Source organism: Salmo salar, chromosome ssa10, assembly GCF_905237065.1.
Source record: "Salmo salar chromosome ssa10, Ssal_v3.1, whole genome shotgun sequence".
NCBI classification, from domain to species: domain Eukaryota; kingdom Metazoa; phylum Chordata; class Actinopteri; order Salmoniformes; family Salmonidae; genus Salmo; species Salmo salar.
In genome coordinates, this window is record NC_059451.1 from 13,146,193 (window position 1) to 13,290,371 (window position 144,179).

The 144,179-nt window shown below is 42.3% G+C and overlaps 2 protein-coding genes across 4 annotated transcripts; one reads left to right on the top strand and one right to left on the bottom strand.

Annotated features, from left to right (window-relative positions):
- The first annotated feature begins 38,999 nt into the window (after positions 1-38,999).
- Positions 39,000-50,036, top strand: LOC106613985 (LIM/homeobox protein Lhx8). The gene is made up of 7 exons (XM_014216880.2): positions 39,000-39,105; positions 39,299-39,420; positions 39,843-40,063; positions 40,769-40,872; positions 41,159-41,254; positions 48,937-49,126; positions 49,834-50,036. Exons 1-7 carry the CDS (start codon positions 39,028-39,030, stop codon positions 49,911-49,913), a joined length of 891 nt encoding a protein of 296 aa, XP_014072355.2. The 5' UTR covers positions 39,000-39,027; the 3' UTR covers positions 49,914-50,036.
- A 2,100-nt stretch (positions 50,037-52,136) lies between these two features.
- Positions 52,137-113,618, bottom strand: slc44a5b (solute carrier family 44 member 5b). Of its 3 annotated transcripts, none has more exons than XM_014215913.2 (23): positions 113,426-113,618; positions 84,089-84,137; positions 72,619-72,692; positions 69,732-69,816; positions 68,921-69,005; positions 68,669-68,797; positions 65,153-65,213; positions 64,833-64,956; positions 64,166-64,198; positions 61,915-61,998; positions 61,689-61,801; positions 61,219-61,356; positions 60,794-60,893; positions 60,547-60,639; positions 60,160-60,247; positions 59,594-59,856; positions 57,636-57,730; positions 57,423-57,526; positions 57,207-57,280; positions 57,020-57,090; positions 56,732-56,820; positions 56,556-56,640; positions 52,137-54,139 (listed from the first exon to the last, which is right to left on the bottom strand). In XM_014215913.2, exons 1-23 carry the CDS (start codon positions 113,460-113,462, stop codon positions 54,027-54,029), a joined length of 2,187 nt encoding a protein of 728 aa, XP_014071388.2. In that variant the 5' UTR covers positions 113,463-113,618; the 3' UTR covers positions 52,137-54,026. The 3 variants fall into 3 exon arrangements, with proteins under 3 accessions (XP_014071388.2, XP_045543307.1, XP_014071389.2); XM_045687351.1 differs by having other exon boundaries at positions 52,494-55,969; positions 113,426-113,611; XM_014215914.2 differs by lacking the exon at positions 64,166-64,198 and having other exon boundaries at positions 52,494-55,969; positions 113,426-113,611.
- Between the last annotated feature and the right edge of the window lie 30,561 nt (positions 113,619-144,179).

The window sequence follows — 144,179 nt, forward strand, 5'->3', positions numbered from 1 at the left end:
TACTATTATTCTGACATTTCACATTCTTAAAATAAAGTGGTGATCCTAACTGGCCTAAGACAGGGGATTTTTACTAGGATTAAATGTCAGGAATTGTGAAAACTGAGTTTTAATGTATTTGGCTAAGGTGTATGTAAACTGCCGACTTCAACTGTATACCTGGAGGGCCCCCAACCCTAAAAAATAGGGAACTCAGTTGGGGTCAACTTACTGAGAGTAAGACTAATAGAATATACACTGAGCAATTTAGAAATTTAGTTGTGCCAAAGCGGTTTTTCTCTTGTTACAGTGCCTTTAGAAAGTATTAACACCTCTTTACTTTTCCCACATTTTGTTGTGTTGCAGCCAGAATAAAAAATTGAGATCTACACACAATACCCCATAATGTCAAAGTGGAATTTTGTTAGTAGAATTTTTTTTTAACTAATCAAAAACTAAAAGCTGAAATGTCTTGAGTCAATAAGTATTCAATGTATTTGTTATCCCAGGCAGTGGGGATTTTAGCATGTAAATCTTGGTTGGGCAATGCCGGCAAAAAAAAAACAACAATATATTAATTGCACTATAATGGTGACAAACGGTGCCCACAAACTGTTAGGTACTACATAAAGCTGTCCCAACAGCAGTCCCAACATCTTACCACTGTTACACCTGGCTATCAGCAGAGCCTTGTCTGGCAGCAAAACAGTTCATTTAGCCTCATTTACTGCCTTTTAAAAAAACATAGCTGATATGGCTGACTTGCTTAAACAAATGTGCTTTCTAATGACAATTAAGATGTACAAACTATGGCATAAGTGGACAGCAAGCAGATTAGAGGCTATCTGTAATTTTGATTAAGATGTTAATGAGCGAGCTAGGATGGATGTAGTCAATATAACTATTTGTTTAGTACCTTTGAAATGTACAGCGACAGAATTCAGAACTTGGGCCGTTTTTACCGGCCAAGTTGGGCCGTTCTGCCCCTGAACAAGGCAGTTAACCCATTGTTCCTAGGCCGTCACTGTAAATAAGAATTTGTTCTTAACTGACTTGCCTAGTTAAATAAAGTTTATATTTAAATTAAATGTAAAAAATACAGTGTTCTCCCTGTACACCAAGTCAGAAGCATAGGATAAATAAAGGAGGTATGCTTGCAGACTATGAAAATTCTTACAATATTTGAAGATTTCATTTCTCTAAAACAGGTTATAAGCTACATATGCACCAAGTCAGATCATACTTCATTGACAGCATGGCCAACGTTAAATGTTTATCAATTTAAACTTGGAAAAGAGCCCCGTTATCCCAGATGTAGGACCACACAGACACTCCATTGAATAGCAGGCTAGTGATTGCTTTGCAATGCTTGCAGTTAGCCACTGATTTCTTCCAAACCACTCATTGTTGAATTTGCGATTTCCAACTTGTTGTGTAATGTTTATGTCCAATGGCCAATGAGCACCGATACGTTTTATCTATAATTTCTCTTCATTACTTCTCTTCATATGACAAGGATTAAAAAATATTTTCCATTAGATTGTCGACTTGATTCATGTTGATCACGGCTAGCTAAGATTTTGAAGGTATGATGTTGACCTGTTCAGTCCAATCAAAGCTACTGTACATATAACGTGATTTGACATCATTTTATCTGTGGCCAATGACCTTGAGCCATCTTGGATTGGCACATCTAATGTAACTCTATGGCAGCACCCAGGGGGATAGAATTTTCTAGCTCTACCCCGATCACTGAGCCAATCCCGGTTCAACGCTTCGTGTTATCTGCTGGCTTGCCCCACCACCACAGAAAGCACTGAGCTAGGCTGAAACACCTGCATTTTGGAGCTTCCTTACTCAAGAAAACAAAAAAGAGACCATGTTTGTATGCGGCTTTATTAACTCAATTATATATATATTTTTTACATTGTTTGCAAACTGATATGTGACACGTATTAATGCCAAAATAACATGCAAAACAGGCAAGACCCCCCCCAAAAAAAATGTGGGGCTTAAAACAGGTGGGGTTCTGGCCCACCTACTCTGAATGACGGGTCGCCACTGATGCCAGGCCTAAATAAGTTCAGGAGTAAGAATGTACTTAACAAATCGAATAATACGTTGCAGTGGTTAACATGATTTTTGAATGACTACCCCATCTCTGTACCGCACACATAAAATTATCTGTAAGGTCCCTCAATCGAGTAATGCATTTCAAGGACAGATTCAACCACAAGGTGAGGTTTGTCAATGCCTTTTAAAGAATGGCACCGATTGGTAGATGTATAAAAAAAAAAAAAAAGCAGACACTGAATATCCCTTTGAGCTTGGTGAAGTTATTAATTACTCTTTGGATGATGTATCAATACACCGAATCACTACAAAGACACAGGCGTCTTTCCTAACTCAGTTGCCGGAGAGGAAGGAACTCCTTAGAGATTTCACCATGAGGACAATGGTGATTTTAAAACAGTTACAGAGTTTAATGGTTGTGATTCGAGAAAACTGAAGATGGAGCAACGATATTGTAGTTACTCCACATAACTAACCCAAATGACAGAGTGAAAAGAAGGAAGGCTTTACACAATAAAAATATTCCAAAACATGCATCTGTTTGCAACAAGGCACTTAAGTAATACTGTAAAAAAAATGTGGCAAAAAATATACTTTTTGTTCTGAATATGTTTGGGGCAAATCCAACACGACTGAGTACCACTGTTTATATTTTCAAGCATGGTGGTGGCTGCATCATGTTATGGGTATGCTTGTCATTGGCAAGGACTAGGGAGGTTTTTTTTAGGATAGAAAGAAACGGGATACAGTTATAAGCACAGGCAAAATAATAGAGGAAAACTTGGTTCAGTCAGCTTTCCAACAGACACTGGGAGACGAATTCACCTTTCAGCAGGACAATAACCTAAAACACAAGGCCAAATCTACACTGGAGTTACTTAACAAGACAACATTGAATGTTCCTGAGTGGCCTAGTTACGGATTTGACTTAAATTGATCTAGCAATGATCAACAACTAACTTGACAGAAGGGCACAATGGCAGTAGGTGGCACTCGATATTCTGATGCTAGCAATTCTCTGGTTGCCATCTCATACTCCTAACAGATTTCCATTTAACCCTGGGATTCAGACCATCAACCCTGCAGTTACTGGACTGCTTCTCTAACTTAGAGGCTAGTGTAGAAGCAGGAATCATAGACAGACAGACAGACACTGGCAGATGGGCAGACAACCAGACAGACAGACAACAAACAGACAGATAGCCAGATAGACAGACATGGACAGATAGGCAGACATACAGACAGACGGTCAGAAAGACAGACAGACAGATTTGTATTTAACATTCCCCTCTCGTCAAGTTGGTGGAATCGCGAGGTACAGTGCGTGTGTATGAATACCTCCAATGCCCATATTAAACATAGTAATCAAGGCCGACATTTCCCTGGAAATAAATGTCTAATATAATTCTTAAAATAACAATTAGCCTGCAAATAGATGTGGGGTGATTATAAATTCCTTTCAGGAGGGGCGGCTTGGCTTTAAGCTGGGGGGAGGGGTGGCAGGGAGATCTGGAGGAGTCATGCGGTTTGGGGATGAAGGGGGGGGGCAACCAGTCTTTGCAATCAGCGTTAAATAGAGCAGTTTTGTGCCTGTGTGATTGTCAAGTGGGCCATTACTGGCTGATAAGGGCACTTTTTCCCCCACGTCGCCCTGATTGGGCCCGAGTACGTCGCACCACCTCGCATGCTGTCCTGATGCAATCAGAGCCCTTTTGCCACTGCCATTTTCACCGCCGTGATTTCTACTGAATCCCTCATCGGCCCCCAGTCAACACTAGGCCCCCTTGAGCCTCAACGAGGAACCATTCACATCAAGGAGAAAAGGTCACGCCAAAGTCATTGTTTCAATTGTAAACCACCACAATTTGGCCTCATTTCAATGAAACAAATAAGTAGTTGAAGCCCCAAAGTTTGAAAGAAAGCAAGGAAGTAGCAAATTATGGGATTTTAGAAGACTCCTTTTTGGCCAATGCTTGTAGTTTCTATTATCAATGATGCCCCAAATCTTGCACCTTAATCTTTGATCAAGCGGAATTATTATCTGTTCAAAACCCTTGAATGAAACTATTGACATAATGACGATGTTTTGTTTCTATCAAATTCTTAGAGGAATCTCAAATAATCTACTACACTTATATTTGGTTGTGTGTGTGACTGGGCCCGGTTCCCCAAAAGCATTAGGGCTATGTTCATCGTTAGAACATTTGTTGGAGCATTGTTAAATCTCTGAGCTGTTTCCAAAACCATTGTTACTAAGGTTGCTCTTGAAAGCCCTTGTTATTTAACGACTGTGTTTTTTTTTTTTATAAATGAGGATTGCCGAATCATTTTGGAAGTAGGCCTACACGGGGCACGCGATGTCACCGTGTAACTATATACACTACATGACCAAAAGTATGTGGAGAGCTGCTCGTCGAACATCTCATTCCAAAATCATGGCATTAATATGGAGTTGGTCCCCCCTTTGCTGCTATAACAGCCTCCACTCTTCTGGGAAGGCTTTTCACTACATGTTGGAACATTGCTGCAGGGACTTCCATTCAGCCACAAGAGCATTAGTGAGGTTGGGCACTGATGTTGCGTAATTAGGCCTGGCTCGCAGTGTTCCAATTCATCCCAAAGATGTTCAATGGGGTTGAGGTCAGGGCTCTGTGCAGGTCAGTCAAGTTCTTAATCTCGACAAACCATTTCTGTATGGACCTCGCTTGGTGCACGAGGGCATTGTCATGGTGAAACAGGAAAGGGCCTTCCCCAAACTGTTGCCACAAAGTTGGAAGCACAGAATCGTCTAGAATGTCACTGTATGCTGTAGTGTTAAGATTTCCCTTCACTGGAACTAAGGAGCCTGATCCATGAAAAACAGCCCCACACCATTATTCGTCCTCCACCAAACTTTACAGTTGACACTAATGGAAGTGAGCTTTACACCACTCCAGCTGACCCTTGGCATTGTGCATGGTGATCTTAGGCTTGTGTGCGGCAGCTCGGCCATGGAAACACATTTCACGAAGTTCCCGACCAACAGTTATTGTGCTGACGTTGCTTTCAGTTTGGAACTTGGTAGTGAGTGTTGCAACCGAGGACAGATGATTTTTACGCACTGCGCACTTCAGCTCACAGCGGTCCTGTTCTGTGAGCTTGTGTGGCCTACCACTTTATGGCTGAGTCATTGTTGCTCCTAGACGTTTCTGCTTCACAATAACAGCACTTACAGTTGAAGTCGGAAGTTTACATACACTTAGGTTGGAGTCAATAAAACTCATTTTTCAACCACTCCACAAATTTCTTGTTAACAAACTATAGTTTTGGCATGTCGGTTAGGACATCTACTTAGTGCATGACACAAGTAATTTTTCCAACAATTGTTTACAGATAGATTATTTCCCTTATAATTCATTGTATCACAATTCCAGTGGGTCAGAAGTTTACATACACTAGGTTGACTGTGCCTTTAAACAGCTTGGAAAATTCCAGAAAATTATGTCATGGCTTTAGAAGCTTCTGATAGGCTAATTGACATCATTTGAGTCAATTGGAGGTGTACCTGTGGATGTATTTCAAGGCCTACCTTCAAACTCAGTGCCTCTTTGCTTGACATCATGGGGAAATCAAAAGAAATCAACCAAGACCTCAGAAAACAAATTGTAGACCTCCACAAGTCTGCTTCATCCTTGGGAGCAATTTCCAAACGCCTGAAGGTATCACGTTCATCTGTACAAACAATAGAATGCAAGTATAAACCGCTCAGGTAGGACGCTTTCTGTCTCCTAGAGATTAACGTACTTGTGTGCGAAAAGTGCAAATCAATCCCAGAACAACAGCAAAGGACCTTGTGAAGATGCTGGAGGAAACAGGTATAAATGTATACATTTCTTCAGTAAAACGAGTCCTATATCGACATAACCTGAAAGGCCGCTCAGCAAGGAAGAAGCCACTGCTCCAAAACCGCAATAAAAAAGCCAGACTACAGTTTGCAACTGCACATGGGGACACAGATCGTACTTTTTGGAGAAATGTCCTCTGGTCTGATGAAGGAGGGACGGGTGCACGAAGGAGGGACGGCAGGAGGGACGGGTGCACTTCACAAAATAGATGGCATCATGAGACAGGAATATTATGTGGATATATTGAAGCAACATCTCAAGACATCAGTCAGGAAGTCAAAGCTTGGTCGCAAATGGGTCTTCCAAATGGACAATGACCCTAACCATACTTCCAAAGTTGTGGCAAAATGGGTTAAGGACAACAAAGTCAAGGTATTGGAGTGGCCATCACAAAGCCCTGACCTCAATCCTATAGAAAATTTGGCGGCAGAACTGAAAAGTGTGTGCGAGCAAGGAGGTCTACAAACCTGACTCAGTTACACCAGCTCGGTCAGGAGGAATGGGCCAAAATTCACCCAACTTATTGTGGGAAGCTTGTGGAAGGCTACCCGAAACGTTTGACCCAAGTTAAACAATTTAAAGGCAATGCTACCAAATACTCATTGAGTGTATGTAAACGTCTGACCCACTGGGAATGTGATGAAAGAAATAAAAGCTGAAATAAATTATTCTCTCTACTATTCTGACATTTCACATTCTTAAATAAAGTGGTGATCCTAACTCACCTAAGACAGGGAATTTTTACTCGGATTAAATGTCAGGAAAAGTGAAAAACTAAGTTTAAATGTATTTGTCTAAGGTGTATGTAAACTTCCAACTTCAACTGTACAGTTTACCGGGGCAGCACTAGAAGGGCAGAAATTTGACGAACTGACTTGTTGGAAAAGTGGCATCCTATGATGCTCGAACGTTGAAAGTTGAGCTCTTCAGTAAGGTAATTCTACTGCCATTTTTTGTCTATGGAGATTCCATGGCTGTGCTCGATTTTATACAACTGTCAGCGACGGGTGTGGCTTGAATATCCGTATCCACTAATTTGAAGGGGTGTCCACATACTTTTGTATATATATTGTAGCTCCACTACACATTTTATTGTAAATGTCTACTGTTTGCAAAATCCATTTTTTCAACTAGGTTATGAAATAATGTTTTTTTGCAGGACAAGAATTGTCCTGACTTTCAAGAATGCCTAAATTGGTTCATCTTACTATTCTGGTTGGCTGGCAAGTTTCATCATCAACTATTTCAGATCTACAGGTGTGCAGGTTTCACCATGGCACATACCGTGGTGACAAGTTGGCACATGATAATTATTAGAATATGGCAAATATTAGTCAATTATTACATTCTAGCCATGAAACAGATAGCCTGTATGCCCTCCCACCTTTCGTGAATTTGTTTGCCTAAAAGGGTAATGGAAAAACTTCAACCACTACATTTGTATTGCAAAACAATACATGTTATTTATCTACACAATATAGTTGTGCTAAATGGAAACACACCCTAGAATGCAGGCAATTGTCGCATCTATTTTCTGTCCGAATTTAAATATCAAAGAAAAAAAAAATCACTGGGCAAGTTCATGGAAATGTTGCTACTGATAATAATACAAAGTTACCCATTTCTTTGCATATCTAGTGAAAGATATAGATGCTTCAAATGAAAACCGAGAATATTGTTTTAAAATTACTGTAGTTTTTGCCTTGATATATTTTGTGATGTGTAACATGTGCGCAATGATGTGCCAAATCTTGATTTAGTGCATTATTATAGGGTAAGCATTAGAATAAGCCTCAATATTTGTAACCATAGGTGATAATATTTCTCTAGAACAGTGGTATTCATACTTTTTCAGCAGTGACCCTTTTTTTTGGCTCCAGAATTTCCGGGGACCCATTATATCCCCAAGAATTTCTCCCCACCCCAACCTAAATCTATAAATTGGCAAATTTTGGGATTTGTCTATTTATTTAAAAAAACAAACAATTACATCAACAAATAACATTCAATTATAATGCATTTTCATCTAAAAGAAACCAGTAAATACATTTACTCAATATATTTTTTTCCCTGAAATTATGTTTCTCAAAAACATTGTCCCATAGAATAATTTGTAATCTTTTTTACGACTTTGAATATCACTGCTCTAGGAGCTGATCTATCATCAGTAGGCCATTGTGTTTGAAGGCTCCGTTGCGAGATCGACACGACATACTTTCATTTTTTATTTAACTAGGCAAGTCAGTTAAGAACTAATTCTTATTTACAATGACGGACTACTGGGGAAAAGTGGGTTAACTGCCTTGTTCAGGTGCAGAACGACAGATTTTTACCTTGTCAGCTCGGGGATTCTATCCAGTAACCTTTCGGTTTTTTCGGCATGTTTAAGATTTTCGGCATGTTTTTACAAAAAGATAGATTCAGAGTTACATAAACTTAGATTTTTTGGAAGGGGCATATACAGGATGCTACCCTCCACAACATAACCTTCACTCCGAATCAAAACTCCCAACCTGATTTTGGACGGACTTACCTGGAAGGCTTCCTAATACCAATGATTATTATTCCCAAACTGTACAGCAAATGCTCTGGCAAACAAACAAAAACCTGAAAACACCATCCAACCTGGAACTGAGTGAGTAATGTTAAGTCTGAAGTTATTTTTTATTTTCAAAAGCCAAGAAGAAAAATACATTACAATGATATATTTTACTTTATAAGGACTGAATGCTAAGTTAAGGCTACCAAGCTTGCTAGGACAAAGAGATACAACTTAATTTAGCACTGACGTGTGAAGTGAGAGGTGTCAAAGCCCTTGAGCCCAACAATGGCAGGAGAGTCGCACAGCCTGCCCCAACCAAATGCAGAGGCCTTTAAAGCCCCCTCCTGCTGTTCAGAGATAATTAAAATACAGTACCCTCTGTACGTAAAAAACAATAAGGCACAAAAAGAGTACAAAATGACACTCCTTATGGAAAATCAAGAGACACTTTTTGCTGACTGTTATAAAAATGGGAACATAAGCAACTTAATCTTCCACACAGACCATCCCCACAGACAATGCTATCAACACACAACTCCTCTGTTAATAAGAGGGGAGGTGTTACCGATGGGTGGAAACTCAGGATGCTAGACAACGAGGACTCTGAGTCAGCAAATGTGAACGTGTATACATCTGGAACAGTAAAGGTACAGGGAAACCCCAAACAGTTTCAGCTGGACTTTCACATTATCAAAGAGAGAGCTCAGCAGGATAATCTCTCTCTTGAGAAAGATACCCCCATCCCGAGCGTGTCATACCAGACCTCTTCATTACCCAACCCCACAGACGAGCCACCCCAAGCGGAAAGTTAACCTCCTAGCACAGAGTACACCCACTGAGGACATACACAAGCCACAGATTGTACTCCTTATGGACTCAATTGGGAAATATATACAAGAAAACTACTTTTTCCCAAACATACAATGTCTAAACACTGGTGTCCAAACACCCAGCGCACCCTAGACCTTCTGTCCAAGTAGGGTCACCCAGTGTAACGATCGTCTGGAAGAGGGGACCAAGATGCAGAGTGGTAAGTGGTCATAATGATTTTTAATGATACACTTCAAAAAAACAAACAGGGACAACGAAAGCCAACAGTTCTGTCGGTGCAAACCACACAACAGAAACAACTACCCACCAAACCCCAAAGGAAAACAGGCTGCCTAAGTATGATTCCTAATCAGAGACAACGATAGACAGCTGCCTCTGATTAGGAACCCTACTGGCCCAAAACAAAGAAATACAAAAACATAGAAAAAGGAACATAGAACGCCCACCCAATGTAACACCCTGGCCTAACCAAAATAAAGAACAAAAAAACCCTCTCTATGGCCAGGGCGTTACACCCAGCCACATAATAATACACACAGGCACAAATGACCTGAGAGCACAGCAGGAAAGGGTGGCCACAGCACTCAAGGGAGTGATTGAAAAAACTTATTCTACTTTCTCCAACGCACAAGTGGTTATCTCCACCCTGCTACCACGAAAAGACTTTCACCTTGCTACCATACAGCGGGTAAATGCAAGTATTTCCCGTGACTCTGCCTCAAAAAAAAATGTTTACCTGGCTCCACCCTGGTCCACCTATACAAGGAAGCAGTGCCCACCTTCGCCCGGACCCTAAAGGACATCGCCCTTAACCGCAGTCCCAACACATCACACAGGAGCAACAGATCAATAGACACTCCGCCCAGACCAGCGAGACACTCTCCAAGACCTGCGGGACCCACTGGCTGCCCTCTAGGTTACAGAAATCTGGTAGTCCCATCCACCAAACTACCAAGTGTGAAACAGGGAAGGGACTCGGGGGGTATGCTAATTTCGTATAGAGCAGACCTAACTCACTATTAAATTTATCAAAACAGGAACATCTTACATTTGGCTAGAAATTCAAAAGGAAATTATTTCAACAGAGAAAAATGTCCTCCTGTGTGCTACCTACAGTATATCCCCCCACTAGAATCCCCATACTTTAATGAAGACATCTTCTCCCTCCTGGAGGGGAAATCAATCATTTCCAGGCCAATGGACATGTACTAGTCTGTGGCGACATAAATTCCAGAACTGGACAAGAACCTGACACTCTCAGCACACAGGGGGACAAACACCTACCTGAAGGTGACAAGATTCCCTCCCCCATATGACCCCCTAGGCGCAACTGATGTTGCTCTTGCTGCGGGTGATTCCCTGATCCACCTCTATGCAGACGACACTATTCTGTATACTTCTGGCCCTTCTTTGGACACTGTGTTAACTAACCTCCAAACGAGCTTCAATGCCATTCAAGACTCCTTCCGTGGCCTCCAACTGCTCTTAAACGCTAGTAAAACTAAATGCATGCTTTTCAACCATTCGCTGCCTGCACCCGCCCGACTAGCATCACTAGCCCGGACGGTTCTGACCTAGAATATGTGGACAAGTACAAATACCTAGGTGTCTGGCTAGACTGTAAACTCTCCTTCCAGACTCATATTAAACATCTCCAATCCAAAATAAAATCTAGAATCGGCTTTCTATTTCACAACAAAGCATCCAAACTTACCCTAGTAAAACTGTCTATCCTACCGATCCTCGACTTCGGCGATGTCATCTACAAAATAGCTTCCAATACTCTATTCAGCAAACTGGATGCAGTCTATCACAATGCCATCCGTTTTGTTACCAAAGCCCCTTATACTACCCACCACTGCGACCTGTATGCTCTAGTCGGCTGGCCCTTGCTACATATTCGTCGCCAGACCCACTGGCTCCAGGTCATCTATAAGTCTATACTAGGTAAAGCTCCGCCGTATCTCAGATCACTGGTCACGATAACAACACCCATCCGCAGCACACGCTCCAGCAGGTATATCTCACTGGTCATCCCCAAAGCCAACACCTCCTTTGGCCACCTTCCCTTCCAGTTCTCTGCTGCCAGTGACTGGAACGAATTGCAAAAATCCCTGAAGCTGGAGACCTAACTTTAAACATCAGCTATCTGATCAGCTAACCGATCACTGCAGCTGTACATAGTTCATCTGTAAATAACCCACCCAATCTACCTACCTCATCCCTATACTGTTTTTATTTACTTTCTGCTCTTTTGCACACCAGTATCTCTACTTGCACATCATCATCTGCTCATTTATTACTCCAGTGTTAATCTGCTAAATTGTAATTACTTCGCTACCATGGCCTATTTATTGCCTACCTCCTCACGCCATTTGCACACACTGTATATAGACTTTCTTTTATCTATTGTGTTATTGAATGTACCCTTGTTTATTCCATGTGTAACTCTGTGTGTTGTTCTTTGTGTCACACTGCTTTGCTTTATTTTGGCCAGGTCGCAGTTGTAAATGAGAAGTTGTTCTCAACTAGCTTACCTGGTTAAATAAAGGTGAAATAACATTAAAAAAATTAAAAACTGCGACAACATAACCAACAAAAATGGGTCACAACTCCTGCAGCTCTGTCGCACGCTGGATATGTACATAGTCAATTGTAGGCTTCGAGGGGACTCCTATGGTAGGTACACCTATAGCTCATCTTTTGGCAGTAGTACTGTAGACTACTTTTTCACTGACCTCAACCCAGAGTCTCTCAGAGCGTTCATAGTCAGCCTACTGACACCCCTATCAGAAAACAGCAAGATCACAGTCTACTTGAACAGAGCAATACTCAATCATGAGGCATCAAAGCCAAAGGAATTAAATAATATCAAGAAATGCTATAGATGGAAAGAAAGTAGTGTGGAAACCTACCAAGAAACAATTAGACAACAACAAATTCAATCCCCTTTAGACAACTTCCTAGACAAAACGTTCCAATGTAATAGTGGTGTAAACTTCGCAGTAGAAAACCTAAACAGTATATTTGACCTCTCAGCCTCCCTATCAAATCTGAAAATGTCAAACAGAAAACCTAAGAAAATTAACAACAATGACAAATGGTTTGATGAAGAATGCAACAAAAACTAAGGAAGAAATTGAGAAACCTGCAGTGGGGGGAAAAAAGTATTTGATCCCCTGCTGATTTTGTACGTTTGCCCACTTACAAATAAATGATCAGTCTATAAATTTTATAGTATGTTCATTTGAACAGTGAGAGACAGAATAACAACAAAAAAATCCAGAAAAACAGATGTCAAAAATGTTATAAAATTATTTGCATTTTAATGAGGGAAATAAGTATTTGACCCCTCTGCAAAACATGACTTAGTACTTGGTGGCAAAACCCTTGTTGGCAATCACAGAGGTCAGACATTTCTTGTAGTTGGCCACCAGGTTTGCACACATCTCAGGGGGGATTTTGTCCCACTCCTCTTTGCAGATCTTCTCCAAGTCATTAAGGTTTCGAGGCTGACGTTTGGCAACTCGAATCTTCAGCTCCCTCCACAGATTTTCTATGGGATTAAGGTCTGGAGACTGGCTAGGCCACTCCAGGACCTTAATGTGCTTCTTCTTGAGCCACTCCTTTGTTGCCTTGGCCGTGTGTTTTGGGTCATTGTCATGCTGGAATACCCATCTACGACCCATTTTCAATGCCCTAGCTGAGGGAAGGAGGTTCTCACCCAAGATTTGACGGTACATGGCCCCGTCCTTCGTCCCTTTGATGTGGTGAAGTTGTCCTGTCCCCTTAGCAGAAAAACACCCCCAAAGCATAATGTTTCCACCTCCATGTTTGACGGTGGAGATGGTGTTCTTGGGGTCATAGGCAGCATTCCTCCTCCTCCAAACACGGTGAGTTGAGTTGATGTCAAAGAGCTCCATTTTGGTCTCATCTGACCACAACACTTTCACCCAGTTGTCCTCTGAGTCATTCAGATGTTCATTGACAGACTTCAGACGGGCCTGTATATGTATTCTTGAGCAGGGGGACCTTGTGGGCGCTGCAGGATTTCAGTCCTTCACGGCGTAGTGTGTTACCAATTGTTTTCTTGGTGACAATGGTCCCAGCTGCCTTGAGATCATTGACAAGATCCTTCCGTGTAGTTCTGGGCTGATTCCTCACCGTTCTCATGATCATTGCAACTCCACGAGGTGAGATCTTGCATGGAGCCCCAGGCCGAGGGATATTGACAGTTCTTTTGTGTTTCTTCCATTTGCGTATAATCGCACCAAATGTTGTCACCTTCTCACCAAGCTGCTTGGCGATGGTCTTGTAGCCCATTCCAGCCTTGTGTAGGTCTACAATCTTGTCCCTGACATCCTTGGAGAGCTCTTTGGTCTTGGCCATGGTGGAGAGTTTGGAATCTGATTAATTGATTGTTTCTGTGGACAGGTGTCTTTTTTACAGGTAACAAGCTGCGGTTAGGAGCACTCCCTTTAAGAGTGTGCTCCTAATCTCAGCTCGTTACCTGTATAAAAGACACCTGGGAGCCAGAAATCTTTCTGATTGAGAGGGGGTCAAATACTTATTTCCCTCATTAAAATGCAAATCAATTTATAACATTTTTGCCATGAGTTTTTCTGGATATTTTTGTTGTTATTCTGTCTCTCACTGTTCAAATAAACCTACCATTAAAATGATAGACTGATCCTTTCTTTGTCAGTGGGCAAACGTACAAAACCAGCAGGGGATCAAATACTTTTTTCCCCCCACTGTATCTGACCAAAAACAGAGAGAGACCCAGAAAACCTGAGCCTACGCCTTCACTATGGTGAATCACTAAAACAATACAGAAATACACTACGGAAAAAGGAGGAACAACACGTCAGAAATCAGCTCAATGTATTTGAAGAATCCATAGACTCTAATCACTTCTGGGAAAATTGGAAAGCACTAAACAAACAACAACACGAAGAGTTATCTATCCAAAATGGGGATGTATGGATAAACCACTTCTCCAATCTTTTTGGCCCTATAACAAAAAAACAAACAGCAAAAACATATACATGATCAAATACAAATCTTAGAATCAACTATTAAAGACCAGAACCCACTGGATTCTCCAATTACATTGAATGGACTACGGGACAAAATACTAACCCTCCAACCCAAAAAAGCCTGTGGTGTTGTTGGTATCCTCAATGAAATGATAAAATATACAGACAACAAATTCCAATTGGCTATACTAAAACTCTAACGTCATCCTTAGCTCTGGCATCTTCCCCAATATTTGTAACCAAGGACTGATCACCCCAATCCACAAAAGTGGAGACAAATGTGACCCAAATAACTACCATGGGATATGTGTCAACAGCAACCTTGGGAAAATCCTCTGCATTATCATTAACAGCAGACTAGTTCATTTCCTCAGTGAAGACAATGTACTGAGCAAATGTAAAATTGGCTTTTTACCAAATTACCGTACGACAGAACACGTATTCACCCTGCACACCCTAATTGACAAACAAACAAACCAAAACAAAGGCAAAGTCTTCTTACGTATTGTTGATTTCAAAAAAGCTTCTGACTCAATTTGGCATGAGGGTCTGCTATACAAATTGATGGAAAGTGGTGTTGAGGGGAAAACATACAACATTATAAAATCCATGTACACAAACAACAAGGGTGCGGTTAAAATTGGCAAAAAACATACATATTTCTTTCCACATGGCTTTGGGGTGAGACAGGGATGCAACCCTCTTCAACATATATATATATATATATAAACAAATTGGCGAGGGCACTAGAACAGTCTGCAGCACACTGACTCAACCACTAGAATCTGAAGTCAAATGTCTACTGTTTGCCGATGATCTGGTGCTTCTGTCAGCAACCAAGGAGGGCATACAGCAGCACCTAGATCTTCTGCACATATTCTGTCAGACCTGGGCCCTGACAGTAAATTTCAGTAAGACAAAAAATAATGGTGTTCCAAAAAAGGTCCACTTACCAGGACCACAAATACAATTCCATGTAGACACCATTGCCATAGAGCACACAAAAAACTATTACATACCTCGGCCTAAACATTAGCGCAACAGGTAACTTCCACAAAGCTGTGAACGAGCTGAGAGACAATGCAAGAAGGGCCTTCTATGCTATCAAAAGGAACATAAAATTCAACATACCAATTAGGATCTGGCTAAAAATACTTGAATCAGTTATAGACCAAATTGCCCTTTATGGTTGTGAGGTCTGGGGTCCACTCACCAACCAAGAATTCACAAAATGACTCTGCATGCAGAATTTTGCAAAAACATCCTCTGTGTACAACGTAAAACACCAAATAATACATGCAGAGCAGAATTAGGCAGACACCCGCTAATTATCAAAATACAGAAAAGAGCCGTTCAATTCTACAACCATCTTAAAGGAAGCGATTCCCAAACCTTCCATAACAAAGCCATCCCCTACAGAGAGATGAACCTGGAGAAGAGTCCCCTAAGCAACCTGGTCCTGGGGCTCTGTTCACAAACACAAACAGACACCACAGAGCCCCAGGACAACAACACAATTAGACCAAACCAAATCATGAGAAAACAAAAAGAGAACTACTTGACACATGGGAAAGAATAAACAAAAAAACTGAGCAAACTAGAATGCTATGTGGACCTAAACAGAGAGTACACAGTGGCAGAATACCTGACCACTATGACTGACCCAAATTGAAGGAAAGCTTTGACTCTGTATAGACTCAGTGAGCATAGCCTTGCTATTGAAAAAGGCTGCCGTAGGCAGACCTGCCTCTCAAGAGAAGACAGACTATGTGCACACTGCCCACAAAATGTGGTGGAAACTGAGCTGCACTTCCTAACCTCCTCCCAAATGTATGACCATATTAGAGACACATGTTCCCTCAGATCCACAAAGAATTCACAGATCCACAAAGAATTCGAAAAATAAACCCAATTTTGAGAAACTCCCAAATCTATTGTGTGAAATACCACAGTGTGCCATCACACCAGCAAGATTTGTGACCTGTTGCTATAAGAAAAGGGCAACCAGTGAAGCACAAACACCATTGTATTTATTTTCCCTTTTGTACTTGTTACAACTATTTGCACATTGTTACAACACTGTATATAGACATAATATGACATTTGAAACGTCTTCTGTGAGTGTAATGTTTACTCTTAATTTTATTTCACTTTTGTTTATTATCTACTTCACTTGCTTTAGAAATGTTAGCATATGTTTCCCATGCCAATAAAGCCCTTAAATTGAAAATAGAAATGAATTGATATGGTCTCTGCAGATGGCAGGAGATTAAAACGTCTTGCGCTTTGCTGAGCAGTGCAGAGCTGTTGAGCAGAGCTCTTGTAAAGGAAGTGAGTTTGTGTTTATACAGGACCTCCTGCCCTCACCTACCGTCAACCAATCATGTCAATGCGGAGCTATAGGAAGCCCTCCGCATTGTTATAACATTTGGGAGGTGCACGGCGATGCGGTACTGAGCTCAGTTTGGCCTCTGCATGCCTCTAGAGCTCCACGATTGCATCACATCCTCCATATGGAGCCTCCAACCACATTTTTGTATCAAGCATAGATTGGCTTGAAGTTCCATCTACCATTTTTTTCAAACGCATCTGTCATATTCTGTTTTTTTTTCATATTTATTTTGTTACCACAGAGCAAGACTCTACAGGATGGTAACATCAGAAAGTTGAACAATGATACAATATTTTTGAAATGGAAGGGTCCGTTGGTACTTAAAGAATACGATGTCAGATCAGTCATTGTTTTGGTAGATTGTTACTGATGATGATAGGACGACAGAAGTGTATATTTGAAAGTCTACACATTCTAAACTCAGCAAAAAAATAAACCTCTCACTGTCAACTGTGTTTATTTTCAGCAAACTTAACATGTTTAAATATTTGTATGAACATAAGATTCAACAACTGAGACATAAACTGAACAAGTTCCACAGACATGTGACTAACAGAAATGGAATAATGTGTCCCTTAACAAAGGGGGGGGTCAAAATCAAAAATAACAGTCAGTATCTGGTGTGGCCACTAGCTGCATTAAGTTCTGCAGTGCATCTCCTCCTCATGGACTGCACCAGATTTGCCAGTCAAAATCAAAAATAACAGTCAGTATCTGGTGTGGCCACCAGCTGCATTAAGTTCCGCAGTGCATCTCCTCCTCATGGACTGCACCAGATTTGCCAGTTCTTGCTGTGAAATGTTACATCACTCTTCCACCAAGGCACCTGCAAGTTCCCGGACATTTCTGGGGGGAATGGCCCTAACCCTCACCCTCCGATCCAACAGGTCCCAGATGTGCTCAATGGGATAGAGATCTGGGCTCTTCGCTGGCCATGGCAGAACACTGACATTCCTGTCTTGCAGGAAATCACGCACAGAACGAGCAGTATGGCTGGTGGCATTGTCATGCTGGAGGGTCATGTCAGGATGAGCCTGCAGGAAGGGTACCACATGAGGGAGGAGGATGTCTTCCCTGTAACGCACAGCGTTGAGATTGCCTGCAGTGATCTCTGGTGAGGACCTGCCTTACAACAGGCCTACAAGCTCTCAGTCCAGCCTCTCTCAGCCTAATTCTGTGGTCCTGCGACTCACAAACACGACAGCTCACTGGCTAACACTGTCAAACAAGCTCAGAATGAACACCCACAAGCTTATTATCATAGGCTTCGTTCAGCTTACTTTGGCCTACTTAACTGAAACAGGAATGGAAGAGCTGTTACCATTCAAACAAATGTTTCTGTTGAACATGTATCTCAACTTCATTACCTACTTGGGCCTTACCGCCCACGTTGGTTTGCCAATCTCTGAACTCAGACAGCTTACGCGCTCAGCTTTTGAGGCATCAAAAGGTGTGCAGCTCTGAGAGCCCTGACATCCCAGTTCTGAAGTTTGAACAGGAGCACACACTCCAGTTAGAGAGTGCATTGTTAGGTATTGAAACATCAAGAGATGACACACAGCAACAGTTTCTACCACGAAACCACAATACTAATACCCACCGCGGTGGACATAACTGTAAAGTACGTCGCCAGCGAAATGGCTACCGTTACAATCGACCGGATTACTACGTTCCTGCACCCCATCCACCCGAAGTGTCAGAACACAAGGGTGACGAAGGGTTCAATAATGACTGAAACATACGTGAATACTCTCTAAAGCTCTGCTAAGAGAAGTAAAGAAAAAATGTGATAACCCAGACAAGTCACTATGACTAGACGTGGAATTGCCGAACAACAGGTCAGCCAGAATTTACACCCTTAGCAAGGACGTTAACAATTAAATTACCCCCGCTCTCACTCAAGACCCTATCCTGGGCCAGCTAGAGCAAGACACAAGCATGCAGGCTTTGTCTACAGGCTCTGATAAAAAGGTTGCGAAGAAGATCAAAAACTTCGCAAGATCCAATTCCACTCGAAACCCGAGAAGTCAGTCTGTTTTCACCATGAACAGAACGACACACCACGTCATTGCAAACGACCACCCCACTTTGTGGGCTACATGGCCACAAAACGCAACTCAAGGCGCCCATACCTGGAAACAGTCCTGGAGGACTGCTTAACCTGTCATGTGCTAATTGATTTGGGCTCGAGTAAATGCTTTGAACTCAGCTAAACGTTTGTTGAAAACAGAACGATGCAATACTTTCCTTTGAGGTGTCACTCAGGCTACCTCGCCTCTCACAACGCGAATCATGCTGAAACTACTTTTCCAAGACGTATCGCTTGTTCACCCTGTGTATGTTGCCAGCCTCGAATCTGAACCACTGCTACTCGGAACAGACTTGATGGATCGTTTGATCGCTCTGATGGATTGGAAGACCAACCAAGTATGGTCACAGGCAACTGTGCAGTCTCCACCGACCACACTGTCATCTCCAACCGCTGACTGCAACACAGTCACCCACAAGAACCATCTATCACAAGGACCCCTTTTGAAAAGGATGTCTCAACACTTCTCGGTGCTGTATCTGACCCAAGGAGATATTACGGTATCTCGTAACCTTCAATCAGCAAACCTGATTGAAAAGCCTATTCATGATTTAGAGCCAGCAGTCTCTGTGAATGACCAGCTTCCCTCCTCCTTGGAGTCATGCGATACTGTTGTTGAGATTAACTTCTCTTGTCCTCCGGACACTTCCGCAAGCACTGCAGCAGTCTCAGGATTAAAAGCATTGACGCGCAGAGTGTACTCTGCTTCCGATGATACATTTTCCGATTTGAGGGGGACTGACACCCGCAACTGACCCGATGATTCCCACTGGTGAAACGCTGTGCCATATTGCAAAACCATATCCTCGTCTCAGTTCGCAGGTACTGGAACGGTCGCCACACACGGACGCTGTGGTGACTGACAGGCCTCGACAGCCACTGAGCGTTTTGAAGCACAAACACCAGGAGATTTGGTTGAATGGTTACAGCCAATCTACAACCTACGCGGCTGCTGACAACTCGTACACAGGGTCCGACCTTTTCATTTGTGCCTCGGATACCCACACCAACATCTGGTGGGGGGGTCCCGAGACACAAAGGGGGGAATACCAGCCCAGAACCATGAGCCTCCTCGAGGCGGGTGGGGGGGTCGAGACTATGAGCAGCATCGTACGAGGCCGCCAGAGCAGGAAAAAAATCTATCTGTAAACTTTCCCATGAGAACAGAGAGGAGCGGACAGGCTCCTCGATGGGGATAACTCAGAACACATCTGAGATATCACTGAGGTGTACCACACTAATCGTAAAAGAAGTCCAGTGGACCTTTCCACCTCCCCAAAAAATTGCAACAATAATGATTCTTTGCCATGTGTAGTAGCCACTAGAATGCAACTAGTAAAGTGCTCTAATCATTTATTCCAGTAGGATAACATTTCAGAACAAATCGGTAGGATACCTGGTCCCCTTGAGTACCAGTACCAATGCCAGCAACAGTTAGTCCAGCTACAATCAGTAAGAAGGTTAGAGACCTAACAAATCAAATTGCACTTCACAACAGCACTCTTCCAATGGTTAACATACATGCCACTAATAAATAGAACCCTCCATTCAGGAGGAAAGTTATTAGAAGTCATGAACCATGATCACACCACGTACGACTGGTTCAGTGCTTATAGAGTACTTCCGTCGTGAGGTTAGCTCCTCCGTGGATATCATAGCTATGAAATAGTCTTCTTCATACCTACCGCCACTACAATAGTGGAAGACACAATGACTTGTAGTAAAACCACTACAGACTCCCTCGACACCAATTCTGACTGACCTCCAGGCATTGACCTGAAAATGACCTGATTGTGTCAGACTCATTCTGAACAAGTTGTAGGAGACCAGGATACTTGGTTTTCTTCCCTTGGCACGCACGCTTGTGTAAGCATAAACGCACATGTACATCGGAACATTCAATGAGGATTGTGGCTAGGATCACTTAATTAAAAATTTACCTTGAGGCCTTTGACCCTACTGCCGCCGTACTCACCAGTTTCTCCCCAGAAGTCCATAGGTCTTGTAGACTGCCCAAAACTAGTTCCTCACAGCTGTGGACTTAACATCTAGTTATCAACTTAGGATAGTGCCCTAAGCAACACACCACAAATTAGGTATGCCCTAGACATGGCATTAGAGACAATGCCATGATAGTCATTTTGCCAAGACCTTGGACGTATATAGAATACAGTCCAATTAGAGGATTAAGGTGTGATAACTATATTTTGTATTTATCTTTTGTTTATGCTTTTATTAATTTTCTTTCATTTTCTTTGACACTTAGGAAGTGATAGAGCCAAAAATAACTTCCCCATACAACCATCAGTTAGTGCCACAACGCCACTCATTTGGGAGGAAATGTAATTATATATTTTGTGAGTGTGTGTGTGTTGTTAACATCTGCTTAAGTTACTGCCCAGATCCTCCAGTCTGGATGACCAGACGACAGGTCCGGAACGGCGATCCTCAACCCGGACATCAATCAATCAAATTTATTTATAAAGCCCTTCTTACATCAGCTGATGTGTAACGGCTGTCTGAGGAAAAAGTGGACCAAAATGCGGCGGAGTTAGGGTTCGTCATATTTAATACAAGAACACTATGCAATTCACAAAAAAACAACAAAACTGACAGCCAACACAGTCCTGTCAGGTGCAACCACAATGACAAGCACAATTACCCACGAAACACAAAGGAAACATAGGCAACTTATGTGTGACTCCCAATCAACCACAACCCTCTACAGCTGTGCCTGATTGGAAGTCACACGGCCAAAATCAATGAAACAATAAAACACACACACTCCCTTCTGCCACGTCCTGACCCAACTACACCCTCTACTGGTCAGGACGTGACAGTACCCCCCCCTCAAGGTGCAGACCCCGGGATGCACCTAAAAAGGAAAACACAAGAAAATCCCCAATACCCCAACAAAAATAACACCTAAACAATAAGGGAGGGAAGGGAGGGTGGCTGCCGTCACCGACGGCACTGTGCTACACTCCCTCCCCAACCCACCTATCCTGGAGGTGGCTCAGGTGCAGGACGTGGACCTCGCTCCACCTTCGGCGTTGCCCACTTTGATGGCGCCGATAGCTGCCCCGGGCAGACGGGCCACTCTGGCTGACCCTGGCAGACGGACCACTCGGGCTGGACCGGAGGACAGGAGGGCCACTCGGGCTGGGCCGGAGGGCAGGAGGGCCACTCGGGCTGGGCCGGAGGGCAGGAGGGCCCCTCGGGCTGGGCCGGAGGGCAGGAGGGCCCCTCGGGCTAGGCCGGAGGGCAGGAGGGCCCCTCGGGCTGGGCCGGAGGGCAGGAGGCCCCCTCGGGCTGGGCCGGAGGGCAGGAGGCCCCCTCGGGCTGGGCCGGAGGGCAGGAGGGCCACTCTGGCAGGACCGGAGGGCAGGAGGGCCACTCTGGCAGGACCGGAGGGCAGGAGGGCCACTCTGGCAGGACCGGAGGGCAGGAGGGCCACTCTGGCAGGACCGGAGGGCAGGAGGGCCACTCTGGCAGGACCGGAGGGCAGGAGGGCCACTCTGGCAGTTCCGGGCAGTCTGGCCACTCTGGCAGTTCCGGGCAGTCTGGCCACTCTGGCAGTTCCGGGCAGTCTGGCCACTCTGGCAGTTCCGGGGAGTCTGGCCACTCTGGCAGTTCCGGGGAGTCTGGCCACTCTGGCAGTTCCGGGGAGTCTGGCCACTCTGGCAGTTCCGGCTCAGGATTCACCAGGCTGGGGAGACCCGCTGGAGGCCTGGTTTGAGGAGGTGGCACAGGAGAGACCAGGGTGGAGAGACCCACTGAAGGACTGGTCCATGGAGGAGACACGGGCTTGACCAGGATAGGGAGACCCACTGGGGGACTGGTCCGTGGAGGAGGCACGGGCTTGACCAGGATAGGGAGACCTACTGGAGTACTGGTCCGTGGAGGAGGCACGGGCTTGACCAGGATGGGAAGACATGCAGGAGGCTTGGTTCTGGGCGTAGGCACAGGACGTGCAGGGCTGGGAAGACATGCAGGAGGCCTGTTTCTGGGCGCAGGCACAGTCTTTACCAGACAACCAGCACGCACCTCAGGACGAGGATGGAGAGCTGCCTCAGGTGACATCATTCCCACGACACGCTCATTAGGGCGAATGCCGTATTTTATGCACCATACTAGCAGCTCTCTCATCTCTCTCTCTCCTAATTTCCCCATTAACCCCGTCACAGTCTCTGCCTCATATCCCTCGCTCACCTCCAATGTCATCCCGACTGGCTCTGGTTCCGACCTCAGCTCCACCGACTGTCCCGTGTGCCCCCCAAAAAAAAATTATTGGGGCTGCCTCTCGCGCTCGTTGCACTCTCTCTCCTCGTAATAGCGCCTCTCCGCTCTCGCCGCTTCAATCTCCCACTGCGGGAGGCGATAATCCCCAGCCTGAGTCCATGGTCCCTCTCCGTCCAGGATCTGTTCCCAAGTCCATTGGTCCATCACGCTGTACTCCTGCTGCTCCTTCCTCTTCCGCCGCTTGGTCCTGGTTTGGTGGGTAATTCTGTAACGGCTGTCTGAGGAAGAAGTGGACCAAAATGCGGCGGAGTTAGGGTTCGTCATATTTAATACACGAACACTATGCAATTCACAAAAGGAAAAAAAAACTGACAGCCAACACAGTCCTGTCAGGTGCAACCACAATGACAAGCACAATTACCCACGAAACACAAAGGAAACGTAGGCAACTTATGTGTGACTCCCAATCAACCACAACCCTCTACAGCTGTGCCTGATTGGAAGTCACACGGCCAAAATCAATGAAACAATAAAACACACACACTCCCTTCTGCCACGTCCTGACCCAACTACACCCTCTACTGGTCAGGACGTGACATGATGTCACAAAGTGCTGGACAGAAACCAAGCCTAACATCCCCTGGCCATTCCTGTGGTATGTTGCAGCATCCAGAAAACCTACCAAGGTAAACCAACAGAGGGGGACAGCAACGATGACCCACAACCAGGACAACCCACAACATTTTTATGTTGGTTTGCTTCTTGCAGGATAATCACAAGATTGAACCCAACAGAGGGGGACTGTCATGACTTAGCCCTGTTGGGTGAGGGTCATAACCCCCCCCCCCCTTTCTTTCTCCCCCCCACCAGTTTATGACCTTTCATAAATACCGAAACTCTCTCTCCACTCTACAGAATGGACTTTTGGAAAGCCCTTTTGTTACCACAGAGAAAGACTCTACAAGATGGTAACATCAGAAAGTTGAACAATGATACAATATTTTTGTAATGGAAGGGTCCGTTGGTACTTAAAGAATACGATGTCAGATCAGTCATTGTTTTGGTAGATTGTTACTGATGATAGGACGACGTAATTGTATCTTTGATAGTCTACACATTCTAGTTATCAGATTTACATCAAAATGTTGCAAATCTTGTGATTAAACATGAAACTATTTGTGAGAAGATAAAATGTGATTTTAGCTTCGAAATGAGAGAATTGAATCATAAGTTAACTTATGCTCAATCCGTAACCCCACCCATGGGAGCACAGACATTGGTTAGAAGGATGAAACATGCCCCTTCTCCTCCCCAGTACAAAAGCCCCCATAACGATCATTAACATTTAGCTCAAGAAATGTTTAGAAGGGCGAATTTCAACGTGGAGGTGACGATCACCACGCTGGAATGGTGAATTTCAACTAGACCAGCCAGAATACAGCACAAGCTGGTTATGGCAACTTGGTATGAACTTTGAACTATTATTCACTAAAGAATAAGTGATAGATCCTAGACATCGCGTTATCAGCTGCAGCTGTAAACGTACGTGGCCTAGGAAAGGACAGGCAATCTCCTAAGAACGACAGGGTACTTCAATGTATCCGCTCTACAACACTACGACCAGAAAGATTCTTCAGAGGACAATGGCGATCTCTGCTGGGCAAACGGGTCTTCCATCTATCGAAGTGCAGCTCTGAGTAAATATATATCTTGCATTTTCCTTTCCCGAATGGGCGGTTATTAGAATGCATAAGATTCTGTATTTATGGTAGCATAGCTTCTCAAGGTTTTTATTCAGAAGACAGCAGCTCTATAAACATGCTTCCGTGGTGCCCAAGGTTATTAATTAGTTAATTGTTGCATGGTTTAATTCAATCAGAAGCTCAAGGTCCTAAACGATATCATAACCACCATCGATGAAAAGTAGTTCTGTGCAGCCGTCTTCATCGACCTGGCCAAGGCTTTCGACTCTGTCAGTCACTATATTCTTATCGGCAGTTCTCGGGCCGATATGTGGACAACTATAAATACCTAGGTGTCTGGCTAGACTGTAAACTCTCCTTCCAGACTCATATCAAGCATCTTCAATCCAAAATTAAATCTAGAATCGGCTTCCTATTTTGCAACAAAGCCTCCTTCCCTCATGCTGCCAAACATACCCTCGTAAAACTGACTATCCTGCCGATCCTTGACTTCGGCGATGTCATTTACAAAATAGCCTCCAACACTCTACTCAGCAAATTGGATGCAGTCTATCACAGTGCCATCCGTTTTGTCACCAAAGCCCCATATACTACCCACCATCGCCAAACCCACTGGCTCCAGGTCATCTATAAGTCTTTCCTAGGTAAAGCTCCGCCTTATCTCAGCTCACCGGTCACCATAGCAACACCCACCCGTAGCATGCACTCCAGCAGGTATATTTCACTGGTCATCCCCAAAGCTAACACCTGCTTTGGCCGCCTTTCCTTCCAGTTCTCTGCTGCCAATGACTGGAACGAATTGCAAAAATCACTGAAGTTGGAGACTTATATCTCCCTCACTAACTTCAAGCATTGGCTGTCAGAGCAGCTTACAGATCGCTGCAGCTGCACACAGCCCATCTGTAAATAGCCCATCCAACCAACTACCTACCTCATCCCCATATTTTTTTTCTGCTCTTTTGCACACCAGTATTTCTACTTGCACATCCTCATCTGCACATCTATCACTCCAGTGTTAATTGCTAAATTGTAATTACTTCGCCAATATGGCGTATTTATTGCCTTACCTCCTTACTTCATTTGCACACACTCAATACATATTTTCTATTGTGTTATTGACTGTACATTTGTTTATCCCATGTGTAACTCCGTGTTGTTGTTTTTGTCGCACTGCTTTGCGTTATCTTGGCCAGGTCGCAGTTGTAAATGAGAACTTGTTCTCAACTGGCCTACCTGGTTAAATAAAGTTGAAAAATAATAATAATAAAAAAAATCACATAATCAATTAAACGTTAGGTAATCGATTTGATAAAACAGCCTGTCATCTCATTTAACCTTAGTCAGAGACATAACACATCTTAGGGCTAAGTTCATCTTTAGAACCTAGAGCATCGTTATTAACGTTGCACTTGAAAACTATCTTAATCTAACACCTGCCTCAGACTGCCTTTTAGAACAGCTAAGTGCGTTGTTACTTTTATATACGGAATATCTCCACTAAACCTAGAATCACATGGTTTATCCATCTCTCTGTGACCGCCATAACTTCAGATCAAAGTTGACAACAAGTACAAAGTTGCCAATGTCTTTGCAATTGATACAAGAAATGTATACAAATATGCTTCAAATGAAAACTGAGATGACTGCATTGAAATATAGATACAGTAGGCTATAGTTCTATTTCAATCATATTGAAATACATTTCATGTTCAATACATTTAGTTCTATTTTTCTACTTAGGCTACTGTCTGTAATTTGTCTCAATACATGTCATGATTTGTAGCCTCACATGTGGGCAATGATGTGCCAAATCTGTGATTTTGTGAATTTTTATTGAGTACGCATTAGAATAAGCCGCCTCACTGTTTGCAGCCGAGGTGGTAATCAGTGGTGGAAAAAGTACCCAAATGTCATACTTGAGTAAAAGTAAAGATACCTTAATAGAAAATGACTCAAGTAAAAGTGAAAGTCACCTAGTAAAATACTACTAAAAAGTTAAAAAGTATTTGGTTTTAAATACACTGCTCAAAAAAATAAAGGGAACACTAAAATAACACATCATAGATCTGAATGAATGAAATAATCTTATTAAATACTTTTTTCTTTACATAGTTGAATGTGCTGACAACAAAATCACACAAAAATAATCAATGGAAATCAAATTTATCAACCCATGGAGGTCTGGATTTGGAGTCACACTCACAATTAAAGTGGAAAACCACACTACAGGCTGATCCAACTTTGATGTAATGTCCTTAAAACAAGTCAAAATGAGGCTCAGTAGTGTGTGTGGCCTCCACGTGCCTGTATGACCTCCCTACAATGCCTGGGCATGCTCCTAATGAGGTGGCGGATGGTCTCCTGAGGGATCTCCTCCCAGACCTGGACTAAAGCATCCGCCAACTCCTGGACAGTCTGTGGTGCAACGTGGCGTTGGTGGATGGAGCGAGACAGGATGTCCCAGATGTGCTCAATTGGATTTAGGTCTGGGGAACGGGCGGGCCAGTCCATAGCATCAATGCCTTCCTCTTGCAGGAACTGCTGACACACTCCAGCCACATGAGGTCTAGCATTGTCTTGCATTAGGAGGAACCCAGGGCCAACCGCACCAGCATATGGTCTCACAAGGGGTCTGAGGATCTCATCTCGGTGCCTAATGGCAGTCAGGCTACCTCTGGCGAGCACATGGAGGGCTGTGCGGCCCCCCAAAGAAATGCCACCCCACACCATGACTGACCCACCGCCAAACCGGTCATGCTGGAGGATGTTGCAGGCAGCAGAACATTCTCCACGGCATCTCCAGACTCTGTCACGTCTGTCACATGTGCTCAGTGTGAACCTGCTTTCATCTGTGAAGAGCACAGGGCACCAGTGGCGAATTTGCCAATCTTGGTGTTCTCTGGCAAATGCCAAACGTCCTGCACGGTGTTGGGCTGTAAGCACAACCCCCACCTGTGGACGTCGGGCCCTCATACCACCCTCATGGAGTCTGTTTCTGACCGTTTGAGCAGACACATGCACATTTGTGGCCTGCTGGAGGTCATTTTGCAGGGCTCTGGCAGTGCTCCTCCTGCTCCTCCTTGCACAAAGGCGGAGGTAGCGGTCCTGCTGCTGGGTTGTTGCCCTCCTACGGCCTCCTCCACGTCTCCTGATGTACTGGCCTGTCTCCTGGTAGCGCCTCCATGCTCTGGACACTATGCTGACAGACACAGCAAACCTTCTTGCCACAGAACGCATTGATGTGCCATCCTGGATGAGCTGCACTACCTGAGCCACTTGTGTGGGTTGTAGACTCCGTCTCATGCTACCACTAGAGTGAAAGCACCGCCAGCATTCAAAAGTGACCAAAACATCAGCCAGGAAACATAGGAACTGAGAAGTGGTCTGTGGTCACCACCTGCAGAACCACTCCTTTATTGGGGGTGTCTTGCTAATTGTCCATAATTTCCACCTGTTGTCTATTCCATTAGCACAACAGCATGTGAAATTTATTGTCAATCAGTGTTGCTTCCTAAGTGGACAGTTTGATTTCACAGAAGTGTGATTGACTTGGAGTTACATTGTGTTGTTTAAGTGTTCCCTTTATTTTTTTGAGCAGTGTATACTTAAGTGTCAAAAATAAATGTAATTGCTAAAATAGACTTAAGTATCAAAAGTGAATAAGGTATAAATAATTTCAATTTCCTTATATTAAGCAAACCAGACAACACAATTTTCTTGTTTTTTAAATTTACAGATAGCCAAGGGCACACACATAATTTACAAACAAGGCATTTGTGTTTAATGAGTCTGTCAAATCAGAGGCAGTAGGGATGACCAGGGATTTTCTCTTTAAGTGCGTGAATTTAACAATTTTCCTGTCCTGCTACAGTAAGCATTCAAAATGTAACAAGTACTTTTGGGTGTCAGGGAAAATGTATGGAGTAAAAAGTACATTCTTTTCTTTAGGAATGTAGTGAAGTAAAAGTAAAATAAATAAATAGTAAAGTGCAGATAACCTAAAAAAAATACTTAAGTTGTACTTTAAAGTATTTTTACTTAAGTTCTTTACACCACTTGTGATAATACAGTATCTCTCTAGGAGCTGAATTGAGAAAGAAAGGCAGTGGAGCTCTCAGAAAATATTTCTCAATTCAAATCTTACCTTAACATTATAATTATTTCACAATACTGACTACGGATCAGCTCTTAGAGAGATAGGCTATTACCACCTAGTCTGCAAATATTGAGGCAGCTTACTCTAATGTCCATCCAATACAAATGCACTAAATCACCGGTTGAAGTGTTTCCAAGTGTAATGGAAACAATACAACCACTACATTTTTATTACACACTTGGTTTTGCGGGATTTTTTAAAATGTTTATATAGGTGTGACGTCATTACGTCCAGCTGTTTTTATCGACACAAGATAGTTAAATGGAAACGCACCCTATTCTGCTAACGGTGGAACAGGCTAAATCTGATAATAACACAACAACAACTTGATGGCAGGAGCCAACTACTGTAGCTAACTAGCCAGCTAACTTCTGTAACTAGCCAGTAAGCTAGCTAGCAAAGCTAAAGGGATTGCAAACAGGTTAACATAACCCTAGCCAAACAACAACAACAACAACAAAAACATTTTAAAAATAAGCTAGCTGTCTAGCATTTATGAAACCAGAAAACACATTCCTCACACACTAGGAACGTATTTCCTCCAACATTTAATGAAAGAAATTGCCTCTTGCTCCCAAAACACACATTTTCTGGAGACTTGTAGGCGGAGTGCTGCTGACATCGCACACTGTATGCGCTTTTGGTAGCTTGATTGCATCCAGACCAAAGGTGACCCGTCATTCATGGTTCACCTGTTTTGAGCCACACCTTTTAGTTTAAAAAAGTTTTGCATGTTATTTTGGCATTAATACATGTCACATATCAGTTAGCAAACCGTGTAAAAAATAAATGAAAAATCATTGAGTTAATAAAGCCACATACAAACATGCAGGTGTTTCAGCCTAGCTCAGTACTTTCTGTGGTGGTGGGGCAGCCAGCGGAAAATATGGAGCGTAGGGGTTGGTAATGCTCTCTAGTTGAACCAGGATTGGCTCAGTGTTCTGTCACTCATGGGGACACTACATCACCGCCAAATCTAAAGGTAGAGCTAAAAAATTCGCACATCTTGGGTGCTGCCATAGAGTTACATTAGAAGTGCCAATCCAAGAAGGCTCAAGGTCATTGGCCACAGATAAAATGATGTCAAATCACATTATATCTACAGCAGCTTTGATTGGACTGAACATGTAAACATCATACTTTCAAAATCTTAGCAGCAGTCATCATCATGAATCAAGTCGACAATCTAATGGACAATCCTTTTTAATCCTTGTCATATGAAGAAAAAGAACGAAGAGAAATTATAGGTACATAAACATTACACAACAAGTTGGAAATCGCGAATTCAACAATCAGTGGTTTGGAAGGAATCACTGAAAGCATTGCAAAGCAATCACTAGCCTGCTATTCAGTGGAGTGAGTGTGTGGTCCCAGGTCTGGGTTTAAAGGTCTCTTTTCCAAGCTTAAAAGGATAAACATTCAACATTGGCCATGCTCTCTGTCCATCATGACTTCTGCCACGCTCAAAATAACTGGAAACTCAAAACTGGGAAATCTGACATCAGTGAGTTCAAGACAACTGGGAACTCTGGAAAAAACAACCTCTGACTGGGAAAATACATATTGAAATTGTAAGTCGGGAAATTGGGCTCTTTCTAGAGCTCCGACCTGAAGATCACTGACATCATCATGATTCGACCATGTTTTTTTCCGAGTTCCCAGTTGTCTTGAAAGAACCATAAATCCAGAGAATGCCAGACTTTGATGTTTGATGACAAAGTTTGCCCATGAAGGATCGCCACCCCACCTTCCTGTTCAAGTGAGAACAGCACAACAAGGTGAGTCCAATTATGTCTTGTATGCTGCTGCATAAATTATGTAATATGCCAGGGAAATATGTATACTGTAGCTAAGAAAGTAATACTAAGTGTATGTTGTGGAGTAAGCTGTTTGTAGCCCATGTGCCTCACCCTAATAATTTGGTCCCTTTTCCCCTCTTAATTTCACCTACTGTTCTGACTTGGTGGTGCACATGTATCTTATAGACTGTTTTAGAGAAATGTAATCATCGAATATTGTAAGAGGTTCCATTGTCTGGTTATCTCTTTATTTATCCTACGGTTCTGACATGGTGTACAGGGAGAATATTGTAAAAACGGCCCATGTTTAGAATTCTGTCGCTGTACATCTCAAAAGTGCTGAACAAATTGATATATTGACTACGTCCATCCTAGCTCGCTCATTAATGCCTTAATCGACATTGCGGATTGCCTCTTATCCGCTCGTCATCCCCTTATCCCATAGTTTCAATTGCCATTAGAAACCACATTTGTTTAAGCAAGTCAGCCATATCAGCTGTTTTTTTTAAAGGCAGTAAATGAGGATGAATAAACTGTTTCACTGCCGACAAGGCTTCGCTGATAGCCAGGTGTAAAGTGTTGGGACTGCTGTTGGGACTTTGCTGTTGGGACAGCTTTATGTAAGCCCTAAAAGTCTGTGGGTACCATTTGTCACAGTTATAGTGCAATTAATGTATTGTTTAGTGTTGTGTTGTGTAGTAGCTTTGCTGGCATGCATCAAAAACATCTAGATATTTTTGCCCCCCCAAGATTTACAAGCTAAAATCGCCACTGATCCAGACTGAAGAGAAATCTGCACATAATGTGTCCCTGATCACCTGAAGTGGTCAGCCAGATCTGAACCCAATCCAACCACAATGCAACTTTTGTTTGTCTAGACCTGTAGTTTTTATGCTTTCTTCGTATTATGATATCAGGTCAATGTCCCATGTAAGTGTCAAGTGTAGACACAGCCGTAGAACAGCTAAGTGCCTTCCCGAGTCACTTTATACACAGAAGATCTCTGCTAAACATAGAATCACATGGTTTAGCTCAGGGGTAGGCAACCCTGTTCATTGGCTGCAGTCCAAACCCATTCGTTTTCTCCCCCCAGCCCTTGCGCTAGTCACTTTCCCTCTGGAATCCCAGTAAAAGTCCAATTCATAAATGTAAAATTGAACCAACACTGCTGCATTTTCAGCATGTCAGACAAAACTATGATGCTAGCTCGCTAAAAAATATATATACTGTAGATACCATTGATTTTATCTTGAGTAAATTGGCTTAGTCTTGTAGTGAAGAGCCTAAAACGTAGCTAGATTCATAAACATATTTTTGGAATTCTGAAATGTATCGGAATAAATGACCAAACTATTACACTAGCTTGCCAGCTTGCCAGCTATGGGTAGCTAGCTACCTGACAGGAGTGCTAGCTAGCTATGTTAGCTTGCTAGGTGCATTAATAGATTTAGGTGGGTTGCTATTAAGCTCAACTTCAAGATTTCCACAAAGGACTTGCCTCTCTGATCATCACTCTCCCTCTCTTGGGCAAGGGACATTTAAGGTACACTCGGATGTAACGATGTAAAACGTCATTCAAGGGCTGAGGGTTTAGGGCTGTCTACTTTAAGTTTGGACTGCAGCCCTGGAGTGAGAATTTTGTTCCAGCTAGGTACCTCAACTGACCAACTGAGAAAACGGATCAGTTCAGTGATTGCCTAAATTCAACACACCTGGTCTTCCAGTTCAGTTCAACCAAAAACATGAAGTGCCTGTGGCACTGTAGACCTGGGTTGCCTACCCCTGGTTTAGCCTTTACATCTCTCTGTGACCACGATAACTACAGAACAAAGTTGACGACAAATAAAAAGTTGCCAGTGTTTTTGCAATTGATTCAAACAAGCAACATACACAAATACAATGTTGCCAATGTCGTTGAAATTGATAAAAAACAAGTGACATATAAAAATAAATGCTTCAAATGAAAACCGAGAGGATTGCATTAAAATATAAACAGTAGTCCTAAGCTATAAGCCTATTCAGTGGCAATTTTTAGCATGTAAATCTTGGTGGGACAAAAAAAAAGTGGGATGCATGCAGGCAAAGCCACTACACAACACAACACTAAACAATACATTAATTGCACTATAACGGTGACAAAAAGTGCCCACAAACTGTTAGGGCCTACATAAAGCTGTCACAACAGCAGAGTTCCAACAGCAGTCCCAACACCTTACCACTGCTACACCTGGCTTTCAGCGGAGCCTTGTCTGGCAGCGAAACAGTTCATTCAGCCTCATTTACTGCCTTTAAAAAAACATAGCTGATATGTCTGACTTGCTTAAACAAATGTGGTTTCTGCTAACAATTGAAATGTACAAACTATGGCATATGGGGACGACAAGTGGATAAGAAGAAATCCTTCATTTCGATTAAGACATTAATGAGCGAGCGACGACGGACGTAGTCAATATAACTATTTGTTCAGCACTTTTGAAATGTACAGCGACAGAATTTAGAACATTGGCCTTTCTTACAGTTTACTCCCTGTACAACAAGTCAGAACCGTAGGATAAATAAAGGGGGCATATAAGCAGACAATGAAAGCTCTTACAATATTCGATGATTACATTTCTCTATAACAGGTTATAGGCTACATGTGTCCCACCAAGTCAGAACAGTAGGTGAAAGTAATAGGTGAAAATAGACCAAATTATTAGGGTGAGGCACATTGAACGCCGGTTGGGTCTTTGCGTGTCAAAAACAATACACGTTATATACCACTATTTGACGCATTAAAACAAGCTTTTAATTTGACACGTCAAATAACACAATTCTAAAATAGAATGTTGTGTGTTCTGAATATGCACGTGCAAGCCAAGTGCCACCGCTACTATCAGTAGCACTGTCAAAGCTGTACAAAAAAAGTTTGCAATCAAGCACACACCAGGCCACGAACGATGTGTTTACAATACCGCGTTGGTGAAAATAGACCAAAAAAGACCAGGCACACAGCTTACTACACAACATACACTTAGTATTACTTTCTTAGCTGCAGAATACATATCTCCCTGGCATATTACATCATTTATGCAGCAGCATACAAGACATTCTTGGACTCACCTTGTGAAGGTGGCGCAGCGGTCCTTTGTGGGCAAATTGTGTCATCAAAGTCTGCCATTCCCTGGATTTAAAAGACACAGCCACTCTATTAAATGGCAGGCTAGTGGTTGCTTTGCAATGCTTGCAATTAACCACTGAGTCCTTACAAACCACTCATTGTTGAATTTGTTATTTCCAACTTGTTGTGTAATCTTTATGTCCAATGGCCGATGAGAATCTATACGTTTCTATAATTTCTCTTCATTATTTCTCTTCATATGACAAGGATTAAAAATGATTTGCCTGTAGATTGTTGACTTGATTCATGATGATGACTGCTAACTAAGACTTTGAAAGTAAGATGTTGACATGATCAGTCCAATCAAAGCTACTGTACATATAACGTGATTTGACATAATTTTATCTGTGGCCAATGACCTTGAGCCTTCTTGGAAGGGCACTTGTAATATAACTCTATGGCAGGACCCAATGGGCTGACATTTTGGATGTCTACACTTACTAAGGATTTAAACTTGGCATGACGTACTGTCCACATGAGTGACAGAACACTGAGCCAATCACAGCGCAATGCTCGTATTTTCTGCTGGCTCTCACCACCACCACAGAAAGCACTGAGCTAGGCTGAAACATCTGCATTTTGGAGCTGCCTCACTCAAGAAAACAAAAAACAGACCATGCTTGTATGCCTTTATTAACTCAACGATATATATATATATATATATTTAATTGTTTGCAAACTGATATGTGACATGTATTAATGCCAAAATAACATTGGGGGGGGCAAGCTCCCCCCGATTTAAAAAATATATATTATTTGGTTGAAAATGAGGGGCTCAAAAGAGCTCCACCTGCCCTGAATGACGGGTCGCCACTGAGACAATTTCAATGATATTGAAATACATTTCATGTTCCATCAATTGGGTTCTATTTTGTTACTTGTAGGCTACTGTTTGTAATTTGTCTAAAAATATATCATGATGTGTAGCCTAAGATGTGTGCAATGATTTGTCAAATTGGTGATTTTGTGCATTTTTATTGGGTAAGCTTTAGAATAAGCCGCCTCAATATTTGCAGCCGTAGGTGGTAATATCGCTCTAGTAGCTGATCCGTCATCAATATTGTGAAATAATTCCAATGTTAAGGCAAGATTTGAATGGAGAAAGCTGATCTGAGAGCAGCGCTCTCTTTCTTTCCGTCCCATCACCATCGACACATGCTCCAACAACGGACTTAGCGACCGTTATCTCTGCGTGGCGTTTTGGGAAAAGCATGATACATCTTCGGCCGTTGTAGGAAAGATGCATCGTTAAGATACCCGTAGGACTAAGTTCCATCGCTATCTGGAAAACGGTCACCAGACCGCGCCAGAGCTCACCCACGACAGTAAGGCAGTGATGGCAAGACAAAAGCAGGAAAAAAACTAAGTAAAATCAGTCCATAAGCATGTTGATAGAGGAGGCACTTCTACCCTCCCTCTTATCTCTCATGTTTTGTCTGGTCTGCATCATGCGATACATTTGTGGATTCACTCAGCCATGCAAATGCCTATAACTTTTAGAAGGAAAACCTCATGCCTGGTTCAAACCTTACCCATGAAACACTTGAAATCTGTCAAATATCCAATTGATATTGATTTTGTAATGTGATACACAGTGATGTAACGCAGGTAAAGAAGTAAATGTTATTGGTTTGATTCTGTGTTTAGATATCTGAGAGGATTCTATTAGGCACTCATAGCCATCTGAATTTTGGTGATGCATGTCCAGGGGCGCAGGACACACATTGCATTTGCCCCAGGCCGCTATTTTCATGCTACCCCCCAAAAGTGTTTGTCTGCTACAATGTGCCATGCTTGAGATGAGTCGTCTGATAGGAGAGTATTTATCTCCAGAAGGTGAAACAGGACGCATCTCGATGGAAGCACGCTAGGCCCTTTATCCACCACTGCAGCGGAACTTAGATGGAATGATAAGGCACATTGCTCATACCACCGCAGGTCTCCTTTCTCCTTGTGTGAGAGCGAATGCGTGCGTAGGTGCATGTGTGTGCGTGCATGTTTTTTTGAGTGTGTGTGTGTGTGTGTGTGTGTGTGTGTGTGTGTGTGTGTGTGTGTGTGTGTGTGTGTGTGTGTGTGTGTGTGTGTGTGTGTGTGTGTGTGTGTGAGTGAGGAGAGAGTGAGGAGAGAGAGAGAGAGAGAGAGAGAGAGAGAGAGAGAGAGAGAGAGAGAATGCAAAACACTGCATGTGTGTATTGCTTGCAAAGCAGATATTTACAGAATTCCTTTTCCTCACTCCCACCCCTTCCCCTCATCTCACGTGTGTTGTTATCATCATCAATGACAAATGCGTCAATCCAGACAATTTGAGTTGAAAGAAAAATTGGTAGTGAGTCTTGTATGATAGTAACATTTAATGAATTGCCCCATATCATAAGATGAGATGAGATGGGTATGTTGATGTTGATGTTGATGATTTGCATGCTGATTTAGGAAGTATGGTAATAGTCATAAAACTTGTTTTCCAATAGCCACCTCTCAGTAATGCAGAAACACTGTCATCTGAATGAGTTTGCATTTTGAGAGCATATGAGCTGGCTCAATGGACTTCTATGGAGACTGTCAATTCAATTCAAGTGCAATGGAGATTTTTATTTTGCAGGTGGTTTATTATCAAAACCTGAGGGACTCGCCGAAAAAAACAATAAAGTGAACCGCCTAATCGTTCATTTAATTTAATCAATGAATGAATAATCGTTTTATGATGAAAATAAATACCTACGATCAATAAAAGGAATGTAAAATACCCCCCTGAAAAACACATGACATTCTAACCGACTGCAGCATGTTTCCAGGCTTGGGTGTGCCATAAAAGCGAGATAAGATGATAAATGAATTTCACTGAAGGTAATACAGTATATGACAATGAGGTAAAACTGATAGGTAAAACTTCCTAGTACCGGACATGTGCTATCATGTCAACTCCTTGTCCTGGAATGGCAAGGAGTGGCATGATGGCACAACAGACTGGCTATAACTTTCCTTCATCGGGACAAGTAAAAATATAGAGGTTGAGAGAGGTGGAGCTGAAAAGAACTTGAGGGTAAATTGAGATGACAAATCTTCACAATCTGACGGTATATGTAGAATTTGATAGTAAAATGACAATTGACTATGAAAAATCACTCAACACTCTAGCAAGCTTCGTGTAGAATTACTATTCCAATATCTTGTGATATTTTGTCATAAAGCATTTGTTATGAAACACGAGATACAGGCTGAAACTAAGTGACGTTTTGTTGCATCTTTTTAGTCAAATAAATTAGGTAGTCTAATGAACATGTTCAGGTACTATACAACCAGCCTTTCATGATCAATTCATTTAAATAAATATTGTATTGTCAAATGCCCATGCGATAAAAATAAAATACGCATTACTGCCTAGCCTGTCATTTCATTGTTTATGCTGAAACTGTTCTGTGCCGTTTCATAAAAACGAATTTGAATCGAAAGTGATTTAATTTGAAATAACCACTTCGGCATACACTTACATGCCTTTACATAGGCTATCAAATACTCAAAAACAATGGCACCAATTACAATACTCCATTGGGGTTAATTATATACCATTGAATGGCATTTTCCTCCTCCTAGACTTATACAGTGGGTCTATTTAAAAACAAAAACGATAGTGAACATTTGACAGGTAGGCGCGGCCTTAGCAGACAGGGAAATATGAATTATGTCCCTCCCTCAAGAAAACAAAACCTCCTGGGTTGGTATAGGCTAAATCTATAAGTAGGCTATTCTCGGAGTCGAAGGAGACAAAAGGAATAATCTTACCACAAATTTAACTACTCTTGAAAGGGATATTGACATTTGAAACGGTCAGGAAGTTGCTGTTGGGTTGTTCAGCGCACTACCGATAATTACAATTTAAATGCACTGGAAAAGTGAACAGAAATTAGAATGTTGCAATGTTGTTGATGAGAATGAAAACGTTTCCAACGATGGGGTAAGTTCTGTTTTTCTAGCCTAGGCCTAACCTACTTAAAAAAGAAAAGGATGGGTCAAAGATGCTGCTTTCATCGGAACAAGAATTGTGCCCTCCTTTCACAGCAGCTTGCAAAGATATAGCTATAAGTGTATTGTAAAAAAAGTGCGCAAAATTATAACAAAAGGGGTTGAAATAGAATTGCTTGAAATTACTTTGCCAATTATACCTGTCAATATTATATTGTCCGTCTTATATAGCGGCAGGTTCAGTGTTTTCACTTCTTAAATATTCAGCAATTAAGACTCAAGTAGTTAATGAGACCTCTTCACCTTTAGGTTGTCCCGGGCAAACGTTTGTGTCGAAATTAATTGGTGTTATTAAATAAATCAATTCCCTTTCCCTGTCTACCTCGCGCTGGTTTTGATTGACATGCGAAATTGATACATTGGGGAGTCAAGCGATGTGCTAAGCAGTTCAAAATCCCCAAATGCAAATCTCAAGAGCATAATGCACATTTGATAACTATTACCTCAAGTGTCGCCTGTATTTTTAAAGTAATGGCTATCCTTCCCTTTTTAAATGTAATTTTGATAATCGCTGGGGTTGTCATGTTAAAAGGTGAAGAGGATGATAGTTATGGGATGTAGCTTGGGGAGTTTTTTTTTTGAAAGCCGCTGAGTGTGACAGACCAAAACCCCAGTTCCTATAGCTTGTAGTCATGTGTGAAGATTGCAAAGGCGACGTAGAGGTTATCAGCAGGTGGAGAGAGGGCAGGAGAGAAATTCGAATGGTAAAATTTCCTAATTTGATCTAATGAATAATTTGAAAACTAAACAATATTTTTTTGCTTACAAATTCACCACGCATTAGGCTACTCACATGCAATTATTTTTAAGTTATAAAGGTAGAGATGTTTGTTTGTTTGTTTTGTTTCAACCCTATGAGTCTGTCAAAATCAAAAAAATAAAAATAATTTCGCAAGTAAGAATAATAATTGGAATGGACCGGATAACCTGAGACGTCCAATTCCCGCATTAGTAATTGGCACCAATGCGTAATTTGCGCCAAAGTTTTTGTTAGCAGGTGTATAAAGTAATATTCCGCAGAACCTGCGTCTTAACCGCGGGTATGTTGTTCTATTCAGGGCACACCGGTGGAAGTTTTGGATCACGATTCCTGCTCCTCCTCCCCGTCGCTACAGGCGATGGTGTCTGCACCTCTGTTGGGTAGAACTGTTTGTGCAAGTTGCAGTGAGGACATTTTGGATAAATACTTGCTGAAGGTAACATTTGTGATTGCATCTTGTTGCAACGTTTCACATTTTCTTGGGGTGGTCATTTTCGTGCATAGCTTGTACCTTTTTGTATTGATTTTAGTCGACTTACTGTACAACAATTTTTCTATTAGCATTAGCCAACTACGAAATAACGTAAGAATATTCTTGTTATTTCATTATTGTATGTTTTTTTTCATAGGTTAACGACTTGTGCTGGCATGTGCGTTGTCTCTCCTGTAGCGTGTGCCAAACATCGCTTGGCAGTCATACAAGTTGTTACATCAAAGAAAAAGAGGTCTTTTGCAAATTGGACTACTTTAGGTATTGGAAATTGTTCTTGAACACATATACAATCAAATCGAGTGTTTTTTTGTTTTGTTTTGAATGTAAGGCATTTCTATGCGTGTTCACATCATCGTATTTGGCCTAAATAATAAATAAATATATAAACATATTATTATAATTTATTTGTAACATGTTATTTACAAGATTGGATAGCATGTTGCGGCTACATTTAAAAATGTATATTTTTTACCCTTATTTTACCATGTAAAATGACACATTCTCATTTACAGCAACGACCTTGGGAATAGTTACAGCGGAGAGGAGGGGGGGATAAGTTAATATGCTATTTATGATGTCCTTTTATTTGATTTAGCATTTAATTCCACGACTAAACCACCATCTAACCAAAATGGCAAGTATTTACCTGACTATTAAAACCTGCAGACTATTTATTGCAGAAGATATGGAACATGGTGCGCGTGCTGCGGTCGAAATATCCACTCTACAGACTGGGTCCGCCGGGCGAAGGGCAACGTGTACCACCTGGCGTGTTTCGCCTGTTTCTCCTGTAAGAGGCAGCTGTCCACGGGGGAAGAGTTTGCCCTGGTGGAGGAGAAGGTGCTGTGTCGTGTCCACTACGACTGTATGCTGGACAACCTGAAACGCGCCGTGGAGAAAGGTGAGCATTCTGCAGCAGAGTAATACAAATATTAGCACCATTTATACTGGTATAGCGACCTGAATTATGATAGAAAATAAATCGAGTAACTCGTTATAAAATGCAGCAATCTTTGTCAATTAAAAAATATACTAATGCTTATTTATTATCAACATAGGTCAAGTGGAGCCTAAATAAGTAGTACTAACAAAATAGATAATGTTGAAAGTGTTTCTTACTTACATTTCTGATATTTCCACCTGTTCCTGAATAAACCGATGCTTAATGTGGTGCCTGGAGAACTATTGCACCAGCAGCTCCCAACAACAATGTATATTGTATTATGTTTGTTAATACGTTCTGGAAACCACTGAGGAAAAAAACAATACGATGAATGCATTTTCTTTGATTCATCATTTCTGGTCAAATTGATCATATATATGTATACCTTTACTATACTGTAAAATACATCAACCAAAAGATAAAGCCCCTTGACATTTATAATAAAACAGCCTAAATTAGATTGTCAATTGATTATTTTTTTTTTTAACTGCCTATTGTCTCTGATAGGGAACAAAAGTAACTTCCCATTTCTCAGATAAGAAGCCATTTGGTGTATAGATGTCAATAAACAAGATAAGCTTTAATATTATTGTCTTATGCTTGCCATGTCGAGTATCATGATTATGAGCTCATTAATTAAGAAGATCCATCATCTCTAATTAGGAAATGGTGTGAACCTAGAGGGGGCGATGCCAACAGAACAGGAAGTGAATCAGCCCAAGCCGTCGAAAAGAGCGCGCACCAGCTTCACCGCTGACCAATTACAGGTGAGTATCACGGTACTGTCAATCTCTCCCAAACATAGCCACAATATATTACATAGCATTTTGAGATAGCTGGATATTGAATTTTGGTTCAATATGGATTAATGCCACAGGTTTGTTCTATTGAGATTTAAAGTCTTAATGGGAGCATAAATTCTGCTTGGCAGGCATTAATTGTCAATAGTGTCTGACTGTTCCCAGTCAATGGGTTCAGGCCAAGTGAGGAACAATGGATGACCACATGGGATTGACCTGTGATTGACCTCTTTAGACCTTATGACCCCTCCAGGTGATGCAGGCCCAGTTTGCCCAGGACAACAACCCAGATGCCCAGACCCTGCAGAAGCTAGCAGAGCAGACAGGCCTGAGTAGGAGAGTCATACAGGTTAGATATTCATACACAGTTCTAATCGACGCATGCCTTAATCAACATAGGATATTACTGAATTTCTGCAGTTCATTTGTAATATTTTTGAGGATTTGTACCTTCCGGGTTTCCCGAAATGTCTTCAAAAACAGCATTCTGGGATTGGTACATCTGTTTACCAAAACAAGTGGTGGGGTGGCAGCTTTGTTGTTGTTTGAATGTCAGATTTCCCCTTTAACCCTCATACTACCAACATATTTTGCATAAATGGATTACCAACTGGGGTCATTTTGACCCAATAAGAAACACCATTAGACATGTAAAAATCAGTAATAAAAAAACGAATGAAAACAGACTGTTTAGTAAAAGTACAGATTAGCATATTTTGTTAAACAAAAAAATTATATCTAATAAATACACTACAGTTCAAAAGTTTGGGGTCACTTAGAAATGTCCTTGTTTCTGAAAAAAAAGCAATTTTTTTTTGACCATTAAAATAACATCAAATTGATCAGAAATACAGTGTAGAGATTGTTAATGTTGTAAATGACTATTGTAGCTGGAAACAGCTGATATATTATATATATATAAATAAATGTTGAAAAAGTGTGAATACTTTCTGAAGGCACTGTATGTGGATTGTATTATATATATATATACTTTGGAAATATTATATATATATATATAATACAATCCACATACAGTGCCTTCAGAAAGTATTCACACCCCTTTACTTTTTCAACATTTTGTTGTGTTACAAAGTGGGATTAAAATTGATTTAATTGTACATTTTTGTCAATGATCTCCACAAAATACTCTAATGTCAAAGTGGTAGAAAAATTCTAACATTTGTAAACAATTCATGAAACATAAAACACTAATATATCTTGATTAGATAAGTATTCAACCCCCTGAGTCAATACATGTAGAATCACCTTTGGCAGCGATTAGAGCTGTGAGTCTTTCTGGGTAAGTCTCTAAGAGCATTCCACACCTGAGTTGTGCAACATTTGCCCTTTATTCTGTTCAGCATTCTTCAAGCTCTGTCAATTTGGATGTTGATCATTGCTAGAAAACGATTTTCAGATCTTGACATATATTTTCAAGCCGATTTAAGTCAAAACTGTAACTCGGCCACTTAGGAACAGTCACTGTCTTTTTGGTAAGTAACTCCAGTGTAGATTTGGCCTGTTTTTTTAGGTTATTGTCCTGATGAAAGGTGTCTGGTGGAAAGCAGACTGAACCAGGTTTCTCCTCTTGGATTTTGCCTGTCCTTAGCTCCATTCCATTTCTTTTTTATCCTGAAAGACTTTGTAACTGTCTTAAAGTCACCATTGGCCTCATGGTGAAATCCCTGAGCGTTTTCCTTCCTCTCTGGCAACTGAGTTAGGAAGGACACCTGTATCTTTGTAGTGACTGGGTATATTGATACACCATCCAAAGTGTAATGAATAACTTTACCATGCTCAAAGGGATATTCAGTGTCTGCTTTTTTACATTTTTACATATCTACCAATAGGTTCCCTTCTGCGATGCATTGGAAAATCTCCCTGGTCTATGTGATTGAATCTGTGTTTGAAATTCACTGCTCGACTGATGGACCTTACAGATAATAGTATGTGTGGGTTACAGAGATGAGGTAGTCATTAAAAAAGTATGTTAAACACTATTCTTGCATACAGAGTGAGTCCAACTTATTATGTGAAACGTTAAGCAAATTTTTACTCCTGAACTTATTAGGCTTGCCATAACAAAGGGGTTGAATACTTATTGACTTTTCAGCTTTTCATTTTTTATTAATTTGTACAAATTTTGAAAAACATAATTCCACTTTGACACTATGGGGTATTCTGTGTAGGCCAGTAACAACAAATCTCAATTTAATCCATTTTAAATTCAGGTTGTAACACAACAAAATGTGGAAAAAGTCAAGGGGTGTGAATACTTTCTGAAGGCACTGTCAGTACAAAAAATCAGATTTAGCGTCAGTTAATTGTAGTATCATTTAGTTTTTAGAATTTTTAAGTAAATACTAATTATGTCATATTTATGTGGTAAAAACAACACTAAAATTCTAAATATACTTTATTTTATTGACAAAAATGTATTCATCCATTGATCCCAAGAGACAAGGCCCATGAACATGGTGTAGTTTTCTTTAAGTACTTACCCCACAGCCAGCATTAGCATCACTGATAATGAAACAATGGGAGTGGCAGTACCTATGGCAGGATGCTTCAAAAAGCATGCCCAAATCCTAAAAGTCACTTTAAACCAAATGTTACAGCAACCCAAATACCATAACAAGTTGAACATATAGAATTTTGGACAATATTATAGGAAGTCTGGTATTTATATAACATTTCCCAAATAATAACTTTTTTTCAGAGAGTAAACACCAATACAGCACTATGTACAGTGCATTCGGAGAGCATTCAGACCCCTTGACTTTTTCCACATTTTGTTACATTACAGCCTTATTCCAAAATTGATGAAATCGTTTTCCCCCTCATCAATCTACATACAATACCCCATAATGACAAAGCAAAATCAGGTTTAGAAATGTTAGCAAATTTATTTAAAAAAACCAAACTGAAATAGCACATTTGCAAAAGTATTCAGACCCTTTACTCAGTACTTTGTTGAAGCACCTTTGGCAGCGATTACAGCCTTGAGTCTTCTTGGGTATGACGCTACCAGCTTGGCACACCTGTATTTGGGGAGTTTCTCCCATTCTTCTCTGCAGATCCTCTCAAGCTCTGTCAGGTTGGATGTGGAGTGTCGCTGCACAGCTATTTTCAGGTCTCTCCATATATGTTCGATCGGGTTCAATTCCTGGCTCTGGCTGAGCCACTCAAGGACATTTAGAGACTTGTCCCGAAGCCACTCTTGCGTTGTCTTGGCTGTGTGCTTAGGGTCATTGTCCTGTTGGAAGGTGAACCTTCGACCCAGTCTGAGGTCCTGAGCGCTCTGGAGAAGGTTTTCATCAAGAATCTCTCTGTACTTTGCTCCGTTCATCTTTCCCTCAATCCCAACTGGTGTCCCAGTCCCTGCATCTGAAAAACATCCCCACAGCATGATGCTGCCCCTACCATGCTTCACCGTAGGGATGGTTTCCTCCAGACGTGACGCTTGGCATTCAGTCCAAAGAGTTCAATCCTGTATTCATAAGACCAGAGAATCTGGTTCCTCATGGTCTGAGAGTCCTTTAGGTGCCTTTTGGCAAACTCCAGCGTGCTGTCATGTGCCTTTACTGAGGAGTGGCATCCATTTTGCGACTCTACCATAAAGGCCTGATTGGTGGAGTGCTGCAGAGATGGTTGTCCTTCTGGAAGGTTCTCCCATCTCCACAGAGGAACTCTGGAGCTCTGTCAGAATGACCATTGGGTTATTGGTCACCTCCCTGACCAAGGCCCTTCTCACTCGATTGCTCAGTTTGGCCGGGTCTTGGTGGTTCCAAACTTCTTCAATTTAAGAATGATGGAGGCCACTGTGTTCATGGGGACCTTCAATGCTGCAGAAACTTTTTTGTACCCTTCCCCAGATCTGTGCCTCAACACTATCCTGTCTCGGAGGTCTATGGACAATTCCTTCAACTTCATGGCTTGGTTTACGCTCTGTCGTGCACTGTCAACTGTAGGACCTTTTATAGACAGGCGTGTGCCTTTCCAAATCATGTCCAATCGATTGAATTTACCATAGGTGGACTCCAATCAAGTTGTAGAAACTTCCCAAGGATGATCAATGGAAACAGGATGCACCTGAGCTTAATTTCGAGTCTCATAGCAAAGGGTCTGAATACTTATGTAAACGAGGTATTTCTGTTTTTTAATTGTAATACGTTTTCTAACATTTCTAAAAAAACGTTTTTTCTTTGTCATTATGGGGTATTGTGTGTAGATTGATGAGGATTTTTTTTTGTATTTAATGCATTTTAGAATAAGACTGTAACGTAACAAAATGTGGAAAAAGTCAAGGGGTCTGAATACTTTCCGAATGCACTGTATACATTTAGAGGGTTGCTAGTTTCTGTGTTACAGTTCTACCAAGTATTCATATGACTGAAATACTTTTATGAGCTGTTTTGACTGCAACTAAGCATATATGTAAGGTGATTTTGATTTTGTACAGTGTCATACATAGTTATAACTAGGTATAACCATAGGGCAGTACATAAGGTGCTCCATATCAGCAGGTGATCTGTCTATCTGGTCAAAATCACTAATACAGGTCCCCCTCCACCCACTGATGATACCATATGTATAACTGGATATAATGTCTCCAAAGAAACCTGGATTCAAAAAAATACTTTTTTAGATTTGGCCTAGAGTAACTATTTTTCAGAGAAAACACACCAATACTGCTCTCTGTAGATTCAGAGTGTTTCTGAGTTCTGTATTGCAGTTCTATCAAATATTTATACCATTGACTAATGTTTTATACCACCAAGTAACTTTTTCTTTTGTACACAGTTGTACGAAACGTGGTATAGAAAAGTACAATTTCAGGCAAGAGTACATGGTGTGCTATATCTCGGCAGATGATCGGTCTATCTGGTCAAAATCACTGATACAGGTCCCCCTCCACCCTCTGGTGGTATGGATAACTTGATATTACGTCTCCACAGTAACCTAGATTCACGTAAAGGTCCTATTTATCAAATTACTACACTCTTAGAAAAAATAGTTCCATAACGGTTCTTTGTGGAGGGATAGGGTTCTACCAATAACATTTTTGATCAGAAGAACCCTTTTTGGAAGTCAAGAGTTCTTTGTAAGGCACAGGGTTCTACTAGGAACCTTTAGCATATTAAGAACTGTTTTTGGAAGAAAAAAAAAAGATTCTTTGATGATTCTTTGGAAGGCAAGAAGGATTATTTAAATCAAATGAAATAAAATGTTATTGGTCACATACAGATGGTTAGCAGATGTTAATGCGAGTGTAGCAAAATGCTTGTGCTTCTGGATCCGACAGTGCAGTAATATCTAACAAGTTATCTAACAATTCCCCCAACAACTACCTGTGAATGAAAATATGTACATATAAATATATGGATGAGTGATGACTGAGCGGCATAGGCAAGGTGCAATAGATGGTGTAAAATACAATATATACATATGATATGAGTAGTGTAAGATATGTAAACATTATTAAACTGGCATTATTTAAAGTGGCATTGTTTTAAAGTGACTAGTGATCCATTTATTAAAGTGACCAGTGATTGGGTCTCCAATGTTAGTGATCGCTGTCTAGCAGTCTGATGGCCTTGAGATAGAAGCTGTTTTTTAGTCTCTCGGCCCCAGCTTTGATGCACCTATACTGACCTCGTCTTCAGGATGGTAGCGGGGTGAACAGGCAGTGGCTCGGGTGGTTGTTGTCCTTGATGATCTTTTTTGGCCTTCCTGTGACATCGGGTGCTGTAGGTGTCATGGAGAGCAGGTAGTTTGCCCCCGGTGATGCGTTTTGCAGACCACACCACCCTCTGGAGAGCCTTGCGGTTGAGGGCAGAGCAGTTGCCGTACCAGGCTGTGATACAGCCCGACAGGATGCTCTCGATTGTGGATCTGTATAAGTTTGTCAGCGTTTTGGGTGATAAGCTAAGTTTCTTCAGCCTCCTGAGGTTGAAGAGGCGCTGTTGCGCCTTCTTCACCACACTATCTGTGTGGGTGGACCATTTCAGTTTGTCGTTGATGTGTACACCGAGGAACCTAAAACTTTCCATTTTCTCCACTGCTGTCCCTGCGATGTGGATAGGGGGGTGCTCCCTCTGCTGTTTCCTGAAGTCCACGATAATCTCCTTTGTTTTGTTGACGTTGAGTGAGAGTTTGTTTTCCTGACACCACACTCCGAGTGCCCCTACCTCCTCCCAGTAGGCTGTCTCGTCGTTGTTGGTAATCAAGCCCACTACTGTTGTGTCATCTACAAACTTGATGATTGAGTTGGAGACGTGCATGGCCACGCAGTCGTGGGTGAACAGGGAGTACAGGAGGGGGCTGAGCATGCACCCTTGTGAGGCCCCAGTGTTGAGGGTCAGTGAGGTAGAGATGTTGATTCCTTCTTTCACCACCTGGGGGCACAGTTCTTGTTAGCGGGCCGTGACGGTGGCACTGTATTATCCTCAAAGCGGACAAAGAAGGTGTTTAGTTTGTCTGGAAGCGTGACGTCGTTGTCCGTGACGTGGCTGGTTTTATTTTTGTAGTCTGTGATTTCCTGTAGACACTGCCACATACGTTTCGTGTCTGAGCCGTTGAATTGCGAATTCCCTTTTTCCCTGTACCGGCATTTCGCTTGTTTGATTGCCTTGCGGAGGGAATACCTACACTGTTTATATTCAGACATATTCCCAGACCTCTTTCCAAGGTTAAAGGCGGTGGTTCACGCTTTCAGTTTAGCGCGAATGCCGCCATCCATCCACGGTTTCTGGTTAGGGTAGATTTGGAAGCGAAGAAGGGTTTCACATAGAACCATGAATAATATTTCCCAGCATGCTCTATTGCATGGAGATTTTCAGAATTGTTTGTTTTACTTTATAAACTGGGTGGTTCAAGCCCTGAATGCTGATTGGCTGAAAGCTGTGGTATATCAGATTGTATAACATTGGCATGACAACATTTTTACTTTTATGTTGGTAACCAGTTTATAATAGCAATAAGGCACCTCGGGGGTTTGTGATATATGGCCAATATACCACGGCTAAGTGCTGTGTCCTAACACTCCGTGTTGCGTCGTGCATAAGAACAGCCCTTAGCCTTATCGCTTAAGTAATATCTGTGTTTTTCCATGCACATTGATTGGTTGATTAATTTAATGCTACACAAAGATAAATAACATACCGTTTTCTAAACGAATCCAATCTGTTTGTAATTGGATTTATTGCACCAGTTACTGAGATGGTTGCTACAGTTCAGATGATTGAGGTAGTCTCAGTATTCAATCTTCCCTACCTTGGCAGTCATTCTGAATGCAGGTTGTGGGTGATTAACAAATCCACTTGTTGGATATCCTAACTTTGGCTCGATTCCAATAGGAATTACACATCACTTTACAAGCCATAATGCATAATGTGACTTGCAGGCCTGAAAACCAGGGGATTCCTAACACCACTGTGTTAGAGTATAACTTGGCCCTCAAAGAAAGGCCTTATGATATACAGTACAGTATGTAATGTATTGTCATAAATAATACAATTTTAAAGGCTAATAAGGCTGGTGGAACCATTTATAGAGGGTTCTAGGAAGAACTCTCCAAAGATAAAAGGGTTCTCGTTAGAACCCATCACAGAGGGTTTTAGGTAGAACCATATAAAGGGGGTTATTTGAAGAACCCTACATATAGGGTTTTAGAACCCTCTGCAAAGGATTCTACCCAGCACCAAAAAGGGTTCCCCTATGGGGACAAACCGAAGAACCCTGTATGGTTCTACTTAGCACCTTTTTTTCTAAGAGTGTAAAGGCAGAATTAGGTCCTTTTGGCTGGGGTCAAAATTACCCCAAAGGTCCATATTGATACAGAAACACTAAACAATTATATGGATTCATTAAGAACAAGTTGATTGACACGGTCATGAAAAAGTTTATTAATTAAACAAACCACCCTAAAATGACCCCAGTCGGTAGGTAGTAAGTATGAGGGTTAATTAAATGTGTCACTATTGAATGCCAGTACTAAAACATGACAGACACTTCTTATATCCCATCCAGGTTTGGTTCCAGAACTGCAGAGCGCGCCATAAGAAGCATGTGAGCCCCAACCACTCCTCAGCCACCCCCCTGTCCTCCCTGCAGCCCGGTCGCCATTCCCAGCCCACCCCGGCACCAGAAGAGCTGCAGTACACAGCCTACGGCACCCCAGAGGGCTCCATGCTCACCGCGCTGCACTCCTACATCGATGGTAAGCTAAGAGATAGCCTGCGAGATAGCTTGCGTCCCAAATGGCACCCTAGTCCCTTTATAATGCACTACATTTTGGCCCTATGAGCCCTGGTCAAACGTAGTGCACTATAAAGTGAATAGGGTGCCATTTGGGACACAATTTAGGCTGCACCAGAGCCATATAGAAAGACATATGAGTATATCTCTGGGCTGCAGTGTGTTTAGCAGTCAAATAGAGTTATAGGAGCAGTAATCTCTTCTGGATAGACTGGAACATAAATGGTATCATTTAACGTTATGTCTGTCCAAAGACTGTGGGTTGCGATGACTTAAAAGAGACAGTGTTTCTGGTGCTCTGGTTTTCTGCCACTGGTTATTTGGACGTATCAGAATTGGGTGGCGGTGGTGCTTAAAGTGGGAGGGGGTATTTCTAGCAATGATTTCAAGCATAACGTTTTCAGAATGGGTTGAGTATCTGACCCAATTACTCAAGATTTTAGTTCTGGTTGTCTGAAATTATAGAAACAGATTTAATAGAAGAGATATTAGGGCTTTGACGAAACATTTGTTTTCAATATGGGATGCGTCCCTAATGGCACCATATTCCCTATATTGTGCCCCTACTTTTGACCAGAGCTCTATGTGCCCTATAAGACCAGAGTAGCGCACTATAAAGTAGTGATGTATGTATTATTAGTGTCTCATGCTTGTCCTCTATCTCCACAGTGCACTCCCCTCAGTCTATGCTGTTCCATCCTCTGCTGCCCCCCCACGCCATGACCTCCCTTCCTGTGACCCACGCCTGAACCCCCCACACACACACACACACACACACACACACACACACACACACACACACACACACACACACACACACACACACACACACACACACACACACACACACACACACACACACACACACACACACACACACACACACACACACACACACACACACACACACACAGATATTTGCCAGAGCCTCACACACCACCAGGGATCTTCAGTCTAGTAGGTTTCTTCTTAACAAATTAATTAAGTGTAACATTTCATGTGACTTGTCAGTAAGGGTCATGTTAGAAGCCTTATCTGTCTGAAAGGAGCCCCATACACACTTAAGTTGTACAACTGATGTTCAATGCATTTGTCACAACGGTTGATACAGCAGTTATTTTTCCCTTTCAAAAATATATACACAATTACTACACAAGTACAATGGTTGAGTAAACACGTTTGCACGTACAAACTCTTTCTTGTACAATACAAATATGAGTTGCATCACAACCATTGTCATACTTTATACATCAGTTGGATAACCGGAGTGGGTGCAGAGCTTTGTGTATTTATTGCAAAGTGCCACAGTTTGATGCCGATCTGTTATCTAAGGGGGGAAACTAGACTGCCATTGACAAACCATTGTGAAGTTTATCTTAAATTATGAATTATTTGTACATCAGTATTTAAATTGTTGTTTCATGTATTTATTGTATGTGATTAAGAAAATAAATGTTTATTGACAAAATGACTTTATAGAATAGTGACAGTTTCTACTCACACCAACAACCAACAGTACCACAATGAAGCTAAGCTAAACGGGAAAAATGGACTCAGTCAACATCATAAATGTAATGTACATTTTTTGAGAATGATACAAGGCATGGAAGGCACCTCCATATACTCAATAAGGCACAAATGGTTGATTAGCACCAATTTATAACAAAAACTAAAGCAAACCCCAATCAAATATTCTTGTTATTAAATAATATGCTTATATACAGTCCAAACATTCATACATACTCACTGTTGTTTAAAATAAAGCATATGCAAGATACGCAAAATTCTTTACATAAAAAAATAAAAACATCTCTGAACGAAGTTAGGAATCTACCATTGGAGAGAAGATACAGTAGGCATGCTGTATGCATCAGTCACAGACATGTCAGGCACTCTCTCCGCAAGAGTCTTTTAGCATCTTGTCGCCGTGCTGTTTGTGATCCGTCCATGCGATGTCCTTGAGAGGTAGAGGGGAATGTAAGGCACACACTAACCATGAGCTTTTACGTGTGTCTACTTGTTTACTGTGGCAAACCAAAATAATTCACTTCCTAAAGAGGGAGGGATTCCTCTTATTGGCCTCCTTGTCTGATTTGTCAAAGGTACAGTGTTCTACCACATGGCAATGGAATTGAGTGGGAGAGTAGAAAGATAAATTACTCTACAGACTGTATATTCTTTTGTCATCTTGTACAGTTCCTTCAGAAAGTATTCACACCCCTTGCCTTTTCCACATTTTGTTGTGTTACAGCCTGAATGTAAAATTGATTACATTTAGATTTTGTGTCACTGGCTTACACACAATACCCCATAATGTCAAAGTGGACTTATGTTTTTAGAAATGTTCACAAATGAATAAAAAATGAAAAGCTGAAATGTCTTGAGTCAATAAGTACTCAACCCCTTATGGCAAAACTAAAGTTCAGGAGTAAAAATGTACTTTAATGACTACCTCATCTCTGTACCCCAACATTCAATTATCTTGAAGATCCCTCAGTCGAGCAGTGAATTTCAAAACACAGATTCAATCACAAAGACCAGGGAGGTTTTCCAATGCCGCGCAGAGAAGGGCACCTATTGGTAGATATGTAATAAAAATAAAAAAAACAGACATTGAATATCTCTTTTAGCATGGTGCAATTATTCATTACACTTTGGAGGGTGTGTCAATAAACCCAGTCACTACAAAGATACAGGCGTCCTTCCTAACTCAGTGGCCGGAGAGGAAGGAAACCGCTAGGAATTTTATGAGGCCAATGGTGACTTTAAAACAGTTACAGAGTTTAATGGCTGTGAACGGAGAAAACTGAGGATGGATCAACAACATTGTAGTTACTCCACAATACATGTACTAACCTAAATGACAGAGTGAAAAGAAGGAAGCCTGTACAGAATAAAAAAATATTACAAAACATGCATCCTGTCTGCAATAATTCACTTACAGTACCAGTCAAAAGTTTGGACACACCTACTCATGCAAGGGTTTTTCTTTATTTTGACTATTTTCTACATTGTAGAATAATAGCGAAGACGTCAAAACTATGAAATAACACACATGGAATCATGTAGTAACCCAAAAAGTGTTAAACAAATCAAGATACATTTTATATTTGATATTCTTCAAAGTAGCCACCCTTTGCCTTGATGACAGCTTTGCACACTCTTGGCATTCTCTCAATTTTTCTTTCACTTACAGATTATTTAGAGTAGATCGTTGACAAAAATTACAATTAAATCCATTTGAATCCCACTTTGTAACACAACAAAATGTGGAAAAAGTCAAGGGGTGTGAATATTGTCTGAAGGCACTGTACATACTATAGCATATGCATAGTCATAAATAGTTTATTAGCATCGTTGCATTAAAGTGGAACTGTTCTTTCATGGCAATAACAGGGAGAGAAGAAAGCACAGGTGCCTGTAGTAATCCATTGAAATTATTCCCGGATATGCATTACTTCCATATTTACATGATCATGAAGTTGTTGTGCCCTTACACAGGTCGAATTTCAATAACAAAATGGCGTGTGCATGTATGGGCATGTGCTACTGTATACCAGTGGAAAAGGATGCTCTATCTCTGATACTGGCAGTGATGCCACTATGGGACAGACATAGTAATGGCACATTATCTGTCCCCACGGTGCTGCTGCACAAAGAAGGAATGGGACGAAGACCAAAAACCTTGAATGGCATACAAGAGGGAAACATAATTTGTAACACTGTGTGATTTATGATCAATGGTGGCTAGAATCCAACATATACAGGTAAGGGTCCTCGACGCTGCATTCCTGCTGATTTCCATTGCTCTTTGGCACTTACTGAAGCACCTAATTGTAGGGCTATTACATACTTACAATTGGACAAGTTAGAAGGTTGATACAACGAGACATTAGCATAACGGACAATGTATGGCAAATAGCTTTCTCAATAGGAGAAAATAAAAGTTAGTGCTCCAAGGAGCTTGAAGAGCATAATTATACATGGTAACTACGGACATTTCATGTACAGTATTAACCCAAGCAGCCGTTCACTCAGCTGCCTTGGTGTAACCTCTTGGAAGGTTTCTTAAAAGGCCCAGTGGAGTCAACATTTATATTTTCTGTTTTGGTGGGATGGAGTTTTGGCCTGCCTGGTGACATCACCAGGTGACAAATGAGCTAATAGACCAATAAGAACGAGAGTTCCTAACCTCTCTGCCAATACAAGCTGGTTTTCAGTTTCCCCCTCCCGACTCAGACCAGTTCCAGACAGTCCTAGCATAATTCTTGCTTGAGAAATTGCTCTTTTGCTAAGAAGCTGTTTTTGCTATTGAAACCACAGTAATGTACTTAATTGTTACCCAGACATGATTTGATATCGTGATTAAAAACAGCTGTACTGGACCTTTAAGATGTCCACCTTAAGAGTAGCATCTTGTGGCTGGTTTGAGTTCCTACATACAGAGTGACATGGACCTGCTGACAGGCAGTATGTGGTGCAACCTATTATTATACAAAATGTACACTTCGCTGTTCACTCAAGTAAGTGCTTCACAGTACATTGGTAAAACCAAGAACTTGCAGTTGCCTTTAAATGCACGATTTGGCCACAGTTAAGCTAACCGTACTGTTGTCATTGTGCATTCATGGTGATAGTTTGTTAGTACATCCAAGTACTGTAAGGCAAGATAAGACAATTCACATATTATGTCCAAAGAGCATAATAATAATGGTATCAGGTACAATATGGACCAGGATTAGAATTGTCTGTCTTCCATCTCTACATCATGCACCGGTGCCTTCCCCCATCTCCATCACCTCTCTCCTGCCTCTGTCTCTTCCAGTCACCCTGTATCTGTTCCTCTCTTCTCATCTTCCCCGCTATCTCTTGTCTTTCCTCCTCTTGCTGTTCTTCTTGTCGAGAATTTGTCTCAGGGTGCTGCTCATGTAGAAGGGTCTGGCAGCAGAGCCACTGTTCACCTCCAGATCCACCACTAAGGACAGGAACACACAGCCAGTCACATACTACAGACACTATGTTACATACCCCTTAACCTACCATTAAACATTCTCTAACACAGTCATATTACTCCAAATCTATTTGAAATACCAAACTCATTTTTCTGATACTTACTCTCGGTTTCATAAAACCCACTTGATCCCAACCAAACCATCTTTTATTACCTCAAACCCATTGTTTGACAACAGGTCTTCCCCAAATCCTTTGCAATACCACAAACCCAGCGTCAATGTAAATATTTCATAAACCCTCTGTTTAATACAAATTAAGATATCAATTACCCAAGAGTTGTGCTATAATGGAACCATTCACAAAAACAAACAAAAAAAAATTAAAAATGGAGTCATCAATACAAAAGAGTTCCGCTGTACAAAAACATTACAAATCCTCCAAACAGATGAGAGTTACAGTACCTAGTATTAAAAACAGCACTACTATTCCATATAAAATTACTAAAAATGGCTTTAACATCCTTTTAGAAACGGTATTTCTTTTAGAAACGGTTCTCGGCGTTAGAATGTAAAACCACAAAACAATAAGAGGAACGTTTCTCCCATGTGGAATTAGGCACGTTTACTAGCAACTGCATTCGGGAATTCCTCAAAACGCGCCAGGGTCTATTCAAATCTCATTCTTAGCATCAGCATCCGTGTGTACACGACCGTCTTGAACCGTCGTTAGCCAACATTACATCGGTCACTTACAGTAATATCAATGATTGTAAAACCAAACCGTCCGACAAGTGTCTGTGACTCTGTAGACTCATGGGCGCGTTCGGGTTTATCTGTGTAGCGTTACACATAAAGTTTGGAGCAGTGTTCTTGTGCCCAGGACTCTGTAGAAGTATCTGTAACAGTGTCAATAAATATGGTGGACCAAAAGTGCCTCTTCAACTAATGTTAATCATAAATATCCTAAAGAAAATGATCATGCTTGACAGAAAAGCCACGTCAAGGTTATTTTCCACACATGAGTGCCTAAAACAGCTCTGGGGTTTGGTAAAACCTACCCCAATCCTAACCTTAAACCACTGGTGAGGAAAATGCTAAACAGACCAACCCAAGATCAGCGTCTAAGGGCAACTTCACCTTAAACATGACCTTAAGTTACAGTACATATAACCGTTGCACAAACACAGTAGTGTCAGAAGGGGGTGCCCTTGTACTGTGTCACCCCACAACTCCATAATGTCCTGACCATCTGAAAAAGTACACCAATTGCATCCGAAATACAGAGATCTCCTTTTGCAGTATGTGTGCCTCTTGCTATGTGTTGGGCTAATGGCAATTTCACCCTTGTCTCTCTCTCTCTCTCTCTCTCTCACACACACACACGCTGTGCTGCTGCAGCGCTCTCTAAGTAAGGCAGAGATCAGCAGTGTCGGCACGGCAGAGAAAGAAAGGGACAGAAGCATGACAGAGAAAAAAGGCAAGTATCAGAAGTATCAACGGCAGTGGCAGCGAGAGGGAGGAAGTTGAATTGACATAACCCCCACCCACATACACCACCCTATTGGGTCCTGCCATGTCCTGCAAAGGCCTTTCTGGTCAGTCCTGGCCAGTCTGGAGTCCAGCCCAGCCAATAGGCTCTGCTCTAGTATGCTCCAGACCACAAACACTCCCACTGGGCCATTCCTTCAGTGAGTCAGTGTTCTGGCCTATCACTAGGCAGATGTTCAGTGTGGTGGCCTATCAGGAGGCAGCAGAGAGTTTGGAGCCCTGCTCTCTGCGGAGGATTCGGTGCAATTGAGGGGACATGAAAAAGGGCTTGAGGGGCGAGCCGTCGTTCCTCTCCAGGTCTTCACCTTAACCGGGCCCCACGGGATAGGAAGCATTGCCACAGAGAAGGAGGAGAGGAGCAGACAACGTGTAGGTAGGAAGGCAGAAAGAGAGAATACGAGAGAAAGGAGTTAGCAGAGCCAAACAATTTAGAAAGTCAAGCAGCAAAATTAATTAGGAGAAAAGTTTAGAATGGTTTAAGTCAGCCAAAATGGCCAGTGAATTATAACCATCTAGTTCAGTGATTAGAGTGCAGCCAAGGCAAGGTTTGACAGAGGACATGCAAATAACAGTCTCCAGACAATTCAAATCGTTTAATAGTCTTCACTAATTCTTCACTGTAAGAACACGTGATAGAAATCATTTAATTGGTAAAACAATAATTACAGTGTAAAAACATTTAAGCAATAATAACCTTTCTGCCTGACTTATTTAAGAAAACTGTCCACCACTAACGTTCTAAGAGGGCCATATGACATGGAGAACCTTTCAACTCACCAACAAAGTTCCAACACAGACCCTTGTGTCTTTGTGTGTTCACTTTGTATCATATAAAAACACCCTTGCACCCCCAGACTGGGCTGTATTTAAAGAGATGAATGGTGTACTTACAGAAACAAAGGAATAAGGTGTCCACACACATAGCATAGACATTGAAGAAGCCATGGGCAATCAGGTAGGATCCAAATATCACCGTCTGTCAATGAGAGAAAAGTCGAAGTCCGTGAACACACTTTTCAACAAGCATTGCTGACCCAAACTACATTTGATGTAATGATATGTCTTACCAGCAGGGGGACCCAGTAGTAATTTAGTGATGGCACTTCTTCTTGAATAACTGGTATCTTACGGGTGAAGAAGAAGAACGCTAGAACACCTGGGGGGAAATAAAAAATAACAATAGAAAAATTAACGACTAATAACCAGAATAGAACTAGCGCCTTTCAAAGAGAAGCCTGAACTCAAGCATGCACAGTGTCACTGTTTCAAAGTACTCCTTCCCTTTGCGTATCGTGACTCATACAGTGGTTAGACATAGTCAGCACACCAGGGTGTGGGAAAGACAGGGAACTCACCAACACTCCCTGAAATAAGCACTTTTCCCAAGAAGAGCAGAAAGTCTGTCACCTTGTCCAGCACTGCCACCCTACAGAGGAAAGGAAACTCATTGGAGAAACCCAGAGGCCCAAGAGAGAGACAGTCACCCCCATGACAGACAGACTCACTCTATTCTAATGGAAAGCAAGCTTTACAGTGCCTTACCTCACTACGTTCCTCATCAGGAGGAAGAAAGCATCCTTAGCCGAGGTGCAGAAGTTCTTCCCATATATCGCGATCTGGTGCGAGAAAGTATTCATGATTCCAACAGTTTGCGTAAGATGTTTATCAGAACTGCCTGATCTGCTGTTCTTGAAGGAATGGTATCGAAAGTAAATGTCTGAAAACAAGAGATTTAACTCTGCACCGTCCCAAACTCACCATGATGTAGGCGTTCCTGTTCATGAACTTGATGAAATGCTCCAGGCACCAGAAGCAGCATTTGAGACAGCAAATCAGGAAGCGGGTAAAAGCATTGTGCGCACCTGAAAAGGCATGATGATCATCGTCATGAAATGAAGGTAAAATAAATGTACACCACTGTATATAAACATATAAAAAAGGCAGTGGGTTTAGTATGAGCACAAAACCCACCTTTGAGTTTGTGATCCAGATACTCCAGAACAATGCGGAACATCTGCACTACAGCCAGAATCAGAGAGCCAAATGCCAGAGAGCCTGTGTGGTACCTGGAAGATACACCATATGCTGTATTACCAAACTGCTCATGTGTATGTTGAAAATTTTTGCTTACAGTACATTCGGAAGGTATTCAAGACCCTTGACTTTTTCCACATTTTATTACATTACAGCCTAATTCTATAATTGATGAAATAGTTTTTTTCCCCCTCATCAAATAACACACAATACCCATAATGACAAAGCAAAAACAGGTTTTTAGAAATGTTAGCAAATTTATTACAAATCAAAAACGGAAATATCACATTTACCTAAGTATTCAGACCCTTTACTGAGTACTTTGTTGAAGCACCTTTGGCAGCGATTACAGCCTAGAGCCTTCTTGGGTATGAGGCTACAAGCTTGGCATACCTGTATTTGGGGAGTTTCTCCCATTCTTGAGATCCTCTCAAGCTCTGTCAGGTTGGATGTGGAGCACCGCTGCACAGCTATTTTCAGGTCTCTCCAGAGATGTTAGATCGAGTTCAAGTCAGAGCTCTGGCTGGGCCAATCAAGGATATTCAGAGACTTGTCCCGAAGCCACTCCTGTGTTGTCTTGGGTATGTGCTTAATGTTGTTTTCCTGTTGGAAGGTGAACCTTCATTCATCGTTCCCTTGATCCTGACTAGTCTCCCAGTCCCTGCAGGTAAAAAACATCTCCACAGCATGATGCTGCACCACCATAATTCAACGTAGGGATGGTGCCAGGTGTCCTCCAGATGGTGCCAGTTTCCTCCTTCAATCTTGGTTTCATCAGACCAGAGAATCTTGTTTCTCATGGTCTGTCCTTTAAGTGTCTTTTGGCAAACTCCAAGCGGGCTGTCATGTGCCTTTTACTGAGGAGTGGCTTACATCTGGCCACTCTACCATAAAGGCCTGATTGATGGAGTACTGCAGATATGGTTGTCCTTCTGGAAGAATGATGGAGGCCAATGTGTTCTTGGGGACATTCAATGCTGCAGAAATGTTTTGCTACCCTTCCCCAGATCTGTGCCTCGACACAATCCTGTCTTGTAGCTCTACGGACAGTTCCTTCAACCTCATGGCTTGGTTTTTGCTCAAGTGTGTGCCTGTCTATATCAACTGAATTTACCACAGGTAGACTCCAACCAAGTTGTAGAAACATCTCAAGGATGATCAATGGAAACAGGATGCACCTGAGCTCAATTTCGAGTCAAAAGGCAAAGGGTTTGTATACTTATGTAAATAAGGTATCTGTTTTCGCTTTGTCATTATGGAATATTGTGTCTAGACTGATGAGGACAATTTTTTTATTTCATTCTTTTTTAGAATAAGGCTGTAATGTATCAAAATGTGGAAAAAGTCAAGGGGTCTGAATACTATCCGAATGCACTGTATACATCCACCATACACACTCACATCCCCCTTCAAATCATAGGCTTAAACACCTAAACACACTTAGGGCCAGTTTCCTGGACACAGATTAAGTGTAGTCCTGGACTAGAAGGCACGCTTAATAGAGACTCTCCATTAATATAGATTTATAGTGCAGGACTAGGATTACTCCCTTAGGGGATATCAACCCAACACCCTCCTCCTTATGTGCTAATCCCATATAACTGGGAAAGGGAAAGTCAGTTGTGTGACCTTCCGCATTTAACCCAACCCCTCTGAATCAGAGAGTTACAGGGGCCTGCCTTAATCGACATCCACGTCTTCGGCGTGCGCGGGAACAGTGGGTTAACTGCCTTGCTCAGGGGCAGAACGACTGATTTTTTACCTCGTCAGCTCGGAGGATTCGATCCAGCAACCATTCGGTTACTGGCCCAAAGCTCTAACCGCTAGGCTACCTGCCGCCCCATTCAATGAAGGTGGGGGTTTTCTGACGAGTGAAAAGATTTGAGCCAGCCTACCTTACAGCCCTACTGAAGGAGGAGAACAGTGGACAGGATGGTATATCCTGGGGCTTCCTCAGGGCCCAGTAGTAGGAGGCGAAGGCCCCGGCCAGGGTGCATTGTCCCAGGGCGATGGTGAAGTTGACCAGCCACAGGAACACCAGCAGGTTACACAGCTGCAGCACAAAGATGTAGCGGTGGTAGAGGCTCTCGCCTCCGTAGAAGGCAAAGGTGCACTGGGAGCCAGGGCACACCTTGGTCACGTTGGTCTGACTGAAGGTCTAGAGAGATAAGGGAAGTTATTGGGTTAGAAGGAAATGGCACCTAATTCCCTATATTGAGCTGGTCAGAGCATACAACAGCACCCTTACCCCATTGTCGATTCCCTAGAATAGGGAGTAGGGTGCCATTTCATGAAAGACCGAATGTAACCAGAGCTCAGAGATGTTGTCACTGGCTAGCTAGTCACAGCTGAATGATGTGTACTCCTGTTCAGGATTTCAAGGCCAATAGCATACAGTAGTTTTCAATACAGCAATAACACCAATGTGATAAAGAGGAAGAGAGCAGAGAGAAAAACAAACCTCTGGATCACAGGTGAGGTTGGCATACATGCATTTGTCCTGCGTCGACATGACCTTGTAGACAGCATCGCCAGAAGACGCCAAGAAGCTGAGGGCAAAACCAGTTAAGGACAACACAGAGGAATGGAAGCAGAAACAAGCATCACAATTTGTACCTGCCTAAGAGCCATCAATATTGGGATTTCAACTAAGGGGTCAGCAGTATCATTAGGTTCAATTCAATTCCAGTCAAGTTCAAGTATATTCCAATCACTATGACTCCATGGGTGATAGCTCAGAATGCTTCACCCATAGCTACAATGGGTAACGCTGCATGTCAAGATAACTGTGTAAAGTGTGCACATAGTACAGTGAGGATGAGGCTTGGTAAATATATAGAGAGGATACACAGCAGTGACCGCCCAGTACGCTATGCAGATGGCCAGTAGCACAAAAGTGATAATCGGGTAGAAGAGAGTGGACATGATGTAGCCAATGGCCCTGGTCGAAGAGAGAGAGAATGGAGAGAAAGAGAAAGAGTAGTTAAAAGTTAGGTTAATGTTCCAACACTGAGCACACAGACGATGGGTTCTATTCAAAGTGACACAACAAGAGAATGTCAGAGTCACTCTCCTGAGAAAAGATTGCCACTCACCTGCTCCCCTCCTTCAGCAGAGCGATGGCGATGCGCACTCTCCTCCTCAGGAATATCAGGATTACTATGATGACCGCCTCAATGACCGATAGGGAGATCACTGCAACACAAACGATTACTATTAAGCAGAAACAACGTGCTATTCCTCAGACCATCGCCTCTCCTGGCGTTTGCCCAATTCATTTAAGCAATATCATGTTGCATGCAGTTAACAGGAAATCCTATGGTTTCCCCATCTGTAATTAATTGACTGATTGAGAAGCAAACGCAACACCAGCAGACATGTTTTGCATCCAACTGCTTCACAGCAAGTTCAAGAGACTCTGCACCTTGTGATACACACAGTAAACGGAGCTGACAGCCTTGTGCTAGGCTTGTATTTCCTGTGCTAAACAAATAGATGGGAGAAGTGGATGCCCACGCACTGAAGATGAGCCAGGTCTGACTGAGCTGCAGGTAAACTCTGAAGTCCGTCTGAAAGCCGATGTCAGAGATGGTGACGTCACCATCCCCGTGCGGCTTCCCTCTCAGTGTACTGAACTCCCAGTAGCAGTGCCAGATCCCTGAGAAAGACAGAGAAGAGAGAGAGAGAGAGAGAGAGAGAGAGAGAGAGAGAGAGAGAGAGAGAGAAAGAGATGTGACACGGTGAGATACTGCACCTGTACATCTGCTACATTTCGCTTGCCATGACAACAGAGGGGTTGACTGACAGCTGGAAGTGAGAAGATGTGGACACTGTCTCCCACACAAATCTACATACTGTAGCGGTATGTTTACCTTCAGTACCGTATGGGCTGGTGAAGTGTGGATAATGTACTAAAGATGGCATTGTGCTCCTTTAGTGAGGCTAAAGTAGCTTTTGGGCCAGTGACGGAGAGTGTACTCTACTACTAACCGTAGCCCACCACAGCGATGACTCCGAAGATGATGAGCCACAGGAGCACTCCGGCTGTGAACCGCAGCAGCAGGATAAAGGCCAGGCTGACCACCATGGTTATCACCAGACCTCTAGAAACACACACAAACACACCTTTTGTGTAAGAGTGAGGACCACAGTAAAACATATACACATACAAAAATACATGCATGAATGCACGAGGACACACGTGTGTCGATCTTACATTAAGATCCAGTACCAGGAGTTGGCATAGTCCTCAAAGATCTTCATGCCAACCTCCTTGGCGTCTAGCAGACTGGTAATGCCACTGTGCGGGAGGGAGAGGAGAAGCGAGAGCGAAAGATTGAGTGAGAAATAAAGAATGAGAACATGCTCATTTACGGAGAGAACATTGGCCTGTGTTGTGTTGCAATCCTTCTCACTTGCACACACAGCACAGGGTAACGACACACTGCATCTTATGAGGGGGCTGTACAACGCTGGGAGACGGCACAGGTTGTAGGCAGGCGTCCCTTATAAATGTGTCACACGTCAACATATTAGTGTTATCAAAGCGCTAGGAAGCAGCAATGCTCTCTATGACTCTGAAGCAGCAGGTTACTACTCCACCACAGTAGCAAACGAACCCTCAGGAACGAGGATTATTAATACATACAAATGGGTCTTGAAGCTTAGTTATTCCTGTAGGCATCTCTTTCTGTCATAACTACATGAACAAGCAGAAAATGGTAACAGTTCAATGTACAGTACAAGCTGGACAAAGAGCTGATGGCAAAAATCACCAGGAATACTTCATCAGATATCCACCATAGAACCACTGTACCTACAGCTGTTCTGTGACAAAACATTGTGCAAATATCTGGCGTTGTGAGTCCTCATTACTGCATTGGTAAACTGACAACACTACACTCTTGGAAAAAAGGTGCTATCTAGAACCTTAGTGTTCTTCGGCTGTCCCCATAGGATATCCCTTGAAGAAACCTTGTTGGTTGCAGGTAGAACCATTTTGGTTCTACCTGGAACCAATAGGGGTTATCCTGTGGGGACAGCCGAAGAACCCATTTGGAACCTTTTTTTTTTCTCTAGAGTGTTATTGTAGATATCTGACCCAAAGTATTCGCTGATGCTTTTACTCACTAGATTATCAGACTCTACAGGACTGGTGAACAGCAGTAGCAAGAGACTAGAACCAACCTTCCCTGGAGCTGTGCAGAATGTCTCGTGAGTCGAGCACCAATCTCAGTCTGTTTTATGAGGACAGCTACCACCCGTCAGGAGGAAAGCTCACTCTAGGCATTTATTTCATCTGGACCATCATATTTCTCTAAAAAGCCCATGACCGTACAGCTATAATAGCACATAATGCAACCTACTAAAGTAATTTTGTTGTTAGGAAAAAGGAGCCCCAGTAATTCTGTGTGTACCAATGAAACCATAAGTGCTGTGCTATTGTGCCTAACGCACTCCACAGACCAGGCTTTAACAGATGGAGTTTGGCCAAACCTGTCGAAAACAAAATAATTGACGCTTTGTTAAAGTTTTTGGTGGGAGGCAGTGTAATTGGAAGGAAATGCTCTGTCCTTGGACAACTCTTTGAAGTGCTTGGCATTCAGGGGAAAATATGTGAAAGGCACTTATGGGCTGTTGACAAATCATGCGTGAGGGTGAGATGAGCCATGCCTGAGGGTTCACCATCAACAGAAGAAGAGCTGGAGAGATTTTTCTTATTTTTTCTTTGACAAAAACGCCCATCTACAAAGACTGTCATTTCTAATTGGAAATGGTGGCGCAGTCATCCTAACTACAGATGCCGAGGACATACACAGCTCAAAGTTTGGGCGAGATGAAAGATGGCATTACACCTGTCATAACAAAAGCATTACACCAGTCAAAACAATGACATTACCAGTCAAAACAATGACATTACCAGTCAAAACAATGACATTACCAGTCAAAACAATGCAGATGACATTAGATGACTAGTCACCTGTGTAACTCTATTTGTGTTCAAATATAGTCTATGAAAGTCAGAGCTAGGCCGATATATAAATAACTTGTGATAATTACTGTGGTAATAACACTAATTACTGCATTAATCTGATGCTGAGGCTGCTCTTATTCAGTTTCACGAAATGAAATCTTTGCAAACATTATGATAAGAAAATATCACTGAAGGGAGATGTTGATGAAAGCTAGGAGGTGACGTAACTCTCAGCTTTTAAAGACCAATATAGTACATTAACTGTAAGCTAAGTTGTAACTCTTTGTTAGGGCTTCAATATGGATGTTAGCTCCACATCAGGCAACATTTGAAGGTAATCTGTCCTCTTTCCTTTCCACAGCCACAGTCGGAGAGGAACAGCAGCAGATTACCCATGACGCACAGTCAGGTGGGAAGGTTAGTTTGCAGACAGTGAGCTCGGGGCTACAGAAGGCTACGGTTAAAGGTTAAAATACTGTAATTAGTTTGAGACCTTTCCACTCCTTGCTGCATGGCGGTAACTTGGCTAAAAAGGAAAAGCATTCAACTGGTCATAACATCCTTCTTTCAAAAGCAAACATGATGAACTAATGATGGCAGCTCGTTAACACAAAACTATCAAGACCCTGCATCTGCCTTAATTGCTCTTCTCTTATCTCTCCCACAAGTTAATCCATACGTATTGATCGTTTTATAGACTGTATATGCATAGCATGAGGAAAGTCACTTAACTGTACTACTCTGAAGCTACAGCGTGAGCTGCATTTCCATGCAAACATGCATAGACGGCTTTCAATGTGCATGAACGATCCACACTCCACACTCTACTGGGCATGAGTGATCATGGCCCAGTTGTCCTACCCTGCAATAGCTGTCCAGTTGACTCTGGGTTCCAAGTTAGAATCCCTATGACAATATAATAGTTTAAATGCATTTGAATTCCCAAACATGGCCTCAATGAGGCCACAGTGAACAGATTTGTACAGCGTTAATTAATCTTTCAGGTCTACTGGTCAAAAATATTAAACCATGTGAATCCACCAACCCTAATAGGCCTCCCACTTACACAATTCATCCCATAGTCTCTCTCGGCAGAAATTCCAAGATTTCGACAACAACAAAGGCTTCTGCAGAGCGACAATCGGGAGAGCAGGACTTACTTGGCAGCGTCTCGGAGATCGATCACGCTCCTTGTTTTACCTAAGCCGTCTTTGAAGACGGTCTTGTTGGCGACAGTTAGAGTCCCGTTCCTGGTGATGAAGTCTGGGAAGCACCGCTGGAGGACTGAAACACACAAACAGATATTTTGACAATTTGGTATTTAAATTTCATACACTGTGATATATATATATATATATATCCCTTTTCCAACCCGTCACATGCCCTCCCCTCCCACAGAATCTAAGTCTTAGGAATAGACAGTATGGAAGTCACAATAATGATAGTGGATGAACTGTGTGCAGAACCTGGATTCACTTACAAGGTCTGCTTGGCACTATCATGGAAGGGCAGTCCTCATCTCTCAAGACTTGTGCAACGGACTAAACAGAGAAAAGGCGAGAGGGAGAAGAAGTCAAACAATACCCACTTGGTGACGTCAAAGCCTCAGACTTGAGTTTTTATAAGTCGTCTGTTCTTTCGACGAATAAATTGGTCGGAATATTAAAATGTGTATTTTAGGTTAGGATGACTGGTAAGATATCCTATCATCATATCCTATGACTTTGCCATTATCCAACAGGACCATGAGGGGAGTGGGCGTGTGGCTGAGTTGACTCGGAACAGACGACTGTCTGTCATGCAGTACAGAACAGACTGGTAGGGAACCCTCTCTGATCTATCTTCTATTCCTCAGTTATCACTCTGCTCTGGGTACTGACTGAGTAGACAGTGTGGGTGGGAGAACCAACGATTCAGCAGTAACAGTGTGATTATGAGTTCCCACACACCATCTCTCACACTCTCCCTTCCCCCCTTTCTCTCTCTTTCTGTCTCTCTAAGTCTCATCTGATGTGCCATGCCAGCATGTCTGACGAACATGGACCAGTATCACAGAGCTGTGAGTGACATCAGCAGATGCCGCCTTCCTCACGCTTTTCTCTCACAGGACTTTCAAATGACATTCTCATTTGTTTCCTTACATAGTACATTAGGCCTAGTACTTACAGAAAAACACATCCAATGATATTGCTTTGTATCATTTCTATACAACAAGATATATTCTGTGCAAGAACTAAATGACTCAATCTGACGCCAATAAGATTTGAATTCCTGAAAAGGAAGGGCCTTGGTCGCTACTATTGAACACTATTATTGATCTTATTTTAATTCCAAGAACAGAGAAAGTTCCTTTAAAGGCCCAGTGTGGTCAAAATAATGATTCTCCTGTGTTTTATATATATTTCCACTAGGGCTGTCCCCGTCTAAAACAAATCATGGTCGACCAAAAGTCGTCTGTTCTTTCGACTAATCGATTGGTCTAAATTTTAAAACGTGTATTTTCCATGTATAGACACACCGTTTGTGATTAAATAAAATCAACTATATGTATTAAGCTTATCTGATGCTTTAAGCACACTGTTTGATGAAATAAGACAGAAATTACTCAAGAGGGAGCCAAATAACAAGATAACCAGAAGAAAAAAACCTTAACCTGACCCGATCATCCTCCTCTCCCTCCTGCTGGCTTTTGCAGATTCTGCCGTTACTCTCCTGAAGTTGCTGGTAATAGGCTACACGAGGATTTGTCAACCTTTCTCATGTGGAATGCCAATTTATCTTACCATTTCTACCCATCTGCCTTCCAGTTATGGTTTTCATGTGCACATTTTCGTGGAACTGTTTCATTTCATTCATAATAACATCTTCATATCTCAAAATCATTGTCAAGTGGTTAATCTAAATTCTATCCAAATCTAAATGAAAGTGACACAAACCTAAAACATAGGTTGCCATTGCCAATGATGATACGCCTACTCCCGCCCCGGTGCTTGACGCCGCCAGACTACTAACCAATGGTCCTTGCAACCTACATTACGCACACCTGGCAACTATCATTACACACACCTGCTCCCCATCGTTATGCACACCTGGACTTCATCATTACTTTTATTACTTCACCTTCATTTAGCCTTCATTAGCCTCAGTCTTCAGGCAGTATTGGTTTTGTATATCTTCATGTTTCTTGTTATTAAACTTACCAACTGCACTTGCTTCCTGACTCCCTGTGTCTTCATTACAAACAATGTAAAAAAAAAAAAAGCCTACATAAAGCCAACAAACAAAAACATTGCAGCCTGCAGGTAGAAAATATCTGAATAAAAATAAATATCATATAAATCACATTGGCAATGCATGGCCTGTCTGCAACAAACTTGAAGCATTGTATCAACTTGGGTCAGGCCCAAAGCTTGTGCTAGCAAACTTGCAACATTGTATAAAATATCCTGGGAGCTTATTGTTTCCTGCACCAGTGAGCTCAGGACAGACACAGTTGTAGGCTATTTTGCGCAAGGGATAAGAGGTCATTAGGCAGGCCTGTTTCATGACGTTTCCACTGGATCACAGCATGATATTTTTTCCCTTTCATGCTGAGTGGTTATTGAAAGGAATAGCTGGAAAGATTTTTCAAATACATTGAGGAACTATTGTCATTCTCAATGGATGTAAAAACAGACTTTGTTTGCTTGCTGTTTGAGGTGAAGAAAACATTACTTTGAGAAGCTCCACAACTCATTAGTGGTGGTGCGTTAAGCCAATCAGAAATAGTATCAGATCCCCAAATGGGCACATTTACATGCCTACATTTGTAGCCTATAGACCTACTTCTATGCGTAATCAGGTGCGCGTCCTTACTCAACATTGACATGAGCACTCCAAACAAAAGACAATGACTAAATTGACAAAACTCGTAAATGGAATTAAATAAACAAAAATTGTTTCTCACAAGCATAGGTTGTGTGTTCTGCAAACAACGTGTCCACTCCGACAATGAGAATGATAATAGACTGAAATAATAATATATTGAATGCATGAATAGAAATGACCATAACATTGTAGATTAGATATGATAGGAATTAATGATAAATGTACTACTGGTGATATATGTAATGGTGAATTGATATACACTAACCATCCAACGCAAACAATTCACAAAATGAAGTTATGAAAGAAACAATAAATGTGCACAAATTGTCGGGAGAGAGCGCATTCTGCAGAGAGATGTGCATTGTGCATTTTAGCCACACTCCCCTTCTTCTTGGGCTGTGCCATCCCTACGGCCTCCGCAATGGATTCGTTTACTGAGATGGGTGCGAATCAGGCAGGTTTCTCGTGTGCCATAAAAAAAATAAAAAATAAAAATGATATATATATATATATATATATATATATATATATATATATATATATATATATATATATATATATATATATATATATGCTACTGCTCAACAAAAAAAATATTGGTCAACCAACAGTCTATCGACCAAACAATCAACCAGTCGACTAATTGGGGTCAGCCCTAGTTGGAATAATACTGTGGAATTGTGTAAGAGCTGTCTGATAACACTGCCTGAAATTTCTGTCTATTTTGGTGGGATGGAGTTTTGGCCTGTCTGGTGACATCACTAGGCGGTAAATTAGTTAATAGACCAATAAGAAAGAGAGTTCCAAACCTCTCTGCCAATAACAGCTAGTTATCAGTTTTCCCCTCCCCACTAAGACCACTCCTAGACAGTCCTGGCAAAATGATTGCTTGCTCTTTGCTAGGAAGCTATTTTTGTTTCTTTTTGACCATTTTCATTTAAAACAATCACAGTAATGTACTTTAATGCTCCATAGAAAATATTTTAATATTGAGCTGAAAACGGCTGCAGTGGACGTGAGTACTCCACCGACTTATAGATAGATAACCATTACAGAAGATATCTGTTTCAGAACACTCAAGGACTTGATAAGTGAGACCATAAGTGACTGGAGGCATCAGTCTCGGTACCTTTCTAGGATTGTCGAAGCCCGGCTTGCAGAACTGCCTGTAATACTCCCAGTAGCTCTTGTTGTACCTGTAGTTGTACTGCATGTCTAGGTATGTGGCAAATCTGTCTGGGCACTTGGAGACACAGAGCTGGGAAGAGACGAGGAAAGGGACAGCCAAGCATTAATCAACGCTTAATGACAGAGAACAAGCGAGAAAAACGAGCGGGAACATAATAGCATAATGTCTGCAGCGTTAAGAGGCAGCTCTCACCTGGGTTGTAGGGCACTGGAGGTTAATGAGAACGGCAGGATTGGCACATTGCAATATGTTGAAGTAGAATAATATGGCTTTGTTGCTGTAACCACAGGGAAATGGAGAGAATAGTCATTAGTTTCTCAACACGAAGACAACGGCAGTTTTATTAGAGAACGCTGAGAACAAACGTTGTATTGAAAATCTAACAGCAGATTGATCTGTCTGTCAAACAGTGTTGTAAAAACACAGGGAGCAGGAAAGTCCGTGGTGGTTGTTCATGCTTCTTTATAAAGCGCTTTTCATACACGGTGCGCAAAGCACTCAATAAACTAAATATTACAGACTAATACAACTAGTAGGCAGCCAGTGTGATGCAGGAAAACCTATAGAAAAACTATATTCAGATTATATTGACAAAGATCAGCCTATGATTGTCATAACAGGACGCACAACTCCAACGTGTTTCAACTATAGTCTTCTTCAGGCAACGTTGCTCCTTATTTGTATTATTATACATTTTACCTGTATATAGTTCACAAAATGTTTTCCTGCATCATACTGGCCACCTACTTGTTTTCTTTACTAGATTACCTGCCATTTAGTGGGCCTACCTTCCACTGTCCACAACTCACTAAGGCTAATACAACTGACATGCTGAGGCCGGATATTAAATCGTAGGGAAAAGCAGTTTCTCTGCGTTATGATTTCTCTGAGATTGTTTGTGCCGTATTGCAGGTGTCAAAAGTGTTAAAGCCGACACACCTCCCAAGCTGCTTTGTATCTCTTTCAAGTGCACTAAAAGATTGGCATCTTTCTTTATACTCACGCGTTGGGGGTCCCCTGCTGTCCACAGAACTGTCCGTGGCTGTCGGTGGGGTAGACCACCTTCCTGGGGTCGCCATGGATCCAGGCTGCAACCAGACAAACGGCCACATCATTAGCCTCATTCCCTGCCCCTTCAACTGTCAATCACTCTGGGCATTTACGAGTCAGTGACAGGACCTCCCTGGCTGTGTGTATATGGGAATATTTTGCCCGCCTGTAACACACACTAACATAATCACTTCAGAATAAATTTAAAAAAGCAGGTCAAACGGGATCAAAAGGTAGACTCCTATTATGAATCACAATCAGAAAAGCCAGATATGAAAAGATTAGCGAGTCAAGCTGAGAGCTGGCTGTTCAGCAATTACAGGACAACCTGAAAACCTTGCGAGACTACCCTTACAGAATACAGAGAGATAATATGAGTGAAAACCACTGGGTCGTTTCACCAATTCGGTACCTTTTGAGAAGTGTAACTTAGTATAAAAACGTTTTGATTTCAACTACTTTTAACATTGTCATAAAGAGCACATGTTTAACTTCATTAAAAAAATACAAGTTTTCCCATCTCAAGAGGTTACATTTAAAAAATGACTTTAGTAAGTGCCTGTTAAGTGCCATATAAAGTAACAGCCAAAAATCCCCTTGTGACAGGGGGAATGGAAGCTTCATTCGTGCAACAGGGAGAGACAATTGAATGCAATACATTTAATTGTAAAAAAAAAAATAGCCTATGGGTTACAGGGTTTACGTATTATGGTCAGTTTTCCATCACAAAACACCAGAAAATGGCCAAAAAGGGTAAAACCAGCTCACCTGCGTTTACACTATGATTTGACTATTAGATGTTCAATGTTTCTTTAGAAAATAACATTTAAAAAGGAATAGTTTACTCATATTAAATCGAGAGTTCTGCTTACGTAACAGGGTTGACCTTAAAATGAGGGACATACGTAAATGAGTCACTAATCACATTAAATAAATAATCATATTTTAGAAATTACTTTGTCAAGGCAAAAAAAAATTAGTAGGGTATAACAATAATGGTGAAAACTTGTTAAAATCTCCCTAGAAGTCACAGAACGTGCCTAGAGGGACATGTAAAAATGCTGAAATGTGGCACTTCAGCAAGTCTTTATTCATATAGAAAATCTGATTTGTTGAATTTTCCTTGAGGTCTATATTAAAGGGCACAATATTAAAAAAGGGCACTTCAAAGTCTTTTAAAATTCAATATTGGTGCACAATTTCTATTTTAAATATCAAAGTGATGCAAAAAGCATCCACCAACAAAACCAAGGCCAAGGTAATCCAATTATTGGAACACTCTTTCAACACCAGTCTGTATCTTTTGAGACTACTCTGAAATTCAATCCAAGCTGCAAATTTGTTTTTCTAACCTGTTCAAGACATTAACAGAAAATAATTACTTCAGAGGACAAGTCATTCTATTCTATTCCCTTTCTAGCCAACAACACGGTACCTGCCTCACCCAATAGTCAGGATGAAACGGAGAGCTTGTGCATGAGGAAGACCACGGGCGAGGAGAAAGAATGAAAAGGTGTTCACGAAATTGCGAACACGCCAGCGTCTATTTGAAGTCACCTCCATTTTCATGGCTCTGGCTCTCTTAAAGTAATTGGGCAACAGACAGTCCTTCCTCTGCCCAGACTGAGACGTGACTCCACTGCACATGGGAGTCAGAGGGACTGCACTTTGAGAAAAGACAGCTGATTTGACTAATTTAGGGTGTGTGTGGGGGGAGGGGTGTGTGTTTGTGTGTGTGTGTGTGTGTGTGTGTGTGTGTGTGTGTGTGTGTGTGTGTGTGTGTGTGTGTGTGTTTGGTTTTACTATCCTTCTGGTTCTCACAAGGAAAAAATATATTTTAGGCTTAGGGGTTAGCTTTAAGGTTAGGGTTAGGCTAAAGATTAGGGAACATAGGGTTTTGAATGGGATCAATTGTTTGGTCCCCACAAGAATAGCAAAACAAATGTGTTTGTGTGTGTGCACGCGTGTGTGTGTGTTTGTGTGTTTAAGCATGCATGTCTGTGTCTGTACAGACTGAGGTGTGTGCGTGTGAGGAGAGTCACATGATAGATTCCAATCTACTGAGAGGAACACACTGCAGTAAGGCTGCGTTTACGTCGCCACGCACAACTACTCAAAGTCCCTTAAAAGGAATGGAGGCCAGAGGATGTCACCCATAACTCTGGAGAACATGGTCAATCCCCCAATCAAGAGATTAGACGCACAGATTAGGGAGATGCCATACAGTAACCTCAGAAAGTGACTCACATAAAATCATTAGACTCTGATGTTGCTGACTCCCACTCATTAAGGAATGGGTCTGTCTCTGGGGAAATTCAAGTACTCATATTTCCACCTCCCACACACTTCACAATACCAGAGGCTCTGTTGCTCAATGCAAAACGGGATCCAATACAAAACATTATCTAGCATTTAAATGGCAACGCAGTCGGTGGAACGCAGTTCGAATCCCCGAGCCGGGCAAGGTGGAAAAAAATTGCTCCCTGGGCGCCGATGACGTGAACATCGATCAATGCAGCCCCCCGCACCTCTCTGATTCAGAAGGGTTGGGTTAAATGCATTTCCCTTTCCCACCCAAAGACTTTGTCAAGATGAGAGCTAGGCAAGCAGAAACTCATGAACGCAGACGAATGCACACACACACACACACACACACACACACACACACACACACACACACACACACACACACACACACACACACACACACACACACACACACACACACACACACACACACGGGACTTAGACTCGCACAACGTGGAGCATCATCACAGGGTGGGCTGTGGTGTTGTGAAACCAACATGTCTGATGAAATAAGCAGCAACATGACAACTCACCCACGGTGCCCAGAGCGATGTAGCCGAGGATGCAGACGACGAATACGACACAGCACACCACATCCGTGCAGCCCCTGGAGAGAAGACAGAGAAAGAGAGGGACAGAAGGAGTGAGATAAGAGAGAGAGAGAGTGTCAATTAGATGAGCCTAGTACCAAGGGCTCTGCCCTTGCCATGGCATCCCTGACAGTGGGCTTGTACTTGAGCTCCTAAGCTGGGTGCAGCATTTGCAACCTGACAAGGCCAGGTGGCATCTCAAGACACAGGGCTCAGAGAAAAACATTCCGAGCTCCAATTTCTAATGAGACATGCTTCAACCCCCAGAGTTTATGCTCTCCACAGAGACCCCTCCAGAGGTTTTGAAGGTTGGATTGCACAATAGTATGTTACATCTCTGCTTTAGAGAGGGGAGGATCTCTCTCTCACAGCTGGGGTTTCTCCATCTGTCCACAAATAAGAAGTCCTCTCTCGTCTCTCACACTTCTCTCACCCCAGAGGAGCTGTCAGCCTTGCTCTGCCTTGGCCCCGTCTTCAAAAACCCTCCCCAACTTCCACCCTGTGGTGTCCCCTCAGACAGAGCAAGTGCAATCCAAGTCTGAACTTTATCATACAGAGCATGCTCTGTGAAGGCTACAATAAGGAACTACACACCCAAAAGTAAGACCTTCAAGCCCTCGTGCTTTAAACACTCCTCTTTCATCCCCAGGAAGAAAGCCTGTGTCGAGTGGAGGCCAGAGGCAGTTCTGCTGTGGTGCTCCTTTGAGGTAGCTGCTTGTCCTTGTTTTGTATGCAGCGTGATGCCACCATAGACTCCACGAGCAGCACATACGCACATTGCTTTTGAGCCTCCGAACACCATTTTGTGATTAAATAGCAGATGGTCCCGCGGAGCTCAGGCCACTGATGCACATAGAATATCAATTTCATTGCAATGGATATTAAAAAGGATAAACTACTTAGATAGAGACATACACAGAAACAAATATGCTGTATACACAGACAAACACACATGCGAAAACGTTTAGGTTTAGGTTTACTAAGGGTGGCTCTTAAACTGATTTAGACTGAGGCAGTTGCACAGTTCAATCTTTGCATCGCAAATTATCCAGGATTGTTTCGCAAGTGCTGTTGCTACTAAGCAGAATGATCATAGCCCTACATAAATACTGTAGGTAATTGCAACTGCATTTGCATTTGCATTCCATGCTAATGAGAGAAAATGGGGCTTGTTGAGTTCAACATTAGTGAAGATTTAGATTCCTTCCCAGTTAAATGGCTGAGATCCAGAACTACAGTACCTATAACAAACTTATTTCTCACTGCTGAATTAAAATGGGCCTATTCTTACCAATCTCATCTGAATTACATGGGCTTGATTGCAACAAACAGTCAGAACTTAACATACTCCTGCAGGTTAACGCTGGATTCCTTTAAATCAAATCCAAATGTATTTGTCACATGTGCCAAATACAGCAGGTATTCGGCACATGTGAACTGTGAAATGCTTACTTACAAACCCTTAACCAACAATGAAGTTCAAGAAATAGAGTTAAGAAAATATTTACTAAATAAACTAAAGTTAAAAAGGTAATAAAAAGTAACAAAAAAATAACAATAACGAGGCTATATACAGGGGGTACCGGTACCGAGTCAATGTGTGGGTGTACAGGTTGGTCGAGGTAATTGTACATGTAGGTAGGGGTAAAGTGACTATGCATAGATAATAAACAGCAAGTAGCAGCAGTGTAAAAACAAAGGGGGTCAATGTAAATAGTGGCCATTTGATTAATTGTTCAGCAGTCTTATGGCTTGGGGGTAGAAGCTGTTAAGGAACCTTTTGGACCTAGACTTGGTGCTCCGGTACCGCTTGCCGTGTGGTAGCAGAGAGACCAGTCTATGACTTGGGTGACTGGAGTCTTTGACAATTTTTTGGGACTTCCTCTGACAACTTTGAGGATCTGGGGACCCATGCCAAATCTTTTCAGTCTCTAGAGGAGGAATAAATGTTGTCGTGCCCTATTCACGACTGTCTTGGTGTGTTTGGACCATGATAGTTTGTTGGTGATGTGGACACCAAGGAACTTGAAACTCTCGACCCGCCCCATTACAGCCTCGTCGATACTAATGGGGGCCTGTTAGGGCCTCCTTGTCCTGTAGTCCACTATCACCTCCTTTGTCTTGCTCAAAATGAGGGACAGGTTGTTGTCCCTATAGGCTGTCTCATCGTATTTATTTTTTATTTTATTTATTTTTATTTCACCTTTATTTAACCAGGTAGCCCAGTTGAAAACAAGTTCTCATTTACAACTGCGACCTGGCCAATATAAAGCAAAGCAATGTGACAAAAACAACAACACAGAGTTACACAAACAAACGTACAGGTAATAACACAATAGAAAAATCTATGTACAGTGTGTGCAAAAGTAGAAGAGTAGGGAGGTAAGGCAATAAATAGGCCATAGAGGCGGAATAATTACAATTTAGCATTAACACTGGAGTAATAGATGTGCAGATGATGATGTGCAAGGAGAGATACTTGGGTGCAAAAGAGCAAGAGGATAAATAACAATATGGGGATGAGGTAGTTGGGTGTGCTATTTACAGATTGGCTGTGTAGTGATAGTTTGGCCATTTGCTACTCTGACATCTGATGCTTAAAGTTATAGAGGAAGATATAAGACGCCGGCTTCACTGATTTTTGCAATTCGTTCCAGTCATTGGCAGCAGAGAACTGGAAGGAAAGGCGGCCAAAGGAAGTGTTGGCTTTGGGGATGACCAGTGAGATATAGACCCTACGGTGTTGAACGCTGAGCTTTAGTCAATTAACAGCATTCTCACATTGGTGTTCCTTTTGTCCAGGTGGGAAAGAGCAGTGTGGAGTGCGATTGAGATTGCGTCATCTGTGGATCTGTTGTGGCAGTATGCGAACTGGAGTGGGTCTAGGGTTTCTGGAATTATTGTGTTGATGTTAGTCATGACCTGCCTTTCAAAGCACTTCGTGGCTACTGACGTGAGTTCTACTGGGTGCTAGTCATTTAGGTAGGTTACTTTCGCTTTCTTGGGCACAGGGACTATGGTGTTCTGCTTGAAACATGTACACTACCGTTAAAAAGTTTGGGGTCACTTAGAAATGTCCTTGTTTTTGAAAGAAAAGTAATTTTTTTGTCCATTTAAATAACAGCAACTTGATCAGAAATGCAATGCAGACATTGTTAATGTTGTAAATGACTACTGTAGCTGGAAATGGCAGATTTTTAATGGAATATCTACATAGGCGTACAGAGGCCCATTATCAGCAACCATCACACCTGTGTTCCAATGGCACGTTGTGTTACCTAATCCAAGTGTATCATTTTAAAAGGCTAATTGATCATTAGAAAACCATTTTGCAATTATGTTAGCACTGCTAAATCTTTCATAAATTTTTTTAAATATTTTTTAAAAACAGCTGAAAACTGTTGTCCTACTTAAAGGAGCAATAAAACGGGCCTTCTTTAGACTAGTTGAGTATCTGGAGCATCAGCATTTGTGGATTCGATTACAGGGTCAAAATGGCCAGAAACCAATAACTTTCTTCTGAAACTCATGTTTTTGCTGTCCTCTTGCTCAGTTGTGCACGTGGGCCTCCCGCTCCTCTTTCTATTCTGGTTAGAGCCAGTTTGCGCTGTTCTGTGAAGGGAGTAGTACACATAGTTGTACGAGCTCTTCAGTTTCTTTGCAATTTCTCGCACGGAATAGCTTTCATTTCTCAGAACAAGAATAGACTGAAGAGTTTCTGGTCATTTTGAGCCTGTAATTGAACCCAGAAATACTGATGCTCCAGATACTCAACTAGTCTAAAGAAGGCCAATTTTTTTGCTTTTTTAATCAGAACAACAGTTTCCAGCTGTGCTAACATAATTGCAAAATGGTTTTCTAAATGATCAATTCGCCTTTAAAACGCTAAACTTGGATTAGCTAACACAACGTGCCATTGGAACACAGGAGTGATGGTTGCAGATACAGTGAGGGAAAAAAGTATTTGATCCCCTGCTGATTTTGTACGTTTGCCCACTGACAAAGAAATGATCAGTCTATAATTTTAATGGTAGGTTTATTTGAACAGTGAGAGACAGAATAACAACAGAAAAATCCTGAAAAACGCATGTCAAAAATGTTATAAATTGATTTGCATTTTAATGAGGGAAATAAGTATTTGACCCCCTCTCAATCAGAAAGATTTCTGGCTCCCAGGTGTCTTTTATACAGGTAACGAGCTGTGATTAGGAGCACACTCTTAAAGGGAGTGCTTCTAATCTCAGTTTGTTACCTGTATAAAAGACACCTGTCCACAGAAGCAATCAATCAATCAGATTCCAAACTCTCCACAATGGCCAAGACCAAAGAGCTCTCCAAGGATGTCAGGGACAAGATTGTAGACCTACACAAGGCTGGAATGGGCTACAAGACCATCGCCAAGCAGCTTGGTGAGAAGGTGACAACAGTTGGTGCGATTATTCGCAAATGGAAGAAACACAAAAGAACTATCAATCTCCCTCGGCCTGGGGCTCCATGCAAGATCTCACCTCGTGGAGTTGCAATGATCATGAGAACGGTGAGGAATCAGCCTAGAACTACACGGGAGGATCTTGTCAATGATTTGAAGGCAGCTGGGACCATAGTCACCAAGAAAACAATTGGTAACACACTACGCCGTGAAGGACTGAAATCCTGCAGCGCCCGCAAGGTCCCCCTGCTCAAGAAGGCACATATACATGCCCGTCTGAAGTTTGCCAATGAACATCTGAATGATTCAGAGGACAACTGGGTGAAAGTGTTGTGGTCAGATGAGACCAAAATGGAGCTCTTTGGCATCAACTCAACTCGCCATGTTTGGAGGAGGAGGAATGCTGCCTATGACCCATAGAACACCATCTCCACTGTCAAACATGGAGGTGGAAACATGCTTTGGGGGGGTTTTTCTGCTAAGGGGACAGGACAACTTCACCGCATCAAAGGGATGATGGACAGGGCCATGTACCGTCAAATCTTGGGTGAGAACCTCCTTCCCTCAGCCAGGGCATTGAAAATGGGTCGTGGATGGGTATTCCAGCATGACAATGACCCAAAACACACGGCCAAGGCAACAAAGGAGTGGCTCAAGAAGAAGCACATTAAGGTCCTTGAGTGGCGTAGCCAGTCTCCAGACCTTAATCCCATAGGAAATCTGTGGCGGGAGCTGAAGGTTCGAGTTGCCAAACGTCAGCCTCGAAACCTTAATGACTTGGAGAAGATCTGCAAAGAGGAGTGGGACAAAATCCCTCCTGAGATGTGTGCAAACCTGGTGGCCAACTACAAGAAACGTCTGACCTCTGTGATTGCCAACAAGGGTTTTGCCACCGAGTACTAAGTCATGTTTTGCAGAGGGGGTCAAATACTTATTTCCCTCATTAAAATGCAAATCAATTTATAATATTTTTGACGTGCGTTTTCTGGATTTTTTGGTTGTTATTCTGTCTCTCACTGTCCAAATAAACCTATCATTAAAATTATAGACTGATCATTTCTTTGCCAGTGGGCAAACGTACAAAATCAGCAGGGGATCAAATACTAATTCCCTCACTGTAATGTGCCTTCTGTATACCTATGTAGATATTCCATAAAAAATCTGCCGTTTCCAGCTACAATAGTCATTTACAACATTAACAATGTCTCCACTGTATTTCTGATCAAGTTGATGTTATTTAAATGGACAAAAAAAAAATCATTTTCTTTCAAAACAAGGACATTTCTTAGTGACCCCAAACTCTTGAACGGTAGTGTAGGTATTACAGACTCGTTCAGGGAGAGGTTGAAAATGTCAGTGAAGACACTTTCCAGTTGGTGCGCGCATGCTCTGAGTACATGTCCTGGTAATCCGTCTGGCCCCACGGCCTTGTGAATGTTGACCTGTTTAAAGGTCTTGCTCACATCCGCTACGGAGAGCGTGATCACACAGTCGTCCGGAACAGCTGGTGCTCTCATGAAACGCTACTAATGGGGAGTACATGCACCTGCAGGCTAAACTAAGCTTTAAAAAAAAAACAAGCAGACCAGCAGATCTTACGCTGTTACGGTGTTAAGCCGGCTTGATACTAGACAGCGGAAATGGCATGGGGAATGGTCATTGTCTGCGTTCACTACCCCCACCCAAATGAAATAACAGCCTACCAGGAACAATTAAATCAAAATATGAAAAAGATAAATGGAAGAATGACATACACTACTGTACATGACCAAAAGTTTGTGGACACCTGCTCGTTGAACATCTCATTGCAAAATCATGGGCATTAATATGGAGTTGGTCCCCCCTTTGCTGCTATAACAGCCTCCACTCTTCTGGGAAGGCTTTCTACTTGATATTGGAACATTTCTGCGGGGACTTGCTTCCATTCAGCTACAAGAGCATTAGTGAGGTCGGGCACAGTTGTTGGGCGATTAGGCCTGGCTCGCAGTCTGTGTTCCAATTCATCCCAAAGGACTTTGATGGGGTTGAAGTCAGGGCTCTGTGCAGTCCAGTCAAGTTCTTCCACACAGATTTCGACAAACCATATCTGTATGGACCTCGCTTTGTGCACGGGGTCATTGTCATGCTGAAACAGGAAAAGGCCTTCCCCAAACTGTTGCCACAAAGTTGGAAGCACAGAATTGCCTAGAATGTCATGCATGCTGTAGTGTTAAGATTTCCCTTAACTGGAAGTAAGGGGCCCAGCCCGAACCATGAAAAACAGCCCCAGACCATTATTCATCCTCCACCAAACTCTACAGTTGGCACTATGCATTCTGGCAGGTAGCGTTCTCCTGGCATCTGCCAAACCCAGATTTGTCCATCGGACTGCCAGATGGTGACACCTGATTCATCACTCCAGAGAACGAGTTTCCACTGCTCCATAGTCCAATGGCGGCGAGCTTTACACCACCCCAGCTGACGCTTGGCATTGCACATGGTGATCTTAGGCTTGTGTGCGGCTGCTCGGCCATGGAAACCCATTTCATGAAGCTCCCGATGAACAGTTCTTGTGCTGACGTTGCCTCCAGAGAGTTTGGAACTCTGTAGTGAGTGTTGCAAACGAGGACAGACGATTTTTATGCGCTTCAGCACTCGGCGGTCCTGTTCTGTGAGCTTGTGTGGCCTATCACTTCGAGGCTGAGCCGTTGTTGCTCCAATGTCACACCCTGATCTGTTTCACCTGTCTTTGTGATTGTCTCCACCCCCCTCCAGGTGTCGCTCATCTTCCCCTGTGTATTTATGCCTGTGTTCTCTATTTGTCTGTTGCCAGTTTGTCTTGTTTGTTCAAGTCAACCAGCGTTTTGTGTCTCTGCTCCTGCTTTTCCCAGTCTCTCTTTTCTCGCCCTCCTGGTTTTGACCCTTGCCTTTCCTGACTCCGAGCCCACCTGCCTGACCACTCTGCCTGAGCCTGCCTGCCGACCTGTACCTTTGCTCCCCTCTGGATTACCAACCTCTGCCTTACCCTGACCAAGAGCCTGCCTTCCGCCCGGTACCGTTGCCCCACCTCTGATTTACTGACCCCTGCCTGCCTTGACCTGTCTATCAATTTGTAAGTCGCTCTGGATAAGAGCGTCTGCTAAATGACGTAAATGTAAATGTATTGCCTGCCCCTTTTGGAATATTAAACTATTGTTTATTCATCGTGGTCTGCATCTGGGTCTTACCTTCATACCTGACATCCTAGGCGTTTCCACTTCACAATAACAGCACTTACAGTTGACTGGGACAGCTCTAGCAGAGCAGAAATTTGACAAACTGACTTGTTGGAAAGGTGGCATCCTATGACTGTGCCACGTTGAAAGTCACTGAGCTCTTCAGTGAGGCCATTCTACTGCCAATGTTTGTCTGTGAATATTGCATGGCTGTGTGCTCAAATAGCCGAATACACTAAATAGCCAAATTCACATACTTTTTTATATGAAATGCAACAACATTGCTAGACAATTAAAATGTCATTATAAAACAAAGCACTTTGCAACGGTTTCTTTGGTTAAGATAACGATTTCCAAATAATAAGAAATTACTCTCCCTACCACATTTCTTTCCAATTCAGAAATCCACGTTACGGAGTGGTAAATCGGTGACGGATGATGGTTGCAATTGACATCAGCTGTGCAGGTGATTTTAGAGCATAATGACGGTTTAATGAGAGATCAGCTGGTGATAATCTAGTGGCCATCAGTGATTGCAATTTTCCCATTAAGACCTGATACTTAATTGTGAATGTCCAATTTGAGATCTCTCCAAATTACATTGCCCATAAATCCCCTCCAGCTAATAGCTGACCCATAGACCATCTGTTCAGGTCTGTATTCTCCTGTCAAAGACCATTACCCACAAAAATCCTGACCGTAAATCATATTTGATGGCATAGACTCAAGGAATGACACAAGTCTATAACATGATGGTTATGGAACTGAGACATTAAAGGCTAAGCCATATTTCACAAACAAACCCAGTCCAAGGGAGCCGAGGCAGAAAATGTCTCCATCCTCACACCGACAACATTCCTGTAGAGACAGTATGATACAGTGTGAAGTGGACCTGTGATGCCCAAGGCACTGCCAGCTCAAATATTAAACACGGTATTAAAAAGAGGCAGACGAGGGACTACTTTTTCATTTCATTCAAAAGACAAGGAACAAGAGCTGTCGAGGTTGCCATGGTGAGTACTGAATTTCTCAGCGTCCATTAGGAGTTGAGTCAGGTAGTGTAGCGGACCAGAGGGTAGCTAGGGATCATGGGTGATTAGTCGATGAGTTCCAGGGGGTGGGACCCTGAAGCAGACCTTCTGTCACCTCTTCACTGCCTTACCGTGAAGTGAGTCTCCACTGTCTTCTACCCAAACCCCCAGGGCCTAGAGACTTCCTAGTCCTTGCCGATGACAAGCATACCCATAATATGACGCAGCCACCACCATGCTGACAATATGAAGAGTGGTACTCAGTAGAGTATGTGAGCGGAGTTGAGCAGTCAGAAATCCCACTCATCGCTCATGGAGTGGTGCTTTCCGGTGCTCAAAGTCCTTTCCAACAGCACCGCGAAAAAATGCTCCTCGCTCACAGGAAAAAATATGCCACTCCAAACGTGTTAGATTCATTAAAATCACAATTTAACCAACACCCATCTATTTTTTGTGGCTACCTAGGCCTACCATCTGGTTTTGAAGTATTGAAACCAAACTGTACGACTTGAATGAAAAGTATTTTCATAAACAACAGGAAAAGGTGACTGTAAGAAGCGCTATTCATTTCAAATAGGCTACATTAAACAGTAGAGACGACCTATTAAGGCAAAGTCAAAGCTAGCACTACAGAGCTAATACAGAACAACCTTTGAGTCAGGTGAACGCTGAAAGGAAGCTGGTAAATGAGACAAATAAACAAGGTCTCTTTCTCTCATCTCTGTGACGCAAACGCAGCCCGACTGCAAATGTGGTCCAATGCAAAATCCCAGTCATAGTCTAAAAGTCTTAGATCTCCATAGCTGAACCAAAAGCTGTCGGCTAGAACCATTTCCTTTCCCCTGCTGGGTGGGTATGTATGTGTGCTGCTATTCTAAGTGCTGTGAGGCAGTGGGTACCGGCTGGCATTCCTGTCAGTGACATGTGAAGCTCTGTGACAGAGCGTTCTATTCGTAAAGCTGACTCCACTTGGGGAGCCATGGCTGCCATGGCTGTGGTGGTGATGACCGGTCGACGCTGCCACAGAATAGCGTGGCTGCAGTTCTGGTGTGTCACCATTGACCGCCTGTTTCCACCACATAATGAAAATGAACAGGGAGAGAGTTTGGGAGAGAGGGGTAGAGATAATGGATTCCCACATGTTGGAACACACCAGGAAGTTTCTCACGGTCTGGAGAGCCAATAGATATAGCAGTAGAAGGCACAGGGGTTTTGAATGTTTTTCAACTTCCCTGCAGAAGTCTCAAGGACAAATGTACAGTCCATGTATGTGTCTTGACTAAAAGGTGTGCAGTCCACTATTCAGGCCGGGACGATACCAGTATCGGGATATTTTTTTCAAGGCAAAAATGAAAACAAAGCAGACCTTCTGTATGTAAAATATTGTGTGCTGTAGCTTGGAAAATAAATGTGACTCTGGATGACAACATAATGATGTTGGTTTCCAACATTTGGGCTGTTTTCCTAAAGAATTTAAATCTGCTTCGCATTTTGTTTCCTTGCCACGATACTAATGGGAATCCCGATACTGGTATCGTGCCGGCCCTAGTCAATGGCATTATTCAATTCTTACATTATTATGATGTACTTTATGGATTGATTTATCACCCGTACCGCAGCATAATGGCAGCCGGAATTATTCAGAGCTACAATGCATCTCCATTTTCTCTACTCTTTGGAGGACTGTTCAGTAACCACAGACACAGAATTAATTTAGGCAGTGAGCTTCTGAGACAAAAAGACAACCGGAGGAGAGTCAGTTCTCTCTCAGTTCTCATTTAAAAACACCTCTAAGCCAGATAAACATCAAAGCGTCTTCACTTTAGTCCACAGCTGTAGGAGTAAAACGAGCTGGAGAGGGTGAGATAAAAGCTCGGGGGGGACCGGAACATGCTTTCCCCACCAGTGTATGAAGCTGGTCTTGAATATGTCTATTCTACAGTATGAAGTAATGATACGCTTCAGGGCAGAAATTAGTGGTGTAAAGAGTAAAACCATGAAGTTGAAAGGCTATAAGACATACACAGCTGCATCCTAAATTGGTAATTGAGCAATCTTGTTTACTATGTTGTCTTGTGGGATGGCGGACTCAAGTGAGGGCCAATGACAATCCAAACAAATGTAAACAAGACATAGCAACAGGATATTGGTATATGTACTAGATAAAGCCAGGCATTCAAATAAAGCCAGGCATTCAAATAAAAAGGATGTAGCCAGGTTATACGTGAATGGTATATGTGGAAAGAAGTACTTAATTGGCAGCTTCCCTGTGATATATGAGTTTGTGTTCCTCCGGTCTCCCAGGCTGGTTAATAATGTGTGTCATTGGGCTAACGCCAGCCGATCGTGTAACTAATAGCTATTGATCTGCGTGATGTAGCGAAGACAGCTGCCAGCACTCAGCCTCCCTCTCTATTAACAGTGCCTGACAAACGATCAATCCGTCAACACATAGAGTGACATGCAAAAAAGCTTATGAAACAATAAGGTCAATATTTTCATTTGGGGAAAAAATGAAAAATATAAGATGTGTAGTGGTTTTGATAGAATGCACAATTAAATTCTATGGCAGATTGAGAAGATGACTATAGGCCTATTTTTGGCGCAAATCAAAAAGAGAGAGAAAAAACCCCATTGGGGAATAACTATCAATACGCTGTTGAACGTCCATCATGGAGTCAATTACAAGCTTATTACTGTACATGTTTCTATTGCTTCTTCATGCAAGGGAAGTCAGAGGAGACCAGAGGATACAGTACCTGTTATGGATAGGTCCTCTGAAGCCCGGGTCAAACTTGCGTGGCTCACCTGTAGGCGAAGCAGATCATTGCATGGTTAGCCTCTAACATGCGAAACAACTGGGCCTTGGTGAACTACTAGGCTTAGAAACAGGAGCATCCATAGTAAATCTCTGATACCCAGACAAGTGACATCATGGAAGAGAGCAAATGATAAGTTATTGCATGTAGACTTAAGACTATAGAGCAGAAACTGTCCTCGAGCAACATACGATAACTGCACATGGCATTACTGATAGGAATGCTCATGGTGATCAATGAGAAGAGTAAATCAGCAGCACATCTACCAGTAGTCATAACATTGTGTCTGGTCCTGTCCTGCAATAAACCTAACATGCAACTGCCTGGGAGAGCACTAACTAGGTCAGTTCACAGCTCCTCTCTGTGTCTGTGTCCAAAATGGCACCCTATTCCCTATATAGTGCACCACTTTTTACCAGGACCCATAGGGCTCTGGTTAAAAGCAGTGGACTATGTAGGGAATAGTGTGCCATTTGGGACACAGCCCTTGTAGCTGTACTGAGGTGCTAACATGATGCCAAGCTCCTATAGATCAGGGGTTCCCAAACTCAGCACTGGGGAACATACCAAGTCTACTTCTGTCTAATACTCACAAGCCTCTTGTTGGTGGAAGGCTTATTTCCTGCAATCCTACACATTTTGTCATAGGGTGAACAGAGCATTTTGCAGTTTTAAAGCTAATTGTCTTGTAATTCAATACATTTTGCCATGTCGTATGTGTATTCATGTGATATTTGAGTGACTCAAACATTACAACAAAATCTATGGTCTTAAAAAACATTAGCTGACATAGGCTAGTTGTTCTGGACATTTCTGACAAGTTATAAATAGATCTCTAAGGTATGCAATGACTGACATGACAAGAGGAAAACTACCCAATTTAGAAATTGCACCTTGTGCATTCTACTACTACAACTTTCAAGAGTAAGTTGAAAGCCGGGACTGAGTCCCAGCCCACAGTTTGGGAACCTCTGCTACAGATAACAGAAAGTTCTGTGTTTCACACAGAGCCTTTGGGGGTTTATAAATCATCTAATTTAACTGCACAGAAGCACAGAAGGCATATCTGGGTCACTGCACAGGAATCTCCACTTGACACTGTAAATGTTATCAGTCCCACTTTAAACCCACTATAGCCCACCCCACGTGGCCCTCCTAAAAATCTGGTTGTGTGTGTGCATGCGCACGTGTGTGCCTGTTGCGTGTATACTTGAGTGTGTGTGTCGACGTGTATACCCACACGTGTGTGTATGCATAATGCATATGTTTGCTAGTGCCCCCATGGAGTTGCAGTATGAACGGTTCCTGTGAGCACATTCATCATCACACAGAGTGTAATTTCTCAGAGCAGCATGAGTGGGCTTATCTCCCATCTGCCTGTCTCTGAAGACCTGCTTCTGCTCTGAGAGATACAGCTCACTTGGCAGAACCCAGCACCATGGATACTGTACTATGCACTTGGCCTCCTAACTGGGCACTCATTAATCACTGGATGTCATTGGCTGAGACGGAGAGAGTGAAAAAGACGCATGGAATTTCTCTTACGTTGATGATCAATCCCATGTCTGTGACGTTCATTATTTCTGGTTTAAGACATTCTCTCATCAGCACTGTTCCGATATTCAGGGATAACATTCGGAAGAGTCATTAGTTATTTAGCAGATGCTTTTATCCGAAGCGATGTACCGAATGTAAAGTATCAGATCCAAGGGAATTGAACTCATAACCCTTGCGACAGAAACACTATAATCCAAACCACTGAGTACGCAGCCTATTGTTCTGTACTGCTGTTGTGTTTTGATTCTAAATAAAAGATGGGACCTTGGAGGTGTTCTTGGATAAATCTGCATCTCTCAGCCAAGGACACGTAGACACACGACCAGGTGCAGTCGTAGTTGATGTGTGTTAATAGCCTGGTCATGTTTTGCATGACAATGACCACAGGAGTTTGCAAGACAGCCCAAACCGATCTGGGACCAGGCTAGTGTGTTACCGCCTTATACAGCACATTTACTTATTTTAATTGGCAAACTACATCGATATGATTGAGACACGGATGCAAATTGATGCTATAAAGATATGAGACATCAATGATGCAGTGAAATACCAATTACTGTACTATGGCAGTATGCTTTAGCTTGCCATGTTCCAAGACGTGAAGGTCATGACAGCAACACCATCTATTTCCTCAGGCAAAAGCAGCAAAAACAAATCTGCATTACAACATTACAACATCTGCAAGATGTTGGAATGGGACCCAGGACACTTGCACCAGCATGGTCCTATAGACCTGGGGGTTTCAAACTGGGATCCGCGGACGAGGTTCTGCAGGGGGCCCATGATTTTATTTTGGGGGGGGGATTTGGGGGGATTTTTGATGTGGAACATTATTATTTTATGACCATCACTAGCTGCAACAGAATACCTTCGTGGATACCCATTTTATGTCTCTGCATCCAGGAAATTATAGTCATTGGAGCAAAGGTTTTTTTTTGTATAGAAAATTCTTAGGCAGGCCATCTAAGTGTTAATTTTAAAGGATGGAAAATCTGTTTCAGAGTCATGTTTTAATATTACGATCTTTGAAAACTAAAGCCTCGTTCACACTGCAGGCCTTAATGCTCAAATCAGTTTTCCTTTTCAAATCCGTTTTCTTAGAAGTGACCAAATCATATGTGTGTGTTCTGACAGCAGTCCTTTGCTGACATGGCTACGCTAGTTGTCATGGTAACGATGGGTCCGTGCGCAGTGGTGTAGGCTGATTTATGGTGGTGCTTGTGCTTCCTATCACTCAGAAGTTATGTAGCAAGCTAAGGTGACAACAATGCTTGCCATGGACGTTTCCCAGTTGCTTTGAATGTTCAAAATCATAGTGTGATAATGATCTGGACTTACAAAACAAGTCCTTTTTGGCTAGCCACAGCAGTCAACTAGCTAGCTAGGTAGCTGCTTAGCTTTCTAGCACATTCCCTACTTGTTTCTGAACAATTAACAAGCTAGTTAGCTACCACATGTCCTCATCAAACTGTCAGCAGAGTTGCTAGCAAGCAACAAGATATGCCAAATAACAGTCTAAAAACCACTTGAGGGGCAAATATATCCGATTGGCCAGGAATCAGATTTGGATATCATAAGGTGAATACACCAATTTGTAAGTCGCTCTGGATAAGAGCATCTGCTAAATGACGTAAATGTAAATGTAAAATGTATCTGACTTCAAACAACCTATGAAGGTGGTTTTAAAATGTGGCTTAAAATATCAGATTCCATGTGCTTTTTGGCTGTTCAGACTTCAAGAAAAAGAACACTTTTGAATTGAATATGATTTGAGTCACTTCAAACTGCCAATAAGAACAAGGCTTTACAATCAAATAAAAGCTAGACACTCAGGGAGAATCAAAAGCGGCGGAACATAGCATTAGTCATGGCAAAATGCATAGAATTGCAGGAAATTAGCTTTAAAACTGCAAAATTGTCTCTCAGCTCCATGCCAAACTGTTTAGAATTGCTGGAAATTATCTTTACAACAGCAACATTTTCTCTACACTGCCAAGATACCTTTCTAGCTAATAGACTTAGATGTTAGTTTATACTCCCTCTTCCAATGAACTGTGGGGAGGTCAAAATAATGACACCGTCTACCAAATCTATTCATTTGAAATGTTGATTACTTATTTTCTATTAACATTCACTTCATGACAAGACGTTACTTTTTTTGTTGATAACATGATGGGGGTCCCGGGGTTGCCAGTTTGCCTGTGTGGGGGTCCCTGGGCAAGAAAAGTTTGAAATCTCCTGCTATAGACGCTTCCAACAGAACTTTCACAGCTAGCTCAAATAACTGGCAATGACTATTGGCCAAACAGATTCACCATTGACAATTCCTACAGTATATGGCTTCAGAGTAGATATTGAAAGTGGGTCCTGTGCAGTAGGAGATTGGTTGGATCCGTGTCAGCACTTCCACAAGGCGTATGATACTAATAGAAACTTGCTACCTCTCTGTGATGCATCATTAGTTGCCTTAAGTTGCTTTTATATCCCGGTGGATGTTCTTACAAACCGGCGGCTGGCAGGTTGCATCACATTAACTCATATCAGAGCTAATTAGAGCTCCAGCTGCCGGGGGTTGTGAGCTGGCTATCTGTTGGACCGGGACTCAAGCAACCAGGCAGAATGCAAATAGACAGAAAACATTTCTTTCATTGATATTGCTATGGTGTGTGAATATTTCAAGCGACTGAGTGCTCCCTGGTCTTTGTCAGCCATCGTGGTGAAAACAGACTGGTCGGTATCAAGGGGAGGATTGAGAATGCGAATTCATACAGAGATGAAGGGAAGCCAACGGCAAGAGGACAGATTGCGCAACAGCAAGGGGCAAGGAGGAGATTGTCTTGGGAGAGCCTGAGATATCGCTCTGTCTCTATGTCAGTGATGAACACTCAGTAAGTCCATGCAGAGGCCTGCCAGTGGGTTCTACTGGGGAACCAATGGGGGCCGTGGGTATCAGCCTCTTGTTAGGGTGTAAAAAGCGGTCACCAGCTTGGCGATCAATGTCACCATACGATTGGGTGCATATACTCACAGAGGTAAATACCTAAATGCGAGTTTCCAGAGCACTCTTACAACATTAATCAACAACATGAGTGGCTGAAATTCACTAGATTCTCATCAGTACAAACACACTAAACCAGGATTTGCTTATTGGGCACAACCTGTGAATCCTGAACGCTTGGCTTTATTGGTGTATTCACCACAGTAGCCTGGCGTTTCCTCCTCTCAGAAGGCCTCGGAGCTTTACTCTGGTTCACAAAACTTGACTATAGTCCCATTATATATTACCGGGGGGGCCTGACATTCATCAGTAACACTGAACCACCAGTATACTTGGCCTTGGTTGATGACTGTACTTAGACTTGGCCAGTGCAAAGAGAGTAGTTGATGTGTGATGTGTTGCTGGGGTCAGGATGAAAACGAAAGGCTATAGTCAACAACATTTGGAAAATGCCTGCGAGACATATTGTGGCAGTTGAACCCGTGCACAGCAACATCGATGGTGCAAACTGATGGTGCCTGATGTCCTAAAGATAGCAGCATCATTTCTGAAGGTAAATATTGAACTTCTGCTAAATAAGGTGTTCAATAAACAGTCAAGTAATATATATTTATTTCAAATTTGATTCACCAGTATTTATAACTGCATGATTTTCTAAGCTTTGACTGTCATGTTTCTAACTAATTACTTCAAGAAATGTCTTCAAATGTGTCTGTCACATTTTGTTTCCAAACGCTGACGTTAATGGAGAATTTCTGTGCAGCCCTGAAGATTATACTGTATGTGTAAGCACTAAGCAGAGATGAATAAGGCTTGGAATTGTGAGTCAATGCTAAGAATTTTGTCGAAGGGAATGGACTAAATGTGGAAGAAAAATGTTATACAATCCTTTTTCAGGACAATGCACATCATTTTAAATTCTAAATTGCTGATCTGCAATGAATACACCTAATTACTAATTCCACTGTCCACACCAACATTGATGGTTTTTGGTTGCAGGTTCAGGAATGGCTGAAGATTTAGCTAACTCTGCAAATAGCACTGCTAGGTGATTTGAAAAGACATAATCAGTCAATCAATATAAAAACATTGTATCTTTAATTTACAATCTGTAGAAACTATGAGAATAGAAAGGTGCAAGACTTTTGTGAAACATCACAGCATAGTTGACAAATATATGGCTAATAGAAGCTGAAGGGTCAGACTAAAAATAACAAATGTAACAAAAAACATAACTAATGTAAAATATGTGTCTGTAAAATGTATATAGTATGTATACGCTGGAAGTAGAAGTAAGTATTGTTGTCCATTAGTTTACTCAAATTAGGGGAGGGATGATAGGGTTAGGGTAAAATAATAAAGAAGGAAAATATAATAAAATAAATTTTTACCAAAAAATAATATGATGCAGACAATTACATTGATAGAAGTCACAATATGTCTGCAATATTAAAGCAGTTCTACCCCCTAACAATCTACCCAACACATTGATGGTGCAAACTGATGGTGCCTGCCTGATGTCTTTATGATAGCAGCATCATATTTGATGGTAAGATTGAACTTAAATTGAATATCTGTTCAATAAACGCTCAAGCAATATACATTATTTTATTGCACAATTCGATTCAACATTTCCTTAATCTTTACAGCTATGAAATCAGATGAAATAACCCAAAGGCAATCAACAATGCAGATTCAATTCTAGAATTGTTTTAAATAAAATATTTACAGATTAAGAAGTAATGCAGTGTGTTTATTTTATGTTACATTTAAAATATATATTTTTTAGATGCATTTCCACAATACATTAGATAATATAAAGATTTGGCCAAATCATATATTTTTCTAAAATCTATTTAATACATTTATCAGAAACATTTTTAAATGCAATTGTCTCAAGGCCTCAAAATCCTTCTTTAACATGTCTCCTTCCCTTCATCTACACTGATTGAAGTGGATTTAACATCAATAAGGGATCGTAGCTTTCACTTGGATTCACCTGGTCAGTCTATGTCAGGGAAAGAGCAGGTGTTTATAATGCCCAGATGTATTTCAATGTATTAAATACATTTTTGATAATTATATGATTTGGTCAATTCATAATATTTTCTAAAACATCCAAAAATATGTTTAAATCTATTTTTCTTGTAAGGGCGACTGGTGTCTGCTAGGCCCCTCGACTGACATTGTGTTAGTCTATCTCACGTTCAGACTTTACTTATGAAATTAGGGATGATGGTGCATGTTGTGCACGTAGGGCACAGACAAATATGTTGTCTGTAGTTATCTGTAGTTGGTATGTCTGTAGTTGGTTTGTGTTTATAGTGTTTAGATACAGAATGAGGATGTTAGCAATATGTATACACAAATGCCATGTATAGTTTGCAAGTATGTGTGATGTGTGCTGTAGTGAGGGGTTAGTTTTTTGCAAAGCCAGATGCCGTAGTCTAGATATCGAGGCCAGTGAGGGGTTAACATGGTCATTATCTGTCCAGGCAAATAACAAGCCTCAGCAAATCTCTCATGTCTAATGTTTGCCATTTCTGTAGGAGAAAAACAATATGATTTCATCATCCACTGCAAATGAACTGGTGATTATAGCTACTCTCTGGGGTATTGAGAGCAGACTGGGTATAGAATTACATATCACAAATCATTGTACTCCAATCCCATTTGCATCCTCTGTCTGCCAAAGCAACAGATTATGGGTCAGTCTACACCATAGCATTGACCTGCCATCATTGACTGTGACATAACAGATTGATGGTTTAACAAAGTTGTGTCACTCCCCTCAAATTCCACATTCCAATTCCAATCATTCAGTGGTTAATCAATGGATGTCCTTGAAGATATACACTCACTTGACAGTTTATTAGGTACACCCGTCTAGTACCGGGTCAGACCCCCACTTTGCCTCCAAAACAGCCTGAATTCTTCAGGACATTCTACAAGGTGTTGGAAACATTCCACAGGGATGTTGGTCCATGCTGACGCGATGGCATCATGCAGTTGCTGCAGATTGGACGGCGGTACATTCATGCTGCGAACAGCCCGTTCCATCTCATCCCAAAGATACTCTATTGGGTTGAGGTCTGGGGACTGCGCAGGCCACTCACGCAGGCCACTCACTGTCATGTTCCAGGCAATGTTTTTTCACTCCTCAATTGTTTAGTGTTGGTGATCGCGTGCCCACTGGAGCCACTTCTTGTTGTTTTTAGCTGATATAAGTGCAACCCGATGTGGTCGTCTGCTGCAATAGCCCATCTGTGACAAGGATTGACAAGTTGTTCATTCCGAGAGGCCGTTCTGCACACAACTGTTGGACTGCACCGTTATTTGTCTGTTTGTGTCTCGCCTGTTAGCTTGCACGATTCTTGCCATTTTCCTTCGACCTCTTGACATCAACGAGCTGTTTTCGCCCACAGGACTGCCGCTAACTGGGTGTTTTTTGTTTGTCGCTCCATTCTCGGTAAACCCTAGACACTGTCGTGCGTGAAAAGCCCAGGAGGGCGGCCGTTTCTGAGATACTGGATCCGACAATCATACCGACGATCATACCACGCTCAAAGTTGCTTAGGTCACTTGTTTTGCCCATTTTAACATTCAATCGAACAGTAACTGAATGCCTCGATGCCTGTCTGCCTGCTATATATAACAAGCCATAGCCATTTTCCTAAACGGGGTGGTGTACCTAAAAAAAAATGGCCGGTGAGTGTTATAGGACAGCTTCACCTAGACAGTCTTGATTTCAGTCAGGCCGATTCCAAACAGTGCTAAAGTAAGCTGAGTGGTGAGAAGCAACTTCAAAATGCCTGTGCTGGAGCCTTTCCTAACGTAACAGCCCGGCGTGGAGTGATAAAGCTCAGCGCTTCAGGGAAAATAATTTGAGGGTGTTTTTCATCAGGTTGTATTTCAAGTTTTTTGGTGGAAGAGAAAATAATGCTGTTATCCCTTTGCTGGAGCCCTCCTGATGGGGCTGGTTGTAATAGCGTAGACTTATGCGTTATGGAGACAGTTAGTGCTCAAACCGATTCACCAGGCAAAGAGTCTGTCTGATTCTGGATAATTTATCAATTCATTCAGTCAGTTCTTGGTCTAGTTCTATGTGAGAGCAATGTAACTAAAGCAGAAACTAAAATGTCTCTTATTACTGGAAAAAAAACTACTGGGTAAAGATATTTTCAAATTACTGTAAATGGGACTTTTTACTGAACTGAGTCATTATTTTTGTGTCATTATCCTTGGTAGGACAGGATATCCTTGGTAGAGGGCCGTGATAGGGCTGAAGAGGCTTTGTAAGAGGCTTTGTAAAAGGCTAGAAAGGGATGCCAGACTGAATGTATTTGTGTCTGTTATAAAATCATTATTCGGGGATGAGTTCAGGCCAAAAAAATAGCAGTATATTCCTTGATTAAATGCCTCTTTATGGAGATATATTGGGCTTTTGCATTTTTGTTGTCCTCATATACACTGTTGTCAATGTCAACACAAGTACAGTATGGCACTGTATCCCCCTGCTCTCTCTCTCATCTCTCTCCCCTCCTCCTCCGACTTTCTCAGCCTTTCCCCATAAACACATCCAGTACACAGACACAACAACACAGGCGGACACAGGCACCAGTGTCCTCATGTTCCACTATGTAACACAGGCTTCTTTCATAGGGTGGCCAGGCAAACGGCTCCACCACTGCAGGTGCAGCGCCTGGGTTGGAGCTGAGACGCCTTTCAGTTGGCCTTTTCCATTCTGCCCATTCATGAACATAATTAGACAGGGAGTGACTGGCTGCAGAATGTCGGGTGTTCCTCAACCCCTTTCACCCTTTTTTCAGCATGGTGTCATGCGGGAAAAAAATCTTCAACGTTCTGCATTGCAAATATCAACAACTTCGCAAAGCAAGCACAGTGTGCAGGTTTGAGAGAACTTCTCTTTTCATTCATATTTGATGAGGCAAAGCCCTCAGCAGATCCGACGTTTCAGCCTTATTCTAAAATAGATTTTTTTTAAATTCATCAATCTACACACAATACCACATATTGACAAAGCAAAAACAGGTTTTTAGAAATTTGAAATATCACTTTTAAATAAGTATTCAGACCCATTACTCAGTAATTTGTTGAAGCGCCTTTGGCAGCGACTACAGCATTCAGTCTTTTTGGGTTTCTCCCATTCTTCCCTGCAGATCCTCTCAAGCTCTGTCAGGTTGGATGGGGAGCGTTGCTGCACAGTTATTTTCAGGTCTCCAGAGATGTTCGATCGGGTTCAAGTCCGGGCTCTGGCTGGGCCACTCAAGGACATTCGGAGACTTGTCCTGAAACCACTCCTGCCTTGTTGTCTTGGCTGTGCACTTAGGGTCGTTGTCCTGTTGGAAGGTGAACCTTTGCCCCAGTCTGAGGTCCTGAGTGCTCTGGAGCAGGTTTTCATCACGGATCTCTCTTTACTTTGCACCGTTCATCTATGCCTCGATCCGGACTAGTCTCCCAGTCCCTGCCGCTGAAAAACATCCCCACAGCATGATGCTGCCCCTACCATGCGTCACCATAGGGATGGTGCCATGTTTCCTCCAGTTGTTTCCTCCAGGTCAATCTTGGTTTCATCAGAGCAGATAATCTTGTTTCTCATGGTCTGAGGGTCTTTAGGTGCCTTTTGGCAAACACCAAGCGGGCTGTCATGAGCCTTTTACTGAGGAGTGGCTTCCGTCCGACCACTCTACCATAAAGGCCTAATCTTTCCGATTTGGTCCTGCCGTACATACCTACACGTACGCTACGGTCACAAGACGCAGGCCTCCTTACTGTCCCTAGAATGTCTAAGCAAACAGCTAGAGGCAGGGCTTTATCCTATAGAGCTCAAATTTTATGGAATGGTCTGCCTATCCATGTGAGAGACACAGACTCGGTCTCAACCTTTAATTCTTTATTGAAGACTTATCTCTTCAGGAGGTCCTATGATTGAGTGTAGTCTGGCCCAGGAGTGTGAAGGTGAACGGAAAGGCACTGGAGCAACAAACCGCCCTTGCTGTCTGTTCCTGGCCGGTTCCCCTCTCTCCACTGGGATTCTCTGCCTCTAACCCTATTACAGGGGCTGAGTCACTGGCTTACTGGTGCTCTTCCATGCCGTCCCTAGGAGGGGTGGTCACTTGAGTGGGTTGAGTCACTGATGTGATCTTCCTGTCCGGGTTGGCGCCCCCCCTTGGGTTGTGCCGTGGGGTAGATCTTCGTGGGCTATTCTCTGCTTTGTCTCAGGATGGTAAGTTGGTGGTTGAAGATATCCCTCTAGTGGTGTGGGGGCTGTGCTTTGGCAAAGTGGGTGGGGTTATATCCTGCCTGTTTGGCCCTGTCCGGGTGTATTATCGGACAGGGCCACAGTGTCTCCCAACCCCTCCTGTCTCAGCCTCCAATATATATGCTGCAGTAGTTTATGTGTCGGGGGGCTAGGGTCAGTCTGTTATATCTGGAGTATTTCTCCTGTCTTATCCGGTGTCCTGTGTGAATTTAAGTATGCTCTCTCTAATTCTCTCTCTTTTTCTCTCCTTCTTTCTCTCTCTCTGAGGACCTGAGCCCTAGGACCATGCCTCAGGACTACCTGGCCTGATGACTACTTGCTGTCCCCAGTCCACCTGGTCGTGGTGCTGCTCCAATTTAAACTGTTCTGCCTGCAGCTATGGAACCCTGACCTGTTCACCGGATGTGCTACCTGGTCCCAGACCTGCTGCTTGCTACTCTCTCTACCGCACCTGCTGTCTCGAACTCTGAATGCACCGCTATGAAAAGCCAACTGACTTTTACTGGACGTGCTACCTGTCCCAGACATGCTGTAGAGACAGCAGGAGCGGTAGAGATACTCTGAATGATCGGCTATGAAAAGCCAACTGACATTTACTCCTGAGGTGCTGACCTGTCGCACCGTCAACAACCACTGTCATTATTATTATTTGACCCTGCTGGTCATCTATGAATGTTTGAACATCTTGGCCATGTGCTGTTATAATCTCCACCCGGGAACAGCCAGAAGAGGACTGGCCACCCCTCATAGCCTGGTTCCTCTTTAGGTTTCTTCCTAGGTTCTGGCCTTTCTATGGAGTTTTTCCTAGCCACCGTGCTTCTACACCTGCATTGCTTGCTGTTTGGGGTTTTAGGCTGGTTTTCTGTACAGCACTTTGTGACATTAGCTGATGTAAGAAGGGCTTTATACATACATTTGATTGATTGATTGGTGGAGTGCTACAGAGATGGTTGTCCTTCTGGAAGGGTCTCCCATATCCACAGAGGAACTCTAGAGCTCTGTCAGAGTGACCATCGGGTTCTTGGTCACCTTCTTTTTTACTCTGACAAGCCCTGTCAACAGTGGGACCTTATATAGACAGGTGTGTGCTTTTCCAAATCATGTCCAATCAATTGAATTTACCACAGGTGGACTCCAATCTAGTTGTAGAAACATCTCAAGGATAGTCAAGGGAAACAGGATGCACCTGAGCTCAATTTCAAGTCTCATAGCAAAGGGTCTGAATACTTATGTAAATAAGGTATTTCTGTTTTAATATTTAATACATTTCAAAGAAATTCTAAAAACCTGTTTTCGCTTAGTCATTATGGGATATTGTGTATAGATTGCTGAGGAATTTGTTTTATTTAATCCATTTTAGAATAAGGCTGGAACGTAACAAAATGTGGAAAAAGGGGACTGAATACTTTCCAAAGGCACTGTATATTTTTTGTAGCTGTCTATTTACCACCACAAACCAATGTAGACACTAAGACTGCACTCAACAAGCTGTATAAGGCCATAAGCAAACAAGAAAATGCTCATCCAGAGGCGGCGCCCCTAGTGGCCTGGGACTTTAATGCAGGAAAACTTAAATCCGTTTCACCTCATTCCTACCAGCATGTCACACGTGCAACCAATGGAAGAAGAAAAACTCTAGACCAGCTTTACTCCACACACAGAGACGTGTACAAAGCTCTCCGTTGCCCTCCATTTGGCAAATCTTACCATACTTCTATCCTGCAAAGCGCTACAGAGGGTAGTGCGTACAGCCCATTACGTCACTGGGGCCAAGTTTCCTACCATCCAGGACCTCTATATCAGGCAGTGTCAGAGGGAGGCCCTAAAAATTGCCAAAGAATCCAGCCACTCTAGCAATACACTGTTCTCTCTGCTACTGCACGGCAAGCGGTACCGGAGCACCAAGACTAGGTCCAAAAGGCCCCTCAACAGCTTCTTCCCTCAAGCCATAAGATGGGTGAACAGCTAATCAAATGCCTACCCGGACTATTTGCATTAACCCCCCCTTTTTTTTTTACACTGCTGCTACTCACGGTTTATTATCTATGCATAGTCACTTTACCCCTGCCTACATGTACATATTACACTCAGTACCGGTACACCCTGTTATTTTATTGTGTTACTTTTTTAACTTTAGTTTATTTAGTAAATCTTTTCTTAACACTTATTTTCCATAAAACTGCATTGTTGGTTAAGGGCTTGTCTGTTAGCATTTCACGGTAAGGTCTACACCTGTTGTATTCGGTGCATGTGACAAATACAATTCCACTTCATTTGATTTGAAAACAGTAGCAGTTATTTGAGGTTCATCTTCTTCTCTCTGGCCTGTATACTGTATCGACCCAGTCTGTCTGTGTTCTGTCATAACACTCCTCCAAACCCAACTTGTCACAGGCTTGGGACACCAAGGGTCAAGAGAGTGGATCTTTAGGGCAGACCTTATGCTTCAAAGTGCAGTAGTATATTAGATATTAGTAAATCCCACTGAACGTGCGAGCATGCACACGCGCACACACACACACGCGCACACGCACACGCACACACACACACACACACACACACACACACACACACACACACACACACACAGAGAATGGCCTTAACATAAAACCACGCTGCGCCTCACATTGGGTGCAGCATGCTGATCACACTACCCACTCTCCCTGCTATGGCCCAACCTAAATAAAGGATTTGGAATCCATCACAGAATAAATCAAAGCAGTCTAAACACTCTAGAGGGCTGTATTATATTTCCGTTTATTAGGACATGCATACAACCACAGTCTCCCTCTCAGCACTGTTCCCTCTCTCTCTCTCTCACTAATGTCACATACACCTGGAAAAGTCGATCTTCTCCTTTAACAAACAAGAACTCCCAAACGTCTGCAATTATATCACAGACTCCTGAGTCCCTCACTCAGCTTAACTCAATTCCCCAATAGATCCTCTGCCCATGCAGGAATCACATCCACAACTCTGGCTTAACAACCACCACGCTCCAACCAAGTGAGCCACCAGAACCACAGATGCACTGTGGCTGGCGTATCTGGAGTGGACTCCAGATATGAGTGAGTACATATGAGCAATATTTAAACAGTCCCCTGTTCCAAAACAGTAAGACACCACACTGACATCCACTCTGTAAGGGGAGAGAGGCAGCAGAGCACAGGGTGGGATCCCCCAGGGGGTTAGGGTTAGCATTTCAGTCTCAGCCTCTGACAGCTAGCCTGCAGCAGACAGAGCCAGAGTAGAGAGAAAGAGAGGCAAGCAGGCAGTGTGTTTGGGGGGAATGTGACCTTGACTACTTGTTTGATGAAGCAGGGTGTGATAGGAGGGAAAAAAGCTAGGTCCCCAGGCGTGTCAGTAGTAGCCCCGTTTTCCTGGGAAATTAGTCTCATGCTGGACCAGCGACAGGCTCAACTGGCTTTGGTTTGGGTTGATATGGATTTTAGGGGTGAGACGCGGGAACAGCGTCTGTTTATTCATCTCGATTCACCTTCGGCGGCTTGTGTAATATGTAGGTTTGGGGAGGCACCACAGCTTAAATGCTAAATCAAGTACGCACACAGGCATGCACAATGTTCTTCCTTTATTGTTATTAACACACTAAATATTGCATTTCATACTAAATCCTCTCCCTAATACAGTGATCAAATCAAATCATATGTGATTGGTCACATACACATATTTAGCAGATGTTATTGCGGGTGTAGCGAAATACTTGTGTTCCTAGCTCCAACAGTGTAGTAGTATCTAACAATTCACAGCAATACACACGGCAAGCGGTACCAGAGCGCCAAGTCTAGGTCCAAGAGGCTTCTAAACATCTTCTACCCCCAAGCCATAAGACTCCTGAACATCTAATTAAATGTGACATTTCAATGACGTGCACAACAACTCTCTAATATCAGTCTGTTGCCAATTTGACTAAAGTTGTATGTGGTGTTACAGCCAGTACCCAAAACAATCACTTAGTTAACTTAATTGATTAAGTGACAGTAAGAATTGATTTTTGGGGCCTTGAGGGAGGGCCAGCCTCTTAATGTAGTTAAGAACTACTTGGTGCTTATCCTCAGGCTAAGGGATTCTCATAAGCCTATGCCTCTAGCGCTTCTTCCTTTCTCGCTATCCTCTCTCTTCCTCTCGGTCATTTTCTAATTCACATCGTTGTGGAATTGGCTGAGAACCCGGTATAATAGCATATCCCTGAAGTGTTTTACATAAGGCCCTCAACCTCTGTGGCCCCACATACAGAATAAATAGCACGGGAGCAGCAATCGCTGACTTTCATCTCAGGATAATGATCCAGCTGTGTGTGGAATCTGTTGATAGACCATGAATCATTCGGCACGGTGTATGCTCCACCACAGTCATCATCATCCCCGACCTCACAGTATCACAGACTCAAACAAAGACCTGAAGCTGTTTGCATGCTTGTGATTGCAGCCGTCTCCTTCACTCTGTCTTTGGGCTGTGCTTAATAAATCACTGTCATTGTAAGTTAGCCCAGCAGTCCAACACAGAGAGGGACTGTATCCGTGCTGCAAATTGGATATTGAAGCAACGCCTGTGTGCATAGCGTTGCCTGAAACAAAGAGACATAGTTGTCCATTTACAGCCAACTCTGTTCAATTTGCACAGGGTCAAGAAAAGGCAGTTCATGATCGCCTGACTTGATACAATGTGAGTTTGTGGAAGTTTTTAACTGACTCAAGTCTGTCATCATCTCTAAAAACGGTCAGGCAACTGTGATAAGCTCCACTGTAATAGTCTGAGAAAAGTGCTGAGGCATTTCACAGGGGAAGAACATAACCTCGTTCAAAATAATGAGTACGAGCATCATAAAGAGTAAACGAAGGTGTGTAGGAGTACCACACTGTGATACCATCAGTCTTCATATTGACTGAGTGGTGGCAGAGAGCCGAGGCACTTAAAAGCCAATCATGGGTATAAAAATGCCACACTCAGGCAAGCTGATCATGCGAGAAATGTGTTAATTATCAAGGTGCCCAGCTCATCATTTTTTGACGGTGAACGCTACTCTATCTAAATTGTCACTTATGAACGGTTTTTGATTGTCTGTGAAAAAGCACTGGAAGTGTGAAAGTTGGTGTGATAGAATGTGCACAAACTGAGCATGTCTGCAAGTGTGTATCGAATCAATGTGTATTGTTGCTTGCTTGACTAGTGTGTGTGTTTGTGTGTGTGTGTGTCGCCATCTCATCCACTTCCATTTCGCTAGAGGCAGGTTGGGGAGGACGATATAGTTTGTACCCCTAGTATGCCTCTCTGCCTGTGAAAGACCATTTGGACAGGCTGGCTGACTGAGCAACAGCACCAGAGAGAGGCCATTTGGACAGAGCAGCTGACCTAAACATGAGGAGTCAGCACAACTCCATCCCATGCTCCACTAACTAAGTCTCCAACTGCCCAGGCTGCATTTAAAGACGCAGAGCCTCAATTCCCTTCTCAGATGGAGGAGCTTATTCCCATCCTTTTGATAATTACAGCAACATTACAGCAACATGTTGCATTGGCACTCGAGTGATCAGGTAGTTTACACCATAAGCATACAAAAGTACAATCAAATGTTGAAACTTTATGTTCAGAATGTTGTAGTAAAGCTTTCTCTCTAGCTCTGCTTCATCACAGTGTTAAAGGGATAGTTCAGGGTTTTGTGTGAAGCCCTTTATCTACTTCCCAAGAGTCAGATGAACTTGTGGTACCATTTTTATGTTTCTGCGTCCAGTATGAAGGAATTTGGAGGTAGTTTTGCGAGACTTCGTTAACTAGCTTAGCGCAAAGACATGCTAGCTTTTCCCGAAGACATCCAGTCTTTGCGTTAAGACAACGCTAACACTAGTTAGCAGTGGACGCAGAGACATAAAAATGGTACCATAAGTTCATCTGACTCTGGGGAAGCGGATAAAGGGCTTCATTGCCAAAATCCCGAACTATCTCGTTAAAGTGTGGGCTGAATCCTGAGTTTGGGGTAAGAGGTCAAGCTCCAGCTGACATGCTAGAAACATGATTGGCAGGGGCCTGGAGTCATGGGAACCGAGTGACACACAGGGTTAGTGTGGAGAGAGATGACAGACACTGCAGCTTTCCCATGAAGTCATACTGAGTATACTGACCATGTCACTCACAAACAAAGACAATTAGGTCTACTATATACACTCCCCTACGTATTTATTTAGAATTTGGCTCTATACTTTGGCTCTATACTCCAGCATCTTGTTTTATGAGGTGACAGTACATAATGTCACCTTTTATTTGAGGATATTTTCATACATACAGTATATTTTTTACCATTTAGAAATGAAAGCACTTTAAGTATCTAGTCCTTCCATTTGAAGGTGTCGTAAGTATTTGGACCAATTCACTTATCGCGTATTACACTTAGTCAAACATCTAGTATTTGGTCCCATATTCCTAGCACGCAATGACGACATCAAGCTTGTGACTCTTCCAACTTGTTGGATGGATTTGCAGTTTGCTTTGGTTGTGCTTCAGATGATGCTATGCCCAATAGAAATGAATGGCAAATAATGTATTGAGTCATTTTGGAGTCAACTTTTATTGTAAATAAGAATAGAATATGTTTCTGAACACTTCTACATGAACGTGGATGCTGCCATGATTAAGGAAAATCCTGAAAGAATCGTGAATAATGATGAGTGAGAAAGTTGCAGATGCATAAATATACAACCAAGAAAATCCTAACGTCTTCAGTTGGTGGTAACGGTGATAGCTTAGCATGTTATGGGGCATGACCATTCTGCATCTATAACGTTCTCACTCATCATTATTCTCAATTCATTCATGATTATCTGTAATGATGGTAGCATCCACATTAAAGGGATACCTCAGGATTTTGGCAATGAAGCCCTTTGTCTACCGCACCAGAGTCGGATGAACTCGTGGATACCGTTGTTAATGTTTCTGCGTCCAGTCTAAATCACGTTAGAGGTAGTTAGGCGAGCCAAGGCTAACTAGCGTTAGCGCAATGACAAAGTCTATGGTAAAACTAGCCTGCTAGCTTTTACCATAGACTTCCAGTCATTGCGCTAAAGCTAGTTAGCAATTTCCTTCAAACTGCACGGAGAGAGATAAAAATGGTATCCACCAGTTCATCTGACCCTGGGTAAGTAGATAAAGGGCTTCATTTTCATAATCCCGAAGTATCCCTTTAATGTAGAAGAGTTCAGAAACATATTTATATTCTTATTAACAATAAAAGAGTGGCTCCAATATGACACAATATATTATTTACCATTCAATTCTATTGGGCACAACATAATCCCGAAACATAACCAAAACAACTGCAAATGCATCCATCATGTTTATAGTCACAAGCTTGTTGTAGTCATTGCATGCTATGAATATGGGCCCAAATACTAAACTTTTGATTCAGTTGAATACACTATATGACACATTCAAATGGGGGGATTAGATACACTATACAGTGGAAAGAAAAAGTATGTGAACCCTTTGGAATTACCTGGATTTCTGCATAAATTGGTCATTACATTTTATCTGATCTTCATCTAATTCACAACAACAGACAAAATAGTGTGCTTAAACTAATAACAAACACATTATTGTATTTTTCTTGTCTATACTGGGTACATATTTTAAACATTCACAGTGTAGGTTGGAAAAGGTATGCGAACCCCTAGGCTAATGACTTCTCCAAAAGCTAATTGGAGTCAGGAGTCAGCTAACCTGGAGTCCAATCAATGACACGAGATTGGAGATGTTGGTTAGAGCTGCCTTGCCCTATAAAAAACACACACAAAATTTGAGTTTGCTATTCACAAGAAGCATTACCTGATGTGAACCATGCCTCGAACCAAAGAGATCTCAGAAGACCTAAGATTAACAATTGTTGACTTGCATAAAGCTGGAAAGGGTTGCAAAAGTATCTCTAAAAGCCTTGATGTTCATCAGTCCACGGTAAGACAAATTGTCTATAAATGGAGACAGTTCAGAACTGTTGCTACTCTCCCTAGGAGTGGCCGTCTTGCAAAGATGACTGCAAGAGCACAGCGCAGAATGCTCAATGAGGTTAAGAAAAATCCAAGAGTGTCAGCTAAAGACTAACAGAAATCTCTGGAACAGGCTAACATCTCTGTTGACGAGTCTACGATATGTAAAACACTAAACAAGAATCGTGTTCCTGGGAGGACAGCACAGAAGAAGCCATTGCTGTCCAAAAAAACCATTGCTGCACGGGTGAAGTTTGCAAAAGTGCACATGGATGTTCCACAGCGCTACTGGCAAAATGTTCTGTGGACAGATGAAACTACAGTTTAGTTGTTTGGAAGGAACACACAACAATATGTGTGGACAAAAAAAGGCACAGCACACCAACATCAAAACCTCATCACACCTGTAAAGTATGGTGGAGGGAGCATCATGGTTTGGAGATGCTTTGCTACCTCAGGGCCTGGACAGCTTGCTATCATCGACGCAAAACTTTATTCCCAAGTTTATCAAGACATTTTGCAGGAGGCTATCTGTCCGCCAATTGAAGCTCGACAGAAGTTGGGTGATGCAACAGGACAACGACCCAAAACATAGAAGTAAATCAACAACAGAAGAAAATACGCTTCAACAAAAGAAAAAATGCCTTCTGGAGTGGCCAAAGGAGGGTCAACCAGTTATTAAATCCAAGGGTTTACATACTTTTCCCACCCTGCACTGTGAATGCTTACACGGTGTGTTCAATAAAGACATAAACTTTTAATTCTTAGTGTGTTATTAGTTTAAGCAGGCTGTGTTTGTCTTTTGTTGTGAATTAGATGAAGATCAGATCACATTTTATGACCAATTTATGCAGAAATCCAGGTATTTCCAATGGGTTCACATACTTTTTCTTGCCACTGTATATACACACATTCACTTATAGTGTTTTCAATTTAGTAAAAAGTTTAGTATTCGGGTCCATACTCATAGCATGCAATGACTACATCAAGCTTGTGACTATAAACTCGTTGGATGCATTTGCAGTTGTTTTGGTTGTGTTTCGGATGATGTTGTGCCCAATAGAAATGAATGGTAAATAAGGTATTGTGACATATTGCAGTCACTTTTATTGTTAATAAGAATAGAATATGTACAGTACCAGTCAAAAGTTTGGACACACCGACACATCCCTGGGTCGCGAACGACTGGAACGAGCTGCAACAAACACTCAAACGGGACAGTTTTAGCTCAATCTTTTCATTCAAAGACTCAATCAAATCAAATTGTATTAGTCACATGCAACGAATAGAACCTTACAGTGAAATGCTTACTTACGAGCCCCTAACCAAAAATGCAGTTAAAAATGTAAAAAAAAATGCGAATAAGAAATAAAAGTAACAAGTAATTAAAGAGCAGCAGTAAAATAACAATAGTGAGACTATATACAGGGTACCGGTACAGAGTTAATGTGCGGGAGCACCGGTTAGTTGAGGTAATATGTACATGTAGGTAGAGTTATTAATTAAAGTGACTATGCATAGATGATAACAACAGAGAGTAGCAGCAGTGTAAAAGAGGAGGGGGGTAGGCAATGCAAATAGACTGGGTGGCCATTTGATTAGATGTTCAGGAGTCTTATGGCTTGGGGGTAGAAGCTGTTTAGAAGCCTCTTGGACCTAGACTTGGCGCTCCGGTACCGCTTGCCATGCGGTAGCAGAGAGAACAGTCTATGACTAGGGTGGCTGGAGTCTTTGACAATTTTTAGGGCCTTCCTCTGATACCGGCTGGTATAGAGGTCCTGGATGGCAGGAAGCTTGGCCCCAGTGACGTACTGGGCGGTACGCACTACGCTCTGTAGTGCCTTGCTGTCAGAGGCCGAGCAGTTTTTTTATTTATTTATTTTTATTTCACCTTTATTTAACCAGGTAGGCAAGTTGAGAACAAGTTCTCATATACAATTGCGACCTGGCCAAGATAAAGCAAAGCAGTTCGACACATACAACAACACAGAGTTACACATGGAGTAAAACAAACATACAGTCAATAATACAGTAGAAAAATAAGTCTATATACAATGTGAGCAAATGAGGTGAGATAAGGGAGGTAAAGGCAAAAAAAGGCCATAGTGGAAAAGTAAATGCAATATAGCAAGTAAAACACTGGAATGGTAGATTTGTAGTGGAAGAAATTGCAAAGTAGAAATAGAAATAATGGGGTGCAAAGGAGCAAAATAAATAAATACAGGAGGAGAAGAGGGAGTTGTTTGGGCTAAATTATAGATGGGCTATGTACAGGTGCAGTGATCTGTGAGCTGCTCTGACAGCTGGTGCTTAAAGCTAGCAAGGGAGATAAGTGTTTCCAGTTTCAGAGATTTTTGTAGTTCGTTCCAGTCATTGGCAGCAGAGAACTGGAAGGAGAGACGGCCAAAGGAGGAATTGGCTTTGGGGGTGACCAGAGAGATATACCTGCTGGAGCGCGTGCTACAGGTGGGTATTGCTATGGTGACCAGTGAGCGGAGATAAGGGGGGACTTTACCTAGCAGGTAGAGGTCGACCGATTAATCTGAATGGCCGATTAATTAGGGCCGATTTCAAGTTTTCATAACAATCGGTAATCGGTATTTTTGGACAGTGATTTGCCGATTTATTTAGTTTTTTTTGTATCTTTTTTTTTTTTTTACACCTTTATTGAACTAGGCAAGTCAGATTAAGAACATATTCTTGTTTTCAATGACGGCCTAGGAACGGGGGTTAACTGCCTTGTTCAGCGGGGATTCGGGGATTCGTTTTTACAACCTTCCAGTTACTAGACCAACGCTCTAACCACCTGCCTTACATTGCACTCCACGAGGAGCCTGCATGGCAGGCTGACTACCTGTTACGCGAGGGCAGCAAGAAGCCAAGGTAAGTTACTAGCTAGCATTAAACTTATCTTATAAAAAACTATCAATCTTAACATAATCACTAGTTAACTACACATGGTTGATGATATTACTAGTTTATCTAACGTGTCCTGCGTTGCATATAATCGATGCGGTGTCTGTTAATTTATCATTGAATCATAGCCTACTTCGCCAAACGGGTGTTGATTTAACAAGCGCATTTGCGAAAAAAGCACTATCGTTGCACCAATGTACCTAACCATAAACATCAATGCCTTTCTTTAAAATCAATAAACAAGTATATATTTTTAAACCTGCATATTTAGTTAATATTGCCTGGTAACATGAAATTGTGTCACATCTCTAGTGTTCATTGCACGCAGAGTCAGGGTATATGCAACAGTTTGGGCCGCCTGGCTCGTTGCGAACTAATTTGCCAGAATGTTACGTAATTATGACATAACATTGAAGGTTGTGCAATGTAACAGGAATATTTAGACTTAGGGATGCCAGCCGTTAGATAAAATACGGAACGGTTCCGTATTTCACTGAAAGAAAAAAACGTTTTGTTTTCGAGATGATAGTTTCCGGATTCGACCATATTAATGACCTAAGGCTCGTATTTCTGTGTGTTTATTATATTATAATTAAGTCTATGATTTGATAGAGCAGTCTGACTGAGCGGTGGTAGGCACCAGCAGGCTCGTAAGCATTCATACAGACAGCACTTCGTGCATTTTGCCAGCAGCTCTTCGCTGTGTTTCAAACTGTATAATGACTTCAAGCCGGGTGGGTAAAATTTGTGGAACGTTCCAACAGGAATCTATTCCAAAAACTAACAAGGTTGCCAAAAAACAACGCATATAAGAACATCCAATAGTCAATGGTATATGAAATACAAATCGTATAGAGAGAAATAGTCCTATAATAACTACAACCTAAAACTTACCTGGGAATATATTCCAGCTTTGATATGTTCCCATGTTCTGAGCAAGGAACTTAAACCTAAGCTTTTTTATATGGCACATATTGCACTTTTACTTTCTTCTCCAACACTTTGTTTTACATTATTTAAACCAAATTGAACATGTTTCATTATTTATTTGAGGCTAAATTGATTTTATTGATATATTATATTAAGTTAAAATAAGTGTTCATTCAGTATTGTTGTAATTGTCATTATTACAAATAAATAAACAAAAAACAAAAATCGGCATCGGCTTTTTTTGGTCCTCCAATAATAGGTATCGGTATCGGCGTTGAAAAATCATAAATCGGTCGACCACTACTAGCAGGGTCTTGTAGATGACCTGGAGCCAGTGGGTTTGGCGACGAGTATGAAGCGAGTGCCAGCCAACGAGAGCGTACAGGTCACAGTGGTGGGTAGTATATGGGGCTTTGGTGACAAAACGGATGGCACTGTGATAGACTGCATCCAGTTTATTGAGTAGGGTATTGGAGGCTATTTTGTAAATGACATCGCCGAAGTTGAGGATCGGTAGGATGGTCAGTTTTACGAGGGTATGTTTGGCAGCATGAGTGAAGGATGCTTTGTTGCGAAATAGGAAGCCAATTCTAGATTTAACTTTGGATTGGAGATGTTTGATGTGAGTCTGGAAGGAGAGCTTACAGTCTAACCAGACACCTAGGTATTTGTAGTTGTCCACATATTCTAAGTCAGAACTGTCCAGAGTAGTGAAGCTGGACGGGCGGGCAGGTGCGGGCAGCGATCGGTTGGAGAGCATGCATTTAGTTTTACTTGTATTTAAGAGCAGTTGGAGGCCACGGAAGGAGAGTTGTATGGCATTGAAGCTCGTCTGGAGGGTTGTTAACACAGTGTCCAAAGAAGGGCCAGAAGTATACAGAATGGTATCGTCTGCGTAGAGGTGGATCAGAGACTCACCAGCAGCAAGAGCGACATCATTGATGTATACAGAGAAAAGAGTTGGCCCAAGAATTGAACCCTGTGGCACCCCCATAGAGACTACCAGAGGCCCGGACAACAGGCCATCCGATTTGACACATTGAACTCTATCAGAGAAGTAGTTGGTGAACCAGGCGAGGCAATCATTTGAGAAACCAAGGCTATTGAGTCTGCCGATGAGGATGTGGTGATTGACAGAGTCGAAAGCCTTGGCCAGGTCAATGAATACGGCAGCACAGTATTGTTTCTTATCGATGGCGGTTACGATATCGTTTAGGACCTTGAGCGTGGCTGAGGTGCACCCATGACCAGCTCTGAAACCAGATTGCATAGCGGAGAAGGTGCGGTGGGATTCGAGATGGTCGGTAATCTGTTTGTTGACTTGGCTTTCGAAGACCTTAGAAAGGCAGGGTAGGATAGATATAGGTCTGTAGCAGTTTGGGTCAAGAGTGTCCCCCCCTTTGAAGAGGGGGATGACTGCAGCTGCTTTCCAATCTTTTGGAATCTCAGACGACACGAAAGAGAGGTTGAACAGGCTAGTAATAGGGGTTGCAACAATTTTGGCAGATAATTTTAGAAAGAAAGGGTCCAGATTGTCTAGCCCGGCTGATTTGTAAGGGTTCAGATGTTGCAGGTCTTTCAGAACATCAGCTGACTGGATTTGGGAGAAGGAGAAATGGGGAAGGCTTGGGCGAGTAGCTGTGGGGGGTGCAGTGCTGTTGACCGCGGTAGGGGTAGCCAGGTGGAAAGCATGGCCAGCCGTAGAAAAATGCTTATTGAAATTCTCAATTATAGTGGATTTATCGGAGATGACAGTTGCAATACCAGGCAGTGATGCAACCAGTCAGGATGCTCTAGATTGTGCAGCTGTAGAACCTTTTGAGGATCTGAGGACCCATGTCAAATCTTTTCAGTCTCCTGAGGCGGAATAGGTTTTGTTGTGCCCTCTTCACGACGGTCTTGGTGTGCTTGGACCATGATAGTTTGTTGGTGATGTGGACACCAAGGAACTTGAAACTCTCAACCTTGCCAGTTGGTCAGTGCATGCTCGCAGTACACGTCCTGGTAATCCGTCTGGCCCTGCGGCCTTGTGAATGTTGACCTATTTTAAAGTCTTAATCACATCGGCTGTGCAGAGCATTATCACAAAGTCTTCTGGAACAGCTGGTGCTCTCATGCATGTTTCAGTGTTATTTGCCTCATGTCACTGGGCAGCTCTCGGCTGTGCTTCCCTTTGTAGTCTGTAATGGTTTGCAAGTCCTGCCACATCCGATGAGCGTCAGAGCCAGTGTAGTACGATTCGATCTTAGCCCTGTATTGACGCTTTGCCTGTTTGATGGTTCGTCGGAGGGCATTGCAGGATTTCTTATAAGCTTCCGGGTTAGAGTCCCGCTCCTTGAAAGCGGCAGGTCTAGCCTTTAGGTCAGTGTGGATGTTGTCTGTAATCCATGGCTTCCGGTTGGGGTATGTACGTATGGTCACTGTGGGGACTACGTCATCGATGCACTTATTGATGAAGCCAATGATTGATGTGGTGTACTCCTCAATGCCATCTGAGGAATCCCGGAACATATTCCAGTCTGTGCTAGCAAAACAGTCCTGTAGCTTCGCATCTGCTTCATTTGACCACTTTTTTATTGATCGAGTCACTGGAGCTTCCTGCTTTAATTTCTGCTTGGAAGCAGGAATCAGGAGGATAGAATTATGGTCAGATTTGCGGGAGAGCTTTGTATGTGTCTCTGTGTGTGGAGTAAAGGTGGCCCAGAGTTTTTTTACCTCTGGTTGCACATTTAACATGCTGATAGAAATTTGGTAAAACTGATTTAAGTTTCCTTGCATTAAAGTCCCCGGCTGCTAGCAGCGCCACCTCTGGGTGAGCGTTTTCTTGTTTTCTTATGGAGGAATACTGCTCATTCAGCGCAGTCTTAGTGCCAGCGTCAGTCTGTGGTGGTATGTAGACAGCTACGAAAAGTACAGATGAAAACACTCTAGGTAGATAGTGTGGTCTACAGCTTATCATGAGATACTCTACCTCAGGCGAGCAAAACCTCGAGACTTCCTTAGATATCGTGCACCAGCTGTTATTTACAAAAATTGAGCACACAGCCTTGCAATGTCCATAGACACACATTGGCAGTAGAATGGCCTTACTGGAGAGCTCAGTGACTTTCAACATGGCACCATCATAGGATGCCACCTTTCCAACAAATCAGTTCATAAAATCTCTGCTAGAGCTGCCCTGGTCAACTGGAAGTGCTGTTTTTGTGAAGTGGAAACATCTAGGAGCAACAACAGCTCAGCCTCGAAGTGGTAGGCCACACAAGCTCACAGAACGGAACCTCCATCTGTCCTCGGTTCCAACACTCACTACCAATTTCCAAACTGCCTCTGGAAGCAACGTCAGCACAAGAAGTGTTCGTCGGGAGCTTCATGAAATGGGTCTCCATGGCCGAGCAGCCACACACAAGCCTAAGATTACCATGCGCAATGCCAAGCGTCGGCTGGAGTTGTGTAAAGCTCGCCGCCATTGGACTCTGAAGCAGTAGAAACGCGTTCTCTGGAGTAATGAATCACACTTCACCATCTGGCAGTCCGACGTACGAACCTGGGTTTGGCAGATGCCAGGAGAACGCTACCTGCCCGAATGCATAGCGCTAACTGTAACGTTTGGTGGAGCAGGAATAATGGTCTGGGGATGTTTTTCATGGTTCGGGCTAGGCCCCTTAGTTCCAGTGAAGGGAAATCTTAACGCTACAGCATACAATGACATTCTAAACGATTCTGTGCTTCCAACTTCAAATCAAATGTTATTTGTCACATGCGCCGAATACAACAGGTGAAATGCTTACTTACAAGCCTTAACAACAATGCAGTTTAAAAAATGAATTTAAAAAATAAGAATAACAAACAAAAGTAACAAATAATTAAAGACCAGCAGTAAAATAACAATTGTGAGGCTATATACAGAGGGTACCGGTGGCAACAGTTTCGTGAAGGCCCTTTCCTGTTTCAGCATGACATCGACTTCGGCGATGTCATTTACAAAATAGCCTCCAATACCCTACTCAATAAACTGGATGCAGTCTATCACAGTGCCATCCGTTTTGTCACCACAGCCCCATATACTACCCACCACTGCGACCTGTACGCTCTCGTTGGCTGGCCCTCGCTTCATACTCGTCGCCAAACCCACTGGCTCCAGGTCATCTACAAGACCCTGCTAGGTAAAGTCCCCCCTTATTATCTCAGCTCACTGGTCACCATAGCAGCACCCACCTATAGCACGAGCTCCAGCAGGTATATCTCTCTGGTCACCCCCAAAGCCAATTCCTCCTTTGGCCGTCTCTCCTTCCAGTTCTCTGCTGCCAATGACTGGAACGAACTACAAAAATCTCTGAAACTGGGAACAGTTATCTCCCTCACTAGCTTTAAGCACCAGCTGTCAGAGCAGCTCACAGATCACTGCACCTGTACATAGCCCATCTATAATTTAGCCTAAACAACTCCCTCTTCCCCTACTGTATTTATTTATTTTGCTCCTTTGCACCCCATTATTTCTATTTCTACTTTGCACTTTCTTCCACTACACATCTACCATTCCAGTGTTTTACTTGCTATATTGTATTTGCTTTTCCACCATGGCCTTTTTTTGCCTTTACCTCCCTTATCTCACCTCATTTGCTCACATTGTATATAGACTTATTTTTCTACTGTATTATTGACTGTATGTTTGTTTTACTCCATGTGTAACTCTGTGTTGTTGTATGTTGTCGAACTGCTTTGCTTTATCTTGGCCAGGTCGCAATTGTAAATGAGAACTTGTTCTCAACTTGCCTACCTGGTTAAATAAAGGTGAAATAAATAAATAAAATACCTCCGTGCACAAAGCGAGGTCCATACAGAAATGGTTAGTCAAGATCGGTGTGGAAGAACGTGACTGGCTTGCACAGAGCCTTGATCTCAACCTCATCGAACACCTTTGGGATGAATTAGGACACCAACTGTGAGCCAGGCCTAATCGCCCAACATCAGTGCGCCGACCTCACTAAAGCTCTTGTGGCTGAATGGAAGCATATCCCTGCAGAAATGTTCCAATATCTATTTGAAAGCCTTCCCATAAGAGTGGAGTCTGTTACAGCATCAAAGGGGGGACCAACTCCATATTAATGCCTATGATTTTGGAATGAGATTTTCGACAAGCAGGTGTCCACATAATTTTGGTCATGTAGAGTACATGAAGTGCATTCATTTCTAAATGGTAAAACAGATAGCTATGCATGAAAACATTTGATCTCAAATCCAGAATGCTGGAGTATAGAGCCAAATAAAAAAAATTGTTTCACTGTCCAAATAAATACTAGGGAAGTGTAGCCTACCTTTGCCTGTTGTCTCAAAGGCTAAATTGTGGATAAGATACTGTGTGTGTTCAGATAAGCTGCTTGGACTGGGCTGGCTCACACACTGGTCTTGTGACTCATTCAGCTATTATATGGATGACCCAATTATAATGATTGATCATGCACAGTAATGATTGATTATAATGGAGGGTCAAGCCATCCTATAATCATGACTGTAAAATCACTACTTATAAGATGTTGTGACATGTACTTTCTGTAATAACAACACACATTAGTAAAATAGCCTTCAGTGTATTGACTATTACTCTGTAATTACATAAGCCATAGCTAGAGCTTACATATATATCTCTGCCTGCAATACTGTATCAGTGCTCCTTTGTCTCATAATCTGCGGTAAACTGTATGATTACCATATTACTGCTCATAAAAGCTGTCATTTCACACTTGAAATACTGCAGTTATGTGGCTTCTATGGCATCTGGCACGAGTCCAGGATTATATCATTTTCATAAACAACCTAACAAAGAGGACCAGCTAATGGACAGTAAATCTGCCCAGAGATTGAATATCCATATGCCAACCATTCAGAAAACTGTCACTTAGGGACAAAGGGAAACAAATATTGTCTTTACATTGTTTGCCTATTTGCCAAATAACAATGGCCATCGTTTATGAGCATTGTTGTTTATCTTGGCTTTCAGATGCAATTCACTTGGTTTCTTAATCAAAACAATACATTTAAGTTATCTATTGTCAAGGGTTGAACAGGAAAATGGAAAGTTTTAATAATAATTGGAATTTAACTAGAGTATGTGTTTAAAACTGTAACAATAACCTTTGTACCAATATGTTTGTGTACACTGCACGCCAAGTGTTAATCCCTAAGAGGATGCACTGTATTCTGTGATCAACAAATGCAGAGTTTCATAGCAAACTATAATAGAAAGTTTCACTTGTGTTACATTTCATGACTGGACTGAATTAAACAATATCATGGCATTATTATATCCAGTAGGCCTACTTTCGAAATTAAAATATTTTTATTTTGGTAGCCTTCACTCATGGTTAATTCGGCATCCTGTTTTGTAACAAAGTATCGCTTAATATGAGCGTTACATTTGCATAATATTGTATTGTATCTTGCTTCAATGTTACATTTACAAAATCTGTGCTAGCGCCCAGAAGCGACCCAATAACAAAAGTCAGAATAGCGTTCGAAGCACAATGTTGGAGGCTATCCTTTGTCATGTCTTGAAGAAAGAACGGTTAACCCGACATTAAACAAAGACGAACGTGGCGACTCACCATAGTATGAAGGAGGAATGTCCGTCTTCCTAGCCATTGCACCTCAGACAGGAGATTCTGCAGATATCATATGAGGATGTGAATAGCGTTTTAACGGCCCAGTCTACGTAAATACAGTAGCCTACCTCGAGCCCTTGGTATGAGCTGTCTCTCCGCCACGCAGCTGAGCGAGCCGTGTTTACAGCACGAGAGAGCGTCATCAACTGTGTGATAAAAACACTCTTAAAGGAGACGCATACAGAGACTGGCACCAAGGTAGGCACGCTGATGGCAAATAAACATCTTAGACATGAATCTCGATATAGCCCTGATTCACACTTGACACGGTCACCATAATCTATATTGTGAATGTATTAGTCAAATTGGAAAGCAATGTATCAATCACATTTATTTATAAAGCCCTTCTTCATCAACTGATGTCACAAAGTGCTGTACAGAAACCCAGCCTAAAACCCCAGACAGCAAGAAATGCAGGTGTAGAAGCACGGTGGCTAGGAAAAACTCCATAGAAAGGCCGGGACCTAGGAAGAAACCTAGAGAGGAACCAGGCTATGAGGGGTGGCCAGTCCAGCACGGTGGCTAGGAAAAACTCCATAGAAAGGCCGGGACCTAGGAAGAAACCTAGAGAGGAACCAGGCTATGAGGGGTGGCCAGTCCTCTTCTGGCTGTGCCGGGTGGAGATTATAACAGAACATGGCCAAGATGTTCAAATATTCATAGATGACCAGCAGGGCCAAATAATAATAATGACAGTGGTTGTAGAGGGTGCAACAGGTCAGCACCTCAGGAGTAAATGTCAGTTGGCTTTTTTTGTTGTTGAGTGAGTGATACGAGAACACTTTAAAAATGATAATTACTTTGATGAAATCTATAGCTAGCTATAGGTTGACTGATATAGTAGGTCTATATCCAGTCGGCTCTATTGCTAATATCCACCAGAAGTTAGAATGGATTGATAGCATATAACCTAATTCTGTGGTCTATACTTGAGCTTATACTTATACTGAGCTTTCACTCAGACAACGTTCACTATTTCACTGTGCAGCATCCCTTGACTGTGACATGGACCCTTTGTGGAGAATCACTGTCCTCTGCAGGGCTTCTTGTGGCAGCACAGATCCCATCTCTGCCTGCCAGGATTTGGGAGAAATGTCATGTTAGGGTCAAGGCAAAGCAATGGTTATACGTGTTAAACTCAAGAAAAAGTATCCAATTAACATTACTAGTCATGAATGACACAAAGTCTGTACCCCTAACCAGTTAAGAGTGGTTTGAGAGAGTCCTCACATAGAGCTCCTGTAAGCATGTGACATCCAGTGGAGAAAAGTGGTGTTGAGCTGAGAGTGTCCATCGCAGTATGACAAGTTAATTATCGAGTGACTCTTACCATTGCTCAAATTCTTTGGGAACGTCTCACACACACACACACACACACACACACACACACACACACACACACACACACACGCTACAGTAGATTAGCATGGCCAGGAAGTGGCAGCAGAGGGTAGAAAAAGCCATAAACATACTGTAGGTTTGGTACTGGCAGGATGTAATGTGCATATCTGCCTATTTGTACTGAATATTTATGTTTTATGTACTTCAACATGAAATACAACTTCTTTATCATTATTTTACAACCCATACCCTGCGTTCAAATAAGGGAATCTGTTTTAAAGGGATGGTTTATCCAAATTACAAAATTACATATTGTTTTCCTTACCCTGTAAGCAGTCTATGGACAAGGTATGACAGCAAACCATGTTTTGGTTTAGTTTCCCTGGCAATGTTCCCACATGCTAACATTTTAGCATTTGTGTCACAAATCCCATTGAAGCGCATCATGTTCAAATCATGTATAAGTGACTTTGTTGAGCTTCACAATACATTTTAGACACTTTCGAATGATTTTGATATTAGCAAAAAATGCTAATATCGGTACAATAACTTGAATAGGATTTGTGCCACAAATGCTAAAATGTGCCATGGAAACAAAACCAAAGCATGGATTACTGTTATACCTTGATTGCTTCTGTCTCTCTCTAATGCTGCAGTCGATGAAACCCATTTAAAGTACTAAAGTTTCAGAAAAGCAATCAATAAAAAGAGATTGATTTCCCCCAGGCAGATTATATGGTGATTTACTGATTTGCTGTATTGAAACGAGGAGTTGCTTTTTTCTGTAGTTGCTTTTTTCTGCTTTGAAGTAACTTTCATCTACATCCTGATTAGTCCAGGAGATCAGAATGCATTCAATGCAGTTGAAGATATTCAATTCCTTCTGAAAATATATCTCTGGTATTATCAGTGGTGACTCGTCATTCAGGGCAGGTGTTCTGAGCACCACCTGTTTAGTAAAAAAAAAATGTATATGTATAAATATACAGTACCAGTCAAAAGTTTGGACATACCTACTCATTCAAGGGTTTTTGTTCATTTGAACTATTTTCTATATTGTACAATAATAGTGAAGACATCAAAACTATGAAATAACACATATGGAATCATGTAGTAAACAAAAAACGTGTTAAACAAATCAAAATATATTTTACATTTTAGATTCTTCAAAGTAGCCACCCTTTGCCTTGATGACAGCTTTGCACAGTCTTGGCATTCTCTCAACCAGCTTCATAAGGTAGTCAGTCACCTGGAATCACTATTTTTCTCGCCCTTCTGGTTTTTGACCCTTGCCTGTCCTGACACTGAGCCCGCCTGCCTGACCACTCTGCCTGCACCTGACCATGCCTGCCGACCTGTACCTTTGCCCCACCTCTGGATTGTTGACCTCTGCCTCCCCTGAGCCTGCCCGCCGTCTGGTACCGTTGGCCCACCTCTGGTTTACTGACCCCTGCCTGCCTTGACCTGTCTATTGCCTGCCCGTTGGAATATTAAACCATTGTCAATTCGACGTGTCTGCATCTGGGTCTTACCTCAATTCCTGATACACTCCACTAAATAGCAGGCTAGTGATTGCTTTGCAATGCCTGCAGTTATCGTTAGCCACTGTCACTGATTACTTCCAAACCACTCATTGTTGAATTTGAGATTTCCAAATTGTTGTGTAATATTTATGTCCAATGGCCAATGAGCACTGATACATTTTATCTATAATTTCTCTTCATTATTTCTCTTCATATGACAAGGATTAAAAAGGATTTGCCAGTAGATTGAAGACTTGATTCAAGATGACTACTAGCTAAGATTTTGAAAGTATGATGTGGACATGAGCAGTCCAATCAAAGCTACTGTACATATAATGTGATTTGACGTCATTTTATCTGTGGCCAATGACCTTGAGCCTTCTTGGATGGACACATCTAGTGTAACTCTATGACAGCACCCAAAGGGCTAGAATTTTCTAGCTCTCCCCTTAGACTTGGTGGTGACGTAGTGTCCCCATGAGTGACAGAACACTGAGCCAATCACGGCCCAACACTCGTATTTTCTGCTGGCTTGCCCCACTACCACAGAAAGCACTGAGCTAGGTTGAATTACCTGCATTTTGGAGCTGCCTTACTCAAGAAAGCCAAAAAATACCATGTTTGTATGCGGCTTTGACTCAATTATATATACAGTTGAAGTCGGAAGTTTACATACACTTACGTTGGAGTCATTAAAACTCGTTTTTCAACCACTCCACAAATTTCTTGTTAACAAGCTATAGTTTTGGCAAGTCTGTTAGGACATCTACTTTGTGATTGACACAAGTAATGTTTCCAACAATTGTTTACAGACAGCTCATTTCCCTTATAATTCACGGTATCACAATTCCAGTGGGTCAGAAGTTTACATACACTAAGTTGACTGTGCCTTTAAACAGCTTGGAAAATTCCAGAAAATTATGTCATGGCTTTAGAAGCTTCTGATAGGCTAATTGACATCATTTGAGTCAATTGGAGGTGTACCTGTGGATGTATTTCAAGGCCTACCTTCAAACTCAGTGCCTCTTGTTTTGGCATCATGGGAAAATCTAAAGAAATCAGCCAAGACCGCATACATTTTTTTGTAGATCTTCACAAGTCTGGTTCATCCTTGGGAGCAATTTCCAAACACCTGAAGGTACCACGTTCATCTGTACAAACAATAGTACTCAAGTATAAACACCATGGGAACACGCAGCCGTCATACTGCTCAGGAAGGAGACGCGTTCTGTCTCCTAGAGATGAACGTACTTTGGTGTGAGAAGTGCAAATCAATCCCAGAACAACAGCAAAGGACCTTGTGAAGATGCTGGAGGAAACAGGTACAAAATAATCTATATCCACAGTAAAACGAGTCCTATATCGACATAACCTGAAAGGCCGCTCAGAGGCTTGCAAGCCGAAGAACACCATCCCAACCGTGAAGCACGGGGGTGGCAGCATCATGTTGTGGGGGTGCTTTGCTGCAGGAGGGTCTGGTGCACTTCACAAAATAGATGGCATCATGAGGTAGGAAAATGTGGATACATTGAAGCAACATCTCAAGACATCAGTCAGGAAGTTAAAGCTTGGTCTCAAATGGGTCTTCCAAATGGACAATGACCCCAAGCATACTTCCAAAGTTGTGGAAAAATGGCTTAAGGACAACAAAGTCAAGGTATTGGAGTGGCCATCACAAAGCCCTGACCTCAATCCTATAGAAAATGTGTGGGTAGAACTGAAAAAGCGTGTGTGAGCAAGGAGGCCTACAAACCTGAATCAGTTACACCAGCTCTGTCAGGAGGAATGGGCCAAAATTCCCCCAACTTATTGTGGGATGCTTGTGGAAGGCTACGAGAAACATTTGACCCAAGTTAAACAATGTAAAGGCAATGCTACCAAATACTAATTGAGTGTATGTGTAACCGATGTGAAATGGCTAGCTAGTTAGCGGGGTGCGCTAATAGTGTTTCAATCGGTGACGTCACTCGCTCTGAGACCTTGAAGTAGTTGTTCCCCTTGCTCTTCAAGGGCCGCGGCTTTTGTGGAGCGATGGGTAATGATACTTCGTGGGTGTCAGTTGTTGATGTGTGCAGAGGACCCCAGGTAGGGGCGAGGAGAGGGACGGAAACTATACTGTTACATATGTAAACTTCTGACCCACTGGGAATGTGATGAAAGAAATAAAAGCTGAAATAAATCATTCTCTCTACTATTATTCTGACATTTCACATTCTTAAAATAAAGTGGTGATGCTAACTGACCTAAGACAGGGAATTTTTACTAGGATTAAATGTCAGGAATTGTGAAAAACTGAGTGTAAATGTATTTGGCTAAGGTGTATGTAAACTTCCGACTTCAACTATATATATGTTTTACATTGTTTGCAAACTGATATGTGACACGTATTAATGCCAAAATAACATGCAAAACAGACAAGCCCCCCCCCCAAAAAAATATGGGGATCAAAACAGGTGGGGCTCTGTCCCACCTGCCCTGAATGACAGGTCGCCACTGAGTGGTTATCTAGCAGGCTCCATACACCTGTTCAAATCAAGGTTCTCTGATGCCATCTCACCCTTTAAATAAAATTCTAGGAGCACTAGGTTTCACTACAGAAAATAAAGGGATATTCCACAAAAATAAAGTTCATACAATTTCTATACCACAATAAATAAACCAAAATCTCAATACATCTTCTTTCACATGCAAAATCACTCTAACACACCACCCCCATTATTGTGACAGCCATGAAGCTAAACAATAACATTTTCAGTACAGTCCAAAGAAAATGACAATACATATACAATGGACAATACTTGGGTCCTTGAGTGGGTCTTCATGTGTGCATGTTAACCAACTTCATATAGCCAACCAGAAGAAAGGCACACAGACACCCACACTTCAGGTTGACTTGGTTTTTATCTGCAGTAAAAGACATCAAACTAATGACAGGCATTGAAAAGATGGTTACAGCCACACGTTCACTGATCTCAGAATATCTCTCTCAGACTCAATCCACAAAGTGATCATATAGTATGTGTTATATAAAAAAAAAAAGTAACAAAAATACAGAAAAGCATACCTGCAGTAAAATATTTAAACAGTGAGGACAGGCATTGACAGGACGTCACGTTCACTCGTTAGGTAGGACACAATATATATTTTAGATAGGAGCAACAGTAATGATACATGCCCTCAATGTGAAGTGACATTAATCCATAATTACAGAACACAACCCTTTTTATATAAACCTTTTAAGGTAGTAAGAAAATAAACATTCACTTAATATTTCAACAAAGAAATATTGAAATACGAAGAAATCACCTGCTAGCAATAGCTAGCGTGACATTACAGTGCACTGACTGACGGTGCTAGTTAACTCGTCATTAACATGGCTAGCTAAGCCAGCAAACACTTGATTAACTTTCCGAAATAGGCTTTAAATACATTAAAGGCAACGTAGCTCAATCCATGTTAATACAATACAAACCTGTTATGTTTAACATTAATTTACTCATAAGCTATGCATCACATTTAGTTTAAGAAAATATATCCCAACAATAGTCACATTCGCTATTGACTTTGGGATATATGAACCAGTTTTCCAAAAGCACTATTTTGTTATAGAGTTGTAAACCGTTTTTATATACAGAATGAGACACAAACCTGCTCTCAGAATATCTCTCTCAGAAGGGTAGACAGACCAACTTTCCAAATAGGGGAGAAGCACTCAAAACCCACTAGTTGTTCTTTCAAGGAAAATAATACAAAAATGTTAAGTCTGAAGACCTCTCGTATTGCCAACCTTTCCACAATGGCAGCAAATATTTTTATGAATTCGACAACATAATGAAAGGAAACTTTATTAATATCACACCTTTTTCTGAAGTGAATGGTTTCATCCACTATTCTGCCCGCAAACAGCAGAGTTCTTTGATATCTACATTTTCCGCAGCTCGAGCAAGGTTGATCAAAACTACATTTTTACTGTGTCACACATGTAATGTCGATTCTTCATGAACGAAGGTATGTTCTTCGGCAGGTAGCCTAGCGGTTAAGAGCATTGGGCCAGTAACTGAAAATCACTGGTTTGAATCCCTGAGCCAGCAAGGTGGAAAAATCTGCTGTTCTGTACTTGAGTAATGCAGTTAACCCAAACAACTGCTCCTTGGGTGCTGATGACGTTGATTAAGGTAACCCTCTACACTTCTCTGATTCAGAGGGGTTGGGTTGAATGCATTCAGTTGTGCAACTGACTAGGTTTCCCCTTTCTTTGTGTATTTATGTGATGGTCTTCATGTAACGGGTGATGGGTATGAATATACTGTACAGTATGTGTGCTTGGGCTGAGAGAGAAAACTGGTTAGACCAGAACAGGTTTGTCTAGACCGGAAACAGGTTTGTCCTCTCCCTCCCCTCCCGGAGGACCTGAGCCCTAGGACCATGCCTCAGGACTACCTGGCCTGATGACTCTTTGCTGTTCCCAGTCCACCTGGTTGTGCTGCTGCTCCAATTTCAACTGTTCTGCCTGCGGCTATGGAACCCTGAGCTGTTCACCAGATGTGCTACCTGGTCCCAGACCTGCTGTTTGCTACTCTCTCTACCACACCTGCTGACTCGAACTCTGAATGCACCGCTCCAGGTCATCTACAAGACCCTGCTAGGTAAAGTCCCCCCTTATCTCCGCTCACTGGTCACCATAGCAGCACCCACCTGTAGCACGAGCTCCAGTAGGTATATCTCTCTGGTCACCCCCAAAGCCAATTCCTCCTTTGGCCGTCTCTCCTTCCAGTTCTCTGCTGCCAATGACTGGAACGAACTACAAAAATCTCTGAAACTGGAAACACTTATCTCCCTCGCTAGCTAAGCACCAGCTGTCAGAGCAGCTCACAGATCACTGCACCTGTACATAGCCCATCTATAATTTAGCCCAAACAACTACCTCTTCCCCTACTGTATTTATTTATTTATTTTGTTCCTTTGCACCCCATTATTTCTATTTCTACTTTGCACTTTCTTCCACTACAAATCTACCATTCCAGTGTTTTACTTGCTATATTGTATTTACTTTGCCACCATGGCCTTTTTTGCCTTTACCTCCCTTATCTCACCTCATTTGCTCACATTGTACATAGACTTATTTTTCTACTGTATTATTGACTGTGTGTTTGTTTTACTCCATGTGTAACTCTGTGTTGTTGTATGTTGTCGAACTGCTTTGCTTTATCTTGGCCAGGTCGCAATTGTAAATGAGAACTTGTTCTCAACTTGCCTACCTGGTTAAATAAAGGTGAAACATTTTTTTTCAATGAAAAGCCAACTGACTTTTACTCATGAGGTGTTGACCTGTTGCACCCTCTACAACCACTGTGACTATTATTATTTGACGCTACTGGCTACTGGTCATCTATGCTCTACCACTGTAGCTCAGTTGGTAGAGTATGGCGCTTGCAACACCAGGGTTGTGGGTTTGATTCCCACGGGGGGCTAGTATTTAAAATGTAACAAAAATGTATGCACTCTAATGACTAAAATGTAAATGTAAAAAATTTGAACATCTTGGCCATGACTAATGACTAAAATGTAAAAAATGTGAACATCTTGGCCATGTCCCGTTATAATCTCCACCCGGCACAGCCAGAAGAGGACTGGTCCACCATCAGAGCCTGGTTCCTCTCTAGGTTTATTCCTAGGTTCCTGCTTTTCTAGAGAGTTTTTCCTAGCCACCGAGCTTCTGCATCAAATCAAATCAAATTGTATTGGTCACATACACATGGTTAGCAGATGTTAATGTGAGTGTAGTGAAGGACTTGTGCTTCTAGTTCCGGCAGTCCAGTAATATCTAACAATTCCCCCAACAACTACCTAATACACACAAATCTAAAGGGATTAACAATATGTACATATAAATATATGGACGAGAGAAGGCCGATCGACATAGGCGAGGTGCAATAGATGGCATTTATTTATTTAACTAGGCAAGTCAATTAAGAACAAATTCTTATTTTCAATGACGGCCTTCCCCTGAACTGCCTTGTTCAGGAGCAGAACTGCTTTGTTCAGTCAACAACCATGTCAGCTGGGGATTTGATCTTGCAACCTTTCGGTTACTAGTCCAACACTCTAACCACTAGAATACCTGCCGTATAAAGTACAGTATAGACATATGAGATGAATAATTTAAGATATGTTAACATTATTAAAGTGGCATTGTTTAAAGTGATCCATGTATTAAAGTGGCCAGTGATATGAATCGCTATGTAGGCAGCAGCCTCTCTAAGTTAGTGATTGCTGTTTAGCAGTCTGATGGCCTTGAGATAGAAGCTGTTTTTCAGTCTCTCGGTCCCAGCTTTGATGCACCTGTACTGACCTCACCTTCTGGATGATAGCGGGGTGAACAGGCAGTGGCTCAGGTGGTTGATGTCCTTGATGATCTTTTTGGCCTTCCTGTGACATCAGGTGCTGTAGGTGTCCTGGAGGGTGGGTAGTTTGCCCCTAGCGTTGGGCTGACCGCACTACCCTCTGGAGAGCCTTGCGGTTGCGGGCTGTGCAGTTGCCGTACCAGGCGGTGATACAGCCCGACAGGATGCTCTCAATTGTGCATCTGTAAAAGTTACACTGCCATGTCTGGCTGTCATGTTTTTATTTTAACCTCCCATTCCCTTATCTACACTGAAATAATATAATTTCAGCAGGCCTCTATAATTATAATTTTTTTCTATCTCGCATAGCTCATTAGTACACTCTTGTGGTTGATTATATATGTCTATATTGTAGGTCCTAGGATTGGTACAGTTATGTCATTCATTTATTTTCACAGATTTTTTTGTACACAATCAAAGTCTAAAATACTGAATTCTGTTGTATGGAATATAGAGGAGGTGGTTGCTGTGTGGGTGGAAGGTTCTGCCTGTCACTTGTTTTCAACAGGCAGCCAGTCTCGGAAGGGGGACGTGAAGAGGGAGACTGCAAAGTCCAGGCACTGCTGCTCTCTTTGTTCTGAGTGTTTGCAGTGCTTGTGTTTTTAGTTCATCTGTGTATCTCACATATTATGAGCCCAGTATGATGGAGCAAGAAAACCTTCTTAGCAGATAATGACAACAACAGTAGCTGTAGAGGATGTAATGAAAAGTTGGAGGGTGGATGGGAATGAAGGACATCAGGTGGATCCACGTCTGAGTGTTGGGCAGAACCCCTAGGACCTGGAGAACAGGAGGAGAGTTAAATGGAACAGGGGAGGAGACAGAAACGTAAACAAGCAAACACAGATTACACTTTACTAAGAGAAAAATTTGATGGATTAGTGTAGTGTTATAAATGGGAGATATGTACTTTTCAACACTTTTGGAAGGTATAGCCTACCTCAAGCTGGTCCCCCTCCGACTCAGAGCACAGAGAATCAGACTGATCCAAACTCACTGGTGGGTGGGATACCTCCTGGGGGGCTCGGACAGTCTGGTCCTAAAGTCATTTGGAGAGATAAATTGAAGAGGTACATTTTTACAAGCTCAGCAGAACTACCATTTCTTGCTTTCTCAAATGTCAACCAAAGCTTAACACACTTTGTCTATTGGGCTTCACTGAAGTGTAGGGCGTCAGCGCTTTCAGTGATCGACCGTCCAACTGCTCCAACTGTAGAAGATTGTTGGCTTCCACCGAGGTAACTCTAGGAAGACAAAGATAAAAATATCAGTGTTAGGGAAACTAAAACTAGCTTCAGGACATTTTGTGTTGTGTGCAAAGAGAATTACCTTCAGGTTGTTCTCCCACCCTTCCTGGTACCAATCAAGGGACTTGCCCATGGCAGCCTTGAGAGTCTGGTTGGTCCATCACCAAACTGGAGGAGGAGTTAGGAAAGCGATATCTATTGACAATGTAAAATAGTAAAATATTGAAATATGTCTGACTCTGTATCACGGAAAAACAAAAACACCTTGTAAAAAATAAATAAAACAAACCATTGGTGACAGAATATAACCAATAACATCCTTACCTTTTCCAGGGTCCATGACCTCGGTCACTCAAGATGACCTCAGGAGAACCGTGGGTGTTGAAGATGTCCATCATCGCCTTGGAGGTGGCCTCGCCACTCTTGTTCTTGATGGGTATCATACAAAACGAAAATCAATTTTTGGTTCCAAGCACCCTTTTTTATGGGTTATAGAAGGGAATTTATAGTTAAGCACGTACTCTTCCTTTATTGACCTTCATGGGTATTGCCTCCATCCACTTGGTAAAGTTATCGGTCGCCGTCAGACACCAGCTGTTGCCATTCCTGGATTTAGTGAAGGGTCAGACGAGGTCCACCCCTAACATTTAGAGTGTTAGAGAGATTACTTTATTCTGACCCATATCTGTGTCATACAGTATGCACATTTTCATATTTATAAGGATACTGACACGCACACATTCTATAATATTGAACTCTGCTGTGGTCAAATAAAGCGACCATTACAACAACAAAACATTTAATTGGGACACTTACCGATCATGTGCCATCGTGAAACAACTTTGATGGGCTTTAACTCCGGCGCCACAGTCTTCGCCCTCTCAAAATTCTGGCAGGCTAGACAGGATGCTGACCTTTTAAGCAAAAAGTGACAAATTGAAACAATGATATGACATTCATTGAAATCATAATATTTTCAGATATAATAGAATGTGATTGATAACCAAAAGGTTATTTCACTTGCCCAGCTGTCCCACTCCTTGACAATTCCCCATCAGAAGAAGCGTAGGTTGACTTTGGCAATCATGCGCTTCACCTCCGAAATGCCCAGCATGCATCTCGGTCAGCACGGCCTCTTTCTCCTTCTTAGTAAAAATCACCCTCCTGTGTGGCTGGCCATCCTCCCCCCGTAGGTACATATGATTGCCTAACAAGTTGGAAGAGAAGAGTTGTTGAAATACTCAAGTCTAAGTACATTTGCACTGCTATCTTTCTCTCTCTGTTTCTCTCTCCATCTCTCTCTCTGTCAGTCTTCCACTCTCTTCCCACCTCTCTCTCCCGCTCTCAATTTCATCCTATCTTTCTCACTTTATTCCTCTCTCTACCCCCCAATGTTGGCACATTGGCCATTATTTAGAAACATGTGTGGAATCATTCCTCTAAAACTGGCTGGCTAGCTAGCTAACAAACAGACAGTGCAGATAATCTTCAAATTCATTGTTTTACACTATCTTATCACAGCACTGGCAAGCCATGGTTGACCAATAACACACCTTACCGTTGTATCTATTAAAACAGACACCACCAAACCACCACCCTATGTGTGCTCCTATCACTTTATGGACAAGAGGCCGACTGAAGAGCATCCTTTCCCTGAGAAGTGGCTGGGCTATGATGCTCCAGTACAGACCAGAAGGTGACATCTCATCAGGACATCAACAAATACAGGTAGCTGTTAGCTAGCTGCTACTCGCTAGCTATCGTCACAGATGGGTGTCCTGAATCGAGCAGAAGTTAGCTAGCTTAGCTAATTATGTTACTAGTTGGTAGCCACTCCTAAGTCCTAACATACTGTACCTAGCTAACTGTTGCCTAGCTTACTCACTTAGCTGGCTAGCTTGAAGACAGCCCATCTGATACAGTTTTGTTTACTAACTAGTCCCTACATTGTTAGCTATAAAACAACTTCTGTCTGACAATGTCACCCCCATGCCATGAGTATCCCCATCATTGCTGGCATGCCACAGGCGATGCTCATGACATGCCTAACTAGTAGCTAAATTATTAAACGTTCAACTATTTTCTTTTTTCTTTACCTAACCATGACCAGTAGGCTGTCTGTGTATTTTATTGTGTTAACCTTGTGGTCTCTCTTATGTTTGTTTGACAGATGAAGATAACTGTGGTGATGCAGAGTCTGATCTGCGTGCCAATGCCACCGCAGCATAAAGATGCTGATACTCAATGGGAGGTTCCAGCACTGACTGATCACAGCTACGTGTCAAGAGAACCAGTCAACAAACAAACCCAATGTGGTGGTGCAGAGCCATTGACCCACACCATCCTGAAGAATGACACTAGCTCAGAGTTGTATACTGGCCTTCCTCTTAGTGTTTTCTTTGACCATGTAGCGTTTCTGCAGCAATTCTACATGGCTAACTTCAAAATGCATATCACTGATCAAATACTGATAACCTTGATGAATCTGAATCTACTCCAGGGTGATCTCGTTGAAGGCTTTGCTGTGTACCAGGGAGTACTGAGCAGAATCCTTTCCTACTGGATTGACACAATGGAGGAGCACATGAGGAACTACATTCCATGGCTGCCGAGGGAGACGATCCAGAACACAATGCCTCAGTGCTTTAAAGAGATGTTCCCCAACACCACTTGCATCATTGACTGCTCTGAAACCACTCATCAGAAAGCACACAATCTCGATTCCAGATGGGAGTCATACAGCCACTATTATTCCAGCAATACTCTACAGTATTTGGTTGTCATTGCTCCATATGGAGGGAGATGCAGTGACAAGTTCATCACCCAAAACTCTGGCTTCCTGGAATACCTTAGGCCTGGAGATAAAGTTATGGCAGACAGGGGCTTCACCATCCGAGATCTGCTGTATGAGAGGAAGGTAAACCTTGCCATGCCAGCCTTGACTCAGAAAGGAGAGCAGCTGTCTGACGAGGATGTCACAAGCACGAGAAGGATAGCTAATGTACGTATACATGTTGAGAGTTATCAGACGACTCAAGGTGTTCAAAATCCTCTCCCAGACTGTTCCCATCAACCTGACGCACAAAATGGACAAGGTCATAGTGAGATCATCCATGAGGATGCCGAGTGAGCAGTGAGAATGTTCATATGAAATGTAACTCTATACACTATAATTTCATCCACAAGACACTGTGTGTATATATAGATTCCTACTTAATGTGAATCATTTAAATGTTCCTACATTATAAATGTACTGTAACTTTGCCTGTTCCTGATAATTACAGGCATCCAATAGGTGCCATTTATCATGCCTTCTTCAGTCTATTTAAAATACATTTTCTTCAACACCAAAATGTCTGTAACAGACCAACAAGGAAGACAACTGCTTTCAGGGAACAGGGAAGACACTGGTTTCTTAATTTGTGCCGTTGAAAACCAAACCCAGAATCAAAACAGAAAACACAATTTGAAACCTTTAGACATGCCTCCTCGTCCTTCCTTTCAAAATGTTAAGTATCAAAGAAAATGTCAACAAAAGTTTAATTTCAGTGTTTTTATTAACACCACGATTTGCCAAGTGCAAGATGAATTATGGTATGCTTAGATAAGTTCATGAAGTGCCATATGAAAACAGCTATACAAGGGACAATACAAATATGAATAAATAATAAGGAGTTATGCATAGGCATTAGATAAACATGTATGAAGAGAGCTGTACAAGGCATTGATATAAAAAAAAAACATCAAGAATTATGCAAATATAATCAGGTAAATGTGCATATCAAGAGAACTGTGCAAGACTTAACAAACACTAATCAAGAGTTATGCTTAGATAATAAGGTAGAGCTGACAGAGAGCTTTACAAGGCACAAAATATTTGAGCTATTTAAAAACACAGAAGTATTAGGCATCTAGATACCACATAGATGAACATATTTGGAGCACAGAGTTAGTCTTCCTGACAGGAACTCATCTACTGTCCTTGGCAGTATATGTGTGAAATCGAATGCCTTCAGTTTAGAGATAACATCAGCACAGAACTTCACATCAAAAAGCACATCAATAACAATCTGCTCGGATGGAACCCAGGCAAGCAGTTTGCATCTCTCCAGTCCTGTGCAGAATATGCCCATTTGCACCTGCATGTAGTACCCACGGGCTCCATTATGTAGCAGCTGGGGAACCCCATCCACCAGCTTCACATCGGTGAGTTTGCCAGAGAACAGTTCAGTCAGAGACTCACACTTCTTACTAAGAACAGGACATTTGATTTCTAATAGTTCTTGTGAGTTTAACACTCCATCTGGGCTTGCAGAAATCCATGTCTCATTGATACTCACTACTGTGCCTCTACTCTCCAGACTAAACCCACAGCTCTCCAGCCATGTGTAGGCCACCTGCTCGTTCTCCTTGCCATATGTGGTTGCGGAGTTCCCATGGAACCTGGGGAAGAGATGCTCCCGCACAAAACTGCCTGGATTTGTTGAGGTGAGCACCGGAACCTTCTTTGCTGAGCTAGCAGTGATCCGAAGTTTGCGCACGCATACCACGCATGGGAGGCAATCTGTGCTTTAGTGACCTCCTCCGAGCTGGCACATTTACACTCCTCCAGCTTAACATAAACGTCATAAAATGACGAGCCTTTCTGACACTGCATGTTGATGCCGTGTTCACCCTTAGGCTGCTGGAGCTGTGTGGCTGCTGCTGGAACCTGATGACTGTTTGGTTTAGCTTTGATGCACTTGTGCAGAAGGCTCCCCACTGGAACATTGGCCCCTTCCAAACTCTTCTAAAGTGTTCTGTGGGAGTGGTATGCAGGAGTTGGAGGTAGAGATGGAGAAGCGGCTGAGGTGCTGTCAGAGAACTCGTCACTTGGTGTTTGACTTGAAACGGATCTCGCTCAACCTTTTTGGAACTAAATTCCGCTGCGTCCCTGAGTTTCACTGGCATTGCTCATCTGTACAGGACACCCCTATCAATCCTCCATACACAGCATTCTGCACCTTCAACAAAACACTACTGTTAGAATTGTCAATTACAGAACAGAACACTAGTTTACATGGTGTACACAGCTGACTAGTTTACACGGTTTCCTTCAAAAAAAATGTAACCTTTATTTAAATAGGCAAGTCAGTTAAGAACAAATTCATAGTTACAATGACGGCCTACTAAAAGGTAAAAGGCCTCCTTCAGGGACGGGGCCTGGGATTAAAAATACAAATGTTAATAAAAATAGGTCAAAACACACATCACGACAAGAGACACCACAACACTACATAAAGAGAGACTTAAGACAACAACATAGCATTGCAGCAACACATGAAAACACAGCATGCTAGCAACACAACATGACAACAACATAGTAGCAACAGAACATGGCAGCAGCACAACATGGTAGCAGCACAAAACATGGTACAAACATTATTGGACACAGACAACAGCAAATGGCAAGAACGTAGAGACAACAATACATCACACAAAGCAGCTACAACTGTCAGTAAGTGTCCATGATTGAGTCTTTGAATGAAGAGATTGAGATAAAACGGCCCAGTTTGAGTGTTTTTTGCAGCTTGTTCCAGTCGCTAGCTGCAGCAAACTAAAAAGAGGAGCGACCTAGGAATGTGTGTGCTTTGGGGACCTTTAACAGAATGTGACTGGCAGAACGATGTTGTATGTGGAGGATGAGGGCTGCAGTAGGTATCTCACATAGGGGGATGTGAGGCCTAAGAGGGTTTTATAAATAAGCATCAACCAGTGGGTCTTGTGACGGGTATACAGAGTTGACCAGTTTACAGAGTAGTATAGAGTGCAGTGATGGCCAGATGGTAAAGAACATCTAGCCGCTCGAGAGCACCCTTACCTGTCGATCATTAAATTATGCCTCTGTAGTCTAGCATGGCTAGGATGGTCATCTGAATCAGGGTTAGTTTGGCAGCTGAGGTGAAAGAGGAACAATTACGATAGAGGAAACCAAGTCTAGATTTAACCTTAGCCTGCAGCTTTGATATGTGCTGAGAGAAGGACAGTGTACAATCTAGCCATACTCCCAAGTACTTGTATGAGGTGACAAGCTCTAAACCCTCAGGGGTAATAATCACACCGGTGGGGAGAGGGGCATTCTTCTTACCAAACCACCTGACCTTTGTTTTGGAGGTGTTAAGAACAAGGTTATGGCCAGAGAAAGCTTGTTGGACACTAAGAACGCTTTGTTGTAGAGCATTTAACACAAAATCTGGGGAAGGGCTAGCTGAGTATAAGACTATCATCTGCATATAAATGGATGAGAGAGCTTCCTACTGCTTGAGCTATGTTGTTGATGTAAATTGAGAAGAGTGTGGGACCTTGGATAAAGCCTTGGGTTACTCCCTTGGTGACAGGCAGTGGCTGAGACAGCAGATGTTCTGACTTTAAACACTGCACTCTTTGAGAGAGGTAGTTAGCAAACCAGGCCAAAGAATGGAATGGAATGTTCTACCATATCAAAAGCTTTGGCCCACAAGAATGGAATGGTCTACCGTATCAAAAGCCTTGGCCAAGTCAATAAAAATAACAGCACAACATTGCTTAGAATCAAGAGCAATGGTGACATCATTTAGGAACTTTAAGGTTGCAGTGACACATCCACAACCTAGCTAAGTAACTAGCTAACGTCAAACGTATCAGTCATAGAAAAGGTTATGATAAATAAAAAGCCAGCGAGCTAGCTACCTTCCATAGTATTACAGCTGCATGACTGCAAGACTTCCCCAGCCCTGCAACACAAGAACACCCTGCAGTCTCCACCGTGCCGGCAGATGATACAAGAATCCAGCCAGAATGAGGGTGTGTTTTTTCTGACTGGGCTGGACATCTGCTTTGAGGAACACCAGGTTGTCATCCTCAAGACAGTGAATAAGCACCACCGAGGTAAAGACAGTTTCAAGTTGGATATTCAACGGATATTCGTGCTTTCAAACCTCAATAGCTTTCAAACCACTTGAGCCACAGACTCCAAATAAGTGTCAGGACGTTGGAAAAATTGCGCACAACACTGCACAGGTCTTATTTTCACGATTTGGACATTAATTCACTTTCCTAAGCTAATAAACGTGGAAATGTGAGCAGCATTTTTTATTCCTAGTTGAATTAGTTAGGGAGCGTAAACTAAGTACAAACTTTTTTTACATTCAAATTTCAATGGCTCCTTGATCATGTGACCTAGTGACTTCAAACAAGGTTAAGAATGTCCACTGACTACCCTTCTATATTGCATACCCTTTAGTTTGTCAATTTTCATCTCACAAGATTTTACATGCATTTTTCAAAATGTAAAATTTCAATAGCTCCTTGGTCATGTGACCTAGTGACTTCAAACAAGGTTCAGAATGTCCACTGAGTGGGCCTACATATTGCACACCCTTTAGTTTGTCCATTTTCATCTCACACGTTTTTACATGAATTTTTCCAAATTTACAATTTCAATAGCTCCTTGGTCATGTGACCTAATGACTTCAAACAAGGTTCCGTATGTCCACTGACTACCCTTCTATATTGCACACTATTTAGTTTGTCCATTTTCATCTCACATGATTTTACATGAATAAAAAAAAAATGAATTTCAATAGCTCCTTGGTCATGTGACCTACTGACCTCAAACAAGGTTCCTAATGTCCACTGACTATACCTTCATATTGCACACTCTGAGTTTGTCTACTTTCATCTCATTCTATTAGACTTAAATCTGTAAGCTTTGCAGGCCTTCATTTTACATGGGTGTTAAAAACATTTTTTTGAAGTTAACAAATGTTCCAGCCTCGCAATAACTATCTTTCACATGGACACTGAAAAGATCCGCAAATGGCTGTATGTGGTATGGATCAAGGACAGGAGAGGTGTTCGAACACAGGTGCTTAAAGGAAGGTGCACAGGTAGGCCTCATGAAAAACAATGTTTCATATGCTCTTTTTACTCACAGTAATAGGCAGTGATTTGTCAGTCAGAGTGAGCTTGATAACGTGAAAGAATCCTTTTCATAGCATCACTTTTATATACTGTACGTTAAGACAAATCCTTCTACGTTGAGTATTAGAACGCAGTTCACATAACCTGATAATGACTTGATATTTGAGTGCATTCACAACAAGCCACCTTCAGACAACTTATAAAATGTAATAGTGCATTTGAGGGTTCGTTTTTCTGATGAAAATAATTATTTGATGCATGGTCTACTATTTCTAACTGGAAAAATAAATTCCTACGTCTTTTGTAAGTAAAATCCTTTAGGTACATCTTTGTGAAGAGGTATGAGGGTTGTGATATGGGTCATTTAATAGTAAAATAATTTAAGGGATCAATACATTTCTATATTGCTTCCCCACTATCTGCATGAACCATCAGGCCAAGTGTTTTTGGTTGACCCTACTGGACAGAAAGAGAAGGAGGAATCGGAACACGCTGCATTCAAATTCAGGTCTTAGCTATTCCATTGTAGTGGATCTAATACATATTAGCATTTTACATACATTCACAAGTGTAATAATTTTGTATGACATACTGTGAAAAACTCTCTTGGCTGCTGGCTCTGTCACTTTCAGACATGCGCAGAGCAGACTGAAAGGGGAAGGGTAGCTCTTGACTTGAACCACAAGGGTTCTCTGTAAAGAGAGAGTAATCCAAAAGGCACAGACACACCCCTTGACTTTCAATTGGCACTGTTGACCTGTATGTATTCTCTCCTGATTGGCTCTGTGGTGCACAGTCTGGCAATCTGATTAAAGTGCCTAAAGTGTATGAGGAGAGACGTCCTCCTTTGTATTTATGGGAACAAATATTTCCTAACACTTTGGATCCTATTCTTGGGACAGTTAGAAGACACAATTTCTAATTACTGTCCATGAGTAACCTCAACCTTGTGGGTCTGTGGGTGTTTGGGCCAATAAAGTGCCAACTCAATTCTACCACTGACTTGTCTCTCATGCCCCTATGAACGGGGACACAGGGCAATAGTTTTTAATCTAAACCAGCCCTTTTTTACTGGAGTACATTAACCCCTAATTGGGGCTCTTTTCTTGACACATGGTAGCAGTTTACCAGATAAGAAGTCAAGAAGATCAAAAAGTAGATTGTTGTAAGGGTGTATTACGTCCTGTGCTGGCCCCATTGTCATATCCATTCTGGATTCTGAGTGGTAAAATCATAGCTGAAAAATGCCTCTATGTATGTGTATACATTTTCCGCCAAGACAGAACTGCCAAAGGGGGTGGAATTGCAATCTACTGCAGAGACAGCCTGCAGAGTTCTGTCATGCTATTCAGGTCTGTGTCCAAACAGTTCGAGCTTTTACTTTTAAAAATCCATCTTCCAGAAATAAGTCTCTCACTGTTGCCGCTTGTTACCGACCACCCTCAGCGCCCAGCTGCGCCCTGGACATCATATGTGAATTAATTGCCCCCCATTTATCTTCAGAGTTTGTAGGTTAACCTGGTTAACACCCTGGCCATCATACAATCTAAGCAAGATGCCCTCAATCTTACCCAAATTATCATGGAACCTACCAGGTACAACCCCAAATCCGTAAACTCGGGCACCCTCAGATATCATCCTGACCAACCTGTCCTCTAAATACACCTCTGCTGTCTTCAACCAGGATCTCAGCGATCACTGCCTTATTGCCTGCGTCCGTAATGGGTCCGCGGTCAAACGACCCCTTGTTTTGTTTCTTGTTTCTTAAATAAGGTGAATGGGTAATTGTTTACAAGTTGTTAGTTATCCCATAAAACCATCACCGAAAACCCATAATTTAATTTTCTTCTGTGGTTTGGTAACTTCCTGTTCTTCGACGGACTCTGGCTGGAATGAGGACAACGCACATTTTGAAACATGTAAAAGGTTGCGGTGTCCCTTCAACCGAAAGGGGGGCGTTGCATTTCCAATCCGTTGTGGATGTTCCCATCGAAATGCATGACATCAGGCGCAATGTAATGCAGTGCTTATGCGTCATTTGAATGAGGCTTGAGGCTAAGAATGTAAATTGTTGATCTGTATTTTGAATAAAAAAATCATAATAATAAAAAAATAAACAATATCCCCCTCCCAAAAAATATACACTGCTCAAAAAAATAAAGGGAACACTTAAACAACATAATGTAACTCCAAGTCAATCACACTTCTGTGAAATCAAACTGTCCACTTAGGAAGCAACACTGATTGACAATAAATTTCACATGCTGTTGTGCAAATGGAATAGACAACAGGTGAGAATTATAGGCAATTAGCAAGACACCCCCAATAAAGGAGTGGTTCTGCAGGTGGGGACCACAGACCACTTCTCAGTTCCTATGCTTCCTGGCTGATGTTTTGGTCACTTTTGAATGCTGGCGGTGCTTTCACTCTAGTGGTAGCATGAGACGGAGTCTACAACCCACACAAGTGGCTCAGGTAGTGCAGCTCATCCAGGATGGCACATCAATGCGAGCTGTGGCAAGAAGGTTTGCTGTGTCTGTCAGCGTAGTGTCCAGAGCATGGAGGCGCTACAAAGAGACAGGCCAATACATCAGGAGACGTGGAGGAGGCCGTAGGAGGGCAACAACCCAGCAGCAGGACCGCTACCTCCGCCTTTGTGCAAGGAGGAGCAGGAGGAGCACTGCCAGAGCCCTGCAAAATGACCTCCAGCAGGCCACAAATGTGAGGGTGGTATGAGGGCCCGACGTACACAGGTGGGGGTTGTGCTTACAGACCAACACCATGCAGGACGTTTGGCATTTGCCAGAGAACACCAAGATTGGCAAATTCGCCACTGGCGCCCTGTGCTCTTCACAGATGAAAGCAGGTTCACACTGAGCACATGTGACAGACGTGACAGAGTCTGGAGACGCCGTGGAGAACGTTCTGCTGCCTGCAACATCCTCCAGCATGACCGGTTTGGCGGTGGGTCAGTCATGGTGTGGGGTGGTATTTCTTTGGGGGGCCGCACAGCCCTCCATGTGCTCGCCAGAGGTAGTCTGACTGCCATTAGGTACCGAGATGAGATCCTCAGACCCCTTGTGAGACCATATGCTGGTGCGGTTGGCCCTGGGTTCCTCCTAATGCAAAACAATGCTAGACCTCATGTGGCTGGAGTGTGTCAGTAGTTCCTGCAAGAGGAAGGCATTGATGCTATGGACTGGCCCGCCCGTTCCCCAGACCTGAATCCATTTGAGCACATCTGGGACATCATGTCTCGCTCCATCCACCAACACCACGTTGCACCACAGACTGTCCAGGAGTTGGCGGATGCTTTAGTCCAGGTCTGGGAGGAAATCCCTCAGGAGACCATCCGCCACCTCATCAGGAGCATGCCCCGGCGTTGTAGGGAGGTCATACAGGCACGTGGAGGCCACACACACTACTGAGCCTCATTTTGATTTGTTTTAAGGACATTACATCAAAGTTGGATCAGCCTGTAGTGTGGTTTTCCACTTTAATTTTGATTGTGACTCCAAATCCAGACCTCCATGGGTTGATAAATTGGATTTCCATTGATTATTTTTGTGTGATTTTGTTGTAAGCACATTCAACTATGTAAAGAAAAAAGTATTTAATAAGATTGTTTCTTTCATTCAGATCTAGGATGTGTTGTTTAAGTGTTCCCTTTATTTTTTTGAGCAGTATATTTTAAAAAAACGAGGCTTGAGGCTTCACTCCTTCATTACAATCCTAGCGAATCATTCTATTCCACTTTCAATGATACTTCACTGGACACACACTGGTTGACTCAAAGTTGTTTCCATGTCATCTTAATTAAAATACGTTGAACGGACGTGAAATAGACATTTCATTGACGTATGTGCCCTGTAGGACTGTTTCATTTACCTGACGTTGAAAATCCGCTTTTTTTCGGACGTTGAAATCAGTGAATGAAAGTTGAAAAAACATATTTTTTGTCATTGATTTTATGGCCAAATTTCAACTGTGCACACATTCTCAGTGAAGTACACTGCATGCACAATTATTAGACAAGTGAGTATTCTGATCTTATCATTATTTCTATTCACATTTTCAAACTCCAAACCATATAAACTTGAATGCTTATTGGATTTAATCATTTTCAGGTGATATGTATTTGTGTAATGAGGGAGGGTGTGGCGAAAGTAAATAACACCATATATCAAGGTGTGCATAATTATTAGGCAGCTTCATTACCTCAGGTAAAATGGGCCAAAAAAGAGATTTAACTGACACTGAAAAGCCAAAAATGTAAAATGCCTTTCAGACGGATGCGACACTCTTTAAATAGCTAAACTATTGAGGCGTGACCACCGGACAATCAAACGTTTTGTTGCGATTAGTCAACTGGGGCGCAAAAAACGCATGGGGAAGAAAAGGCGCAAATTAACTGCAAAAGACTTGAGAAGAATTAAACATCAAACTACCAGGAACCCATTATCCTCCAGTGCCACCGTATTCCAGAACTGCAACCTACCTGGAGTGTTCAGAAGTACAAGGTGTCAAGTGCTCAGAGACATGGCCAAGGTCAAGAAGACTGAAACAAGACCACCACTGAATAAGATTCACAAGTTGAAGCGTCAAGATTGGGCAAAGAAATACCTGAAGACAGATTTTTCAAAGGTTTTATGGACAGATGAAATGAAAGTGAATCTTGATGGACCAAATGGATGGGCCCGTGGCTGGATCAGTAATGGACACAGGGCACCACTTTGAGTCAGGTGAAGGAGGGGTACTGATATGGGCTGCTATCATTGAGGATGAGGTAGTTGGACCTTTTCGGGTTGAAGATGGACTGAAACTCAACTCCCAAACCTACTGCCAGTTTCTGGAAGATTATTTCATCAAACAGTGGTACAGGAAGAAGTCCTCAGCATTCTAGAAGGCCTTGATCTTTATGCAGGACAATGCTCCATCACATGCATCCAAGTACTCCACTGCTTGGCTAGCCAGCAAGGGCCTCAAAGATGCCTGAATAATGACCTGGCCCCCTTCCTCACCTGACTTAAATCCTATTGAGAACTTGTGGGCCCTTCTCAAACGTGAGATTTACAGTGAGGGAAGACAATACACCTCTTTGAACAGCATTTGGGAGGCTGTGGTTGCTGCCTCAGCGAAAGTTGATCGTGAACAGATCAAGAAACTGACAGACTCCATGGATGGAAGGCTCATGGCAGTTCTTGAAAATAAGGGTGGCTATATTGGTCACTGAATATTTTTGAAAGGCCAAAAATGTTATAGAATTGTAATTTTGTGTTACTTATCTGTTACACTTACTCTAAAAATTGAGAAGATTGAGAGGAATTATTTTTGTAATTTAGTTGCCTAATAATTGTGCACACATATATTTCCCTGAGAAAGACAAAACTTACTTTTCCTTTGTTAAACATTCAGGTTTGAGGTTCAATAACATTTTGGATTGACTGAGAGCATTGTGATTGTTCAAAAATAAAATGAATCCCGAGTAATACAATTTGCCTAACAATTGTGCACGCAGTGTAAGCTTCATATCACAATAATATTCTCAAATCAATTGAATACAGGAAAGAGGAGCTGCTGAAGATTGCAACATAGAATATTTATTATTTCTCCCATCTGTCACATGTACTACAGTACGTAAGCTTTTAAAAAATAAAAATTCAACTGGCAGCGATGATAATCAAGGTAGTCTAACATACAGGATAAATCAACAGACCACTTCAACTACAATAACATTCTCAGTACCGGTTACAGAAATATATTTTTCTCGTTATGACTGTGATATGTTGTTGTTTATCTACCTAAGTTGCATGCACTGACTGTAAGTCGCTCTGGATAGGAGTGTCTGCTGAATGACCCCCCCCCCCAAAAACAAAAAACACTTGCAAAGTGTGCTTAGACGGGTTCCAATTGATATTGGTAAAAGGTACAAAAACTATCTTGATAAAAAGGATGAAATGAAACAGTATAAAGAACGTTAAAATAATTCAAAGAAAGATTGAAAACGGTATCTTAACTCGCCGTCTATCTAGCAGGCTCCAAAATATCTTCAATGCTTTTTCTTTCACATACATAATGTCTCTGACATATGCCATCACATAAGCTTCCCAATGTTATTCCTTGCATGTCTGTATTATTAATGTCATAAATGAATCATGCATGTATTATATAGTACATAGTATATCATACACATAGTCTGGAGCATGTTTAATATTCATCCATGTTCATCTAACATCAGAAGCAAGTCCAATTTGACCTCTGGATCATGAGTGATAAGGATTTTTCCCCTGATTAATTGTGTTTTGCCATAACATGCATTCATTTGCACAGACATTAAAGTTGCATTAGGCATATAAAACATCCTGATTAACAAAAATCCCGAAAATGTCCCAGAGTAGCCAAAAAGCTGCCTGTCACACCATCTGATCTACAGCCATTGGAAATGAGGGGAAAGCAACAGCTTGATAATTACATCATCTGTAATGTTCCCATTTTGTTTCAAACTGATTACTTGCTGTTGCTGTACTATTTGCAGACAAAATGGGTAATTTAACCCAATGCAATTTTCCATTTGCAATTTTTGAGCTGAAGTGAGTTCATAATCAGAGCGGACAGGGCAGAGTAATGCTTATCTAGACTATCTCTGTTTCAACTCAGTGGATAATAAGGAACTGCAGTTGCAATCGACCCCAGTGACTCCCTATAATTGAAACCCATGAAGTGAAAAGGCAAGTGATTCAATAGAGTTCTCTCTGCTATTGCTCTCGAAAACAAACAAAACAACAAAACAAAGGAAAATGATCACAATAACAAAACAAACCTGAGAGTGTTATGCCGTAAAAAATTAGGTCTATCCGAAAGAGGAAATTGCATCCATAATTGGTATGATGGGTATTGCACTGGTACACTGACAGTTTCCTCAAAGACGAAGTGACTCTCCAGCTTGAAACATAGGCCTGTGTGGTGTACACTGGGCATTAGAGAACTGGACAATGAACTTCGGTAGTAGTATGTTCTGCCAGATATCCATTCACTGGTAGCTGTTGATATGTGGAGTCTCTTGGCAGTTGGAACCGTCTGAGTCATGTACTCAGAAACTGCTCTTAGACGACCCCCCCCCCAGGGGACCGCAGAGTCAAAGCTCCCACCCAGCATCTGTCCAGAATACATTAACATTCAGCAGCTTTGTCCACCTCTGACCTGCTATTATCTGTTGCAGATTGTGTAGTGTCCACTGCACTGCTTTCCGTATAGCCACACAAACTAAAAGGAGCTATCTATCCATACACTACCTCCTATGCTTCTCTGCTCATCAATATGTATTCCTATCAAATACACGATTATACAATATACAATTCACATTGAATAAGTTTGTCTGAGAGTTATCCAGTAAGTACATCTAATATGCAAAGCCAAAATGGGATTGCCCATAATCATTATCAGATAGCTGACACTTCCCAGAGCTGGACTATGGAGTGAGTGACAAAAAGCGTGTGGAATATTAAACAGATGTGGGGGCAGAGCTGCTTATTCCCCTCCTGCATTGTGCTTGGGCGAGCCGGCCATCTGCCATTTTACTGTAAAAGACAGCCGATTTAATATAAAATAAAAAAATGTTGTTTACAGACAGCATTTGCTTTCTTTATGTCACTGTGGTCCCCCTTAAGCTCATCTCCGAGATGCATAACACCTCAGGGAGTTATCTAATTAAACACATATACTGCTTGTGGGAAACTAGGGAATAGCCAGCTAATTCACCCAAGCATGGTCTTTCACTTCAATAACAAACTCATTGGCCTTGGTTCTACTTCACATTTTGAAACTGCCCTCAACAGTTCTGTGAAACACCTGTTGTTAGTTAGTCTCCCTAGGCAGACAGTTTGCCTCCTGCTATGTAAACAGTGCTGGTCCAACTCAAGGTGTCATAACAAAAATGCACCCCCCTACCCATCCTAAAAAATATTTTCCCATTGTACTGTAAAATAAATTGAACACCCTCCCCCACTCATAGAATTAACTCAAAATAATGTTTTATGACCACAAGTAGCAATAACTGTAGCAACCCTATGTTTTTAAACACGGATATCTACTTTGCTTTTGTGGCACAGTCGATGCCACGCAGGGCTACTGGTCAGAAGGCTCAGGGTTCGTGGACTACCACAGCTCACTCTCCCCGCCTGCTTCATTACTTCACGATCAGAGCCGGTTGCAGACAAGGGGGAAATTTGATTTTCAACATTTTGATGCCATATTAATAATTCTATAAAATATATGCTAAGAATTTTCCACCAACAGGTTTCTGTGCCAACGTACCACACAACCAATAAACAAAACATACCGACATGGTTTGAATTTTCAACACCATAATAAATTGACATAGTCTATCTTGACAACAACAAAAAACACATCCCTCCCTACCTTGTTGGCTTAAATCAGTATCGAAGGTTTGGCTTGACAATCTCTGAATGGCATTAAACTTTTTGGGTGTTTTGTAACAGATGTCGCTTTCCATTCATCAAATTGCCTCTGCACAATTTGGGTTGATTGATTGTTTTATTGATTTACTTAAAGCAAAAAAAAAATTGAGTTTAAATTGTTTAAATGGCACAATAAAGTCGGACTTATTTCCATTGTGGTCCCTACATTTGCTGAGGCATATGCTACAGTAATATAAGGACTGAAAGCGCGTCTAATTTACACATCTCCATCTGGCTTTCGGGGGTCAACTTATTTTTTTCGTTGGCTGTACTGGATAAGGACAAAATCGTTTGGGCCTTTTCGGGCTTGTGGTCATAAAATGTCTTTAATGTAAGGCTCATAAAAGGTATTTAATGTAGGGCTCATAAAATGTATTTAATGTATGCTACCTTAATAACAGGCTCAGGTAGCATCAGACTTGAATTTTTAAACCAATCAAGGCTCTAATCAAACCCAGACATTATTAATATGCTTTATATGCTTTAGAATGGCACTTCCGGTTTGGTGTGTGTGGGGGGGGGGGGTCCTGGGTTTTTCTCAGGATGGAACATTTGTAAAACACCTGGAAAATATTCAACCCTAGTCTGTAGCTTAGCTTATTCTTTAGATGTTTGGGGCTGCTTCTGAACCATGATGTGCAGACATAATCAATGTGACAGTGGACTAGCGCACTTGCCAGAGTCTTTAGGTTGTCTATAGGTTTCCATCCAATTGGCGACAGATTTTCATGCGAATATTCAAACCTGCATAAAAACAATATGCACATTTCTGGGTTTCCTTTAGGAAAAATTGCCGCTGGACAACGTGACCGGGAAGATTTCAATTTACTGGACATCCATTTGCATTCAGATCCTTCTTGCTGCAGCCAGCTACATCAATAAACGAGGGATATTGGCCAAATGAGCCACATTTACATGTCCTTGAAAACAGCCTATAGCAAATTACAAAAATACTACTCTGTAACGCGGGTCGTTTAAAGGGGACCAAGGGGCAGCGTGTAGAGTGCTCATATTTACTTTTAATGAAGACACTTAAACAAAACAACAAAACGACCGACAACAGTTCCGTCAGGTGACATACACTAAACAAAAAACAACTACCCACAAAAACCCAGGAAGAAAAACCCCTACTTAAATATGATCTCCAATCAGAGGCAACGAGGATCAGCTGCCTCCAATTGGAGATCAACCCAAACAACCCCAACATAGAAATAGAAAAACTAGAACTTAAACATAGAAAACATAGAAAAACCCAAAACACCCCCTGTCACGCCCTGACCTACTCTACAATAGAAAATGACATCTTACTAGGGTCAGGACTTGACAGTACCCCCCCAAAGGTGCAGACTCCGAATGCAACAAATCAAAACCCAACAAAACATCCACAAAACACAAAGGGAGGGTAGGGAGGGTGACAAAAGTCTATGGCAGCTCAAATGCAGTCCACATAACCTTAACCTCCAGCATAGGAGGCGGCTCCAGTTCCACCCACTGATCCTTCTGCTTTATTACCACCTGACAGTGGATCGTCGTCGAAGGAACCGGACTGTAGATCATTGCTGGATGTTCTGGGCTGCAGGCTACCGCTGGAGGTTCTGGGCTGCAGGCCGCCGCTGAAGACTCTGGGCTGCAGGCCGCCGCTGAAGACTCTGGGCTGCAGGCCGCCGCTGAAGACTCTGGGCTGCAGGCCGCCGCTGAAGACTCTGGGCTGCAGGCCGCCGCTGAAGACTCTGGGCTGCAGGCCGCCGCTGAAGACTCTGGGCTGCAGACCGCCGCTGAAGACTCTGGGCTGCAGACCGCCGTTGAAGACTCTGGGCTGCAGACCGCCGTTGAAGACTCTGTGTTGCAGACCGCCGTTGAAGATTCTGGGCTGCAGACCGCCGTTGAAGACTCCGGACTGGGGAGCGCCGCTGGAGACTCCGGACTGGGGAGCGTCGCTGGAGGCTCTGGAGGAGTGTCGCCGGAGGCTCCGGACTGGAAGGCGTCATAATAGGTTCCGGACTAGTGACCGTTGCTGCTGGCTCCATGCCATGGATCATCTCTACAGGTTCCACGCCAAGGATCATCACTGGAGGCTTCTTACCATGGATTGTCTCTACAGGTGCCGAGCCATGGATTATTCCTACAGGCTTCGTGCCATGGTTTATCCCTACAGGCTACGGACCATTTATAATCCCTCCAGGCTTTTTGCCAAGGATTATTTCTTCAGGTTCCGGGCCATGGAATATCCCTACAGGCTCCGGGCCATGGATCATCACTAGAGGCATAGTGCCATGGATCATCTCTACAGGCGTCGGACCATCGATTATCACTGGAGGCTTTGTACGTGGAGCAGGAACCGGTCTTACCGGACTGGGGAGACGCACTGAGAACCAAGTGCTCAAAGCAGGCACCGGCCTTACTGGGTTATGGATGCGCGCTGAGGGAGAGTGTGAGGAGCAGGCACAGGACGTACTGGATGATGGAGGCGCGCTGGAGGGAGAGCGCGAGAGGCAGGCACAGGACGTACTGTGATATGGAGGCGCACTGGAGAGAGAGTGCGAGAGGCAGGCACATGCTTACCACAAAAAGCACGGGTAGTTGACTCAGGCCTCACCCCTGGCGCAGCCAAACTACCCGTGTGCCCCCCCCCAAAAAAATGTTTTTAGGTTGCATCTCGTTCTTCCCAGGTAGGCTCCGGTATCTCTTGATTACCTGGCCCCGGGTCCAATTCCTCCTCTCCATCCACTCCGTATGTGACCAGGTGTCTATTTCTGCCCGGGCATGCCGCTTGATCCAGTCATGGTGGGTAGTTCTGTAACGCGGGTCGTATAAAGGGGACCAAGACACAGCGTATAGAGTGCTCATATTTACTTTTAATGAAGACACTTAAACAAAACAACAAAACGACCGACAACAGTTCCGTCAGGTGACATACACTAAACAGAAAACAACTACCCACAAAAATCCAGGAAGAAAAACCCCTAGTTAAATATGATCTCCAATCAGAGGCAACGAGGATCAGCAGCCTCCAATTGGAGATCTACCCAAACAACCCCAACATAGAAATAGAAAAACTAGAACTTAAACATAGAAATAGAAAACATAGAAAAACCCAAAACACCCCCTGTCACGCCCTGACCTACTCTACAATAGAAAATGACATCTTACTAGGGTCAGGACGTGACATACTCGCTGTGTTTCGATGTGTATCACATGCAGAACTTTGTAACCAATTATTATTATAATAACTTTTTTAATCACATTTCCATAAGTATTCAAACCCTTTACTCTGTACTTTGTTGAAGCACCTCTGGCAGCGATTACAGCCTCGAGTCTTCTTGGGTATGACACTTCAAGCTTGGCACACCTGTATTTGGGGTGTTTCTCCCATTCTTCTCTGCAGATTCTCTCAAACTCTGCTACTTTCAGGTCTCTCCAGAGATGTTCGATCGGATTCAAGTCCGAACTCTGGCTAGGCCACTCAAGGACATTCAGAGACTTCCCCCGAAGCCACTCCTGCGTTGTCTTGGCCGTGTGCTTAAGGTTGTTGTCCTGTTGGAAGGGGAAATTTCACCACAGTCTGAGGTCCTGAGCGCTCTGGAGCAGGTTTTCATCAAGGAGCTCTCTGTACTTTGCTCCGTTCATCTTTCCCTCGATCCTGACTGGTCTCCCAGTCCCTGCAGCTGAAAAACATCCCCACAGCATGATGCCGCCACCACATGCTTCACCGTAGGGATGGTGCCAGGATTCCTCCAGACGTGACGCTTGGCATTCAGGCCAAA

What these genes read in the sequence shown, in the direction of transcription:
- LOC106613985 (XM_014216880.2), top strand. Translation starts at nt 39,028, where the DNA reads ATGGTGTCTGCACCTCTGTTGGGTAGAACTGTTTGTGCAAGTTGCAGT. An exon ending in TCACCGCTGACCAATTACAG is followed by an intron (nt 40,873 to 41,158) that starts GTGAGTATCACG and finishes TGACCCCTCCAG; the next exon opens with GTGATGCAGGCCCAGTTTGC. An exon ending in GCTGCACTCCTACATCGATG is followed by an intron (nt 49,127 to 49,833) that starts GTAAGCTAAGAG and finishes CTATCTCCACAG; the next exon opens with TGCACTCCCCTCAGTCTATG.
- slc44a5b (XM_014215913.2), bottom strand. Translation starts at nt 113,462, where the DNA reads ATGGCTAGGAAGACGGACATTCCTCCTTCATACTATG. An exon ending in CATCGCTGTGGTGGGCTACG is followed by an intron (nt 61,357 to 61,688) that starts GTTAGTAGTAGA and finishes TGTCTTTCTCAG; the next exon opens with GGATCTGGCACTGCTACTGG. An exon ending in TCTGGATCACAAACTCAAAG is followed by an intron (nt 57,527 to 57,635) that starts GTGGGTTTTGTG and finishes ATGCCTTTTCAG; the next exon opens with GTGCGCACAATGCTTTTACC.